The 144,179-nt window shown below is 39.8% G+C and overlaps 5 protein-coding genes and 1 non-coding gene across 15 annotated transcripts in view; 2 read left to right on the forward strand and 4 right to left on the reverse strand.

Moving 5' to 3' along the window:
• LOC118006386 (prostaglandin E2 receptor EP4 subtype) overlaps positions 1-1,611 on the forward strand; it is a 13,636-nt gene extending 12,025 nt beyond the window's left edge. For both annotated transcript variants that reach the window (XM_034999008.1, XM_034999009.1), the window contains one exon: positions 1-1,611. This exon is cut by the window's left edge and continues 342 nt beyond it. In XM_034999008.1, the coding sequence (XP_034854899.1) occupies positions 1-249 (249 nt within the window). In that variant the 3' untranslated portion in view covers positions 250-1,611.
• Positions 1,612-11,153: 9,542 nt separating this feature from the next.
• LOC118006351 (tetratricopeptide repeat protein 33) lies at positions 11,154-43,268 on the reverse strand. 3 transcript variants are annotated; one of them, XM_034998973.1, is made up of 5 exons: positions 43,058-43,217; positions 39,216-39,437; positions 17,075-17,156; positions 15,469-15,600; positions 11,154-11,923 (listed from the first exon to the last, which is right to left on the reverse strand). In XM_034998973.1, exons 2-5 carry the CDS (start codon positions 39,434-39,436, stop codon positions 11,570-11,572), a joined length of 789 nt encoding a protein of 262 aa, XP_034854864.1. In that variant the 5' UTR covers position 39,437; positions 43,058-43,217; the 3' UTR covers positions 11,154-11,569. The 3 variants fall into 3 exon arrangements, with proteins under 3 accessions (XP_034854864.1, XP_034854866.1, XP_034854865.1); XM_034998975.1 differs by having other exon boundaries at positions 11,295-11,923; positions 43,202-43,268; XM_034998974.1 differs by lacking the exon at positions 43,058-43,217 and adding an exon at positions 42,785-43,045 and having other exon boundaries at positions 11,295-11,923.
• A 3,380-nt stretch (positions 43,269-46,648) lies between these two features.
• Positions 46,649-80,086, reverse strand: LOC118006331 (5'-AMP-activated protein kinase catalytic subunit alpha-1). 4 transcript variants are annotated; one of them, XM_034998944.1, is made up of 11 exons: positions 79,960-80,084; positions 78,617-78,740; positions 64,581-64,722; positions 62,825-62,918; positions 62,346-62,390; positions 58,616-58,760; positions 57,196-57,283; positions 54,879-55,103; positions 53,033-53,519; positions 52,794-52,920; positions 48,738-49,591 (listed from the first exon to the last, which is right to left on the reverse strand). In XM_034998944.1, exons 4-11 carry the CDS (start codon positions 62,882-62,884, stop codon positions 49,347-49,349), a joined length of 1,422 nt encoding a protein of 473 aa, XP_034854835.1. In that variant the 5' UTR covers positions 62,885-62,918; positions 64,581-64,722; positions 78,617-78,740; positions 79,960-80,084; the 3' UTR covers positions 48,738-49,346. The 4 variants fall into 4 exon arrangements, with proteins under 4 accessions (XP_034854833.1, XP_034854835.1, XP_034854837.1 ...); XM_034998946.1 differs by having other exon boundaries at positions 78,609-78,740; XM_034998942.1 differs by lacking the exon at positions 78,617-78,740 and having other exon boundaries at positions 46,649-49,591; positions 79,960-80,086.
• A 24,529-nt stretch (positions 80,087-104,615) lies between these two features.
• On the reverse strand, positions 104,616-107,463 carry LOC118006365 (60S ribosomal protein L37). 2 transcript variants are annotated; one of them, XM_034998994.1, is made up of 4 exons: positions 107,349-107,463; positions 106,553-106,688; positions 106,009-106,093; positions 104,616-104,731 (listed from the first exon to the last, which is right to left on the reverse strand). In XM_034998994.1, exons 1-4 carry the CDS (start codon positions 107,349-107,351, stop codon positions 104,662-104,664), a joined length of 294 nt encoding a protein of 97 aa, XP_034854885.1. In that variant the 5' UTR covers positions 107,352-107,463; the 3' UTR covers positions 104,616-104,661. The 2 variants fall into 2 exon arrangements, with proteins under 2 accessions (XP_034854885.1, XP_034854884.1); XM_034998993.1 differs by having other exon boundaries at positions 106,505-106,688; positions 107,349-107,435.
• On the reverse strand, positions 104,812-104,892 carry LOC118006455. The gene has a single exon (XR_004678082.1). It is a non-coding gene; the product is annotated as a small nucleolar RNA SNORD72 (small nucleolar RNA).
• A 2,495-nt stretch (positions 107,464-109,958) lies between the features above and the next one.
• On the forward strand, positions 109,959-126,134 carry LOC118006360 (caspase recruitment domain-containing protein 6-like). 3 transcript variants are annotated; one of them, XM_034998983.1, is made up of 4 exons: positions 109,959-110,009; positions 114,073-114,369; positions 115,501-116,052; positions 123,012-126,132. In XM_034998983.1, exons 2-4 carry the CDS (start codon positions 114,087-114,089, stop codon positions 125,363-125,365), a joined length of 3,189 nt encoding a protein of 1,062 aa, XP_034854874.1. In that variant the 5' UTR covers positions 109,959-110,009; positions 114,073-114,086; the 3' UTR covers positions 125,366-126,132. The 3 variants fall into 3 exon arrangements, with proteins under 3 accessions (XP_034854874.1, XP_034854873.1, XP_034854875.1); XM_034998982.1 differs by lacking the exon at positions 109,959-110,009 and having other exon boundaries at positions 113,870-114,369; XM_034998984.1 differs by lacking the exon at positions 109,959-110,009 and having other exon boundaries at positions 114,205-114,293; positions 123,012-126,134.
• Positions 126,135-144,179: the final 18,045 nt, after the last annotated feature.

Below are 144,179 nucleotides of genomic sequence, written 5' to 3' on the forward strand. Positions count from 1 at the left end.
AATGGCCTTGGCGGCCGGAACCTGCTTCCGGGTGTACCTGCCACGAGCCCGGTCCAGGCAGACACCACCTCCCTGAGGACTTTGCGAATATCAGAAACCTCGGACTCCTCCCAGGGGCAGGACTCAGAGAGTGTGTTACTGGTGGACGAGGTTAATGGGAGTAGCAGGTCTGGGCCTGCCCCCAAGGGGAACTCTCTGCAAGTGACATTTCCCAGTGAAACACTGAACTTATCAGAAAAATGTATATAGTAGCTAAGGAAAGAAGTACAGCACTATTTCTGCTATTTCTGGAAGCATATAAAATCCTGTGCAATAGACACATAAATGAAGTGTTTTCGCTGTGCGCAGAAGGGCTGTTTTGTCCTTCAACTCACATTAAAGAACATCTGGGCTCTTCAGCACTTTGCAAACAATCCAGTTCATTCATAGGGGACCCAGGGTCTGAAGCACATTGGTTTTCACTTCACTATGACACAGGATTTCTGTCACCACTTGTTGGCTGGGAAGATCTACCCTCAGTTTTTCTACTTGATAGGAGGATGGCATAAGTTTTGCTATTTTCGTAACATCCAGAGCTTTATATCTGGCATACAGCAGAAGGCCAGGTACGGAAGGGCTCTATTCCAATAAACTACGAGGACTATCTTGTGATTTAAGTGTCTCACTAAAGCATGAAATGTGAATTTTATCGTTGTAAATATGACTTAAGGTATTTAAAGTATTTTCTTCTCTGTGAGAAGGTTTGTTGTTAATACAAGGTATAATAAAATTATAGTAACCCCCTTCTTCCCAGTATAACCAGCTGAAGTTGCAGATGTTAGATTTTTTTCATAAACAAGTTCAGGCCAAGGTGTGGAAAATACAGTGAGACTCATAGCTATAAAAAAAAATATATAAATTTTTAAAAGAAATAGTTTAATATTATAAAAGGAATAAAGCAAAATACTATTTTAAGACATGAACATTATAGTCCAAAATATTAAAGTTCTTTCAAAGCTATGTGTAATACATAGTGAAAAATTTTTAGTGATGCTACATGTATTTATCCAGAAAACTGTGATTTCGGGAGAAGCTAACCTGCTGGTTAAAATATTTTTTCTACTTTTGTCCCCACTGATACTTTTAAAAATATAACAAATTTGTAAAAGTCCGAATAAATAACCCATAATTGAAGTGTATAATATAAAAGGAGTCTAAGCAACTTGTTTGTTGTTTTCCCTCTTCAAGTGTTCATAGTTTTACTTTCCTAAGGAATGATCTAGAGTATCCTTTAAAATTTAAGAGGAAGGCAGGTTGCACCATGAAGGCCTTCGAGATGTGGAAGTATCACAGATGCCGTAAGAGTTTAACAACATAAGGAGTGCAGAACTTGGACACGTGAGGGTAACCTTCTTGCGCTTTTGTGTAACACCCAGTGATGCTGTACACATTTGAAGGACCTTTCTCAAGGAAATACTAAGCATGTTTTGTTGCTTAAAATGTTTTTGTGAATTGCTTGGTTGTAATTAAATTCTGAGCCTGGTAGTGATACAGTTTTAAGAAGCAGTTGTACCAACTGAAATTATTTTGGAGATTATAATAAATAAATACACTCAGTCTGAGTTCCCGTATCATCAGTTTTGGAAAACTTGTGTGATTTTTGGGTTTCAGGTCATCGTCTACATCCTTTTAAATTGGACTCTTTAAATTGTTTTATTTTGAAGTGATGTCAAATTTAGAAAAAAAGTTACAACAGGACAAAGCCTTGGATCCACTTAATGGCGAATGATATTGAGAAACCAAGATCTGGGTGTAAGGTGGACTCAAAGTCACATTTGTATGGGGGGAGGAGAGTACGGGGGAGACAATATCATGCCTAACTTGCTGCATGTGGAGAACCCAAATATTTATTACAAAAAAATTAGCATAAGCTTGTGGCCCCTCCTACTTGTAAATTCTCTGCATCAGTGCTTCTCAAACTTGATCATGCACCAGCGTCATCCGGAGAGCTTGTGAGAACACAGTTTCTGCTTCTGTAGGTCTGGGGTGTATACACTTCTGAAAAGCTCCTAGGTGACTCTGATGGTAGCTGTCTGAATACACATTCGGAGTAGTCCCCAGGGGTGAGGTGATTTGCCATTTGCAAGTTTTCAAAGGTATTCTTGGATGCCGTCAGAAAAACAGGACTGGCATCTTCACAAGCCTGAAGGCACAGTGATTCTCAGCTGAGGTCGAGGTAGCTTAGAAAAGGAGCTTCTGGCCCAAGCCTGAGATGTTCCATTTCCCCATGTTAACCAAAGCCTAAGAAACAATGTTTTCAGAGAATATTTTACCTGTGAAAGAGGCTTTCATTCTTCTCCCATGTATGTGGACAATGAGACAATCCCTAGATTTGTATATAAATGAAATCTATATATTATCATATACTACACATACTATATATCACTGTGTTTATGGAGGAAAAACTAAGCCTCATTCACAAGTTAGCATTACTAATACTCAAAGCATAATCTCACTCATACTTCAGAGGTTCACCATCCAGAATATGGACTCTGGCTTATTCTTTTTTTAATTAAAATAAAATTCACGTATTATAAAATCTGCCCCATATTTTAGTACGTTCACAGAATGCAACCATCACTGCTGATTCCTGAACATACTTATCATCCCAAAAAGAAGCCACATGCCCATCAGCAGTCACTCCCCATTCTCTCTCCCTAGCACACGACAACCACTCTATCTCTATGGATTCTCCTGTTCTGGACATAAATGGCATCATACAAGATGTGGCCTTCAGGGGCGCCTGGGTGGCTCAGTTGGTTAAGCGACTGCCTTCGGCTCAGGTCATGATCCCGGAGTCCCGGGATCGAGTCCCGCATCGGGCTCCCTGCTAGGCAGGGAGTCTGCTTCTCCCTCTGACCCTCCCCCACTCATGTACTCTCTCTCTCTCTCTCTCTCTCATTCTCGCTCTCTCAAAATAAATAAATAAATCTTTAAAAAAAAAAAAGATGTGGCCTTCAATATCAGGCTTTTTTTCACTTAGCATAATATTTTCAAGTTTCATCCATGTTGTAGCATGAATCAGTTCTACATTTCCCTCTTATGGCTGAATAATACTGCTGTATTTCCTTTTTTAAAAAAAATATTTCTGTATTTCTGATAGTAGCATTTGTATACAAGTTTTTATGTGAACATATGTTTTCAATTCTCTATATACCTGGGAATAAAACTGCTGGGTCATATGTTAACTATACGTTTAATTTTTTGAGGAACTGCCAAACTGTTTTCCCAAGTGCTTGCACCATTTTACATTCCCACCAGCAATGTACAAGGGTTTTGATTTCTCCATATCTTCATCAATTTTCTTTTTCCTCATCAATATTTCTTACTGTCTTTTTTGGTTCTAGCCGTCCTAATGGATATGAAGTGGTACCTCACTGTGATTTTTATTTGCATTTCCCTGGTGACTAATGATGTTGAGAACCTTTGCAGATGCTTACTGGCCATTTGTGTATCTTCTCTAGGGAAATGTCTTTTCAAATCCTTTGTGCATTTTTAAACTGAGTTCTATGTCCATATTAGTTTCCTAAGGCTACCGTAACAAAATACCACGGACTGTGAGGCATCAAGTAGAAATTTATTTTCTTACAGTTCTAGAAGCTGGAGGTCCAAGGTCAAGGCGCTGGCAGGCCTGGCTTATCCTAGAGCCTCTCTCCTTGCCTTGAGATGGCCATTTCCCTGCTGTGCTGTCACATGGCCTTCTCTTTGTACACCTGCTTCCCTGATGTCTCTTTTGCTATAAGGACACTACTCATACTGGATTAGGGCCCACCCTTATGACCTTGTTTGACCCGAATTACCTCCTTGAAGGCCCTACCTCCAAATACAGTTACATGGGGTCAGGGAGAGGGCTTCACCATCTGAATTTTAAGGAGATACAATTCAGTCCATGACAATGTCTTTTGATTGTTGAGTCTGCCTTATTAAAAGAACAGCCAAGGAAGAAAAACTTCAGCATTGTTCGTCATCCATTCCACATCTATTTATAAAATTTACCAGCTATGTGATGTGAAGATAGTTTCTTGTGGGAAACTTGTTCCTGAACATTTACAGCTTCAAACTTTCTATGCAAGAAAATTCTGATTGTCTAACTGGCTGGTATTAAACTCTACCTGGTCCCAGTAGGATATAGCAGAGAGAAAGATAATCCTAACTCCATCTTATGATCTTTAAGACAATCTAACCAACATGTCAAGTGTGTTAGGAAAGATGATTTAGATTGGCACAGCTATTAAAGTGGTACTTTGATGAGAAGACCATGGAACACAAAAGTCCTTTCCCAAAGTGCAGCCACCCTCTCCATGGTTTCTTATTGGGGTCACAAACACAAAGGCCCATGGGAAAACCAAGGCATAGTGGTATTTACTGTTAGCTATGCCTTTGGCCTTAAATCTTAATGCAGAAATAGCCGCATGACACGGGACGGTCATTTTTCCTAAATGCAATCCCTACCTTCCCAAGGTTTGCATTACACCACTTCACTCTTGCAAAAGACCTACATTAGTATGTTTTCACTAACCCAAAGAAATCCAAAGAAGATTTTTGCTTTTGCCAAAAATGAAAAGCAAAAATAGCATTCAGTGTTGGTTTTGCATCGAGCCATTCCAGAGGCAGCACAACCCTGAGCAGCGACAGTGGCCCCCCAACTTCCTGCCCCAGAACCCACACTCAGCCTCTCAGGACCAAGCCGCCAGGGCTTGAACTGTGTCTGTGAGCATCTGTGCTTTATCTGAAGTTCTTTTGTGTGTTCGTTGGCAAAATGTGTCCTACAATATCAAAAAAGTCTAAGGGAGGTTATTTTGGGGGTTTGAGAAAACTCAAAAAATTTTTTCCGTATACGTTAATGGTCATTGCTTCTTCACTTTATACTGTTTCAACTTATGAAAGGTTCAGTAGCCATGCCCTCCTTCCAGATAGCAGTGAACCTGTCCTTGTGATTGCTTCAGAACAAAACACACCGTGAAGTGTGCTCTCTTCCACTGCTCTCCCCACCACGTGCCTTTCCCAGCACCTCCAAACCTGAATCTGAGATATTGCAGGTATGATCACAAGGTGGCTTTCCAGATACACAAGGAATGGAACCAGAGAGAAAGAGAATCGGCAAAAGAGCACATTTGACCCTGTTGTTTAGCATGGGTCCTGGGGCATACCTGGGGCTTTAGCTGCAGGCTGGAAACACTTTGGAAAAAAAGAAAGATAGTTGCGCCTCTTATCCTCATATCAATATCAATGTCTCTACCATTCATTCATTACCCTATCTTTACCTTTCTAGGTCATCTACCCCATTCCACAGCATGGGAGAGAAAGAAGAATATGCCAAACATTCCTATGTCCAGAAAACATTTAACCATGGCAAGTCCACACACTAAAATCTGAACAATTTGGTCAGTATTTCTTTTTGAGAAGGGGTGAAACAAGATTCAATGCAAGGAAGAAGCAAAGAGAATTCCCAGAACCATGATGAAAAAGCTCAAGGCAACAGCTCTGTAGCAGGCCAGGGGACATGCATCTAGAGGAGTGAAAGGCAGAGAGCCTTTCACTGCAAAGCTTATGCTGTGCCTGGCAAGAGAATACAACATAGGCTCTCTGCAAGCATTATAAATCCCCAGAAAGGGGAGAAAGGTTTGCATGTCTAGTTCTTTATACAACACATAAAAACTAACTTCAAATGGATCACAGACCTAATTATAAAAGCTAAAACTATAAAACTTCTAAAGAAAACACAGAAAATCTTTCTGATCTTGGAGTAAGCACAGATTTCTCAGCACACAAAAAACACAACCATAAATATATATACACACATATGCAATATTTAAATATATTTACATTATATATGTAATATACGTGTTTTATATATATATATGTAAATTGGACTTCGTCAAAATTTTGAAATTCTGCTCTTCCAAAGTTATCATCAAGAAAACAAAAAGGCAGGGCGCCTGAGTGGCTCAGTTGGTTAAGCGACTGCCTTCGGCTCAGGTCATGATCCTGGAGTCCCTGGATCGAGTCCCGCATCGGGCTCCCTGCTCGGCGGGGAGCCTGCTTCTCCCTCTGACCCTCCCCCCTCTCATGTGCTCTCTCTCTCTCATTCTCTCTGTCTCAAATAAATAAATAAAATCTTTAAAAAAAAAAAAAAAAAGAAAACAAAAAGGCAAACCATAGATGGGGACAAAATATTCACAGTGCAAATATCTTGTAGAGTTTTTATCCAAAATATAGAAAAATTCTTACAGCTCAGTAATTAGATAACCCAAATAAAAAACCGGCAAAATATTTGAACAGGCACTTCCCAAAAGATATACAAATGTCATGTAAGCATATGAAAAAATGTTTAACATCATCAGGGAAAGGCATACTAAAACCACAACGAGATCTAGTACACATCCACCGAAGTGGTTAAAATGAAAAATAATGACAATATCAAGCATTGACAAGGATATGGAGCAACTGAAACCATACACTGCTTGTCAGAACGCAAAATAGCACAAATACTTAGGAAAAGTTTATTTCGTCAAAAGTTACACATACACTTACCAGAAGACTGAACAATCCTACCTCCAGGTATTTCACCAAGAGAAATGAAAACACATCGCCACACACAGACCTGCAACATATATACATAGCAGCTTTATTGATAAGAGACTAAAACTTAGATGTTCATCAACAACCTAGATGCCCATCAACATACATGAATAGCTATAAATTGTGGTTTAACCACACAACAGAATAATACTCAGCAATAAAAATAAAACCTATTGCTGATATACACAATAGCACAGATGAAACTCGACATGGATGGATTTCAAAAGTACTATGCTGAGCAAAGTGTCAGACACAGAGTAAATACTGTATGATTTATTTGAAATTCTAGAAGAGTCGAATCTAATTTATAGTCACAGAAAGGAATCAGTGGTTGAACAATGCTGGTTCTTGGGGTGGAGGGGAACTCAACGACAAATGGGCATTAGAGAACTTTTTGGGTGATGGAAATATTCTACATCTTGATGGTAATGGTGATTGTGGGGTTGTTCACATTTGTTAAAACTCCTCAAACTGTAAACTTACAATATAGGGTGCATTTTATTATATGTAAATTACACTCTTAAGAAAGTTGACAGGGTGGACAGAGAATATGATTTATTTTACATTCTTTCCTTCTAATTAAATGTAGAGTCAATACTGTGGGTCCTTCACAATTCCCAGTGAGATCTTTGGATATGCTGAACAAATGTTTACATATTGTCTTGTAATTGACATTATCCATTTCCAATAGAATTTCCATGACTTAAAAAATACATGAAATTAGAAAAAAAATCCCAATTTGGTGTTTATCTCATGCTTATTTTGAAATATAATTTTCACTAATTTTTGTTGGAGTTTGAGGGAATCATGAAATAATATGCCCTGTGCCCTCCTGACTTCTGAGCCACTTGAGAGACCAAGCCAGGTAAATGGAGATATCAACTTTATTGCTGAAGGACGTAGGTTAAAGGGTGTAATTTAGGCTTGTACCAATAATGGCCACCTAATATCTAACCCAGAATTAGACCTGCTCACCAAGGAATGGGCAGTCCTATACAACCACAGGGCTCCCCTCGCAGAGGCAGAGAGCCTTTCACTGCAAAGCTTATGCTGTGCCTGGCAAGAGAATACAACATAGGCTCTCTGCAAGCATTATAAATCCCCAGAAAGGGGAGAAAGGTTTGCATGTCCAGTTCTTTATCCTGAACTCCCTTTCGCAGGGCACTGGGGGTGATTAGAGAAGGGAGTGATCAGGATTCCTTGCTTAATGGATGAAAGGAAGCTATTCCTACCCTCTGCCTTCCCAACAAAATGTAGATCAACATTTCTCAACCTGTCTTCCACCGTGGCACACAGAGCAAGTTCACATACAACATGCATTAAGGCACAATTCATGGTACACCAACCACAGGGCTACCCCTTCCCTTCCATTCAGGAAGGCATATTTCATTGCAAGGGACTAAAGTGACATACTTCATTTTAATTTACTTTGGTAATGAAATTTCTGTATTTTGTTATTGATTTAAAAAAAAACCAAACCCTTACTTTCTCAATCCTAAAATGTCATCAATTACAAAGTACACACCATTGGCTTAATAAAAATCTCTCAGAAAAAAACACATTTAATATACCAATTGACTTAAAGATAATCCTGGAACTATGGTTCCTGTGTCAACTCAAAACTCATGTAGATACATGTATGTCATGAAATCAAAGCTCCAGAATGGCTGGTCCAGAGTCAATTTAGAAAGGCTACTGTCTCACAGAGTCTGAAATAAAAACAAACAAAGTTTTCTTACTGCTGGGAAAGGCAGTAAGACAAGCCTTTGACATCGTTACATAAAGCATAATTTTCAAACTGAAGACGCTATAGTGGTCAGTTATAATCATGGCAACTCTAGCTTTCTCAGACAAAACTTTTTTATTTAGTCTTCCCTATAATTTTGTCATATAACATCAATTTAAAAGCTCTTTACACTAAGACTACTACCATAAAATTTTGTACCTAGGGGCGCCTGGGTGGCTCAGTTGGTTAAGTGACTGCCTTCGGCTCAGGTCATGATCCTGGAGTCCCAGGATCGAGTCCCGCATCGGGCTCCCTGCTCGGCGGGGAGTCTGCTTCTCCCTCGGACCCTCCCCCCTCTCATGTGCTCTCTTTCTCATTCTCTCAAATAAATAAATAAAATATTAAAAAAAAAAAAAATTTTGTACCTAGGCCCCAACTGCAGTAAATCTGGGTTCTGTGATCTATAACTTGCATGACTTTTCAATGTTTGCGTAGTATTTGTTAGCACATTTAACATAAATACTCTATAATCTACAAACCTGTTGTCTAGAGAATAATACATGGATTCTCAAATTATCAGGCATGATCTGGATGTGTGGTGTTCTGACTAATAAGTGTCTATGCCACACAATTTTCAAATAAGAATAATACAAATTATATTCAATATACTGTTTAATGTTATTTCAGAAGGTATATTAAACATCTTTAATTATATCACTATTATGAGCATCAACTATTTTTCTTTCAGATTCAGAAGTATTTGTTATTGCAGTTAACAAGCTTAGCAAATGTCTCTGTATCAGTATTCACATCTTATAAAATGATATATGCATTTTTCTCTTCACACATAGAAGAGTGTTAGCTGAGCATCTTCTGGGGCATGAATAAATGAGCTGCCTTCCTTCTTCATAATTCATTATTCCTTTTCTCTCCATTTTATGTCTTCCAACTTATGTCTTATATCTGAGTAAGGAAAAGACTAATCTGGCCTACCGATATCAATACAGGAAAAACACTAGGTTCTTTAACAGAATCTTGTGGCTACATGCCCTCCATCCTGGGTCTTGCCTCTTTTAGGGTTGAGATAGAATTTATGACAAGAATAACCCCAACTGATAACCATCTGTCCTACAATATCAAAAGTAGTGACTCCTCACTTTCAGATAAAGATTACGAAGTTCTCCTACCATCTTAAAATCAGAAGAAACTGAGGTTAAATATCTCCAAACTAATTCAAGTTCTTCATAGAAATAGCTAACATTTACTGAGTGCATCCTATGCAAGATACCATCCAAGGTGCTTTACATATTTTATTCCCACATAACAAAGAAATTAAATAAATAAATCTAATTTTTCAAAAGTTAACAATACAAAGAGGCAAATCTTTAAAATGCAGGGAAAAAAAACTATTTATTCACAAATTACACGATAAACAAAAACCCAATACTCCAAACAACATACCAAAGGGTGAATGCTCACTTCTGTAGATGCCCAAGTATCTACCCTGAGAGAATATCCTTTATTAAATGAAATAAAATGTAATTAGTATTTGTTTTTTGGATTACTCTAAAACTAACCTCTCTAACCAGAGCTAACGTTCTGATGTAACTTTGGGGAAAATACAATACTCTGGAAAAAAAGAGGTAAGCATTCCACTAAAGGAAAAAAATTTTAAATCATCTCAGAGGGTGGGGGATGGGCTAGATGGGTGATGAGCATTAAGGAGGGCACTTGTAATGATGAGTACTGGGTGTTGTATGTAAGTGATGAATCACTGAATTCTACTCCTGAAACCAGTATTACACTGTATGTCAATTAACTAGAATTTAAATAAAAATTTAAAAAGGAAAAAAAAATCATCTCAGAAAAATGTCGACCATTACTCACATGCTCCAACAGGTTAAGGTAAGATTCCTTAAAATAAAATAGCTTACTTTCATTTCTAACAAGGGTAAAATTAATTTTACAGCAATAATAGCTTCCTGAGTGTCAGAAGTAACAGTACCCAGTAGTCTATATAATTGTACTACAATATATGTAGTATAAAAATAATAATTCACATTAGCAATAACAGTTTTGATTTGTGAATACAACTGTGGCCTTTCAATGAAATATTTCTTTAAATATATCCTTCTCTACTCACATACTGTACCATAGTCACGTTTCAGTTTCTATGTATGTTGTGCCTAAATTATTCATTCACTGGCACTCATTAACATCCTTACTTTTTTATTTTTAGAAAGATATAATCTAGCTATTAAAATTGAAACTAATTTAATTGAGTAGTTGCAAAAAAGTTATCTAGAAAAGGACTTCCAAACCATTAGCTGGAAAGTTATAAGCAAAAGATAAGTTATTTTTAGAGTTTTTAAGCTTTTAAAAATAAGGAGAAGAAAATACTGCTTTTGACTGGGACAACACAGTAGTACAATTTGTTATGACACATCTATAAAAGCCATTCATTTTTTAAAAATGCACATCTGAAACATGACCTACCTGTGGAAAGGAACACTATCCACTTTAACTAAAAAAATAAAACCATCATTCTGACATTTATCAGTATTTTACATACCTAATACTGAAAGAGGCAACTACTATTTTCATAATAATCTTAAAGTCAAAATATAAGCACAAATCAGAATTCAGAGAAACTTCGAAAATGTTTAGAATGTACACACTTGCATGCATTTTCAGTCAAACTTTCAAAGATCCCACATATAACCAAATGACAACTTTGAATCAAAATGAATGTCAAAGATATTCAAGCTTTGTGACAGACTCTAATGCAACCGGAAAAACAGAAGAGTAAAGAGCAAGAGCAGTATATTTCTAAGGAGGGAAAGAAATCACCGACTTCCTTTATCATGAAACAAAAGTCAACAAGTCAGCATTTTAATAACACTGGCCATCGAGTGATTCACTAGTAGAGAATTCACTTTTCAAGTTGTGTCTTTAAAATGCATTCACTTATATTTTTGGATTACATTAAGTTTATTAATCAAAAGCCACCGTACTCAGATTTCTAATCTTAAGAAGTTTAAATCATAACTTATCAAAGCATCCAAACACTGTACAGTAATTCTACCATTTAGTTTTTATATGTCTCATCTGCGAAACTCACTTTACAAACAGGAGCTTTGCTCTGTTTCTCCATAGTTAACGTCCCTATGCCTAAAATTTTAAGTGGCAATCAAAAAGACAGATTAAAGGATTCCCACTACTTCATCGGGCTTTGATGAAAACAGAGCCATCTGGTGGTGCAGCACCATCTTCCTTCTCAGTGACCGTCTCTACAGTCCCAGAAGCCGACACAATAACCATCGTTTTACTTGCTGGAACCGTCTTCTGTTTCTCAGCAATCGCCGCACAAACAGCAACAATCTCATCACTTTCAAAGTCATAGTCAGGAATGGACTTTGGTGAGAAATGGGTTACTTCCACTGATGCTTCACGCTTTTTAATCTTCTGGGCTACCTTCTGCTGCTCCTGGAGTGTTCTTGCCCAAGAAAGGTCTTCTTTCCATATTTCAGGGTTCATTGGATAGATGTGAAGGGCGACCTGAAAACTTCGAATTGCCTAGGGGAGTTAAAAAAAAAAAAAATCAAAGTTTTTTTTTTATTGTTTGCTTTGTTTTAAAAAAATGAGTGGATTTAATGTAATCCATAATATCTATCTCTATCTCTTTAAAATATATATATATATATATTTTTTTTTTTTTAAAACATATTAGAATGTAAGGATAGAAATTAGGGCTGTACCCTAAACGCTGGATGATGATTATGATGGGAAAAAAAAAAGTTAAAGAAGTGTGAAAGAAAGTGCCAGACAAATTGCTGCTGAGGACTCCAAGTCCATTAAAGTACAGGTAATGCTATTATAGTTCAAGACAAGGCAAATGCATTGTTCTGCTTCTGCAGGCCAGGAGATATAAGAATCTAGGGATTTCTTGGCTAAAGCATGATCAGGAAGGTACCCGGAATGCCTACCTTTAACGCCAAGAGCTTAGATTCAAATAATGCTAACATATATTGACTGTCGCAAGAGACAAAGAAGGACATTATAGAATGATAAAAGGGTCAATTCACAAGGGAGATACAATCATTATAAAATATATTCATTCCAACATCAGAACACCTATATGTATAAAGCAAACATGGACAGAACTGAAGTGAGAAACTGACAGAAATAAATAGCAGGAGACTGCAATACCTAACTTTCAGCAATGGATCCAACACCCAGACAGAAGATCACTAAGGGAACAGAGGACCTGAACAACACTATAGATCAAAGGGGCCTAAAAGACATAGACAAAACATTCCTCTCAACAGCATCAGAGTACATACTATTCTCAAATACAAACAGAACATTTTCCAGGAGAGATCACATGTCAGGTCACAGAGCAAGTCTTAACAAATTTAAGGTGACTGAAATCATACCAAGTATCTTTTCTAATGACAACGGAATAAAACCAGAAATCAATAACAGAAGAAAAACCAGGAAATTCACAAATAAGCAGAAACTAAACAACACAATCTTAAACAACCAGTGAATCAAAGAAGTCAAAAGGGAAATGAGAAAACATCTGGAGACAAACATGAATGAACATATAACATACTAAAACTTATGGATGCAGCAAAAGCAGAACTAAGAGGGAAGTTTATACAAGAAAGATCTCAATTAAAAAGCTAATTTTACACCTCAAACAATTAGAAAATGAAGAACAAACTAAGCTAATCATTGTTTTCCAACACCCAACTCTCTTTTTTTAAGTTTCAGGTTTTTATTTACATTCCAGTTAGTTAACATATAGTGTAATATTAAGTTTCAGGTGTAGAATTTAATGATTCATCACTTACAACACCCAAGTCTATGTAAAAACCTAAATAATTACTCCTGGGTCTATCCCCACCTACTGACTTTTTTTTTTTTTTAAAGATTTTATTTATTTATTTGAGAGAGAGCACATGAGAGGGGGGAGGGTCAGAGGGAGAAGCAGACGCCCTGCCGAGCAGGGAGCCCGATGTGGGACTCGATCCAGGGACTCCAGGATCATGACCCGAGTCGAAGGCAGTCGCTTAACCAACTGAGCCACCGAGGCGCCCCCCACCTACTGACTTTTAGTGTACTACCTGTTCTATTTATCCATGTATTTTTTTGTGTTTTTGTCCAAATATATGCAAATATCAGAAGAATGGTTAGATGTTAACATTTTTTAGCTTGCTTTCAATATATTTTTCATAGTGACCCTTCCTTATGACATTTTGAGTAAAGTTATTTTTTTCTTAACACTTCAGTCTTTCAAAAGAATAGCTTAAGTTTACATAAAAATTACAACTTTAGATTTTTCCAAGTACAGCCCTAAAAATTACATTAAGTGAGGAAAAAAATACCACTTTTAACCCCTCCAAGAATTTCATAATTTTAATGGACATAACTGTATCAACAGGAAAAAAAATAACAGTTGAACAACTGGTTCCCTTATTCAAAAAAACTTAAAATCTTAAACAAATTTACTTTTACTGATTGACTGAAAATATCTCTACAATGTCACCCGCAGTATTTTCTTTCTTTATAGGACAATCTTTGCTAAACATTAAATCCTACAGATTTATTCCCATTACCATAGATACTTAACAAGCAAAAGAGATAATGCTTTGTAAGCTTTTAAATAAAGCAGAAATGGGGGGAAAGTATTATGTGATAGGCTTTGTTTGTTTTCCTGTTAACCCATTAGAAAACAAAATACCATGAATTTCTTTTTTCCAACTCCAGTATGATTTAAGTCTTCAGGTAAAAAAAAAAAAGAAAAGAAAAGAAAATGGACTTTGGTTCATCTGGTTTCCATCACTGTGAATCTCATTTCAAATTATAATGTTTACAAGTTACTTGACACCAATTATTCTCTCATCAAAATTCTTTACTTATTATTTCTGAGAATTTGACAAACACCTTTTTTTGGTAATCAGAAATAATATATTTATCAGAAAAATCCAACTTATCCATAACTTAAGCCATTGCTAGTAAAGGTAAATTCAGGGTTTACCAGTCATTTCATTAGCCTTTAAAGAAACTATTTTTAGGGCACCTGGGTGGCTCAGTTGGTTAAGCGACTGCCTTCAGCTCAGGTCATGATCCTGGAGTCCCGGGATCGAGTCCCGCATCGGGCTCCCTGCTCGGCAGGGAGTCTGCTTCTCCCTCTGACCCTCCCCCCTCTCATGCTCTGTCTCTCTCATTCTCTCTCTCAAATAAATAAATAAAATCTTTAAAAAAAAAATAAAAAAATAAAGAAACTATTTTTAATTTTTTATTTATTGTTTTCTTTTCTAACTGTGAAAGGCAAATAAAGCCATGCAAAATCTTAATTAAGACAAACAGAAAATCTGGCACTACTGTATTAGATTTGAAAACACTCTTTAGGATGATAGCGACCAAAACAAAAACAAAAACAGGATAACTGTCATAGTCAATTCTCATCTATTCAGCCTGTGCTACCTAATACCTGAAAAAAAATTCTTTTTTTTTAAAGATTTTATTTATTTTAGAGAGAGAGAGAGTGGGAAGGACAGAGGGAGAGATTCTCAAGCAGACTCCCCACTGAGCACAGAGCCTGCCAGAGGGCTCAATCTCACAACCCATGAGATCATGATCTGAACCAAAACCAAGAGTCAGACACTTAACCAACTGAACCACCTGGGCACCCCCTGCAAAAGATATTCTGATTCTAATATAACTGATGTTTATAACGGAAAAAGATGTTCAATAATAACTTTGATCTGTGTCTATGGCTTAATACTTTTTTTTTTTTTTTTTTTTTTGACAGAGAGAGACACAGCGAGAGAGGGAACACAAGCAGGGGGCGTGGGAGAGTGAGAAGCAGGCTTTCCGCTGAGCAGGGAGCCCGATGCAGGCTTGATCCCAGGACCCTGGGACCATGACCTGAGCCAAAGGCAGACGCTTAACAACTGAGCCACCCAGGCGCCCCTATGGCTTAATACTTTTAAGAAGTAATTTGTTATTTACTTTTTGCATAGATATGATAAATGGCTATTTACTTTTTGGTTCAGCTAATCAAAAACATGTCAGAATAAAATTTTGTCATTATAACAATCTAACTTCCTTACCAGGACTATCTCTCCTAATCCAAGCTGAGCACGGCCCAAAGTTTGCCAAGATTCCCATGAATGTGGATTTCTCTGGACAGCCATTTCAGCTGCATGTACTGCTGGGAACATTTCATGAAGAGACATTAGGACCTATAGCCAAAAAAAAAGAAACAAAACCTGTCAGTAATATTCATAAACTAGCAAACTACTAATGAATAACCATATGTAAACTTTTCATTTTTAAAAAAATATTTTTAGTCTGGTAAATATAGCATCTCAGTGGTTCTGACCCACTCCTTTGCCATGCAGGGTCAGGAATGACTATTCTTCTTCCTATTTCTAAAATAACTATGAAAATGTAAACCATCCCCTTTTCAGTTATTGAACCCTGCTGTCCATCTGGTTAAAATAAGGTGGTCATGATCTAGCCATGGTGGCTCACAGGTATTTGAACTCTTAATTCCACTTCTGATTATTCTATTTACAATGTGGTTTTCGGGGGACCCCAGGTCTTTTTTTGCTCAACCACCCATCCTATGAACATCTTCCTGCTACAAAAATCATTTAAACACTCCACCGGCCTCCCCACAACTGCATTCTTCAAACCATACAAAGAGAAAAATAGGGAGTGCCAGAACCTACCGCTTCAGTCTATGGGAAAGGGCTAGATTTTATCTATCATCTTTGGGACCATTCACATTTCACAAGATCTGTAACACAACTATCATTATCAGGTTACCCATTAATTTATTTCATATAGTTTACCACAAACACTGTCTTTAATATATATGTAGTCAAGACTGAAAGTTAAAGACTTAACCAAATGAAGGTCTTCAACAACACTTCATTCAGCGGACATAATTTATTTGGGGTTTTCTTGGATAAACTAAAATCAAAGCTGATAAAGAATGTCCCTTATGTTTGATATCATCATCTGAAAGATATCAGTAAGGTGTGTAGATCAAGGCTGAATTGTAACTATTCCCTGCCAAAATATGTATGATATTCCATTAGTGATTTTAAAGTCTTTTGGATAACTTAATCCAAGTGCTCAGAGATTTTCTTTATAGACTTTCCCACAAAATAACAGAAATGTATTTTTAAAAATTCAAGTGTTATTTTTAAACTATTAAAAATTTGAGTCTATTCTGACCTTTTGCTAAGGACTGGGCCATTTTTAGAGAAATATCATCACTCAGAGTCCAACCATCCTTATTCTGAAAAAACAAAGCTATTGCTCAGTCCACTACAATTAATTTCCAAGGAAAGCAAACACATTTCATTTATTTAAGAAATCACCAGTGACTTCCTAAAAGATAGCCTTCTTTTCATATCTTACCATAGGTTAAAATAAGTTAACTTCATTGTGAAAATAAATGAATTTCTAATGTCATGCAAAAGGCAGAGCCATAAATAATATGGTGATAATATTTCACCCAGGGCCCACCAATAATAATAATACGGTAACATATTTAAGAAAGGAAATGTTGACAAATTTGAAAAAGACATATTCAACAAAGAAAATGGAAAGAAATGCCATTTTGGTTCATTACTGTTCACCAAACACATATGAACACAACACAGGAGATTTCATAATGCAAATGAAATTCTTCATAATCATTACCTGCGATTTCATCTCATACAGGGTGGCATCATCTGGGGTTAACTGCAGTGCTTCATCCCATTTTTGAATTGCCTCTCGATATCTGTGGTTAAGTTACATTAGCATCATATTTTTAGTAAGTCCTTGAAAGTACATGACCAAATTTTAAAATCAGGTACTAAGGAATAATTGTATATCAAGAAATAGTTCTATTCAAGAACTGACACTAATAATAATGTTACAAAAGCAAGAAAAATTCCAAAGGGAAAGGACAGCAAAGGAGAAAAAGACAAATATAAATAAAAGAGATCTTAGAAATCTTTCCCCAATTTTACTTTCTGGGCTGAGAAATCACTACCAAAATTTCCCTTTTTCATCAACCTCAATGTCTGCAAATGTTGTCATACAAGTTAGAAGTACCACAAAGGACTTTTCTGAGGAATTTACAATCCAGTTGCAATCCTGGGCTCTACTGAAACAATCTAGCTGACACAGAACACTTTAAGAAGTTTAAGCCTGTTGCTTGTGTAAAGACTCCAGTTTTCGGGCACAGGGGTGGCTCAGTTTGTTGAATGTCCAACTCTTGATTTCAGCTCAGGTCATGATCTCAAGGTCATGGGACTGAGCCCTGCATCAGTCCCTGCACTCAGCAGGGAGTCTGCTTGAGGATTCTCTCTCCCTCTGCCCCTCCACCCCCCGCCCCCCAACTTGCGCTTTCTCTAAAATAAATAGATAAATCTTAAAAAAAAAAAAAAAAAAAGATTCTTCAGTTTTAAGTTTCCTTGTCTGTAAATTCCATGAGCTCAGGAACTATAATATCTTTTCATCACTATTAATACATGGTAAGCTTATAAAAAATGGGTCAAATGAATGGAAAACAGTTTAGAGATGGTGATCTCCACTACCACCTTTCCACTGATGTCCTCCTAGTCAGGTTTTTCTTGTGAGCTCCAGAGCCATATGGTCAACTAACATCTCCACGAAGATACTTCAAACTCATTCTGCCTAAAACTGATCTTAGCACATCACATGCCAAATCTGCAGAAGCACTGCAGCACTTTCTTTTTTAAATAAAATTAAGGAATGACGAAGTCCTCCATGTTATCTCAGGCAGGCATTTTCACAGCATCCTTCACAAGTGGTTAACTCATGTATACTTGAATATCTCTAGAAAGAGAAAGTTCTATTTACCAGAATATTTTCCATGATGATGAGCTGAAACTTTCTATTCTGTACCTTTCCCCCAGTGCTACTAATTCTGCTTTCTCAAGCTAAACAGAAAATATGTAATTCACTAGTTTTGATTCTTGGCTACACCAGAATGATCTAGGGAGATTGTAGAAGTGAATCCCACACACAACACAGAGCTGGCCTTTGCCTCAGCTCAACTAAAACAGATATTCTCGGAGGAGGGCCCAGGCATCTCTATTTTTTGAACCAGGAAATGCTAATAAACACCAAGGTTGTGAACCATTGATAATATCTTTCAAAGCATATTAAGACCTATCATCTACAATCTTCTCTTGAATCACTCATTGTTACCTGTTTTCCAGACCCTTCATTTCCTCTGTATGTGTTCTTCTGCATAATTTCCTACTTGAATATGTGAAGATCCAAACCAAACACAACAACCAAAATGTGGGCCGATATGCACTGATTATTATTTAAACAGAGGACAGTGAAATAAAGAAATAAAGGCGACATTTGGGAGAAAATGCAAAGTTGAAGAACATAAAAAAGTACATCCTGTTTTCACCTGACTAGACAGTTCCTTGACTAGCAAGGAATATGAATGGGCAGTTCCATTTCCAGGGGTCTCATGCCATCTTGGCAAATGACAAACAGGCTATAGACACCTGAAACTAAGTCTACCACAGAGCCAACTCCATGGCTAGCAGCAGGGTGAGGGTGAACATGGTGGGAGTGTGCTTTACACATCCTGCCTGAGGCCATGATAGGCCACATTAGTGGCTATTGCTGCTTTGTAGTAGCCGGCTCTGTAGAGTTCCACGCTTCAGATCCCCCCTGCAAAAGCTGACAGTCTTTGCTTCCAGGCAAACCAATCCGAAAATGTAGACATGGCTATCAGAACTCCTGCCTAGACCACAGTTAATATCTTCTTCCCTAACAGGGGCCCCTGCTGAGCACTGAAAAGTTACCTGTTTGAACACTGTGTTTAATTCTGGGTGAAAGACTACTAGAATTTTAGGAACACCATGTGACCATTATTCACTTCATTTTTATGATGTGCTACTACACTGCAGTGTTTCTCCCTGCTTCTGCCTGCATCAGGAATATTCTTTCTGGGGGAAGCCTAGGTGGCTCGGTGGCTCGGTCGGTTAAGCGTCTGCCTTCAGCTCAGGTCATGATCTCAGGGTCCTGGGATGGAGCCCCACATGGGGCTCCCTGCTCAGCGGGGAGTCTGCTTCTCCCTCTGCCATGCCCCCCTGTTCCTGCTCTCTCCCTAAAATAAATAAAATCTTTAAAAAAAAAAAAAAAAGAGGGCACCTGGGTGGCTCAGTTGGTTAAGCGACTGCCTTCGGCTCAGGTCATGATCCTGGAGTCCCTGGATCGAGTCGCGCATCGGGCTCCCTGCTCGGCAGGGAGTCTGCTTCTCCCTCTGACCCTCCCCCCTCTCATGTGCTCTCTCTCTCTCATTCTCTCTCTCTCAAATAAATAAATAAAATCTTTAAAAAATAAACAAAATAAAAGGAAAAAAAAGAAATATTCTTTTTTAAAAATTTTTAGGTAGTTAACATACAGTGCAATATTGGTTTCTGGAGTAGAATTCAGTGATTCATCACTTACATAGAACACCCAGTGCTCATCATAACAAGTGCCCTCCTTAATACCCATCACCCATTTCGTTTGCCCCACACCCCCCCTCAATTAACCCTCAGTTTGTTCTCTATCGTTGAGTCTCTTATGGCTTGTTTCCTTCTCTCCTTTTTCTCTTTTCCCCCTTCCCATACATTCATGTTTTCTTTCTTAAATTCCACATAGGAGTGAGATCATATGGTATTTGTTTTTCTGTGACTGACTTATTTCACTTAGCATAATACACTCTAGCTCCGTCAATGTCATTGCAAATGGCAAGATTTCATTCTGTTTGATGGCTGGGTAATATTCCATTGTGTGTGTGTGTGTGTGTATAAATATAAATAAAAATAGATGATTGATAGATAGATAGATAGATAGATAGATAGATAGATAGATAGATAGATAGATATCACATCTTCTTTATCCATTCATCAGTCGATGGACATTTGGGTTCTCTCCACAGTTTGGCTATTGTTGATAATGCTGCTATAAACATTGGGGTGCATGTAGCCCTTAGAATCTGTATTTTTGCCACAAATCAAACCTCTAAGAGCTTTGCCAATTGGAAATGATTTAGTTATCAAGGATTTTCCCCAACTCGAGCATCTATCTAGAGCCAGGGTCCCCAAAGGGGAAAGTAATAGTGGAAACACGCAGTCTCACCGGCTGTTGTCAGTGCTCTTCCTCCATCTCACTCTCAGAGTCCCCTCTGGAGTGCTCCATACGTCTGCTTTCCACACATTCAGTCACTTCTGCACAGTGTCAGGCTATGCCCATTAGCGTGGCCCATACAGGAGTGAGTGGCTGGCACACAATTTTCCATACAAACTCTGTGCTCAGCAGGCGACAGACACGGGCTGGTTAAACCACTGTGTCCTGCTGCTGGCCCCTAGTTACCCTCAATGGGAATCTGAAACTCACAGTTATTTTTAGATAATTCATATGTCAATGTTAGCTAGAAACTGCCTAATGCACTTCAAAGTAAGCCATTTAAGGTATCTTTTCAGGTACCATCAAAATTCTTATTTATCAATTCCCTCTATTAAAACACCATCAACTGGGGCGCCTGGGTGACTCAGTCGGTTGAGCATCGGACTCTGGATTCCAGCTCAGGTCATGATCTCAGGGTCATGAGAACGAGCCCTGCAGTCAGGGATTCTCTGTCTCCCTCTGCCCCTCCCCACCCTCCAACCCCCTCACCCCACCCCCTGGTCACAGAAAAGTAGCTGTTTCTGCAGGGTTACAACCTATCAGATCACACTGTTTGGATTCATGTGCTAACCCCTCAAAGGTGCCATTCTTACAGTCCTTCCTTTCCCAGCCCCCCATATAAAGTAGCTTCCTTTAAGCAAAACATAATTTTATTTTTTTTAAAGATGTTATTTATTTGACAGAGAGAGACACAGCGAGAGAGGGAACACAAGCAGGGGGGGTGGGAGAGGGAGAAGCAGGCCTTCTGTGGAGCAGGGAGCCTGACTCAGGGCTCGATCCCAGGACCCTGGGATCATGACCTGAGCCGAAGGCAGACGCTTAACGACTGAGCCACCCAGGCGCCCCTAAGCAAAACATAATTTTAAAAAAGAATGGTGGCAGAGAAAAGATGTTAAGGACCTCACCTGGTACTCAAGTCAGCAAAGGAGAAGATAAAAAGGAACTTACAGAGAAGGTACGAGAAAGTCTGAACTTTACTGGTGGGACTCAAGGGATAAAGATCACAGCTTGCGGATAAGAGAGAAAGGGAAGGAGGGGGAAGGCAGGATCTGCAGATTCCACTGGGGCCTCTTCCTTCTCTGATCCGCACGTGTACATCTATTATGGCAGCCTAAGACCGCAAATCTGTGCTGCCAACTAAAACGCATGGTTGGCTTACAGGAAGTGTTTGATTTTTTTTTAATACAAAATGTTCTTAAATCAGGTCTTCCTGGTATTCTATACCTAAGTAAATGACACTTGTTTTGATATAATTGTTCTGATATAAAAAATTATTTCCTAAATATACAAATAGAGAAGAATCAGAAAATACAGGAAAGTGCACACATACACACACATACCCCCCACACAGAATTAAAGACAACCATAGTTAATATAGTTAACACTTTATTGTATATTCTTTCAGTTTGTTTTAATGTATATCACACATATGAAACATTTTTTATGTCTTTAAATTATCAAATGCTTCTTTCTGTAGCATAATGCTCAGAGACTGATTACTACTGTTTCAATACAAAATTCATTCAAATGAATCCTCTACTGTTAGACATTATACTTAAAAGCTGCTAAGAGAGTAAATCTTAAATGTTCCCACCACACCATGATCCTGGAGTCAGGGAATCGAGTCCCACATCGGACTCCCTGCTCAGCGGGGGGCCTGCTTCTCCCTCTGACCCTCTTCCCTCTCGTGCTCTCTGTCTCTCATTCTCTCTCTCTCAAATAAATAAATAAAATCTTAAAAAAAAAAAAATGTTCCCACCATACAAAAAAAGCAATTATGTGAGGTGATGGATATGTCAACTAACCTTTTACCGTGGTAATCATTTTGCAATATATATGTTTATTAAATCATCTATATCTTAAACTTACATAATGTTATGCATCAGTTATATCTCAGTAAAACTGGAAAAAATTACCCTCTGGCCATTGCAATTATCTTTTTGGAAGGAAGTGGGCTATGAATAATTGTTGAAGAAGAAAAACTATTTTGGAGGTCAAATATACAAGTATTATACTTGATATAAAACTGACTGGAAATGAGATCACTTTTGAAGGAAGGATGGTATAACTTAAGATAACATTCTCATTAATTTCCTTTAAGAAAAAAGCCAATGAGGAAAGAAAGAAATATTTTATTTACTTGTCTATGCTCCTCCCCTTCAGATTTTCTATTAATATGACCTGCTGGGGCACCTAGGTGGCTCAGGGGGTTAAGCATCTGACCTTTAAAACCCATCTGTTATTTGGTAACAATATACTAAAAAAAAAAAAAAAGGAAAATATGCTTTTTTTTTTTTTTAGACAAAGAGAGCATGCTCCCTGGGGGAGGTGGTGGTGGAGGGGGGAGGATGAGACAGAGAATCTTAAGCAGAATCTGTGCTGCCCCACACTGGGCTCAATCTCAACCCTGAGATCATGACCTGAGCCGAAACCAAGAGTCAGACATTTAACCACCTACACCACCCAAGTGCCCCAAAATATGTACATTGAAAAGTAAATCTTGCTTTCACTCTATCCTCTGGTCTATTAGATAACTTTCGCACAGGGAACCAGTTACCAGTTCCTTGATATCCTATCAAAGATAATCTTTAGATTTATAAGCATGTGGACCTATGTATCTTTTAAAACATCATTAATGGTAACATTCTAAACATATACACCATTCTCTCCCTTGCCCTTTTTACTTAATATATCTTGGAGATCATTTTCTATTATTATGTATAGAACTGCCTTAAAACAAAATGGCTGTATAGCAGATCTCTACTATCCAGACTCTTACTTTCTAAAACCGGGAACCAGAAAGATTCAGATTTTACACAGCTTTAGAGTAAATTTTAATTACTTGTCCTGATTATTTAAATTTTCGATAAAAAGAAAAGTTGCATACATTAAAACACTACTAAACTCAAAAGCTTTATTCCAGATATAGTTGATTCTCATTCCCATAGTTATGTTCTATAAAGTCGCTATAAAAACTGAATTAGCAAATACTGAATCATTGCTTATAGGGAAAATACAGGGTTAAGTTCCTGCAAACCCCTGGTCATATTTTTATCAACTGATTAACATATAGCCTTGTTTTATGTGTTTCTGTTTAAAGACATCTTATTTAATAAATACTGCTGATTCATTAACATTGAACTCACGGCCAATAGCACTGTAACTCATGCCTGGACAAAGCTTACTGAACACACACGTATTTTCTCTGTAAAATCTGTGCTCATTCACATCACAGCCTTCTCGTCCTTAGGAACACTAGACAGCACTTCTGAACTATATTTGAGGGCCATTTTAAACAGCAAAACCACGGAAAAAGGCACATAAATGTGGAAAATATAACTTAGACCACAAAAAGGACACTTGTTTACAGTATAAGAGCTGAAACAAGGAAGCACAGTTTCACCTTGTGTGACTCACCTGGGAACATACATGCAGGCACTCAAATTTTTCTCAGCTCTGTGCATGGCCATTAATGATTGTGAAAGCACCATGAGTACTGATTTGGAGGTTACCAATATACTTCAGTGAGTGGGTAAACTCATAATTGCAGAAGCCAGGGGCGCCTGGGTGGCTCAGTCGGTTCAGTGTCTGCCTTCCGCTCAGGTCGTGATCCCAGAGTCCTGGAATCAAGCCCCGCATCAGGCTCCCGGCTCAGCAGGGACTTTGCTTCTCCCTCTCCCCCTGACTCTCCCCCTGTCTCTCCCCCTGTCTCTCCCCCTGCTCGCTCTCTCTCAAATAAAATCTTTTTAAAAAATAAATAAATGCAGAATCCATGAAAGAGGGTTGACCGTATTTAAGAAGAAATGTTATAGCATTTTTTCTATGTCAAATAAAATGTAACTAGCCACAAATGAGTATCACTTTCCACTAATATCATGACAGATTTCTATTTGATTTCTATCACACAATTTTACATCCTTATATGGAAATATCAAGACAAATTTAAATGCTATTTCTATCCCACGCTGGGTATAGAGATTACTTAAATTAAAAAAAAAAAAGAAGAAGAAGAAGAAGTTTCCTAAAAGCTATTTCTTTCTTTCTTTTTTTTTTTTTTAAAGTAGGCCCACGCCCAATATGGGGGTTGAACTTACAACCCTGAGATTAAGAGCTGTGTGTTCTACCAACTGAGCCAGCCAGGCGCCTCCTCTAAAAGCTATTTCTATACAGCTACATTTTTAGCAAATCCCTAGCTAATATTAACATTCATAATTTTATTTCCTCATTAAAAACTATGTCATCAATAACTTTAAAGTTTTCACCTTATTTTATATTGTATTTCTAATAATATTTACAATAATTGTAACCAAAAGTGTTTCAACTTTTCTGGCTCAGTTTATATTTTCTTATTGGAAGTGGCTTTCCTTTGTTTGGAATATAATATTTGAAATTAAAAGTTTAGTTTACTTCTTTGATTTTTTAAGAGCTTTCACACAGGCATTACAATGATACTGAAAGTAGTTTTAGGGGCGCCTGGGTGGCTCAGTCGTTAAGTGTCTGCCTTCCGCTCAGGTCCTGATCCCAGCGTCCTGGGATCGAGCCCCGCATCGGGCTCCTGTTCCACGGGAAGCCTGCTTCTCCCTCTCCCCCTCCCCCTGCTTGTATTCCTGCTCTCACTGTCTCTCTCTCTGTCAAATAAAGAAATAAAATCTTTAAAAAAAAAAAAAAGAAAGAAAATAGTTTTAGATAGATTTAATTTGTGTGAAAGCTGTGTGACTTCCAATTGTATGGTAAATTAGGGTCCAACTTTTAGACAATGATCAATTTTCTGAATTAAACCAAAAAAAATGGGTAAGTTAAAAACTTTAAGTTCTCTGTCTAGCATCTGGAGTAGCATTCTGAAGAAAGCAAGGACAAAATAATGTGTAAGTAATACAACGAACATTCATCATAAGGAACCTAATTTCCGTAAGTTAAGCTCAGAAAGAAAGAAAAAAGAATGAAAAGGCAATAAAAGAGAAAAAACATACTTCCTAATCACTGCATATTTTCTCAAAACACACATGTTTAGGGGAAGGGGAAATGGATTGGGAAGAAGCGCTGAGATGCTGCTCTGACCACAGTCCCTGTGTGAGTCTATCAGGCAAGGGACAAGATAGAAGTAGACTTTAAAAATAAATCCTGAACTGCTCTGAGTTTTAGTCACGATCACTTATTGAAATCATGTGGACACAGGATTAGGTTAAGTCGAAAAGTCCACTTTCAGTAATCATTTAAATTTCAACTATTCACTTACACAAAAGAACAAACATATCTTAAAAGTGTCTAACTTATTACAGACGAGAACAAACAACTTAGGGTGGATCAATTACCTCTGGAAACAGTAGGAAGGAGCTCTGAAATTACATCAAGGTGGACACACACTGAATAAAGGTCATTTTCCAAAGCAAATTAAAACAATGATGCCAACTCCTACCTAGTGCAGGATGTTTCTTAGTTGTTATTGTATTAAAAGCAACTGCCCTCTCCTTACCACGCTAGACAACCTGTTTTCTAAAACAAGTAAAAAGTCACAATTTTAATCTCCCAATTTCTACTTCAGATATAGAGATCATTTAAAATTATTTTACCATCTCTATTATTCACTCATGGAGCATACACACAAATGTCACAAAATAAAATTCACTAGACATTAATTCCAGTATCATGGAATAATTTGAATCAAATTAAAACATGTAAATAAATGGGCAGGATTATAGCAAGTGACCTTATTTTATTTTAATGACAAATATATGACAAAATCACAAAGTATGCAAAAGGCAAAATAATAAATAGGACTCCCTTCCCTAGCTAAACCCCATCAACTTGCCTTCGTGCTTTGTCAGAGAGGCTCACTCTGACCCCCTTGCCTAAATCATTCTTGCGAATATTGGCTCATGATACCCAGTTATTTTTCTTTATAGAACTTGAAACTTTACATTTATTTCTCTGTCTGTTTAAACCAGAAGCTCTGTGTACACCCCGGTATATGCAGGTGCAGCACCTAACACGATAGGACCTAACACATATCAATAATTTCTGAAGGAATAAGGTAGACACAGGAGTGGCAAACAGTCTTTGTGGGATAAATGAGGGCATTATGGCCCTGACCACGAAATAGCTGCCACTGCCTAAGCCACAGTTTTAAATACCACAGTTAAAAATGTAGTCTTAAGAGTCCTAATGCGTTTCAGCATATTTGGACAATCCAGCAATAAAAATAAAGAATGCTTTTGTCCTAAGAAAGATACATTATCTGAAAAAAGAGAATCCTAATAATCACTGAAGACTTTCTAGTGCATAAGCTAAACATAAAAATCCCAAAGTATTAACAAATCCAGCAACTTGTTAAAAAGTATAAAGTCCACATGACCATGTAGGATACATCTCAGAAAAGCACTAGAAAAACTCATATGTAACAGATAATGGAGGGGGAGAAAAAAGTACATGACACTCAACAATACTTAACACCCATTTCAACTCTTTATAGCTATTCCCTATAATGTTCTTAACAAAAAGTATATACAGCCCAGAAATTTAGTCTCCTGGGGCGCCTGGGTGGCTCAGATGGTTAAGCGTCTGCTTTCACCTCAGGTCATGATCCTGGGGCCCTGGGGTCAAGTCCCGCATCGGGCTCCCTGCTCGGCGGGGAGCCTCCTTCTCTCTGCCTCTGCCTCTCTCTCTCTCTTCCTGTCTCTCATGAATAAATAAATAAAATCTTTAAAAAAAAAAAAAAGAAATATAGTCTCCTGGTGTGATTATCCACTAAGCTTTAATGATACTTTATCTAAAATCGGTAACTATGTCACCTAAAAAGAAAGCGTTTGTACTTCTTCAGGCAAATTATGGGTGGCTTCCAGCCTATCTCTAAATATTTCCAAATGTTATTTCAGACACAACATGAAAAACTTTGCAAATCTGCTATGTTCTATTCTCTGAAAAATTAAGTTATTCCTTCATAATAATCCTCCTACTCATAATATTCTAAGAAATGGAGTAGCAGTCAATTCTATAGGACTTAAAACTAGTGAATCTATTTCTTCTAGTATTAGCTTATCAGTCCAATCTTTTTTCTACTACCCCCCACCCACAACTCTGCTCCACTCAGCTGCGTATGGGCCCAATCCCCACCCACATATCATGTCTTTCTTTGTTCATGGGGGTCCCCCAGTACACAAACATATGAATATCTAGAATTTCCTTCCTCCCCCTCTTCACTATTCAAAGGCTCTCTCTCCTCTAAGACCAAGTTAAAATTCCGTTCTTCATGAAGACCATATGAGTACCACTCACCTGACCACATAGTATCACTTATGTTCCTAAAATACTTTGTTTTACAAAGTGCTTTCAATACCATCACTTAATAAACAATTATTCTCACAAAAAGTCCATTCACTTAGTGCTCATAAAAGTCCTCCAAGATTGGCATTACTTGTTCTCATTTTACTGAAGAGGAAACAAAGGTAGAGAGCAGCTATGGGACCAGTCCACAGGCACATGGTATTAATCCTGTGAAAACCAGGAAGCTAGCTCTTACAGTCACAAGACTAATGCTTTACCAACTACCCCAATGCTGTCTCCCACTTCATTTTTCTCTAATTTTCCACGTATTTGTATCTTCTCTTCACTAATGAGTTCAGGGACCAAAGGGTAGATTCACCTGTACTCTCCACAACACCCAGAACATGGCCAGGCACACAGAACGTGCTAATATCCCAGATTCTATCTACCTCATTTGTCTTATCTTCAAGAGAAGTCTTGGAAAGCAGCAAAGAAAAGCGTGAAAGACATGAAAGGTGGGGACAAGAACTAGCATGCTGAAAATACATTTAAAAAAAAAAGGAAAGAAATGAAAACAAATTTTACCCTAAAACAAAAGTAGCAAATACCTTAATTCTTACTTTGTTCCAGCTTACCATTCCAGGCATAGAAATTACAAGAAATCCCAAGACTAGGAGAATGGGAATATGGGTAGAAAGAACCAAGAGATTAAAATTCTAGGTAGAGCAGAAGAACTTTAAGACCCTGGGATGTGTGAGGTTTCAGGAGTCTCTGGCTTTAGAGAAAGGGGCTGGTCCAGAGACCAAGGTCCGTCCAGTAAAGCACCACATAATGAGTATTTCAGGCTCTGTGGACCATACAGTCTCCGTCACAACTGCTCAATTCTGCTGTCGCACAAAAATCAGCCACAGATAATACATAAACAAATGTGCATGTTTGCGTCCAATAAAACTTTATAAAAACTGGCTGTGGTTTGCCAACCCCTGCATTACTTGGTCCAACCACTTAAAATCTGTCATATTTGTCAAATGTCCTTTTCACCTTCAGTCCTATTTTCTGCCTAACTCAACCAGGAACCGTTACCACCCCATGGCAAGCACTTATATCAATTTACAGAGGCGGTTCTGGTTGTCATTATGACTTAGAGGCACTAGCAACAAGGGTTTGGGGGTGCTAACAACCAGCAAGACAAAGGGCAGTCTTGATCAACAAAGACCTGTCTCATCCAAAATGCCAACAGTGTTATTCCTGAGAAACAGGACAGCCTCCCCCATCCCCACCCTCCCACCCCCCAAGTTGCTTACATTATCGCAAAATACAAAATGAGAAGTTCAGATAACACTGACCACCACTGGTTCTGGTTTTTTTCATTAGGCAGCAGGTATACACAGATACGCATACAAACATATACATGTACAAACACAGGCACACAGATTTGAGGGCAAAAAAAAAAAGTCCACTCCCCCCACTCAATGGTGCTGCTTTCATTTTGAAGGCTTTGCTAAGTGAAATGTGCTTTATGCCCACAGGGCATGCGAAGGTTTAAAGGAACAAGTGAGCGGGTTTTCCACCAGCTAAAAAGCAGCAAGTGATGGGCATTTACTTCACTACCATAAGCTTACTGAATTCCCTTTCCGCCCTCATTTTTCATCTCTCCCTGATAAACTTCTCCTGGCCTACAAACAAAGGGTGGCACCACCCAGTTCCTCCATTTTTGCAACACAGGAAACTTGGCACCCAATAATCAATGGTCTCTCGTAACTGCTCCAGCATATCTCTTAATTCAACTTCGGTTTGGAACAGACTGAACAGACACGGCCCTACTGCAGCTGCTGGATAGGAAGTGTCACAAGATAAAAACTTGGTTTAAAGTCACTGTGGTTAATAAGTGACCAAAGTCTGATTCAGCCAGTTTAAAGACAACCTTAACCGAGTGCTGGTAAGCTAGTGCAAAGAGAACGGGCACAGCGATCACACAGGGGCAGCATGAGGTAAGCCCTACACCGAGGTCAAGAACAGCTGGTGATCAAGCCAAGCAAGTGAGTACACTCATTTATGCGACAGCAATGCCAAAGTGTTTAACTACTTGGTTCCCAATCAGACTTCTAATTTACTACCACTTCAAGCTTAATGAGCTCTATAGTTATCAGCTTGTTCATTTGATATTTATTAAGCATCCTCTCTGGGCCAGGTAGTCTAGGTACTGAGGATGCAGCATTCAACAAGATATAAAATGGCCCTACTATTTTTCTAGATCTTCCATTCAAGAATGTTTGCATGCAGGAAGAAGGCAGAAAAAGAAAACAAATCTACGTTAAAATATGATGAGTGCGGATTAAAAAAAAAAAAGCGGAGAAATGTGAAAGGGAGTAACCAGATGGCTACTCCAAATGCGTGGTAAGAAAAGATCTCTCTAGAAAGGCATCTGAGCTGTGATCTGAAGGACAAAAAAGTAGTCAGCTAACTGAAGATCTGGAGAAAGTTCATTTTGGACAAACGGAAGTGCCCGAGGCAAGGGAGGGCCAAACACCTGACTGTTGGAGGAAAGGAAAGACAACCAGCACGGATATAGTAGGAGGAGGGAGGGGAATGAGAGGTGCAAGAGCAAACTAAAGCCCCGATCACTTAGGAACTAGGAGGCCACGGTATGAGCGTGGCTTTAATCGCATGCGTGATGAGGAATCTGTAGAGATTTGATGCAACACAGAGACATGATTTATATTTTGAAAAGATCAGTCAGGCCCAGGGAGGAGAATGGTCTGTAGAGGGGTAAGAACGAGCACAGGAAAGCTGTTAGGAGACCACCTGAATGACCCAGGTAAGAGATGAGAGTAGATTAGATTAGGATGACAGCAATGAAAACAGAGAGGATAAAGAAGATTTAGAATATGTTTCAAAAATAAAGTCAACTTAACCTGGATATGAGGAGCAAAAAAAAAAGAAAGAAAGAAAGAAAGAAAAGAATCCAGGATGCCATCTTAGCTCGGGTTCCCTGGGAAACAGAGCTTGAGGCCGAAGCTTACTCTTTGTGGGGGGCAGGATCCCAGGGAAGGAAGAGTGAGGGGAAAAAAAGAGAAGGCAGGCAGGAAAGAGGGAGAATAAATACAAGGCAACTGCTAAGCTGGCAACAGCTTCAAAACCAAACAGATGACTGCTAATCTTGTAGAACTTCTTCAGAAGACTGTACAAAACCTGTGTGTCTTGGAAACTGTCCAGTAAGAGGAAGAAGGGAAAAGAATTTCTCTGCCGGCTCCCTTCCTTACCCTGTCTCCCACCAAATTCTACCCCACGAGGTTTTAACCCTTCACACTTCTCAGTGTGTGAACCACTTGCTCCAGAGCACCTCTGGGTCCAATCTGGCCAGTGTCAAGCTGTGAACCATCGCTGGATCGTCAGGTAGCACCATGAATGCGGGCTGTCTGGGCTGACCAGCAGCAGCTGCCAGGGCTTTACGACCGTGAGAACAGCAGGTGGGGCGGGCAGTCAGGGGTGCCTGGGGCTGACTAGCTCTGTACTGGCACAGAACCCCGTGGAGCTGCCTCCTGGCTTTAGGCTTAAGTAACTGGGTAAATGGCGATGCCTTTTATTGACATGGGGAAGACTAAAATGTACCAGATGTTTGCAAGACAAATCAAGAGTTCTCCTTAGTACATGTTCAATTTGAGATATGAATTAGACATCCAAGTGGGTATAAAGTAAGCTCTGGAGATTTAAGAGTCGGAATTCAGGCGGGAAGACAGCACTCCAGGCATATTCGGTAGTTATCGGTATAGAGAGGTACTGAAAGGAGGAGACTATGTAAGTTTAAGAAGGGGAAAAAAGGATATAGAAAAGACAAGAAGTACTTCCTAAATACTGCGGCCCACCAATATTTAGAAAATGAACACAAGAGGAGGAAGCAAAGAAGATTAAGAAGTGGACAGTGAGACAAAAGAGAAAACCTGAGTGTGGTGCTGTAGATGAGACAGCAGTGTATTTAGGAAGACAGGGGTCAACTACTCTGAATGATGACAGGTACTGTGAATGGGAACAGGGACATGATGATCAGAGGTCATAAAACCTTCACAAGAGTGGCTGCGGGGACCAGTGGGAATAGAAACATGACTGGAATAGACCCAGAGGATGATTCATCAAGAAATGAAGTTTGTGGTGAAAGGGGAGTGAAGAAATGGTAGGGCATGTGCAGGCAAGGGAAGCTTTTTAAATGGTTGTTATCAAGGTATTATTTGTACACCAGTGAGAAGAAACCAAAAGAGAGGGAGGAACAGATGCCATCTAAATGAAGATCACGGTCATTAAATAGATCCATGCTGATGTCAATAAAATGCGTGCCACACAGCCAGACTGCCTTCACGTTCACTTTGATACGTATACTTTTCTAGACAAGAGATAAGATTCACGGTAAATTCTAATTATATTTCTGCTTCACACACATACACTAATTTCCACAGAGGAAAATCAGACAATTTAGCTACATGATTAAACATCACCCTCTAGTGGTTGAAACCTTGAAAGCCAACATATCAAAGCTGGGACACACTGTGACTCCTGAGAGGTATAACCCAGTTAGGAAAGATTCTGCACAAAAGGTGTCTGCACAAAATAACTTATAAAAAATCTTAACATTACATGAAATGTGCCAATCACATATAAAATCCTAAAATACAATACCTGAAGTACATTTATTGAATGTTTCCGAGGGGCTAGGTGACATGTTAAGCTCTTTCACATGGACTTGCCTTTTAATCCCCCAATTGTCTATGAGAGAAGTCTTACCATTTTACACATGAGGAATTGACACTTAAAAAGTTAATAATCTGCCAAAGGTTTTACAGACAGACATGATAAAGCTAGGATCTGAACAGAGGTAAAATGACTTCAAAATCCACACTCTTATTCACTATATTCACAATACTGTCCCTGTGCATCAAAATTACTTAGTGTTTAGATAGAAGAGAACACCAGTTTTTGGTTACAAAGAATCATAAATACTGTAAGTTAGAACTTCAGATCTTAAAAACCATTCAATTGCAAACGAAAGTTTTCTAAGAGTAGTTAGTTACCAATGAAGTAAACTGACAGCAGGAGACTATAATGCCAAAAACTTGTGCTGCCTTTTGAGGAAGGATGACATTAACACACTTGGATTGCGCTACATTTCATGTGTTCAGATCACACTCCAAGTGCTAAATAAAACTAAATTAGAAAATATTAAGTGCAAAAAAGACAGAGGAAAGAAAGAAAAGGAAGGAAGGAGGGAGAGAGGGAAGAAAGGAGGGAAGGAAGGAAGAAAATCACAAGGAGGCAAAAGCTTGTATCCTAGGAAGTACAAGCGGTTCCCTCTTCATCAACCTTCCTCCCTTCCTCCATCTCTAGCAATTCCTCTAGAGGCATCCCTACTTCTCTACCATTCTGATGATCAGTACTCATTCCAAGTTCAAAGCTGTTCCATATTTTGATGCACTTATCTTTACCATCATTTTACAAAAGAGAAAAAAAGAACTAAAAAAGGTGACATGATTTTATACAACCTCTGAGAGGCTAACTTGAGGTGAGATTCTAACTTGAGAATTGGGAGTATGTACAACTGCAAAATTCCCCCTCCCCACTTCCAGACGGGGGACTTCTGCCACTGCTCCCAGAGCACGGGAAACAATTTAAAAGGCTAAACGGTGACCCTGAGCCATGACCCAAGCTGAAATCAAGAGTCAGATGCTCAACCCACCAAGTTGCCTAGGCGCCCCTGATTTTTTTTTTCAATCAAATTTACTGGAGTATAATCTAGATGCCAAAACATGTACCCATTTTAAGCATGCCCTTCAATGAGTTTTTACAAATGTATACACCCATGTAAATACCACAACTATTCATAATAAAGAACATTTTTATTAACCTAAAATGTTCCCTAGGCCCTTTTGCAGTCAACCCACCCCAATTTCTGGCTCCAGACAAACACTATAGAGTTCCATTTAGGGATTTACATAGATGGAATCAGACAGTATGCCCTCTTTGACTTCTTTCTCTAAACATAATGATTTTTTGATGCACCAATCACTCCTTTTCATCACTCAATAGGATTGTCACTATAGATTAGATTTGTCTTTAGAGAGATTTACACAGAGGAAACAGATAATATACACTCTGATTTCTTTCTCTGAGCATAATAACTCTTGGATGTATCAATCATTCCTTTTCCTTGCTCCATAGGATACTACTGGATAGATACACCACAATTGATTTATCCATTCACCTGTTGATGGACATTTTGATTGTTTCCACTTCATGGCCACTGTGAATAAAACTACTAGGAACAGGGGCGCCTGGGTGGCTCAGTCGGTTGAGCGCTGCCTTCGGCTCAGGTCATGATCCCAAGGTCCTGGGATTGAGCCCCGCGTCGGGCTCCCTGCTCAGCGGGGAGCCTGCTTCTCCCTCTCCCTCTGCCTGCCTCTCTGCCTACTTGTGCTCTCTCTCTGTCAAATAAATAAATAAAATCTTTAAAAAAATAAATAATAAAACTACTAGGAACATTGTTATGTAAGTCTTTGAGTGAATCTATGTTTTCCTTTCTCCTGAATAAATACCTTGGAGGGAATAGACTGCTGGATTGTATGGCAAGCTGTATGTTTAACTCTACATTTTCATGAACAATGGCTTGAAAGTTTGAGTTGCTCCACATCCTCGCTTGATATTGTCAGTCTTCTCAATTTTAGCATTCTAGTGGTTATGTAGTAATATGCTGTGGTTTTAATTTGAAGTTTCCTGGTGACTAATCATGCTGAGCAGCTTTTCATGTGCTTACTGGCCATTCATGTATCTTCTTTTGTAAAGCTCCAGGTCAAACTTTGTATCCATTCTTTAATTGGCTAGTGTCTTGCCACTGAGTTGTGCGAGTGCCTTATGTAGTCTAGGAAAATGTCCTATGTCAGATATATGCATTATAGATATTTTCTCCCAGTCTGTGGCCTGAATTTTCATTTTTTTAATTATGCCTTTTGATAACCACATGTTTTAACTCTGATCAACTAGCACATAAATGTGAGTCATTTCTGTACCTTATATTCTTTTCATGATCTGTAGATGTCCATTCTCACAATGACACTATTAAGGCACAGCATTCAAGAATGTGCTGATGCAATAAAGAAGTGTAAGTTCTCTACATATTTTTTGGTCCATAAATTTGTTTTAGCCAGTCTAGATTCTTTGCATTTCCATATGAATTTTAGAATAAGCTTGTCAATTACTACAAAATCAAGCCTGCTGGGATTTTGATCGGAATTTCATTACGTTTACAGCTTCATTTGAGGGTCTGATAGGTGCCACAAACTGTTCTAATTTGGGGGCACTACCTTCGACTGGATGCTCAGAGAGGGACTCACAGAGATGACCACATGTGAGTAGAGATAAGAAGGACAAGAAGAGAGACATCAGAAAACAGAAGATAAGAGCTTTTCAGACAGAGCATCATAGGACAAAGTTGTATAAAAACTGTGTTCAAAAACACAAGGAAGGCCAGTGTGGCTAAAATGTAGTGATAATGAGGATGCTTAAAGATGAAGTTGATTCATGGGGTGTCTGGGTGGCTCAGTTGTTATGATCCCAGGGTCCTGGGATCGAGCCCCGCATCGGGCTCCCTGCTCCGCGGGAAGCCTGCTTCTCCCTCTCCCGCTCCCCCTGCTTGTGTTCCTGCTGTCGCTATCTCTCTCTCTGTCAAATAAATAAATTAAAAAAAAAAAAAAATGAAGTTGATTCAGAAGACAGGCACTGAGGTTTTGAAGTGTTTCTTTTTTTTAATTTAGCTTCACTATTCCTCCTTATATTATGTTTTACTCCTCATATTAAGTTTAATATTAGGTCTTTTTAAACTATTATTTCTATTTAGTTTTGGCACAGAGTTGCCAAACTGTTCAATCCCACTAGATTCCTTTTATTCTGTTTAGTTATCTTCTAAAGCTGTGTATATATTACTCCAAAACAAATGCTAACCAGCAAAAAAAACTCAATCATTTCACAGTGTTCTTCATTCAAAATAAAGCATCCAACCCAGCTGATTTTGGTGAAATGACTCAATGTTTTGGCATGCAGGCAGAAAACAAGAGTCATTTTGTTTATCTACAGAGTTACTATCTCCCTTGTACCACAGGAAATTCAGAGGGACTCCCATGGCAATAACTGAATAGCTTTTCCCTCCTGCTCACTAGTGTGGTCTAGAGAAAAGGGCAAAAACAAAGTCAATGAGCTTTTAACAGGCATTTACAGGAATTTCTAAAGATGTTTCATCGATGTTCTAAAAACGATTTCCTGAATGTGGAAAATTTACAGTGGGTTTTCTTCTGAATAAGACAGAACGGTCAATTTTGCAAAGTTCTACAGAAGAAAACTTTTTATGCCTAAAATACCATAAATAGAATTCAGAATATAATGTAACATGTTAATTGTCCTTGATTGTTATTTATTTTCCATCATTCATTTTCAATTTGAGGTGCTAATATATTATAGTTTAGGCACCATTTGATGTTTTATATTAAAATACATTAATAAAAGATTACTCCAAGAATCAAAAATAAAAACAGATCTAGAAACTAAAATGTTGTTTCTTCAACTTTGACTCATTCATGACAAAAATGACTAACAAGGAATCTTATACCCACCCTCACCAATTTTAATTAGGGAGGAAGAAAAAAGAACAAAGAAAAAAACTGCCTTTTGTTCAGTACTATTTTTAATTTCTCAAATTTCTCATTACCACATGGAAGATACCAGTCAAAGGCACACAGGCCTGATTTTAGATCTCTAGATGATCTGAAGAGTATTGTCCTAAACACTGACCTATTCAGATACTACTCCTGCTGCCATACATATATTTTCTCAAAATCATATCCTCAATGCAAATAAAACAACACTCCTTATGTTGATTAGTGTAATTCTCTTACTATATTTCCTTCACCAAGGATAAAAAAATATATTTTTTAAATATTTTATTTATTTATTTGAAAGATACAGTATATTTCCTTCACTAAGGATAAAAAAAATATTTTTAAAAACATTTTATTTATTTATTTGAGAGATACAGAGAGAGAGCGTGCACGAGTGGAGAGAGGGAGAAGCAGGCTTCCTGCTGAGCAGGGAGCCCAATGTGGGACTCGATCCCAAGACCCTGAGATCATGACCTGAGCCGAAGGCAGACACTTAACTGACTGAGCCACCCAGGCACCCCAATGTTTCAAGATTTTTATTAAAATATGACTTTCAGCGATACTAAACACAGCAAACAGACTGACACAGGCATAATGTCTTTCAAATGGCTGCATTGATGACAACCTGATATTATTCCTCTCCTACTATGATACAGTAGAAAGTACAAACCTGACTATTAAGTACTCTTGCCAAAAAGTCAATCAGAATCTAAATCAAATCTCCACACCTCGGTTTATAAGAAACACATGAGACAGAGGAACAAATTAAATGACATCCATATGGGAACAATCAAATAGAAAATTGGTCTAGACTCTTCAAAAAGGTCAGTATCATGGGGGATAAAGTAGGGGACCTAAGTAAACACTAAAGAGATATAACAAAAATATGGAATGTATGAACTCTGATTGGATCCTGGTTGAAAAAAAAAAACCAAAACTGTAAAAGGCATTTCAATGAAAATTAGAAAAATCTTGGGGCGCCTGGGTGGCTCAGTCGTTAAGCATCTGCCTTCAGCTCAGGTCATGATCCCAGGGTCCTGGGATCGAGTCCCGCATCGGGCTCCTTGCTCGGCGGGAAGCCTGCTTCTCCCTCTCCTTCTACTGCTCCCCCTGCTTGTACTCTCTCACTCTGTCAAATAAATAAAATCTTTAAAAAAAAAAAAAGAAAGAAAGAAAATTAGAAAAATCTAAATATGGACTGCATATTAGTTTACAGAATTGTTAATGTTCACAGATTTGACAGTTATGGTCTTTAGTAAGAGAATATCCTTATTCTTTTTTTTTTAAGTAGGCTCCATGCCCAACATGGGGCTCGAACTCACGACCTAGAGATCAGGAGCTACACGCTTCACTGACTGAGCTAGCTAGGTACTCCAAAATATCCTTATTCTTATAAAAAGCATGCTAAATTAGGAGAGAGGTGTCATTACGTCTACAACTTACTTTCAAACAGATCACAAAAAAAAAAACTGTAAATTTATAATTACATGTCAGTGTATGTATATGTATGTATAGAAATAGATAAATAAAGCAATTATTGGAATTTTTTATCTAGCTAGCAGGAACACAGGGATTGAACTATTATTTCAACTCTAATATAGATTTGAAATTTTTAAAAATAAAAATGTCCTTCTCCACCTCTATGTTATAAAGATACCCTTCCATATTTTCTTTCATTAACTGTGTAGTTTTACATTTCACACTGAGATTTTTTTTAGCTCTCTAGAGTCCATCTTTGTATGTGCTTTTAGATACAGATCATTTTCTTTTCCTCTGTAGAGAATTCCAGCTTTCTCTATAGAATCTACTAATCAATGGGTCCAGTCCCCACTGATTTGTGAAAGAATGATTTTTGGTCCCACTGAAAGACCTAATCAGAGACAGGAGAAAAGGAACAAGAAAGTAGGGGGAAAAAAAAAGGAAAACAGAAAAGGGTAAAGGGAGGGACACCTGCATGGCTCAGTCGTTAAGCATCTGCCTTCGGCTCAGGTCATGATCCCAGGGTTCTGGGATCGAGCCCCACATCGGGCTCCCTGCTCCACAGGAGGCCTGCTTCTCCCTCTGCCTGCCACTCCCGCTACTTGTGCTTGCTCTCTCTCTCTCTGACAAATAAATAAAATCTTTAAAAAAAAAAAAAAAAAGAAAAGAAAAGGGTAAAGGGTGAATAGGAGAAGTATAAGAGGTTAGCTGAGGAAGGCCTGAGGATAAATGAAACTGTTGTCAAATTCCTGTGCACCAGCCATATTTATGGAAGTATATAAAAGCCAATGGAAAAGGATAACTGAACACCTTTTTAAAAAAAAAAAAAGCACATGCCCTCAAAGCCCTTCAGGAAACACCTAATTTGTCTGGTATATAATAACACAAGGAGGAAGTTTCCAGAAATTAAACTATTTCCTACCAACCAAGAACTTGGATTACATTTTACTTAGCATTTACCCTTCTTCAGACAGAACAAAAATGATGGCAAAGCAGACATTCCAAGAATCTTAAAGACTCTTCCACAAACTTTCAGACTTCATGGGACTATTTAAAGGTCTTTAAAACTCCTTACTTATTTGATTAATTTAGCACCTAGATCAGATTTTTAAAACATGAATTTATAGAATTCATAACTCTTCATCTCATTACTGACAGAAATGTAAACTGTTCTCTATAAGAAAACTCTAAAAACATACCTTTTATTTTCAGCCAAACTGGCTCCTTCATCCTTCAGCTGCTTACTTTTCTCAGCACAGCCCTCAAAGAGAATTTCTTTCCTACGTTTAATGGCATGAAGCCAGTTCCCTTCTTCATTCTCAACTACATCCTTCTCATCGGCAGCTTCAGCTTCAAACTGCTGGGAAGTGACCTTTGAGACCTTCTCGCCAATTTTCCTCTTCCATCCAAAGGAAGCCATTCTGGGAAATTACAAAGAAACAGCTTTAAAATTCAAAGTTGGCCTTTTATATAAGTTCCCCAAATAACAGGTGAAGAAGGGATAACAGAATCAGACTGTCACCACTTTTTAAACTCCTAATTAAATAGTGGATCAAAGCAATAACCAACAAAGGGTGCTAACATCATAAAGAAAGCCAACTGGACAGTATCTCCTGGTGGAAGGGCCATTCCACCTATGAAGTACCTATGAAGGTCAAAAACTTCTGACCTATATGAAGTCAAAAATTAATCCTGAATCAGATCAAGCCTACCAAACTTTACAGTTTATAAGAAACCTGTGATATAGATGAGCATGCTAGATAACATGTCAGAGATGAAGAGAGCAAATAACAAAAACTAAAGAAAAATAAAACTGGTTTCTTCAAGAAATAACCTTCCAGGGGAAAAAAGAGAAAAAGATGGAGATAAAAAGAGACTCCAGAGACATACTAACCAAATATAACGTGTGCATCTTGTTTAGCTCTGGATTCAAACACGCCAATGGGGAGGAAATAGTTATGAAATATTAGGGAAAATCAGAACACTAATATTTAATGATATCAAGGAATTATCACTATTGTTTAAGGTATGATAATACCATTATAATTATGTTTATTAAAAGAATGCTTATCTTTTAGGAATATATACTAAAATATTTCATATGAGATTAAATGATATCTATAAATTGTTTCAAAGTGATCACCAGGGGTGGGGGGGGCAACAGAGGAGAAATACAGATGAAAAGATAGCTCTGGTTGATAATCGATAAAGTTAGTTGATACGTACACAGGATTTCTTGTACTTTCCTTTCTTGTAAACATTTGAAATTTTCCACAATAAAGAAGTTTTTAAAAGAGTCAAACTTGATAAATAACTTAATTCACAGAACTACTGGGTGAATCTAGAAGATAACAAATGTTAAACTGTTTTGTAAAGCAGCAATGATACACAATGTAAAGGATAAGAAAGAAAGGACAATTGATGAAACAAAATTAAAAAAAAACATAGAAGCATTCAACAAGTATTTATTTAGAGAAGGGACTTATTGAGGGATCCAAGATTACTGATGTACATGGCTGAAATAAAATATAAGTAATCAACAGAAGGAAGGGGACAAAAAAGTAAAAGGGACTATGAAGTTATTCACATGAAAAGGCCCAAGATAATGGCAGAACTTGGAGGGGTGGGGTGCCTGGGTGGCTCAGTCGTTAAGCGTCTGCCTTCGGCTCAGGTCATGATGCTAGGGTCCCAGGATCAAGTCCCACATCGGGCTCCCTGCTCAGTAGGTCTCCCACTCCCCCTGCTTGTGTTCCCTCTCTCACTCTGTCAAATAAATAAATAAAATCTTAAAAAAAAAGAACTTAGAGGGGTAAGAAAATTACAGGTCATGTGCCTACATTCCTAATGAATTCAAGGAAGTTTCAATAAATTGTAGCCATCAAGAAACGCACAGGCAGATTCGGGTGAACCACATGCTCTCCACTGGAACAGGGATTGTTCAAGAAGCCCAGGGGAGTAAGGTATTATAAGCTATACTAGGGAATTAGGACAATGCCAAACTCTCTCCCCAGACCTGTTATAATATAGAAGAATGAGTTTCCTATGTTTGAAGGGGACTGTAAGTAACTTAGGGGAAGAACCAAGAAATGGCTCAAAATGAAGTGTGATTACTATGGAACAGAGAGAAGACAATGTAAGAGAATAAATCATTAGGAAGGTCTCATAAGATATCAGGATATCTAGATAAGAACTCTTGTGTTTATGACTGTCCCTATGACAAGAAGGAGGATGATTACATTTTCTGGCTTCAAGTTTCCAAATGGAACTTTGTTTCTAAATCAGCAATGTGAGGAACCAGGTAGTATGAGAACCCTGTTAACAGATGAAAACCTGGTGTATTTACTAAAGGCAAATTACATTAGAAATCATTGGTCAGGTCTATATTATTGGGAGCAGCGGTTAAGGTGGAGAGGAAAGGAAAAAGGAACAGAGACCCACATACATTTTTTTAAAAAATTAATAGGTAATCAGACTCCCATTACCCTCCCCCATCCTCCAACCCAAACCATTGTTCTAAATGTCAAAGACCCCAGATGGTGGTTCTCTACCATGTGTGAAAAAGTCACACACAACAGTGCCTCAGGTGTTTCTGCCATCTTCCTCCACAAATCCGTTAAGCTCTTCTAGAGATCAGAGGCTGTGGATGTGAGGAGAGAATGACATTACAGGGATATAAAAGGCCTAATGTCCACTAGTAATTGACAAGTTTAGCCTTGAAGAGAGCAAGAATACATTCCTCTCAGACAAGAGATAATACTGAGTGAAAAGTACAGGCAAGTTCAGGGATAGGTGGAAAAGACAATGAAGGATTTCCTACCCCTAAGCTTCACATTTCCCAAAGAAATAGGCAGCTAGTCATCTGCTCCAAGTAAAGGGAAAAATAGATTTGAGTACTTGAGAAGAATAGAAAAGTTCCAAAATAGTCATTATAGAGGATGGGAAAATAGGAAAAGCAACAATAAGGGATGAATAAAGATAGAAAACAGTATCAACCTTTTTACCAGGTTAAAAAGCATGAATCTGTGACCAAGGCCATTAGCACAGCTTTGTATTTTCTTCAAAACTGTCTGGAGATCACAAGAGCATAGTCAATACACTCCAGAATAAGTGCTATTAGAGAGTAAACAAAGGATACTATGACTTCAGTGGAGACACTTGAGGCTTCTTGGAGGGGAGCCTGATAAATCTTGAAAAGTAAAAGTTAGCCAGCCTTCAAAGGAGGGTGAGTCCTAGGATATATGCAAAACAGTTTCTAGCCTGAAAAACTTAACACTCAGAGTTGATTCAAGTATCTTAATTAGTACTAGTTTATTGTTCCTCTAAGGTTATCTGACTTTTTATAAATAAGGCTTTCCTCAATCTATAATTAGATGCACAAGGCGCCAACATCCTAGCCTTGAGGTGTTTTCCCCTGGATAAGAAGTCATATGGGTAAATCATAATCATATAGGTTTCACGTTAACCTCATGAAACAACACAAATTCAATTTATACAGACTTATAGTTAATGAACACCATGAAAACTCTAAACAACAAAGTTGTGTTCTAAATTCTTCTGCTGGTACAATGATCCTTACAGTATGCATTCAGTTACTGTGGAAGGCTGGACAGTTCACCCAGCCACAAGCCGAGAATGCCTGTCCTCACTGCATCGGAGGATGCAGCACCCAAGGTGAGAAACCACCAGATGAACACCATTAGGAAATCGAAACAGCATCCTTCGGGTACCGGGATGTACTCAGAGGTAAGAAATTCAAGAAGCAATTTACCCAAAAATGTCCCCGCAAGAGAGAAACCTGTATTAGCAAGTTCCCCGTGCGAAGTTCATAAAGGCTGCACTGGACGTCACCCGCGAGTTCACCAGGCCGTCCTCAACTGCAGACACCCCCATCGCGGGGTGTGAAGCAAGCTCGGCGCCGCTCCTCCCACCGCTAAGGGAAGGTCAAAGCCGCACCGGCCGCCGTGGAAACGCGGAAGCCGCTCCTGACGCGGGCGTAACGGAGGGCCCGACCCCCTAGAACTGCTCCTCTCTAGAGACCAACCTTAGTGTCCCGGCTCTGCCACACCCCTGTTGGGTGTCAACTCCGACGTCTGAAGGTCCTTTCTCCCCTAATCACAAGACCCACCAGCCTTATTTTCCTCCACTTCCTCCGGCTTCCACCACGGTCAGCGTAAACCCCAGTTACCTGATGACCACTCCCCTGGTCCCGTGTTTACATTGTGCTTGCCCTTTTCCCACCGGAAACGGAAACTAACGTGCCCGACAGCCTACCAGCCTCCCTTTGGTGCCAGGTCTCCCAAGAAATTGGCCTGGCCGACCCGGGCCGTCGGACCCATGCAGAGAGAGGGGCAAGGAAGAGGCGACTCTCAGAGCCCTTGTGGTTGCCAATCCCTTTCTCGGGACCACAAATCCCAGAAGTCACTGCGGCCGTCCCCACCCCATTACCCTCTGGGATTTGTAGTTTGAGCCACCCGGGGCCGGAGCGCCCTCTAGTAGCAGCCGCGAGCATCTGGCGCACGGGTGACCGCAGTGCGTGAGCGCGGGAAACTACGGCTGCGCACGTTGAGGTGCGCGCAGAGAGAGGCAGCTCGGGCCAGACTGCACGCCCCTTTCGGTCGGCGGGTGAAACAGATGAGGCTGGGGGATTTGGGGGTAGCTCATGGCATTATGATAGGACCCTGCCCTAAAGGACTTTACAGCCTAGCAAAGAGACCGGCCAGACACAAAGGACAGAAGAAAAAGTCCATGGGAAAGGGGACCAGGGGAGCAGATCGGGGGGCCCGTGGTTCAACTGTAGGCTTCAGTTGGAAAAAAACAAGTAAGTTGGGCCCAAAAGAATTATAACTTGAAAGTAGCTGTGGTTTATGTCTTGAAAATAATGAAGTGGGGCAATGTAACACAGAGAACTGTTTAGGAAATTGAAAAATTAAGATTGTCAATTTATTGATATAGCTCTCTTGTGCGAGTATCATTTTTGTAGACCAGGCTTTCTCAACCTCAGCATTATATTTCAAACCGTATCCTCTTTGTTGGGGAAAGGGAGGCTTTTCTGTGCGGGGTAGGATATTCAGCAGCATCCCTGGATCTACCCACTAGATGCCATTAGCATCCACTCCCACCCACTACCACCAGTTGTGACAACCGAAATTGTCTCCAGTCATTGCCAAATGTCCCTGGAAGAAAAATCGTTCCCCACCCCTGCCCCACTGAGAACCGCTGTTGTGGAACAATGATGCTCCAAGGTGATCCTCAGATCCCTGAGGGTTGCCAAGACCTTTTCAAACTATTTTCGAGTCACAGGAAGACATCATTTGCCTTTTTCACAATGTTGACATTGCACTGATAATGGGAAAGCAGTGATGGGTAAGACTGATGGCAGCTCAGCTGGAATCAAGGCAGTGATACCACACTCTGCTAGTTGTCCTTGTATTCTTGTCCACCACACTCATAGTACATACATACATACATACATACATACATACATACATACATAATACACTCAAGAATGTCCTTCATGAAGCACTAAAACTTATTTTATTAAAATGACCCTTAATACTCATAAAGTACTTCTCCTGTATATTGGAGTATGAGGTCTCAAGTAAAAGCACTTGTGAGATTGCATTATAAACTGAAGTAGATACTTTTTTGTGGAATACAACTCTTATTGAGAAAAACAGCATGAGCAGTCCCTCTGGTTATTCAGGCTTGGGTTTGTGACGTGCCTTACCATGAAAATAAACAAATGGAGTCTGTTAATTTCAAGAGAAACAATTTACGGTGTTGCCAATAATATACTGTCATATAGAAATGTATCATATAGGGCGCCTGGGTGGCTCAGTTGGTTGGGCGACTGCCTTCGGCTCAGGTCATGATCCTGGAGTCCCGGGATCGAGTCCGGCATCGGGCTCCCTGCTCGGCAGGGAGTCTGCTTCTTCCTCTGACCCTCCCGACCCTCCCCCCTCTCATGTGCTCGCTCTCTCAGTCTCTCTCTCAAATAAATAAATAAAATCTTTTAAAAAAAAATGTATCATATAGAAGTATATAACTTCTGATATTAATTATAAAAGACACAAAGGCAGTGGCATGTTTCTTAATATGGGGAGAAGCTGACACGGCCATGTTCACTGCAAACCTAAAACACTGAAAATTCATCAAGCCAAATACTTAGGATTTGTGCACTTTTCTATGTTATATACTTCTATAAGCCTTTAAAAAAACATGTATCTCCCTGACAAGACACTCAGAGCAGGATTTATGCCTAATGGTCACATTCTTAGTGCTTGGTTCATAGTAGCTATGAAGGGATACAGTTTGCAGAGTGAATAAGTGGTGCTTGAAGATGTACCCCTTTCTAGGGGTCTTTCCTAAAACTCTCAAATAATTTTCCTCTGGTAAAGGCTACCTCCAAACCCGAGTTTTCACACTTCACCCACCACTTACTTTAGCCTATGAACTTGAGGTACCTATTAATATATTTAATACATTTCTCATGCTGTTTAGAGACAATATGATCATCTTCCAAGTTGCTAGAAATCCTCTAAGTTTATCATAGTTAACGTTTACTGGCATTCACAATAAATAGAACAGTCTATTTGTCTACAATAGAACAGTTCAATAAATATTGATTTTTCAAACAAGAGAATTTATTGTACAATTTTATACAGTCAGGGTAAATAAATATCTGTAGCAATTTATAAATTCACTAAAGAACAATCCTATGTGCTGTTCATAACATTCTTTAGTACTGTTTTGTTACAATTGTCAAACTATTTTAAAGATTTAGAATGCCAACAATCTAGCCCAATCAAGCCCTAACGATGCCATATGGGATATAAGAGTTCATCATAGTTGAATTCTAACAATAGTAGAATTCTAACCAAATCCAATGTTAATAAGGAAAACTGGTAACCACTTTGGCTTTTATTGTATTTATCTTAATATATTGTTCAGGTGGTTAGTTTTTAGATGAAATCAAAGATCAGTAATTTAGTCGAGACAAAAATCACAATGTTTGAGTGCTAAGGTGTGTCTAAGCATGACATTTTATATTTAGACACATTGTCAAAAAGGTGCACAGGTGGTCAGCTATGAACAAGTGGGTTTTTTTTAGCTTTCCCATAAGTTAAAAAATTTAAGCACAATGTAACATGAAAAATGTTTTTATCATCCGTTTTCTAAATCAAAGTATTTTAAATTATATGCTTAAATATACCCCAGTCAAAACATACATGAACACATCTCGGAGATACTATACTACAAAGATTGATTTCACCCTATTACCAATTGATGGTTATGTTCTATGTGGAACTTCAATCATCTTGTCAGGAGAATTCACAATGAAAATGAGATTTCTGCTGTGCGTGGAGAAGATGAACAAGAGTTAGGGGGAAAGATTTAAACAACATACGTGTGTCTTTCATTCGGAGGGTGCCAGGCGGAGCAGAGATGCCCAGAGCTCGCCATCCAGCCATAGTCCACCAAGCATTCATTCAGTGTGAGTGGTAGCGCTGCAAGGTCAAAAAGCGGGGGGCGGTGGGTGGGGGTGGAGAGTGAGAGCACAGGACTTTTTAAGTATAAAATCATTTAAAACTGAAAAACTACAAAAGCATCTCAAGAGAAAATATAACCAAAGTAAAAGCAATGGAGTTTATTTCAGTGAAATTAAATTAGATATATTAAGCTCCCATATCCCCCCAACCTGGTAGAAAAGTTCCTCTCGGTGAGAAATCATTTAATGGCAAAATTTTTACATATCAGTAAAATCTGTTATATTTAAAACTATGTATACAGTACATTTCTGGCAAAAACCTTATACATCTTTCAGTTGTCAAGACAAAGTAAAAATATGGTTGCATAAAATCACAAAAAATATAAATTGCTGAAAAGATAATAAAAAAAGATTAAAAATCATTTGCATTGACTCCCTATATCTTCAGTTAGTAAGAATTTGCAAACTACAAATTTTTTTGAAAATTCTGATGCAACCTTGACATATTCAACCAAAAGTTGTCATTTCAAATATCCCAGCTTAAAAAAGAATTTACTGCAATCTGTGCATTTATCATACTATTTGTACAAGTGCAATATTTAAATATCTTCAAAATAAAATTCAGTAACTAAAAGGAATCACAATAACTTAATAAGAAGCAAAGTTTACAAAATTAACAATTTTTAGAAGGTCCTATTTAATTGGTTCCTCCTTTTGTTCTCCCCACCCCCCACAACAGCTTATCGAGACATTATGAAGATGTCTTAGTTCTATATACAAATCTGTAACTTTAAAAATACAGTCTTCTGTTCTTAACATCAGAAACATAATGCTGCATTTATAGACCCTACATTAAATCAATATCCCTAAAACACAGGGCCACATACAAGTTATAAATACAGTTTTGAACTTATTTAAGTTGAATTCCTATTATTTTATACAGCTTTCAGATTCTAAGTTGAATAGACAAGCCCTGGACAAAAAGAAGCAAGATTTTTCTTTTGAATTCAGTGCATGTTTCTAGGGGTGCTGGAACCAAATCTACAACTACAGTTAACTATGCAAGCTATTAAGACACTTGAGTACATTACTGCCTGGTTACATAGGTGCTCACTGTTATTTGCCAAAAACAGTCCTATAATACAAAGGTATGAAATGAGAAATAAGATAGCTCTTTTGCAATGGAAAAATGATTGATACAAAAAAAAATCAATACCTTGATGTTAAAATAGTATAAGGCAATTATGGGTGATACAGTATTTTTTATTTTTTATTAGCATACACATGACACCAATTTTAACTGAGGTGACTTTAAATTTTCATTTACAACTACTACAGAATGCTACTAGGAAAAAGGAAAGAGCATGGAAAAGAAAATATAGAGATCTTACAAAAATTAAGCATCTTTAGGTAGTTCCCATAATGCTACTTTTTAAAAAGTGATTAAAATCCAAAACATATGTGACTATTTAGAACTAACTGATCTGTTCCATATTTTACTGAAATAATAATGTCGTATCTGACTAAGGAGACATAACCAAATGCAATGTGTAAACTTTCACTGAATCCTGGTTTGAAATAATGAGCTGTGTACGAAATTTGGAGGACAACTGGGGAAATCTAAATATGCATGATTAGATGACATTAGGGAATTACCAATTTTATAGGAGCATTATAGTTTTTTAGGAAAATGTCATTATTTTTAGATGCTTGAAGTGTTGAGAGTGATTATGTCAGCAACATCCAAATGGTTCAGGGGGGAAAAGCATATATATATACACACACATATATATATATATATACACATACACACATATATTACACAACTATATCTATATACATATATAGATATAAACCAAACATGGCAAAATGTTGACCAGTGTGGAATCTAAGTGGTAGATACACATGTGATCACCCAACAGCCTTTCAATTTTTCTGTTTTTAAAAATGTTCGTGATAAAATTTGGGAGAAAAAGTCTTATCTGAGCATTTAAACACTTTGTAATAAATGTTCTGTGTGCTAAGTCAATTTAAAAGATACATAATTGAATAGCTAGAAATTTTTTATATACATTCAATACTGACTGACATGAGCAGCGAAATTTGTGAGATTGACGAAAACATCATTTATTTATAGTATATGCAACTCAGCTCTTGTGACAAAAAGAGAAATTTATGTACAGAATATAGTGAGACAAATTGTAAGATTTACCTTAGTGCCTAGAGTATCTGAATATTTAAGTTCTGTGCGTTTTTGGATTACCAAGCTAAAGAGAAAATTTTAATTATGTCTAATATCTTTGATGTGCTTACCAGATACTAAAGAATATTAAGGGAAGAGACATGGAAGAGTCATCCAGACTGTCACTACTGTTGGAAGATACTTGCTATTTAAGAAGATAAGGAGCCCCCAAAATAAAATCACCTATAAAGGTCTCTGGGGATTCTAGGCAAATATTTATTGAATAAATTTGTGAAGCAGTTATGTAACACATCAACATGTAATAATACATGAAGGCCTTTATGGTAAAATAATATTCTACAAAGCCCTGTGTACACTAAATATAAAATAGCCAAATATCAAGTGAGCCTGAGAGACCTATAATTCATTGTGAATATTACATTATGCTATACGCCTACTGAACAATGAACAACAAAATTATCTTAATTCATTTTTGCACATTAGGCTTTTAACTATTAATCATATTCCAATTCCTGTGCAAACTGCATTCCAAAAGGCCAATCCTTAGTTATAATTATGTATAACTTGATTATAAATGGAAGCATTTGGCTATGATTTATTATGCATGCTTATTGCTATCAAATAAGCAAAATTTTAGGTTTACTGTGCAAGAATTTTAATTAGATTTGCACACATCTCAAAAAATTCTATAGTGTGACTTCCAGGTCTTGGAGTTAAGTCAACAGGAGAAGAGTCAAGTGAGGTCACAGATGAGGTAAGAGAAGCTTCTGAGGATTTTCCTTGAGCCTCAGCATCTGAATCATTCCTTTGGCAAGATCGATAGTTGCTAACTGATCCCGATCTCTGTGGAGTAGCAGTCCCTGATTTGGCTTCAGTAATTTCATCTGTAGAAAAAAATTTCAATGTATTATAATCCATGACACCCCCCCAAAAGTTTAATAGTATTTAATTTGCTTCTTTGAAACCGCTGACCAGCTATCAAGACCATGTTTATGCTGAATACTTGCTAAAATAGAGGTGATGAGTCTGTGTTAAACCATTTGCCTTTTTTCCTTACAGTATGTATTCTCCTGATGGCTAATCAAGATTGGGTACAGTACACAGTTACTCATCAGTCTTGCAATCCAAAGTTAAGAGCCCAAAAAACTAATAACATGGGGCTCAATAAACATCCTTCCCTAGCGATAAAAATTAATCCCTCTGTATTAAAATCATAGAATAAATGCACTTAAAATTTGGAAATAATACTGGAAATCACCTCATCCAACTCTTTGTTCTACTGATAAAAAAAAAAACAACCCCAGAAAGTGAAGTGACTTGCCATAGGTAATAAGTGAACAGAGAGGTAAATCTAGAACCTGCATCTCCTATCATTTCAGTAGTTTTTACTCTCCCACTTTCTCTTCATATGTAAGATCTCATAAAAGAGCAACGATTCCAATAAACAGAAATCAAGGAAAGCCTAAAGTTGGGAACAGAGTACAAAAACAGTAAATGCTCGGGGTGCTCTGTCAGTTAAGCATCTGCCTTCAGCTCAGGTAATGATCCCAGAGTCCTGGGATAGAGCCCCGCATCGGGCTCCCTGCTCAGCAGGGAGCCTGCTTCTCCCTCTCCCTCTCCCTCTGCCTGCCGCTCCCTGCTTGTGCTCGCTCTCTCTGTGTCAAATAAATAAATAAATAAAATCTTTGTCAAATAAATAAATAAAATCTTTAAAACAAAACAAAACAGCAAATGCTCATTCAACTGGCAAACCCAGGGGCTAATAAACCCATGGTTATAAATTTGATCCAAATACAATGAGAAATACAAAATCCATTCCATATCAGACTAGATGAGTGTTAGCAGATAAACAGCATCTGGACAGACAGATAAGCAGACAAACAGCTCTAGCCAGTATATCACCACTCAGATCTGTGTCTTTCTGATACTTGGAAGGTACTATCCTTTGGTTTATAAAGAAGACAAAAAATTCATAGGTAAATCTCATCTAATAGTTCCATACAATCTTAGATGACCAGAAGTGGTAATATATCTTAACTGATTTGGCCAATGAAGAACTGCCATAAACTTGTACTTAAATAAAGGCTCGGTTTATGAGAGAACATTTATATATACAGTTATACTCTTTTATAATGCTGGGATAGAAAGAGTATTTACCTGAATTATGAATCACCTGTGTTCCATCAAGCTTTTTAATAGATAACATAAATTAGTTTTTAAGAGGGTATTCCCATGGGAAATCTGAATTAATATAAATTTCAGGGGTGCCTGGGTAGCTCAGTCGGTTAAATGTCCAACTCTTGATTTTGGCTCAGGTCATTATCTCAGGGTCGTGGGACTGAACCCCGCACAGGGCTCCATGCTCCGTGGGGAATCTGCTTAGGATTCTCTCTCTCCCTCTGCCCCTTTCCCTCTCAACTCTCTCTCACTCTCAAATAAATAAATAAAATCTCTTTTAAAAGATTTATTTATTTGAGAGAGAGGACGTGAGAGAGCATGAGCAGGGGGAGTAGCAGAGGGAGAGGGAGAAGCAGACTGCCCGCTCAGCAGGGAGCCCGATGCAGGACTGTTTCCCAGGACCCTGAGATCATTACCTGAGCCAAAGGCAGACGCTTAACCGACTGAGCCCCCCAGGCACCCCTAAATAAATAATTTCTTTTTAAAAAATTAATTTCAAACCATGTTTGGTATCACACCATTTACTAAAAGTCTATTATAGTCTACTCATATACATACACTGAGATATAAGATATTCTTCCCATTTAAAAATAAAAACAAGAACAAAAATGTCTACTTTCTGCAGCTAATAATTTACCTCAACTTAATCAGTCTAAATAGTTAAGATATTCTAGCAAACTATACATAATGGTAATCAAAGACATTTTCCAAATACAGGTTTTCATTTTCAAAATATTAAAACAGTAAAACAATATTTAACATTTCTTTAAAAAAATTCAAGGAGGTACTTTAAAGATTTTATGCTGCAGTAAGGTCATCGTTTTGATGACCAATTAAAATAGCCAACTAAAAGTTTGAATATTTCAGTGATTTAATCATCGGATTGTCTCTGTTTATGACTGTAGGTAAATAGAAATGCACAACAGTCTAAAATTAAGGTTAACAATGTCACTTTTAACTAATTATGACAGTTATCTTGAACGTAAGATGCCTTAGTCTCAGGAATCCTCATTTAGTGCCTTCATATAAAAGTGATCTATTATTGGGTGCCTGGGTGGCTCAGTCAGTTAAGTGTCTGCCTTCAGCTCAGGTCATGATCCCAGGATTCTGGAATCAAGCCCCACATTGGGATCCTTGCTCAGCAGGGAGTCTACTTTCTCCCTCTTTCTCTGCCTGCCACTCCCCCTGCTTGTGCTCTCTCTCTCTGTGTGTCAAATAAATAAACAAAATCTTTAAAAAAATAAGTGATTATTTAAGAACACTTTATTGAGAGATAGATAAAATTGGAATCATGTTAACTCTCACAAAACTTAATAAAGGATGCATATCTCTGATATGTCTCTAGTGTCAGGCTGGGAGTAAAAGGCTGGGTGAGAGGAGAAAAATAACCGTAAGTCCCTAACCTGTCCAAAACATTTCTCTCTCAGTCCCCTCTAAGAAACCTTACTCGACAAATAATTTCTTGTCCTATGAGCTACTAATCAAATTTGTTCACATTGCCTTATCAATCAACTCTAAAAGCTACTTGCACTTCAATTCTTAAATGAAAAATAAAAATATTAAATATCAGATATAAAAAAACACTAGTCAACATTTATTTCCAAATAAAACATTTTATCTTATCAAAATGAACCACACCAAAAAACAGAAATGTGGCAGAAACTATCACTTTAGGATCAGACTACACCTGGCCTTAAGACAATCTTAAAAGGACAATACACAGTAAGATTACAAGAAAAACACGATTCACAAATGTTTACATCACAGAGGCACAAAATCACATTTTATACTCTTGCTACTGAATTACTAGGAAGAATTCAAGAAACTTCAAAAGAATCAAAGACTAAAAAGCCCAGTTAGGTAACAAGTCTAGTATGTCAACTATGTTGTTTTGTGGGATGTACATACCATCAATACTACGGAAATCCAGTAAGTACGTTCTACTATCCACTTGGTATAACTGTAGACTCATTTTGGAGTATGTACTCGTCACAGGATTCTTCCTTCGAACACGCAAATAATAGGGGTTTACAACCTAGTATATGGTATGGACAAAAACAAAATCAAAAGCAATTCTTCCAGAAAAAATTTTATAGACTACAAGTTTGCCAAATGTGCTTAAAATCAGAATGCCCTTTCTTTCTTACCTTCCATTCATAATCCAGCTGTTTAATTGCTCTACAAACTTCTGCCATGATATCATTCGGTCGACTTTGACTTCTAATTCCCAAATGCCATTTTGCTTTCCTTACACCTTGGTGTTTGGATTTCTGTGGATTTAATTCATCGAGGGTATGGCGTGCCCTTGGTGTTTCAGCAACCAAGAATGGTACTCTTTCAGGATGGGGCCGAGTCAAATGGTGATCATCGAGAAAAGAATCAGGTGGGCTTGTCGCCAAGTAAAAATCTTTGGCCTCATTCATTATTCTCCTGTTATCTATTATGAGGTGGTAGGCAACTGCCAAAGGGTCCTGGTGATTTCTGTTATAAAGGCAGCTGAGAACCTCCTCTTCTGAGCACTCAAATTTTTCACATACTTCTTTTAAGGCTTCATCATCGATCATGGTTGAACTATATGATGGATCCTCAGGAAAAAGATATTTTGGAAGGTCTTGTTTAAACCATTCATGTTCCCTGAGAGAAAATGGCAGGGTCAGGAGGAGGATTTTGAGTAGAGATGAGACTGCAAGTAACAGTTTGGGGAATTTAGGATATGAATTCATTTATATTTATATTCATATTGTATTTTCATTTTTTCAAACTGAGATTTTCCTCTTCTGGCTCACATTTCATTGTGTATACTGGAGGAAATGCTCCAACCACCTTCTGGTTTTAAGAGGGAGAAAGCAGTGCTGTACCAACAGGAAAAGAAATGTCTACACTTTTATTTAAAGTTTTGGCACAAATGAAAAAGAACAATATTCCGTGGCTTCATTATAATTCTCTTCTGATGTAATTTTAGGTGAAAAAACCGTAACAACAAAAACAGACAAGTATCATTCACTGAATGCTTACTATGTGGTAGGTTTTAGGCTAAATACTTACCATACATTATCTCAACTCATAAAACAATTCTATGAAGATAATAACATCTCCTCATTTTTAATGAAGGAACTGAGAGTTTCCTAACTTCATATATAAAAGGGTATGTTTGACCTGAACTATGTCAAAAACAGCTAAAACTAAAAACATCAAGAAAGGAAAACACCCAAAAGAACAATGACTACCTTCTGGGTGACAGAATTAAAGATCATTTTAGTTTTCTATTTTTTGGGTGTTTTCTAATTCCAATTGTCACATATTACATTTAAATTGCAAAAAGTAGATAAAACACAAGAAAAAGCATCTTTCACTTAGATATTTTAAATTTTAGAGAATGATTTGTCCTTTTCCACTGGTGGTATAAACATGCCCCTCCATATGAAACTTACAAACCAGTAATTTCACATGTGATTCAGTGTATACTACCCCAAAACCACACATGTCATTAGTTAAGTTAAAATGTCCTCATTACTTGAGATAAACAAAAGGAAAAACAGAGTAATTCAAAAGATCAGAACTCAAATAGTGACACAAATTTACTACTATTGAAAAGCATTAATCTTAATGAGAATACATAAAAGTCAAATATGAGGCATACTACAGAAAATCTTGAAGAACCACTACAAATGTAAAATCCCACCAGGGTCCTTTTTATTTCACATTAGCTATTTTTTCAAATTTAAAAACATGTAATATTCACTGTTAAAATTTCAAAAGAAAGATGCTAAGTAAAAAGCCTTGAAAGCCCTTCCTACTACTAATCTTCTTTCCCTAAGGCAGCCTGTTCAGTGTGTATTTTTAAATACCAAAATAAAATAAATGTGCCTATATACTATATTTTTTAACATAAAAATGGCATTACATTGTACATACTGTCCTGCAACTGTTTCCTTCACTTAACTTGTATCATTGAAACTATTAGATCTGATAATCTCCAAGCTGCATAATTACCTGATATCTTTGATTGTGGCCCTCTTCATGGGATCCACCTGTAGCATATGTTTCAAAAGGCTAATCACAGACGGATTTAAATACTGAGGGGTATAGAAGATCCCATCACATATCTTCTTAAAAAGAGTTGGCACATGATCATCATCAAATGGAAGGGTTCCACATAATAAAGCATAGAGAATAACCCCACTGCTCCATATATCTACCTCTGGACCTGCATACAATCTGTAACAGGAAATATCAATTGGATTAAATAATCATAGTAACTTGAGAGCCAATCAATTAATCAAAAATTTTAAATATGGATACTTCATAAAGAATTATTAGAGTATGGTTTCTATAGCCATTGCTACTACACACTACACATAAAGATTCTATACTAATTCTATCAGTATTATCTTTGAAAACAAGTCAAGAATTTTTGTTAAGTTTAGACTATAGCTAAAATTCTGTTCTTACTACCTTACTGTGGTCCTTATAAAATCAATTAAGAATGTTCTTTAAACCCACTGTCTCCCAATAACCCAAGACCTCCTACCAAGGCAAAAGGGGCCTGAGGCTATGGAAGAAAAAAGCCAAGGTGACTGGTTCACAGAAGATTCTAAACTGGTATTTGTAATACACTGTAGCCAACTGACTTAACTACCACAGGTCAAAGTCTGGTTTTGGGGAAAGGATGTTTATAAATTGATCAAATAAATTGTTGAACTGATCCATAAATACTGCTTTGAGTACAAGTTCCCACTCATCCAGACCTCACAGGAAGACCTTATCCAAACTGGAAAAGCAGACTTCAGTAATGGCCCATGTATATATGCATATTTACAATACATTTCTTTTGTTTATTTAATTAACACAGCCGCCAGGTCTTGAACTGTTTTCTTCCAAAACAAATTACATGACACAAATGAAGTAATTTAAAAACATTTTCTGAACATTAGGCTGATATAAAAAGATAATGATGAACCTTGATAAATTTAAAATTAGATACTTCTGCCTTATTCACAGCCATGCCTTTACCCAAATATAATTTCTCTGAGCACACTAGGCAAGCAAGCTCATATATGAAAACAGAAAATATTGTAGTATTTCTGCATTCTGAATTAGGATGTGAAACATTCAAACAAAGAAACATGGTTTTAGTGCGAAGTTAATAAAAGTTGATTACAAAAATTAGTAAACAAACTTAACCGTCTGTTTTCAATTTCAGTAGGAGAGTGAAGAACAGTAACTCTAAAAAATTAAATTTTCCTGCCATCTAAGCTATTTGAAAGCTGCACTTTATGTGTAGTGTGTAGCAATGGCTATAGAAACCATACTCTAAGATCCTCATGTTCTCAATGCTGGTAATTGAGAGGTTCGAATTCTTCTAATACTGTAGTCTCTAGAAGATTTAAAAATGAAAAATTCAAAATAAATGAGTCTGAAGATTTTATCATACTTCAGTCTAATTCCCCAAGACACCTTATCATAAACATAAAGCTACTACAGAATGCCTTTCTATCAGGGTGCCTGGGTGGCTCAGTCAGTTCAGCATCCAACTCTTATTTCAGCTCAGGTCATGATCTCAGGGTTCTGGGATCAGGCACTGCGTTCAGCAAGGGGTCTGCTTGAGGAGTTCCTCCCTCTCCTTCTGCCCCACCCCCAACTCACAGGCTCTCTCTCTGTAAAATAAATAAACATATCTGAAAAATTAAAGGTACACATTACACACTTTTAACTCTTCATCTAAGTAAACCATTTCCAACTAGTAGGTATTTCTATACTCAAGTTTTTAATGCCTGACCTTTAAAACTTGCTAGTCTTAGGGTGCCTGTGGCTCAATCGGCTGGGCCTCTAAACTCTTGATTTTGGCTCAGGTCTTGATCTCAGGGTCCTGAGACTGAGCCCCCCCATTGGACTCCATGCTTTGCAGGGAGTTTGCTTGGTATACTCTCTCTCCCTCTCCCCTCCCCAACCTCACACGCACACACCCACATGCTCTCTAAAATAAATAAATAAATCTTTAAAGAAAAAAAAAACTTCCTAATTTTAAACTTTCAATTTCTTCTACTGGGAGAAAAAAGTGAGTATTCTCATCTAACTACTTTATATATGATATTGACTTGCAAACCAATATTCTCTTCTATAAATGGAATCCTTAATTCTTACTTATGTTTTATTCTTAAAACATAACACTTTCTGGATAAGGAAAGAATTAGCCTTACATGTCTTTCTTTCAATAGAATTTAATATGACATTACAGACAGACAAAATCTAAGAGAAAAAGACAATTATATAAATGTACAGGGGTGGAAGAAAGGGTGTCAAATACTACCTTCCTGAAATTACTTCTGGTGCAGCATAGTTGGGTGAACCACAACTTGTTCTTAAAAATTCACCATCTGACATCATGTTTGAAAGACCTGAAAATGCACAAAATCAATATCCAAGACTTCCCAAGGACAAAAATAAAAACAAAACTCCATTGAACAGTAAAACTGAGTTTGCATTGAAGTGATAAATCATCGTTTTGTCCTTTGCTTCAACAAATTCTGTCTTCACTGTTTGCAAATATTTTGCCATTACGCCCTAAAACGTGTAATCTATTTCAGCATTTAAAGTTAGTGCATTATTGAAATTTAATGAGTATATATTAAGCTACTGGTTATTCCGCTTACTAGAATAAATTTGGCATATTTAAATTTATTAATACAGAAACTACTAGGGAAAAAATGTACAACAGATAAGTAGAAGAATTAAAATTCAAAGTTTCTATTAACCCCTGTTCTGATTCTTTAAAAAAAATAAAATAAAATAAAAAACAGTAACTTTGAGTACCAAAGTTTCCTCATAGTTTTACTCTAAGAAGAAACCTCTGCCTCCTCAAAAACGCACTAGGTAAAAATAATCATTACAGGAGCGCCTGGCTGGCTCAGTTGCCAGCATACAGCTCTTATCTCAGGATTATGAGTTCAAGCCCCAGGTTGGGTACAGAGATTATTTAAAAATAAAATCATTAAAAAAAAAAAAATCATCATCATCATGACAACTGAGAAGTAAGGAAGTCAAATAATTTGTCAGCAGCAAACCAGTAGCTCAGAGCTGATTGGCAGTGCTCAATGAATCTCTACAGATTTTAATACACATATCCCAAACTGAGGAAAATAGTTATAACAATCTCCTCTGATTTGAACTGAAGCTAAGCAAAAGAGAGTTGCAGAGATTCATTTTCTTAGATTTAATAATGTCAGTGGCAATTTACATAGAAAATAAAGAAAAAATAAATTCACTTTTGACAATCAAAATAATGTTCCTCCAAGCTGAAATTATGCTTTTCTATCATTTAAAATATTTTACTTTTTTTTTTTTTAATAATTTTGTTCATATAATTTACCTTCTGGCTTTCAGAGTTTGAGTAACTCCATTCCAGTCTCTCCTCTTGCTCTATACTTGATCAAAAGAACACACTGGAAATAGGTTGCTAACTTCTCCTTCACAAATAATAGTCTCAAATCAAATGATGCTTCTAAGGCTACCAACTTATTTACCTACTCTCATAAGACTCAATTTTAAAGACATAAAGCTAAGAAGAGAATTCCTTATCTCTTCTCTTTTTTGTATGCTCACAGACAAAATGGTGAGGATACACTATTTGGGGGTACTCAATCCATTGCACAGAAGTAAAAGTTATCTGAAGAATGCTACTGATGTTCGTTAAACATGATGAATACGCGAAACTATAAAAATCTCCTTACCAAAATCAGCTATCTTTGCATTCATGTGTGCATCAAGCAGGACATTTTCAGGTTTCAAATCTCTATGGACCACCATATGCCTGTGACAATAATCCACACCAGAAAGGATCTGTTGAAAGAGACGCCGACTTTCTTTTTCATCCAGCTAAGAAAAGTAGAGAGGCATTTTAAAAGTGTGTTTTTCAGAAGAAATTCTTATACCTGCAATTCTCCACCCTATAAGACTGTCAAAATGCATGAAATCTTCCAAATGAACCTCATCCTGAGACATTTTTGAAATGGGGAGGAGATGGATATATACAGCACAAAATGCTAAGAGGATCTTGGAACCCAAATCAGTAACTCAACTTTGTTATCACCTTTGTGACTACATTGTCATAGCTTGCTTTCCTCTATATTTCATGAGCTATGTCAAATAGTTTCAATTTCTACTTGAAACTAGACGTGTTTTCTCCTATAAATTGGAAATATTTAATCCTTCATTCCTTTAACAAATATTTATTGAACATCTTCAATGTGCCATGCACTGTTTCAGACACTCGAGATACAGCAATGAATAAAACAAAGGTCCTAATCTAGTTGATGAAAATCGACAACAGGGACGCCTAGGTGGCTCAGATGGTTAAGGGTCTGCCTTCGGCTCAGGTCATGATCCCAGGGTCCTGGGATTGAGCCCTGCATCAGGCTCCCTGCTTGGCAGGAAGCCTGCTTCTCCCTCTCCCTCTACTGTTCCCCTTGCTTGTGTTCTCCCTCTCTATCACATAAATAAAATCTTTAAAAAAAAATCGACAATAAAAAATAAATATAAAAAAATAACATCAAGGAGTGTTTTGAAGAAAAATAAAGCAGAATAAGGGCACAGAGAATTATGTTGGGGTGGATGATATTATTTTAGACTATATGAGGAAGTAACATTCAAGATTTTTAATGAATTAGCAAGCAATCAAATTATATGTCCTAAAATAAAGACATTCTAGTTTTAACAAAAGAAAAACCTTTATTCATTTGTTTAATAAAATATAAAAAGCATGTATCTGAAAAAAGTTATCTTATGTAGCAACTAACATTTTAAAAAATATTCTTGAGGCGCCTGGGTGGCTCAGTCGTTAAGCGACTGCCTTTGGCTCAGGTCCTGATCCCAGGGTCCTGGGATCAATCAAGCCCTGCATCAGGCTCCCTGCTCTGCAGGAAGCCTGCTTCTCCCTCTCCCACTCCCCCTCTTGTGTTCCTTCTCTCGCTGTGTCTCTCTCTGTCAAATAAATAAATAAAATCTTTAAAAAAAAAAAATTCTTTAAGAAATCTCACTCAAAAAAAAAAAACCTTCTCATTCCATTTATCCATATTTTCTTGTCTTATGATTTTTTTTCTCAAAAGTAATAACCATTACTTGAATGAGCCTCTACCAAGAAGTCACATTTAATAAACAGCCTATTAGTTCTCTAGGCAAAGGACTCTAATATGCAATTCTCTAACAGAGGCCACAAATTAGCATTCTAAAACCAGACTTCTACACTTCACATGGCAGGGACAATCTAGGAGAAAAGATAAACTAGTAATTTCTTTTGAAAGCAAAATTAAAACTACTGAAGTACTATGAGATACCCTTCCTCTAGAGAAAATAACAATGTGTTAGCAGTCTCATTTATTTCTAGAAAAAATGTAGTGTTCACTTTTTTAATACAACTTTATATCAAACATACTAAGTGAAAAAAAGAATGTGTTCTAAATGTGAAAGAAAACTGATTAAACAAAATATAATAGGTAAACTAAACAGGCTACAAAAATTAAAATTATATTATATTGACAAATACAGTACAAAAGATGGAGGGGAAGTCTACAAAAGAATATTAGAAAAGTTAAAGCATATTTCCAGTTAAACATGGCAGATCAAACCTTTTGTCTCCACCCTTTGAAACATCACTAAAATGACATTAGCATATAAAGACAAAAAGAGCAAGAGAAGTGACAACAGTCATCAAGAGGAGTCAGTGGGCATTAAGGAGGGCACTTGAAGTCATGAGCACTGGGTATTATATGCAACCAATGAATCACTAAATTCTACCCCTGAAACTCATAATATACTATATGTTAACTAAACTGAATTTAAATAAAAAATTAAAAAAAAAAAAAGAGGAGTCACTAAACTGTACAATGGATGAACAGTGATAAAGACTTCACCAACAGAGAGAGCAGAAACCTAAGCCCACAGGGGTGGAAACCAGTAATAAACTAGCCTGCACACAGAACCCTGGAAAAGCTTTTAGAAGCCTTGGAAATTTGGGAAGGGAGAAATGAGAGGAGGACTGAAAACAGGACAATCGGTTACAGTAAGAAGTTTTAAACTCACCCCACCTGAGGAATAAGACCCATGATTTACTCTAGGAAGGCTGAACCAGCTCTATTCTCAAGGACACCAAGGCAGAGATGAGGCACCAGAAGGAAAACACGGGGATTAAGTGGAAGTCAACATACTAACTACTGAGACTTGCAGGCCTCTTCCCATTTCAGCTCTCAGAGTACTGACAGCTAATACCCTCAAGAAAATTGGAAGGTTTCTTCTGGAGCAACCTTCTGATCTAAGGAAAAATATTTGAAATTACGGACATTTGGTATATCCTAATAAAATGGACAGATCCCTACCTATTCAAAGGATGGGAAGGCCCACCAATCAATAAGTTCCACCTACATGAGCTTGGCATTCAGTACCTCACTCAAATAAATATAAGCAGACAACCAAGAATCACCAGACATCTGAGGAAGGGCCATGTACAAAAGACCAAGACCAATAAAATGGAGCACAGAAGGTAGAGTAACAATGCAGGAAACAGATGAAGACTTAAAAAAACAAAAACAAAACAAAACAAAAAAACACTACAATTGTTGACTCTTAATTATAGATAACAAACTTATGGTTACCAAAGGGGAGATGAGTGGGGGCATGGGTGAAATGGTGATGGGGATTAAGAGTACACTTATCATGATGAGTACTGAGTAATGTACAGAATTGCTGAGTCACTAGACTGTACACCTGAAACTAATATAACACTGTGTGTTGATTATACTGGAATTAAAATTAAAAACTTTAAAAAAAAACCTAATTGTTACCCTCAGACAGATAAGGTTATTGTATCTGTTGAGCAGAACTGGCTATTTAAAAAAGAAAATTTCAGAAAACAAGAAAGATCTTTGAAATAGAAAATATGGCAGCTGAAATGTTAATATGCAACAGGTAAAAAATTGAAGAAAATTCCCATAATGTAAAGCAAAATGACCAAGAAATGACAAACGGAAAAGATAAGAGAACAAGATGCCAATTCAACTTTTGCCTGTTTCCATTATTCCAGGCATAACATAGTGGGGGGGAAGGGAGGGTTAGTGAACAGAGAAACAGAATACCTGAAAATTGAAAAGAACCATGTTAAAAAATGGTAAAATCAAAATTAACTTGGTCATTTAATGAGCTTGGTTTTGATGAAAGTAAACAGATACGCTACACAGAACAAATGAATGAATGATATAAAGAACTTTAGATTGGGAGGGAAAAAATGGCTTCTCATTGCTAGATACAGGTCTTCTAGAAAGAGGTTTTAGCATACCACTTAACCTGGGTATAAGAAAAAAAATATGGGTGGGGGGGCGGTGTTCACTTTTTGGGTCTGTAACTTAAGACCTGTTCCAAATGCCTTCTAAAGTTCCTTCCAACTCTAAATTCTTTAAGTCTAATTCCTACCTCCTTCATGGAGCCTGTTCTTACTACTCCAGGTACATCAGATTTCTGAAACCAAAAAATGAATGCAATTTAAATGTGGCTAGGGTTGACTAGCAAGCCTAGATCTTTAAGTATTAATACATTTTGTAAGGATTAAATATATACTTCAAGATACATGTTACAAGTATTTGTATACCCCAAAAGCATGAGTTGGAGGATCATGAGTTCTGGGGTCTCAATCCAATTCTGTCATTAATAAACCACGTGACCTTGAGTAAATATATAAATCGTGAGTCTCAGCTTCCACATCTGCATAAGCAGGCTAAGGAAATATCTTTAAGGTCTTTTCTAACTCTAAATAGTCTATGATTCTTGACAAATACATGACTAAGGGAACTGGTTATTAAGTAGACCTCTTAACAAAATCGCTGACATCTTAAAGCTAGTAAGGAACAAGGGGAGTTACAAAATATATACAGGATTAAATCAGAACTGCTTACCCTTCCATTTTTACAGATATAATCAAATAGCTCTCCTCCTGAGACATATTCCATCACCATGAAAATATCAGATGGTGTACTGATGACCTGGTACCTGGTGAGAGAAAACATTATCTACCAATATTAAAACATGTATATTCATTCATTCAGTAAATATTCACTAAGCGCCTATAATATAGCAGGCACTATGCTATTAGCTGGGAAAACTGCAGGGAACAAAACAAATTCTCTGCCTTCATGGAGTTCATGTTCCAGGAGCCAGGAAACAGACACTAAATAAACAAGCAATATCTCAGGTGGTGGAACATGCTATGAAGAGAAACAAAGCAAACTGAGGGGAGTCTCTCATACAGGGTGTTTAAGGAAGGACTCTGATAAAGTAACATTTGAGCAGAACCTGACAGAAGGGAGCAAACCATACCATGATCTAGGAAGAAAGTGAACCAGGCAGAGAGAACAGCAAGTGCAAAGGCCCTGAGGTAGAAGCCTGCCTGGCATGTTTGAGGAATGGTAAGAAGGCTAGAGCAGAGTGAGTTGGCAGAGAGAAACAGGATGTGGAGTAAAAGAGGTAACTGGAGACTAAAGGACAGAGAACCTTACAAGCCAGGATGAAGTTTTGGCTTCTACTCTAAGGGAGATGCAAAGCTACTGAAGGTTTTAAGCAAAGTAGTCATGTGGTCTGATCTATTAAAAGGGTGGCTTTAATTTATGGCAGCAATGTGAAGAACTGACTGCGGATGGTAAAGGGAGAAGCAAGAAGCTACTGCAGGAGTCCATGACAGAGATGACGGTGGCTCAAATGAGGTTGATGGCAATGAAGGAACTGAGAAACACTAAGATCCTAGATCTATTTTGAAGAAAGAGATGGAATGGATGGTAGGAAGTGAGAGAAACAACGAAGTTAAGGATGGTTCCTACGTTTTGCCCTGAGGAACTGGATATTAACTCAGAGGGTGAGAACTGTGTGAAGAGCAGGCTGGGGGAGGATAACTGAAAGTTCAGTTCTGGCATCCAAATGGAGATGTAAAGTAGGCAGTGGGTGTATGAAACTGGGATTCAGGGAAGAGGTATGAAAGCAGGAGATGTGTACTTAGGGGTCATCAGCACCCATATGCACCTTAAAACCATGGCACCTCAGCAAATGAGAAGAGGTGAGAGTGAAACAAATCTGGAGCCAGCCAGTTCAGTATAAAAGCCTTAGCAGTTGTAACTGACAGCCCGCATAAGAAAACTGAGCAATAAGTAAGTTCTATGGAGACCCTACAATTGGCAACTGTAAAACCACCAGAATTCTACTATTGCCCTTCTGAATACTGGATTCCTGAAATTCTGTCATTTGTGATTTGTTTTATCAGATATAAGCAGCGTGGGGGGGAAACCCTTTCTCTTTCTCTAGTGAGGCTCTCTTTCTCTAGTGAGGCTAAGTGACATCATGTGAAATGTGGAGGTCAACATTTTCTACTAGCAAATCATTGTTGGTTCTATAGCAATAGGAGCACAGAAAGTTATCGATCAGACGGCATGTACAGAGGACAAGAACGAGAAAGTTAACAGCTGATAAGCACAAGGGCAAAACATGGACATAGATTTAAGTGACCATGAATAGGGTTAGATGAATACATGAACAGGCAGAAATTTTAAAACCTTGAGGGATGATTCAAGAAATGTCAGTCATCTTTCTCACTTGTCAGATTAAGCAGGTTAACAAAAATGATTAAAAAATGATATGACTATATTTAATATAATCAGATCTTACAGTTTAATTATATGAGGGTGCCTGAAAAGCTTGAGGTTCTGAATTTCTCTGCGGATTTTTCCCACCACATCAAGGCTTCGAATCTTCTGTCGATTGAGTATCTTCACAGCAACTTTATGCCCAGTCAATTCATGTTTGCCAACTGTAGGAGAAATAATTTTAACAAATTAGTGCCAGGCTTGATTAATAACATTTTAGATGTTATTCTAAGAGTAGTAATCTCAGAAAATACTGAGCAAATTTAACTTCCTTTCAGTTCTGCCTGATTTGCCCCTAAATGTTGTTTACATGTCCAAGAGTGATTAAGTGGTAGAATACATAGGAAACTGGTAACAGTGGTTTCTTCCAGAAAGGAAAACTGGAAAGCTAACAGAGAGAGAAAGAAAAGAAACTTCCTTTTTGCTGTATACCTTTTTGCCCTTTTAAATTCTTACTTATTTTTTAGTTCTTAAGCTATCATACATACAAACTGAACTTTTAAAAAAAATAACTATTTTCTTTTGGTGAACAGTTCTATGGATTTTAACATATAGAAACTGGTAAAGCCACCATTAGAATCAAATACATAACAGTTTCGTCATCCCAAAAAACTCCCTCCTGCTACAGACACATTTCCCCTACCCATAACCCTCTGAACCTTCCAAATTTCAGTTCATGAACATGCAGTTTCTATTTTTAAGAATTAAAAAAATTAAGTGATTTTCTTTCAATTTTGAATGCTATGCCCAGATAATCAATGGTGATAGCAGAATTTAATCTCCAAAACTTAGCTTTTATTTACCCTTCCTCTAGAACCTACTGTAGAATATATATCCTATCAAAATCAGCAAAATAAACCAAGGAAGATAATATCCAGTAAAGAAGGGATCCAGTACAGGAGAAAAACTAAGATAATCCCCAATATGGTAATGAGGCAAAGTCCTAGGTAACAGATGTGTAGATGGCCTAGAGGCAACAAATCCAGACAGAAATGTGATAGAGGATCCAAGACGGCTGCAGGAAGGGGAGACTGATAAATTATCCTACTGGTTTCAAAGTACAGAATATTGTATTGAGAGAGGTTTTGACAAAGGCATTTGAAGATACAGGAAATATAGCCTCAGGTTCAAAGAAAACTAAGCAAATGGAAAAAAACAAGGTAATTTAATAACTCCAGGAAAAATTATAAAGAAAGAAAACAGTCACAGTATTGGCTTGGCAAATAGTTTTTACACAGTCACAATTATGAAATGCTAAATATGGATTTTTTTAAGTATGATATAATTATATTAGAAGAATGAGGGTGTAGAGGAAAAGGTGTAAGAGAACTGAAATCCTTATGTACCATAATAGAAAGTCAACAACAACAACAAAAATCCATCAACAAGAATTAAGAAATAGCTTGTATGCATGCATAGATCAATTAGAAATATAGAGGTTAAAAAAAACAACAACTAGAAATAAATACTAGAAGAAAAGAGTTGAGAGTGAGGGTAAGGAATTCTGTTTTATAAATATACCATACCTCTTAACACTATTTGACTTTTTGAAATATGTATGTATCAAGTTTTGTTATTTTAATAAGTGACTTAGGAGTTTAGCTTTTTAGGAAGAAAATGTTCTCTTCTAACTTAGAACATAGTTTGTAAGACTAATAGCTGAGAGCTCTCCCTGGCAATCTTGATAATTACCAGCTGAAAAGCAAAGATAATGGTAAGTAAGAAATCCCTTCCTAGTTATTAATGTTTGTTATGTACTAAATTGTGTCTCCCCCAAAATTCATATGTTGAAACCCTAACCCTGGTCTCAGAATATGACAGTATTTAGAGATAGGGCCTTTAAAGAAATGACTGTTAAAATGAGACAGTTTTGGTAGGTCCTAATCCAGCTTACTCATGATATCCTTCTAAGAGGGAATCTGGACACACAGAGAGACAACAGGGTACACGCAGGAAACCGTGTGAGGACACAGGGAGGAGGCAGCCATCTGCAAGCTAAGGAGTCCTCTCCTTAGGACTCATAAGGCACCAACCCTACTGAAACCTCAATCTCAAACTTTAAGCCTCCAGACTGTGAGAAAATATGTTGTTAAAGCCATTCAGTCTGTGGTATTTTGTTATGGAAACCCTAGCAGATTAATACAATACTTCCTACTATTTCCAAGTTGAAAACTCAACATTGATATTTTAAACTTCTTATGTTTAAAACATTATTTTAAACAAAGAATTTTTCCTCATTATTCCAATCAAGCTTTCCCGCTTGATCTGGGATTTGGGATGGAGTTGAGCCTGCCCACCCTTTAAAAACCCTCAAGGATTATGAACCACTGCAGGTTTTTAAAGCAAGGGAGCAACAAGATAATTAAACTATCTTTCTAAAAGACAAAACACTCATTGCTTGCTCCTCACTTATATTTGCTCTTGATGATATAACAAAAAAAAGCATAGAATTTTAGAAACTAAAGAGAACTCTACAGATCATCAGGTCCAATGGTTTTCAACAATTCAACATTTTCCCCCCACCAGCTAACCAAGATAATGAGTGATGGGCTCTTAGAAGATGGGCTCTACCCCACCATAACCCCAGCATTTGAGAGGGGCAGGAGATGGGGTAATTCCTCATTATTTTGAATTTTTTTAAGCATTTGCTACTTTCCTTAAATGTTTTAATTAATAATATTAAATCCAAGGTTAGGTTATATAGATATTCCACATTTGGAGAAAAAAGTCTTTGTTAAGTAAGACTCCAAGAAAAGTATTTAAGTCAGAGTATGTCTCAATCCTTTTCAAAAATACAATTTACCACCGAAGTTCACCTTCCATTTTGTCCAGATTCTTTAACCTGCACAATCCCTCTATAATACAAATCTTTCCAGCAAGTGAGCAAATGTGTAACTGCACCAGTCTACCCTAACCCAAAGCACTGTCACAGAATCAAAAGTTTTTAAACTACTACAATGTAAATGGAATCTCTAAATTTTCTTATAACCACCATTTGTATAGCTCAACTAATCTCAAAACCATCCATGGCTAAGAAATTACAGAGGTTTCCTGAAAGATAGCAGAGTAAGAATGCACTGGACATACTTCCATCAAAAACTCATTAAAATATACATTGATATTTTACATTGGGGGATCCAGAAAAAGCTATAATCGTAGCTGAAATGGACTGTGGAAATTAGAAGCACATTCTAATTTCTGATAAGGCTTTCTCCAATCTCCAATATCAATCAGATGCGATTAAGAGCAGTCAACTTGACTGTTAAACCCCAATTCAGGAAGCATCTTCTTTCTTAGACCTAGTGTATTGATAGCTGAACAAGTAGTAATCTCATCTGTCCCAACTACCCCCCAAATCTCCAAGCAATGGCTTAGTAGAAACCCTCTCATTAATTGCATAGCTGAAACAAGACTAGGACAGCCACAATACTAGATACTACTGGCAGACTTTGGAAAGATTTGGAAAGAATATGAAAGCAGAATCCATTTGGGACTGAACTCCAATTCATCACAAATCAACCACAGTTCCCTCATATCCCACCCTGCTCAGCCAAATTTCAACCCCAATTAACTTTAAGTAACAACTGGTTCTTACTGAAACTCCAGATGTATATTCTATCATTAAATAAGGAACTGAAATAGGAGATTCAAAGCATTCTCTCAAATGCATTCACGTCCTGGGCATCTACTATATGCCAGTAACACTGCCAAAGAAAACAGTAGCAACCAAAAGCAACCTGGTCCCTGGGACCTTCCTGGCCTCTGAAGATGACCAAAATAACTGTAAAGTAAGAAAAACCAAAAAGTTTTAAAGTGCAAAAGACCAAAGCAAAAAGAATAGACATTAATAATGCTCATCCAAGAACTACATGAATGTTGTATAAAAAATTAACTATCACAAGGTGGTAAGAAATACAGATGTTATGGAGCATCGGCTGGCTCAATCAGTAGAGCATGGGACTCTTGATCTCAGGGTTGTAAGTTTGAGCCCCACACTGGGGGCAGAGATTACTTAAAAATAAAATCTTTTAAATTAAAAAAAAGAAATACAGAAGTTACAAAATAAAAGCAGAGCAGGATGAATTTTACAACAGAACAATTAAAATCACTTAGAAAGCAGTACGTTGCAGGAATGTGACCGAAAATTTTATGGAACACATACCAAAAATGAGGAAGAAATTAGCAAGAAAAAGAGGGATTGCTGGAGTCCAGCTCCAGCCGGGGTGGGTCTCTCGTAGGAAAGGACGGCGTCGGCGAATGAGGAGACACAGACACAGGGTCAGGTTGCAAGCATCTCCTCCTGACAACATCGGAGGAACTTTATTTGTATGTTAGGCTATTTTTGTTTTTCCAAATCTTAGATCATTTTCTGGATTACAGCCATAGCCTTCTTTCATTTTTCCTTTGTAATGATTAACATGACCTTTATTGATTTCTGCTTATTGGCTTTCGCTAAAACTAAAAAACAGTACTCAAAGAGAAAGGTGCTAGGCAGAGTGTGACCGTCTTGTTATTTTGTTCTATAGAAACTAATTCTTCGTGGAATTAGTTTCATTATGATTGCTTAGATAGGTGTAACTGAGTAGTCACTTTATCATGAAACCCCAGAAATATTCCCACAATTATAAAGATTGCCATAAATAAAATGAAAAAGAACAGCAGGAGCCAGCCCAGAAATATTCCCACAATTATAAAGATTGCCATAAACAAAATGAAAGAGAATAGCAGGAGCCAGCTGTGGAGTCTCCTGTTTTCAGGATCGTCCCCTGTACTTGGACTTTGTCAAACAGCATGAGTAGCTTGGCTTGCGCCAAGGGATGGTGATAGATAAAGAACAGGGAATCAAGTAAAATTCAACTCATGCACAATAGAGAGTAGAGTATAATTCCACCTGTGAATAATAGAAGCCCCCTCCAAGACAAAGCTAAATGAATAGAATGAAATCAATAACCAAACAATCAAGGTACAACTGAAGACTTTTTTCTAATACATGAACATTTCATCAAATTATAAATTAATTAGAAGAAACAGAGGCATATCTTCATTTTTGAAGCAATACAAATCACAGAAGTATGACTGTATAAATAGTATTCAAACAAAAATTGAACAGTAGCAAGGGAGGGGAAGGTGTCATGACAGCCACTGTAACGAAATCAAATCCTCTCTCTCTCTCTCTCTCTCACACACACACACACACACACACACACACACACTACTATTAAGTAAATAAATAAGCAGGGTACATGATCAATTTGTTTTTTTAAGGGAAAATTAGTGCACTAACTCCTTTTTCATGGCTGGTATACCAATAGAACATTTTAGGGAAATAAAAGGGAACTGGTATCTTAGAATAGCATTAAGAGCAATATATTTTTTAAAAAATCTGTAGTTCCCTTACTCAGAATTTAACTTAGAATTAAGTAGATTTAAAAATGTGCATAATTATTGCGCACCTGGGTGGTTCAATAAGTTAAGCATCCCACTCTTCGTTTGGCTCAGGTCATGATCTCATGGGTCCTGAGATCGAGCCCCACGTTGGGTTCCACACGGAAGTCTGCTTGAAAATCTCTCCTCTGCCCCTCCCCCCACTCATTCTTTCTCTCTCTCTCAAATAAATCTTTTTTTTTTATTTATTTGAGAGAGAGAATGAGAGAGAGAGAGAGCACATGAGAGGGGGGAGGGTCGGAGGGAGAAGCAGACTCCCCGCTGAGCAGGGAGCCCGATGCGTCCCAGGATCATGACCTGAACCAAAGGCAGTCACCCAACCAACTGAGCCACCCAGGTGCCCTAAATAAATCTTTTTTTTAAATGTGCATAACTGTTTTTATTATAGTGTCTTATTTAAGAACAAAGACGGCAAATAACCTAAATGACCAATTTCAGAGAACAGTTTAATACCTTGCTATTCCAACATAACAGACTTTCTCATAAGACTATAGAAAATGTTCTTATAAATATGAAAAGAGCACACAAAAATTATATATGCATTCTACATTTTCTAGCTATATCAAAAATATTTATATGACAATGCTAATGTGCTAAAATGAAAATAGTTATCCTACAGTGATTTTTTTCAAATTTTACTTACTGTTTTATATTCTTTACAATTAAAATATCTGAAAGGGAAGAAAAAAAAAAAAACAATGATAGGTGTTAGATTCACCTTTTTTAGAAATAGGGCTGAACGCCCCATTCTCCTTCTACATGAGAAGGCAATCTGTGTACAAAACACAGACCTGGGTTCTTTCCAGTATGAAGGTTGTTTACTTAATGTTTGACCTGGGCAAGTTAAATTACTTCAACCTTCTATTCATTTGTCTATAAAAATAAGAATACCACATACTCCTTACAAGAGTGACTGTAAGGAATGCATGAAGTAGGGTTTGTAAAGCACTTTTCATGGCATAGTAAATGCTTGATAAATAAATGGTGGCTATCACTATTTAGAGCTATTTATTTTCCACTGCTCCCAAATCTGCCCCCATCACTATTTAATCAGCCCTAAATTTTCTGCTTTAATCCACATATGGCCAATTATCTCAGCTCTTTGATTTGTCCTCCTTACCCACTTAGATTCAGTAGCATTCCTTTAAGCCCTAATAAGTGCTAAATAATAGCTATAATTTCTATGCATCTAGCTCCCATCCCCATAAGCTTCAATTCCACAACCTGCCCCATCCTCCCCCCTTCCAGCACCACCAATCCTGAGATTTCTAGCTTCCAAAGTTCAACCCTTCCCTGACTCTGGTTAATTTTCAACACATTATTGCTAAACATACACACTTAGCACCAAATCCTTGACAGTGATTTCACCTACTATCTAAAAACTACAGGAACACTTAGTCATACAAGAGCACAGAGCTAAAACACAGGCTAATCAGACTTGAGTTTAAATCAGGTTATTTAAAAATATAAATCTACTTGATTTATAACACGTAACATAATTAAGATACACAACTGTGTAGTTAATATTCATGACATACCCACTTTATGCCCAAACCTACTGATGCTCTAACTCTAACCAACCCCAGAAGACTGACATTATTAGTAACACTTTACAGGTAACTGAGGAACAGGAAGAGATCCCTGAGATCATGACTTGAGCCAAAATCAAGAGTCGGACACTTAACCGACTGAGCCACCTAGGTACCCCTATATAGTTTTGAAAAGAATAATAGACTGAATTGCCCCATACCAGTAAAAATTATCCTAAAAATTCATTCATTCATTTAAGAAATAGTTGAGTACTGCACATACTATATGCCTGGCACTGCTACTATGATCTTTATCCTATATGAGAAAATTAATTCAGTCTACTAAAAACCTGCCTCATATCAATTTCAATGTTTTTTTTTTTTTTTAAAGATTTTATTTATTTATTTGAGAGAGAGAGAGCATGAGAGGGGGGAGAGTCGGGAGGGTCAGAGGGAGAAGCAGACTCCCTGCCGAGCAGGGAGCCCGACGTGGGCTCGATCCCGGGACTCCAGGATCATGACCTGAGCTGAAGGCAGCTGCTTAACCAACTGAGCCACCCAGGCACCCCAATTTCAATGTTTTAAAACAAGATACCAAGAACACATTTTATTCATTCTACCAGATCAATTTAAAAGTTTCTCAAAAATTAGGGGCGCCTGGGTGGCTCAGTTGGTTAAGCGACTGCCTTCGGCTCAGGTCATGATCCCGGAGTCCTGGGATCAAGTCCCACATCGGGCTCCCGGCTCAGCAGGGAGCCTGCTTCTCCCTCTGACCCTCCCCCCTCTCATGCTGTTTCTCACTCTCTCTCTCTCTCTAATAAATAAATAAAATCTTTAAAAAAATAAATAGAAGTTTCTCGAAAATTAAAGCGTTATAAGGGAGAAACAAGAACATAAAACCAAAAGCATATAAAATGACAAGTGTAATGGACTGAATAGTGCCCCTGCACCCCAAATTCATGTCCACCAGAACCTAGAATGTGCTCTTATGTGGAAACAGGGTATTTGCATATGTCATCAGTGAAGGATCTGAAGTTCATGTAATCTTCCTAGATTCAGAGTGGGCTCTAGATCTAATGAATGGCATCCTTTATATGAAGAGGAGAGAACACAGACACACCCACAGGAAGCCATGGGAAGACACAGGCAGAGACTGGAGCTTTGCCACCTCAAGCCAAGGAACACCAGGAGCCACCAGAAGCTGGAGAGGCAAGGAACAGACTCTCACCACGAACCTTCAGAGGGAGTGTAACCCTACAAGTCCCTTGATTTGGGATTTTTTGGCCTCCAGAACTTGGGAGAGAATAAATTTCTGTTGTTTGAGGCCACCCAGGTGGTCGTACTTGGTGATCGCCGCCCTAGAAAACAGTTTTTTTCTAAAATACGATATTCACCATTAAAATTAACAAAAGTAATCTTTTCTGAAAACCAGTTTTCTAATTTGCACTACAAATGCCCCAAGAATTCTTAAATGGAACACGCTGTACATAATGACTGAGAACCAAGCAAATGTCCACCTATATGAGTATCAGTTACTCCCCTGTGCCCTCACACAGTGACATCTGTGGGAGTTAGCTGGATAGGACTTCTTGCTCCCAGGTATTATGTTCCAGCTCCGTAGTTTTCTGCTTTTTGGTGGGGTTTTTTTTTTTTTTTTTAAGATTTTATTTATTTGTCAGAGAGAGAGAGAGCAAGCACAAGTAGCGGGAGTGGCAGGCAGAGGGAGAAGCAGGCTTCCTGTGGAGCAGGGAGCCCGATGTGGGGCTCGATCCCAGGACCCTGGGATCATGACCTGAGCCAAAGGCAGACACTTAACGACTGAGCCACCCAGGTGCCCCAGTTTTCTGCTTTTTGAAGTTGTCTCACCCTCACAGCCTATTACGAGTCAACTTTTACAGCCCCCTCTCCAATGTTCTAATTTGGGAATTCAAATTTTCTATGGGCTAGAAAAATCATAAAACTAAAATTATCACAATGAATTTTAAGAATTACGCTCTAGGAAATACTAGGACTGAAGCCTCTACACACACAGAAAAAGACTTTGTAAGCAAGGAAGTCTAGGAAAGGATGTATGCTCTCCCTTTTGAAAACCCGCTATGCATATTAACACAATAATGGCTCTGGATTGCCTGGTAAAGAAACCTATTAAACATTTTTAACCTGTCTTACTTGGATACAGACTTTTCCCTCCAAAGTTTTCAAGTAATGTCCCAACACTGATGGCTCAAATATTTTCTCTTTCAGAGCAGGCAATAGCCCTTCTGAGTATCATCTTTCTCCCTCTTCTTCCCAGCAAAATCTTGGTAATTTAAAGCTATTATATGATAATCTGTTCTTTTCCTTAATTATAGGAACAGTTATTTTGCCTTGAACCCAATTACCAACACACTTCAATATCCGAATTTCAGGAACATAATACTTTTGAAAATAGTGTTTTAGGGGCACCTGGGTGGCTCAGTCGTCAAGCGTCTGCCTTCGGCTCAGGTCATGATCCAAGGGTCCTGGGATCGAGCCCCACATCAGGCTCCCTGCTCCACGGGAAGCCTGCTTCTCCCTCTCCCACTCCCCATTTGTGTTCCCTCTCTTGCTGTGTCTCTCTCTCTCTCTCTGTGTCAAATAAATAAATAAAATATTTTAAAAAAAGAAAACAGTGTTTTATAGCTTGGAAAAAACACATTATCACATTTGAGCCTCACAACAAACCTATGATATAGGTAATTATGAGGCTCTAAGAGATTATGTAACTTGATGAACTAAAGTTATTAAGTGATCAAGTTGGGATAGGCCTTCTGACTCCAAGTCTTATGACCTATCTACTCTACCCCACCAACAATATGCAGTAGAAAATTGCAGGGGGGGAGGGGGGGAGCTGGGCACAATATCAAACCTCAAACCCTGAACTGCTTTCTCAAAACTAAGCAAAGGATTCTCTATTGACTAAATTTAGTTGCAGCCAAATTAACTGCTGCTCGATAGAATCAATGAGTATCAAGCAGACCCTGTCAGGAATATGCATTAAGAGAACCAGCCCCCTTTCCAAAGCTCAAAATCTTACTCTGCAGACTGTCACTGTTTTACAGTAGTGCTAAGATACTGGGTTTTTAAAAAGATTTTATTTATTTATTTATTTATTGGAGAGAGAGCAAGTGTGAGTGGGGGGAGGGGCAGAGAGAGAGGGAAAGAGTGAGTCCTAACCAGGCTCCACACACAGTGCGGAGCCCAATGTGCGGCTCCATCTCACAACCCTGAGATCATGACCTGAGCCAAAATCAAGAGTCGATCACTTAACCGACTAAGCTACCCATGCGCCCCATGATACTGTTTCTGAACAAAACGGAAGACAAGTATTTCTGCCACGGAAGACTTGTAGGTCACCCACAGCAAAGGTTACCGAAATTCACAATGTCTCCCTCACAAGAACATTGGATTAGTCAACTACTAGCTAACAACCTGTTATTGCTTTCCAAAGGGAACTTTGTCTACCTGTAGAACACTGTAACAAATGCTCTTCTAATCAGATATATAATCATGAAGTGAAACAAGATCATACTGTGAAAGAGAAAATTTTAAATAGGAAAGAGGTGCCACAAAGAATTATCTCCTGAAGATACTCTGATCGCCTATTTCATTCCCACTCTAAAATTAAAAGAGTAGGGGCGCCTGGGTGGCTCAGTCGTTAAGCATCTACCTTCGGCTCAGGTCACGGTCCTGGGATAGAGCCCCGCGTCAGGCTCCCTGCTCTGTGGGAAGCCTGCTTCTCCCTCTCCCACTCCCCCTGCTTGTGTTCCCTCTCTCACTGTGTCTCTCTCTGTCAAATAAATAAATAAGGGCGCCTGGGTGGCTCAGTTGGTTAAGCAACTGCCTTCGGCTCAGGTCATGATCCTGGAGTCCCTGGATCGAGTCCCACATCGGGCTCCCTGCTCAGCAGGAGGGTCTGCTTCTCCCTCTGACCCGCTTCCCTCTCGTGCTGTCTGTCTCTCATTCTCTCTCTCAAATAAATAAATAAATAATCTTAAAATAAATAAATAAATAAATAAATAAAATCTTTAAGATAAATAAAATTAAAAGAGTAAAAAAAAATCTCACTCCGGGGTGCCTGGGGGGCTCAGTCTGTTAAGCACAGGACTCTTGATTTTGGCTCAGGTCATGATCTTGGGATTGTAAACAGAGCTGCAGTTGGGCTCCATGCTTAGCCGTGCAGCCTGCTTAGGATTCTCTTTCCCTCTCCCTTTGCCCCTCCCCCCACTTGTGCATTTTCTCTCTCTCTCTCAAATAAATAAATCTTAAAAAAAAAAAAAAATCCCACTTCTAGAAGTATAAGGGAAATACCTTAATCCTGGAGAAGGATGAGCTTTAAAAGCTATAGTGGAAATCTGAGAAAGGCAGGTTTTCTTAATGTAACATTTCAGGCATCCCAAAAGGCAAACCAAATACCCATGTTCCACCCACCACCACCTTAAGCAATAAAACATCACAGATGCAAGTGAAGCTCTGTATGCCTCCTCCCAGATCCCTTTCTCCTTTATCTTCCCCTAGAGTATGAATCCATAAACAATACTGTAACAATGTTTTCCCTACATTTATTTCTACAAATTTAGTTTTATATATTCTTTTGAATACATAATACCTGCACTGCACAATTAAACAACACAAAAAGATATACAGTGAAATGTCCCCCTGCTACCTAGTTCCCCCACTCTGAACAACTAATGTAACTGTTTCATGTTTATCTTTAAAGGGACGCTCCATATATATATGCAAGTAGTTACACTTAAATACCTTATTTGCCCCTATTTTTTATACACAAATGGTAGGTATACTATACACATTTGTTCTACTACCCCCTTATTCTTCCTCTTAAAAATACACCTTGGAAATTGCTTCTTAAATTATATATAGTCTCTTGTTTTTTTTCTTTATGTTTGCAAGGTATATCATTGTATGGATAGCCATAATTTAACTACTGTCCTACTACAAAGGTTATTTCCAACCTTTTGTATTTATAAATAATATGGCAATGAATAACTCATTATTTCATACACACACAAGTATATCTATAAGATAAATTCCTAGAGGTTGAATTACTGGGTTAACTTTAATAAATACTGTCACACTCTATAGAGGTGGCAACAATTTACTCTCACTAGCAATGTTTGGGTGTTTTTGTATGATTTAAAAATTTATATAAATAACATGACAGTACATGTTCTACTTCTTTGGTTTTTGTGGCCTAACCTTATAAACTTGAGATCTACCCATGCTGATATATACATATTTATATAACATATAGATTTTTTTCCTAAGTAAGCTCTACACCCAATGTGGGGGCTTGAACTCATGACCCAAGATCAAGAGTTGCATGCTCTACTGACTGAGCCAGCCAGGAACCCCCTCCTTAAAGAAATTTTTAAATAAAAAGACAAAGAGAATAGTCACCTATTTACCTGAAATTGCAGTTTTATGTAGAAAAATACTTACCAACTTAATAAATAGGTTGCATGTATAAACAACTTATTTGCTGAAGACCACCTACACCACTAAAAAAAACCGTCTTCTCTTCTCTTGGAAAACTTAATAAAAACTGCCATTTTAATTTACTGCAATAGAAACATGACTCTCTTTTCATCCATGCTTTTATAATTGCTGTACCTGGGGAAAGGCACGTGGACCCTGCAAGGGAGGAGAGGCTAACACCTTGATAACCAGGGGGGGAAAAAAAGATAACTTGGGAATAATAAAAGATAATTCAAGCATAATCCCAAACCAACCCTAGTAGTCTGTTTAAACTTTCTCCTCACAATGGTATCATTAGGTTACCAAGTGACTTTTTTAGCCTGTAGTAGGAAACAAAATAATCACTGCGAATTTTTAATCGCCTTCACCCCCCAAAATTAAATTTCTTCTAAGCATGTAAAATCATATTGGGAATTTTTCTGCATATCAATATCATATCTTCTATTAGATTCCTTTTCTATGTTAAATTTACCAATGTGTAACTCATTTTAAAAGCTCTATCTACTCCAAATTATCTCCATTGAAATATATGATTAATCATACCATTGATACGAATTCTTGTCAAATTAAGGCTAAGTTACCAACATCACCAGTGTAATAGTTGTTTTTGCCTGCTCACTGAGCAGCTATGTCCGCCTTTCTCCTAACAATTAATACCCATTCTGTATAGATATTTTTCCTGTCTCTCCATACTAAATTCTTCAGAAAAAGATGCCCCCACCACACACACATTCAACAGTGGGCCATATTCCACCAAGGGTAATGCAATCTCCTTTGCTTGTACCTACTTAGGAACACAAGCCTAACCCAATTAGCACATGGCATCCCTGGCCCCATGGACAGGATGAGCCAGTGACACTCATGAGAGGTATGCTGAAGCTTCCATGCTTTGGAGAAAGAACCACAGAAAGAGATGTTCTTGGCTAGGTTGAGTTGGATTTTCTATTACTGCACTTGGAGCAGAAAGCATCCCAACTGTTTAACAACTTAAAAATGCACTGGTTGAGGATTTTGACCAATATCAACTAATGTATTTATGAATAAATTTAACCCTATCTATGAAACCTGTGATTCTTTGATGAATATTGGCTTTTCTATACTTTGGAGAGGTTGACTTTGACAGTATAATACTTCAAGAGAGGCACATGTGGAAGAACGAAGGTTAAGGAACAGCACTCACTGGAAGGATTCATGTCACAGCCACAACACAGATCAAATCCAGAAAATGAAAAATTTCTCTTGCTTTCCTATCTGCCATGCCAAAAGCTACCTAGCAAATAAGAAAATGAGACCTGACTTTGCACAGGTCTTTAATACAATGATGAGCATCCTAATCCAAGCAGAACCCTGGGAGGAGTGAGGGTATCAAAACTGTCATCACTATTTTGGGGCACTACTGAGCATTTCTTACAAATATTTGTAAAGCAGTTTGTAATTGCTAACAAGTAAAGAGACAACATAGCCAAAGATAAATAATTTTAAGGGCACAGAGACATCTTACTGACCTAATACAGACCCACCCTGATGGCTCTTATTACCCTATTCTGGCATTTGCTTCTTACTTTCTTACATTGTTGGCCTTGCTGATTTTCATAAGAAGGCTTAGGCAGTTGCTTCCCTGTGGGCTATACAGCAATTTTCCAGTTCTATGACTCAGAAAGAGCAAGAGAAGGAAGGGTTCTCCTCTTCCATCCCTAGATAAAATCAGAAAATGTTTATTTAGCTCCGGTAAAGCAAGGCTCAGTTAGTTAATTCACTGTACACTTTCACAACTTTTTTTCTTTCAAGTCAAATATTTACCAAGAGCTTAGCATATGCAAGTCATTGGTTATTATATATCCAAAGCCAATGCATGAATATTTATCAGTTCCATGCTTCCTTCCTCTACATCCCTAATAACAAAGTCAAATATTTTAAAGAAAAAAAATATTTACGCCTCACAAAGTTTTCAATTAAACTTTTTGTGCCAGAATTGGTGGACTGGTGATCAAGTTTGTTATTTCCAGAATACTGTGCTGAAACACAAGGGTAAGAGATTCCACACTTTACTTAAAGAAAAAAAGTTCAAATGATGTGCACTAAATTATTAAAACATAAATATCCTGAGAAAATAAATGGAAACGAACTACATTAATGAGCTAATAAATACTATCTGGAGGCAACATCTGCACTACCTACCAGGTTTGGCACAGAGTCTGCAAAACTGATAATTCAGAAACACTAAAGGCACAGAGTCTGCATTCAGAACATAAACCATGCATCGCAAATACGGACCAGTTTACATTCATTAACTGCTCCGAAAAAAATTTAGTCACCCTTCCCAACGAGATGGCCCTTTTTTTAAAATTCTAAGCTACCCCCAAAGTAAGCTTACTTTGGGGGGAAGGTGGTGGCGGGGGGCGGGGAGACACATTTCACACCTGAGAACCAGCCCGGGCAGGTAAGTCGAGAACCTCCTAAAGAGGACGGAAATACGGACAATACTGAGGACTGCCAGGGAAGCGATGGGCTGGCCCTGAGACGAGCGAGCACAGCCCCAGCGACCAAGAGGCCCTCTCCCCAAGGCTCCGGGCCGAGACCCCGGCGCCCCCACCCAGCGCTGAGAGCAGCCGCGCGACCCTAGCCTGCCCCCCCCGGGGAAGTTCGCACCGCCGCATCCCCGCCCCTCGCACTGGCAAGCCCCTCGGGCCGCGGCGCCGTCGCCATGGCGACCGGTCCCCACCCCCACCCGGCCGGGGAGGGTCGCGCCGCAGTCCCGCGGTGGCCTCTGACTCCGCTCCCGCTGGAGCCAGGACGGGGGCTGCCGAGCCTGGGAGAGAAGGAACGCCGGGGCAGGGGAGGATGAAGAGGTGCGAAAGGCGGAAGTCGCCCGGATCGCGGGCTGGGGCCGAACCTTGCCCCAGGGGTCCTCACCCTTGACTTTGCCGAAGGTGCCGACCCCCAGCGTGTCCCCCAGGATGTAGTGGCCGATCTTCACCCGCCCGTCGTGTTTCTGCTTCTCGGCCGTCGCCATCTTTCTCCAGGAACTGAGTCTGCGCATGGCGCCGCGGGAGGGGGCGGAGGGGGCGGGCAGGGCCGCGCCGGGGGCGGGCAGGGAGGGGGGTGGGGACGCGGGAGGGCAGCCGCGCCGCCGAGCCACCGCCCAGCGCCGCCCGCCGGTCCCCGCCGCCGGCCGTGGCGCAGACGCTCCCCCTGGCGGGGCGGGCAGGGGTCGCTGGGAGAGCCACCGGTACCCCGCTTCCTCGCGCTGCCTCGTTTCGGCCTGGGGCGCCCGCCCACCTGCGCGCCGAAGAGGGCAGCCCCTCGGCTGCCACTCTCCTCTGTGGCGGAGTTTCTGCCAGCAGGGATCTCCCCTAATCGTTACTCCTGGGGAGGGGTACCGCTCTCCTTGCGATTCCGAGGGGACAGTTGGGCACTGAGGAAGCCCACTCGGGTGAGGCAGTTGTGTGGCTGGTTACTAGTGCAGCGTGAATTGAATCATGGCAGGGGACACCGCCCTGTCACTGTTTTCTAACCTTTTCATTTTCCCTGTGCGGATGGAATCTAAAAGCCACTGGGAGTTGTCACTTGCATCTTCGATGGAGTTTCCCCTTTTTCCACCCATCCCCCCTTGCTCTTTGTTGTTGTTGTTGTTGTTGTTGTTGTTGTTGTTGTTACTTTGAACCAGTAAGTTGCTATTGGTCACCTCGACAGCTCTAGCAGCGTTGTCGGGCTTTCCTCCTTATGGATGCTTTTCTGAAATTTCCTTCCCAAGCAAGCTCTGTTGGAAGGAGCAGTTTGGGAATATTGTGAACGTACGTGTGCTCAGGAATGGGATATTACAGACATAGGAATCAATATTTTTAGATTACCGATAAAATGTAGACTTTGAACTGAAAACAAGGCTTATATTTGCAAACACCAAGTCAATCGACAAATATTTATTGTACTTGAAATGAGTAAAATTTAGTCTATTATCTATACAAATGGGATGTGACGTATTACAGGGGAAGTAGAGAAAGTATGATTATTTGTATTAAATTTTTAAGCCAGTTCACTACTTAGTTGTGTTCCGCTGACATGGGCAAAATGAAGTCTACAAAAAAACAAGATATGATTTGCAGTGTCATAGCATTTGGGCCAGTGTCAATGGGCAAAGAGTTGAACTCTTCGTGACTCAGTCGTTAAGCGTCTGCCTTCGGCTCAGGTCATGGTCCCCAGGGTCCTGGGATTGAGCCCAGCATCGGGCTCCCTGCTCCACGGGAAGCCTGCTTCTCCCTCTCCCACTCCCACTATGAGCTCCTCAAGGGTAGGGACCCTGAATCTTCATTTTGTATTTATCCACAGTGTCTGGCAGTGCTTGAAGAAAGAAAAGAGTGAGGGTTTGGGGATGGATCAATGGGAGAATGAAAGGAAGACAGGGTGGAAGAAAATGTGACAAACTTTTTTTTTAAAGATTTTATTTATTTATTTATTTGACAGAGAAAGACACAGCGAGAGAGGGAACACAAGCAGGGGAAGTGGGAGAGGCAGGCTTCCATCCGAGCACTCCCCCTGCTTGTGTTCCCTCTCTCGCTCTCTCTGTCAAATAAATAAATAAATAAAATCTTTTAAAAAAATAAAGTTAAAAAAATATATATATATGTAAGACTAAAAATGTTATCCTCTTTGTTCCTAAGCAAAGTTACCCAGCTCCTCTGATTTTTAGATACTTTCTGTTTATGAAATCAAAGTAACATGCATTAAGTACTGCTTTGTTCCAAGCAAGGCACTGCAAGAGAAGCAAAAGCTTGAGCTTAGAATTACAACAGTTACAAGTAGCCTTGGGTAATCAGTTGCTATTGTATTATGGACTGCACATAATCTGAAGGACCATGAAGTTAAGAAGTCTTTGATTACTGACACATTTGGGGGTTGGGCAGTGGTTACTCTTTTAATTTTTGCTCTCTGGTTTCTTCACCTTTACTTGTTTGCCTTGTGAGTTTCTGCAGCCCAGACATTTTAGAACTCTACGAAGCAGAAATAGCTTACTGAATTCTCTTAGGGAAAAAAAAAAAAAGCACCTTACTATGAAGTATCATCTTAAATTACTTTACTTTATTTTAAATTTGCATCGTGTCTAGAGTTTGACCTGGGAAAGTTCTGTTATTTCTTTTAACCTAAAAGAAAAAAGTCATAAGGTACCTCAGCCCTGCGTGGTTAAGCCACAGAGCATCTTACAAAGGAGCAAACTGAAGCTGAATTTTACAAACCAATTGCCAAGCTCTTCATGAGCTTCATGAAACTATGAAAACCCAATTAAGAAAATAATATAAAGTTTTTTTAACCGAAACATCAGTTTGTTTCTGTTCTAATATTTTAGATTATAGTTTTATTTAATACATATTCATTAAATGCCACTATTCACTCAAAAGCATTGTTGAGGAAATAAAACCTAGAATCTTAGATCAAAGGATTGAGTAGGAACTTAGAGGTCACCTTATTTGGTCTTCCAAAATCTCTGTTTAAGCAGCTTTTATTGCTGTTTTTTTTTTTTTCTTATGATGAGTTAAAAACTGAATTAAAGGGGCGCCTGGGTGGCTCAGTCGTTAAGCGTCTGCCTTCAGCTCAGGTCATGATCCCAGGGTCCTGGGATCGAGCCCCACATTGGGCTCCCTGTTCGGCAGGAAGCCTGCTTCTCCCTCTCCCACTCTCCCTGCTTGTGTTCCCTCTCTCGCTGTCTCTCTCTCTGTCAAATGATTAAATAAAATCTTAAAAAAAAAAAAAACTAAATTCAATTTAACATCTTCTAAGAAGGTAAATGATAAGCTTCCTTTAATCCTTTGCTTTTTCTCTATCCTTCATTCCTTTTAAAAAGTTTCTGTCAGAGGAGCCTGGGTGGCTCAGTTGTTAAGCATCTGCCTTTGGCTCAGGTCATAATCCTAGCGTCCTGGGATTGAGCCCTGCATCGAGCCCTGCATCGAGCCCTGCATCGAGCCCTGCATCGAGCCCTGCATCGGGCTCCCTGCTTGGAGGGAAGCCTGCCTCTCCCACTCCCCCTGCTTGTGTTCCTTCTCTCGCTGTGTCTCTCTGTCAAATAAATAAATAAATAAAATCTTTAAAAAAAAAGTTTCTGTCACATTTTCTTCCACCCTGTCTTCCTTTCATTCTCCCATTGATCCATCCCCAAACCCTCACTCCTTTCTTTCTTCAAGCACTGCCAGACACTGTGGATAAATACAAAATGAAGATTCATGGTCCCTACCCTTGAGGAGCTCATAGTCTAGGGTGACAGTTCTCTATATTCCTCCCACCCAGGATAGATAGTTTTCACATGCTCAACACTCTCCCACGGTAGAAGTGAAGATAAGGCAAACTGATTTACACCCAGATTCCAGACCCATCAGTTGTAACCCTACCCCCATCTCAAGCAAAGTATATTGGAATGTAAGTGGGCAGGAGTGACTTTACAGAAGCAACCTTGATTTCACACTAATTTAGGAGGGAGGGAAAGGTAAATTGTTTTCAGATTTCAGTACTTCAACTTTATTAGTACAACTAAGTCACAGTACATCTCAGTATGGGTGAAGACATATCACAGGGACCCAACACCCTGATGGAGAACTTCCGGTCTCAGGAGGACGCTAAGTGACTGTCACCTGTTTCCTCTGTGGCCCTTCAGAGAGTCTATGGGAGCTGTGCATCCTCTTGGTCTTTTCTTGTTAAGCCATCACAGTGTTAGTAAACTGTACACTGTCAGGTGGGTATTATACTTCTTCAATCTCTTTCTCTAAATATAGTGGCCAGAACTAAAAATGCTAAGTACTACACTTCTGTTAATGCAGCCTAATGTGTCCTTAGCTTAGTTGTAGTTACATTGTAACTAATACTCAATATTTATTAAACAACAAGTAGTATTAGTTTGCTAGACTCTGAGGACTCAAAAAACAAAGGAACACAGTACTGCCTTCAACATGGCAAAGCAATGTGATAGGTGCTACAATAAAAACATATATGGTCCTTTTTGTTTTAAGATTTTATTTTTAAGTACTCTCTACACCCAACATGGGGCTCAAACTCACAACCCCAAAATCAAGAGACACATGCTCCACCAACTGAGCCAGCCAGGAACCCCCTATATATGTCCTTTGGAAAGGGTTTCAGGAAGGGAGGGCACAACCTTTATCCGTGGAGGTCCATAAAGGCTTCAACTTGAATATATTTAGGGGAATAGTAAGGGGTATTGCACTGTACTCAAAGAAGGATGGCATGGGGTGTGGAGAAACTTGGGGAACAAGGCATCCCAGGTAGGGGAAGAGCATATGCAAAATCACAGAGGGAAAGAAGCTTTTGGCTTTTCAGGGAAGAACAAACTAGTTACAGGGGATGAAATCTGGATGTACAGAGGGACTTGTTAGAAGAAACAAGAGAAACAGGAGTAAATCCTGAAAAGCCTCATATGTACTTCTCAATTTGGACGTTATAGAGTGATGAGCCACAGAAGACGTGAAGTAGATGCATTTTAGAATTACTTTCTTTCCCAAAGAAACTGATGGCTATGGGTGCCTTTGGTAAGGGAAAAGGGTGATCAAGAAGTCAGGTGCAAGGGGCAGGATTTCCCTGTGTACCTTCTTAACTTTTTGGTTTTGCACCTTATGCATGCATATATTACAGAGTCAAAAACTCTTTAACTGTTAGAAAAAAATTTTAAACTCTGAATTCAGTGTGGAGGATGGATTGGAAAACAGCAAGACCAAAGTGGTGATAAAAAACAGGAGATCTGGTGAAGAAATGAGATAGGCACTATGTATGCAGAGGAAAAGCTTAAGACATAGACATGGAATTAGCAACGTACAGAGATTGGTGTGGACAGAGAGGGTGAGGAAGAAATCTTAGTTACCTCTCTACCTCTGGAGGGATTATTGGGGGGATGGGGAAGAGAGATTCATAGAAATAATGAATTTTATTTGTAACATTAGGGCATCTAAGGGACATTCAGGTAAAGATATCCAGGATGATACTGGTAATACAGGTCTGTTACTCCAAAGAAAGGTAAAAGAATGAGATCTCCCCAGTTCATAGAATTAAGGGATCCAAGGACAGAAGACTTACTTAGAGAATATGGATAATTAGAAGGGTCCAGAAGAAATAAAAGTCTATGGAAGAGACAGAAAAAAGAGCAGTCAATTTATATTAGAAGCTCCCAAGAAGTTACAGTGATTAAAATTAGTCTGTGGATGATTGTCCCTGTTTAACTGGAGTAGATGATTCCTAATTAGAAACTTTTTAGGCAAAAATGTTTAGAACACTCTCATGACAAATTTTAAGCTTCAATTACCCTTATAGATTTGGGCACAGAACTGTTTTCTAGGGAAAATCTTAGTACTCTTTGTGAGGACTCCCTTGGCCTATCTCTATGTACAGGTGGTTGGTTGATCCTGGTTGGCTTACTATTAATGAGAAAATGTCAACCCTGCCGTCCTCCCAGTTGATTCTCTGAGTATCAGGCATGTGGATCTATCCATGATCAGCAGCAGAAAGTGTATTCATTCACCAAAAAATGTGAATCTAAACTTTGCTGCCCTGTTCTTATCAGCTAAAGGAAATAATATCCTTGAGACTATAAGGGAGAGACTAGTAATTGAACTGTCCTGTTTCTGGTTGCTATTAGATTTGCTTTTACTCAATTTGGTAATAAAAGGAGCTGATAAATACTCAGGTACCTTGAATGAGCTAATAATTTGTCTCTCTATTCAGATTAGTTGTTTGGTTCCCTTCAAAACAATATTCTTTAAAAATTCGTTCAACATTGGGGTGCCTGGCTGGCTCAGTCAGAAGAGCGTGCAACTCTTAATCTCATGAGTTTGAGCCCCATGTTTGAGCCCCATGTTGAGTGTAGAGATTACTTAAAAAAATAAAATCTTTAAAAAAATTTTTTTGTTTGACATTTATCTAAGTGGAAAGGCACAGAATAGAGGATTGCTAGAGCAGTGTCCCGGGGAGCAAAGACCCTGTTGTTACCAAACCCTCATTTCTTAGACAGCAGTCAACAGTCCACCTAAGCATGCATTCTGGAGCAGGCGAGTTCTTATCCCACCCCAAGTGATTTAGCAAAGTGGTTCTTTTTTACCACCACTTTCCGGGAAGAGTTCAGGTAAATAAAAATTTGAGTGATATTTTGGCACCCCAGAGATGTGTAGTACCCCTTACAGAGTGACTCCTATGCAGTGGCCTGGCTTAGCTCCCTCTGGGCTTGCACTGCCATTCTGTCCTCGGAGCAGGGGTGTATTGTAAGAATGGATGAGATGCTGTAAGAAACAGATGTGCAAACCCTCTTCACTTCAGCTGTCCCAAATTTACAGCCTGCCTCTAACAAAGATGTAGTTACTGAAGGTCTGTTCTTTAGTGTTCTAACCTTATCCCTGGGTTTATCATATTTTCCTTCCCCTAAATTCCTTATTCCTCCATTATTTGTTATTTACTTTAAGGTAAATATTACTCTTTGAGGTTCCCAGATGCTTTTTCTTTTCTTTTTTTCTTTTTTCTTTTTTTTGAGAAAGCGCGAGTGAGGGGAGGGGCAGAGGGAGAAAGAGAGAATCTCAAGCAGGCTCCATGATCAGGGTGGAGCCTGACATGGGGCTCGATCCCAGAACCCTGAGATCATGACCTGAGCCTAAATGAGGAGTTGGACGCTTAGTCTACTGAGCCACCCAGGTGCCCCCCAAGATGCTTTTTTAAATAGATTTTATTTTTTAGAACAGCTTTAGCTTTACAGAAAAAATGCGAAGATAGTACAGAGTTCTCATATACTCCATAGCCAGTTTCTACTATTATCAACACCTTACATTCTTTTTTTTTTAAGATTGTATTTATTTATTTGAGAGAGAGCAAGAGTGAGAGAGATCACAGAGGGAGAGGGAGAAGCAAACTCCCCGCTGAGCAGAGAACCCAATTCAGGGCTTGATCCCAGGGCCCTGAGATCATGACCCGAGTGGAAGGCAGACGCTTAAATGACTGAGCCACCCAGGTGCCCCAACACCTTACATTCTGTGGTACATTTGTAACAATCAATGAGCCAATATTATATATTATCATTAACTAAACTCCATACTTCATTCCAATATCTTTAATTTTTACCTAATGTCCTTCTTCTGTTCCAGGACCACATTACATTTAGTTATCTTGTCCCTGTAGGATCTTCTTGGCTGTGACAATTTCTCAGGTATTCCTGGTTTTGATGACCTCGACAGTATTGAGGTGTATTGGTCAGATATTTTGTAGAATGCCTTCCTTTCAGAATTTGGTTTTTCTCATGGCTAGACTGATGTTATGGGTTTGGGAGGAAGAACACAGACAATGGTCCATTTTAATCACATCATATCAAGGGTTCATACTGTCCATATGGTTTGCCACTGATCTCAATTACCTATCAAAGGTTGTGTTTGTCAGGTTTTTCTACTGTGAAGTTACTCTCTTTTTCTTTCTTTCCAAACTGCACTCCTTTCTGTATCTTTGGAAGGGAATCACTGACCAGAGCCCACACTTAGGTATTGGAGAATTATGCTACCCCTCCTTTAGGGTGTACTAGCCACATAAATTATTTGTCATTCTTCACAGGAGATTTGCCTCTTCTCTCCCATTTATTCATTTATTCCATCATTTATAGCAGTGTGGACTCATAAATAGTTATTTTATAACTGGGTTATAATCCAATACTCCCTTCATTTTTTTGCTCAAATTGTTTCAGCTTTGATCAGTGGGTGCTTTTTCAGTTAGCTCCCGTATCCTTTTGACATACCTCCATCAATGTCGTTTTTATTGTTTTTTTGTTTAGCACTTTCTTACTTTCTGGCAACCCAAGATTTGGTGTTTGGAGTGTCATTACTTCTAGACCCTCTCGGCTGACAGAGCAAGGAAATATATGTGTATATGCTAACCAATAAATGTACCCATATCTCTAAATATTTCTTTTTTTAAGATTTAGTTATTTATTTGAGAGAGAGAGAGAGAGAGAGAGCAAAAGGGGGGGTCAGAGGGAGAAGCAGACTCCCCGCCGAGCAGGGAGCCCGATACGGGACTTGATCCCGGGACTCCAGGATCATGACCTGAGCCGAAGGCAGTCGCTTAACCAACTGAGCCACCCAGGTGCCCCTAAATATTTCTATATGTAGAACTGCCCCTATCTATAATAAGATAAACATGATTGCATACAACCAACTCTAATCCATTACTACATGGGTTATCCTAGTCTCTTCCCTTTGCTTACCTGTAAACTCCCACTCCCAACAGCGAGAAACCTAGCTTCCATTATCTACAATCATTTACTTAATTGCTCAGGGTAATGTATATGTTTATGGAAGTATCAGGATTGTTAACCCTACCCCTCTGGATAACAGCTGTATCAACTTGAGTCCAGTGCTTGTGTGCAGTTCCTTTTGTCTTTAGTCTTATAGACTCCCCCTCATTTCCAAGTGCTAATCTGGACTCCACCATTTCCTTAGGTAAGCACCTTTGCCCTTCACTCTCCTCAGTGAGGCCGTTTTATACAGGTATAATACCAATGGGTTTTGTTGTCACAATCTGCACTCCATCCTGGGATGCCCCAACCTTTGTTTTAATCTCCTATGCACCTTGTTGTTGAGGGAGGAATTCACTCCCTAAGGTTATGCAGATGGTCAAACCGCAGAACACCCAACACAGGACAGATGTATCAACAGCAGTCTATTGGTCACATATACTCACAACCTAGGGGAAGGGGGCACAACATAGCACTCAGGGCCACACAGGGGTTGCACTCAGGAACAGAATGAACGACCAGTGGCTTCGGAAGGCAGGCTTTGTAGTATCAATAGGGTGGGGTGCCTCCTGGTTCCTGTGAAGAATGTGATTAGTTATTTGAATAATTCTACAAGCTGACAGGGTTCTGAACCCACTACTCGGGGATTAGCACTACCTATGCCTGGCCTTTTGGTAAGAAGGGTTGTTTGGCTACAGAAACTTATCTATGTGAATGGATAAAGAAGATGTGAGATATATATATATATATATATATATATATATATATATATATATAGGAATATTATGCAGCCATCAAAAGGAAAGAAATCTTGCCATTTTCAACGACGTGGATGGAATTGGAGGGTATTATGCTGAGCGAAATAAGCCAATCAGAGAAAGACATGTATCATATGACCTCACTGATATGAGGAATTCTTAATCTCAGGAAACAAACTGGGGGTTACTGGTATGGTGGGGGTGGAAGGGATGGGGTGGCTGGGTGATAGATATTGGGGAGGGTATGTGCTATGGTGAGCGCTGTGAATTGTGTAAGACTGTTGAATCACAGACCTATACCTCTGAAACAAATAATACATTATATGTTAAAAAAAAAAAAAAAGGGAAGAAGATAGCAGGAGGGGAAAAAGGAAGGGGGCGAAATCGGAGGGGGAGACGAACCATGAGAGACTATGGACTCTGAGAAACAAACTGAGGGTTCTAGAGGGGAGGGGTGGGGGAATGGGTTAGCCTGGTGATGGGTTTTAAGGAGGGTACGTTCTGCATGGAGCACTGGGTGTTATACGCAAACAATGAATCATGGAACACTATGTCAAAAACTAATGATGTAATGTATGGTGATTAACATAACATAATAAAAAAATAAAAAAGAAAGAAAGAAAGAGAAAGAAAGAAAGAAAGAAAGAGAAAGAAAGAAAGAAAGAAAGAAAGAAAGAAAGAAAGAAAGAAAGAAAGAAAGAAAGAAAGAAAGAAAGAAAGAAAGAAAGAAAAGAAAAGAAAAAGAAAAGACAGAAAGAAAGTAACTTATCCACGGGAGCAGAATGGGGAGGGGAACTTATAGCTGGGCCATTTGAGGCCCTCTCAATAGTACCAGATGTCAAGGCAACATGTAATATTGAGCCTTAATATTAGGCCTTATACCACAACCTTGCAAATGACTTTTTAAATTTTGCATCATGAAGGTTCACTTTCTGCTGTAAAGTTCTGTGGGTTTTGACAACTGTTCAATGCCATGTATCTACTATTATGGTATCAGAATATTTTCACCACCCTAAAAATCCCCTGTGTTCCACATATTCAACTCTGTCCTCTTTTTCCTGTCTCTATCATTTTGCCCTTTTCAGAATGTCACTTACTTGGAATCATACAGCATGGAGTCTTTTCAGACTGGCTTCTTTCCCTTAGCAATAACCATTTAAGGTTCATTTCTATCTTTTCTGTCACCCTTAAGTGGTTTTGAAATAAGGAAAATATACAGTATTTAAAATTTTAAGATTGGTCTCCATTCTAAAATATTGTCCTCAGATACTTAGTTGAGGGCCGACACTTATTCTATACTTGGGATGCCTGGGTGGCTCAGTCAATTAAGCGTTGGCTCAGGTGATCCCAGGGTTCTGGGATCGAGTCCTGCGTCAGGCTCCCTGCTCAGCGGGGAGTCTGCTTCTTCCTCTGTCGCTCCCCCTGCTTGTGCTCTCTCTCTCTGTCAAATAAATAAACACAATCTTTTACAAATAAAATAAAGTGGGGCGCCTGGGTGGCTCAGATGGTTGAGCGTCTGCCTTTGGCTCAGGTCATGATCCCAGGGTCCTGGGATCGAGCCCCACATCGGGCTCCTGGCTCGGCGGGGAGCCTGCTTCTCCCTCTCCCTCTGCCCCTCTCTCCCTGCTCATGCTTTCTCTCTCTCTCTCTCTGTATCTCTGTGTCTCAAATGAATAAATAAAATCTTAAAAAAAAATTTTTTTTACATAAAATTAAGTATTCTATACTCTTTAAAAGAATCTAATAATGGTACAGCTTTGCTAAAAGATATGTTAAATGTACCAAGAGGAGATTAGATAGATAGATGATAGATAGATAGATAGATAGATAGATAGATAGATAGATAGATGGATGATAGATACTGTTATTTAGCTTTGGTGGTTTCCTCAATAATTAAGTTATATAGGCAAGAAAAGAGTTAAATACCTGATTTTGTTTATGTTTCAGTAAAGAATATTATTCCTTACACATGTAATCAGTACATGAAATTACTAATTTAATTATATTATTAAATATATTAATATATATTTTATATAAATAAATTTTATTTATATTTTATATAAATAAAAATATAAATAAATTTCTTTATATATATTAATATATTATATTAAATATATAAATTTCTTTATATCTATTATTTCTCTTACATAGAGTAAAACAATTAAATTCAAGTACATTATCAAATGTGTAGAACCTTTAATTTCAGAGATTAAGATGGTTTTGGTTTTTTTTTTTTTTTTTTTAAAGATTTTATTTATTTATTCATGAGAGACAGAGAGAGAGAGAGGCAGAGGGAGAAGCAGGCTCCCAAGGAGCAGGGAGCCCGATGCGGGACTCAATCCCAGGACCCCGGGATCATGACCTGAGCCGAAGGCAGACGCTTAACCATCTGAGCCACCCAGGCGCCCCAAGATGGTTTTGGTTTTATGTGGGAATTTTCTTTGTGTTAGGAATTTGTTCTAAATCTAGTATATTTTATTTTTACTGAAATGGTTCTAGATTACTTGACTCTATTAAATTCTAACTTGGAAAATCTTCTAAGTGTCTTATTCAATTACATATATTATAATTGGCCTTTAGTAGAAGACTTTGTTTTGTCTGGAACTAATACTTTGTCATGTTTTTTACTTCTTTAGAGTTCTATGTACTTGCCATAAATTCAACCCAAACTTTCTAACAATTGTCTAAAATCTTTTCTCAACATTAAAATGCATGAGGTATATGATATGCAGGATGTGTTCATACTTTGTCATATTTTTTACTTGCTTAGTTTTCTATATGCTATTCCTCGATTCAACCCAATTCCTCCAATTGTCTAAAATCTCTTAAGACATTAAAACATGATATGCATTGGGCGCCTGGGTGGCTCAGTTGGTTGGGCGACTGCCTTCGGCTTGTGTCATGATCCTGCAGTCCCAGGATCAAGTCCCACATCGGGTTCCCTGCTTAGCGGGGAGTCTGCTTCTCCCTCTGACCCTCCCCCCTCTTGTGCTCTCTCTCATTCTCTCTCTCAAATAGATAAATAAAATCTTTAAAAAAACAACAACAACATGATATGCATTATCAGTTTGATCTTCTTGCACATGACTCTCCTAGATCTTTCTTACCTTATTTGCCTTCTACACCTGTATCAGAGTTATCACCTGAGAATTTCCCCCTTCGCCATCTTCCTCAAGAGTCCCTTTACCTTTCTCCTGTGTTGGATTTATTATTTTGCATATACCATGTTTTCCCCTTTTTTGCCCGTTTTTGCTTTTGTTTTCCCTGGCTTTGGTGAAACCTATCCCACCAGTAGCTTTATGAGAAAGGCTCAGGGAAGTGAATTTTTCAGAGAGCTTATGTGTTTGAAAATGTCTTTATTCCACCCTTACACTTTGTAGTTTGGTCGGATATAGGGTTTTAAGTTGTAAAGAATTTCCTTGAGAATTTTGAAGGCATTGCTCCATTGTCTTCTAACTTTCCTTCTTATTTTTAAACAAGTATATTGAAGTGTGATTTACATTTAATAAAAGTCACCTTTAAAAAAAAAGATTTTATTTATTTGAGAGAGAGAGAGAGAATGAGCATGAGCGAGGGGTTGTGGGGGGAGAGGCAGAGGGAGAAGCAGACTCTTCACTGAGCAGGGAGCCCAACACGGGGCTCCTTTCCAGGACCCCGGGATCATGACCTTAGTTGAGGGCCGACACTTAACTTACCGAGCCACCCAGGCACCCCTAAAAGTCACCTTTTTTTCAGATATAGAATTCAAGGAGTTTTGAAGAAAACATATTGTTGTGTAACCACCACCACACTTAAAATATAGAATACCTCTACCACCCCATAAAATTCCCTCATGCCCTTTTGATTTCTTTGATTTCTGTCCACATATTGTCTTTCCAGAATGATACACAAAGAAAATAATACAATATGTAGACTTTTGCATCCAGCTTCTTTCACTTAGCCCAACCCTTGGGATTTATCCATCTTGTGGGATGTTGTCAGTAGCTTATTGCTTTTTTTTATCATTTAATAGTATCCCATTGTGTGGACATACCAAAATGTATTTCTCTGTTCTCCAGTCATGGTGTTTGGGTTCAGTTCCTACAGCAGGAATAGCCTGCTATACACATTCACATACAAGTCTTTGCATTCCCATTTCTTTTGAATAAATATTCAAGAGTCAGATTGCTGGGGTTGTATAGTAAGTACATGTTTAACGTCGTAAGAAACAGCAAACTTGTTTTTCAAAGTGGCTATACCATTTTGCATTTCCACCAGCAATGAACAAGCAATTCAGATGTTCCTCATTAGCATTTAGTATTGTCAGTGTTCATTTGCTTTTTATTTTAGCCACTCTAGTAGATATATAGTGCTATGTCATTGTGGTTTTAATGTGCATTCCCCTGATGACTAATGATGTTGATCATCTTTTCATGTGTTTATTTGTCATGCACATTTATTCTTTGGTGAACTATCTGTTCGAATTTTTTGCCCATTTAAAAAATGGGAAACTTATTTTTTTTAAAAGATTTTATTTATTTACTTGACAGAGAGAGATAGTGAGAGCAGGAACATAAGCAGGGGGAGTGGAAGAGCGAGAAGCAGGCTTATATATGTCTGTTCTTACACCAGTCCTACACTGTCTTTGACTACTGTAGCTTTATAGTAAGGTATTATTCCATTGTAAGGATCCACCATAATTTATTTAACAACTTCTACTTAGGGAATTTAGGGTTTTTTAAAATATATATTATAAAGAATGCAACAACAAACGCCCATAGGCATAGAATTTTGTGCCCTTGTCATAGTCCTTGGGTAGTATACACGCTTCAAGTTGGGAATGTTAGATCAGTGTTCCCACACACTTTTCCCTAGTAATTGTGTCTACTTTAAGGTCCAGATCCACTTGGGTGGCCTTAGAATGTAATTAACTAGGCTATCTTGGCTGCGTTCCAAGGCACTGCATCTGATCTTAAACAGTCTTTCAACCTACTAGCTCTGTGTTACAAGGATATCCTGCTTTCTTCTTTGGTTAGTTCATGAGCTGTGGCAAGGTGCTTTCTCAAGAACACAAAGATAAGAATGCCCTTTCAGGGGCGCCTGGGTGGTTCAGTCAGTTAAGTGTCTGCCTCCAGCTTTGGTCATGATCCCAGGGTCCTGGGATCGAGCTCTGCATCGGGGTCTTTGGTCAGTGGCAAATCTGCTTCTCCCTCTCCCTGTGTTCTCTCCCTTGCAAATAAATAAAATCTTAAAAAAAAAAAATAATAATAATAATGCTCTTTCAGAGTTAAAGAGTTTTTCTTTTCTTTTCTTTTCTTTTTTAAAAAGATTTTATTTATTTGCCAGAGAGAGAAAGCAAGGGAGAGAGCGTGAGAGTACAAGTAGGGGGAGTGGCAGAGGAAGAAGCAGGCTCCCTGCCGAGCAAGAAGCCTGATGTGGGACTTGGTCCCAGGACCCTGGGATCATGACCTGAACTGAAAGCAGACACTTAACCGACTGAGCCACCTCGGCGTCCCAAGAAAGTATTTTTCAAGACTTCCAGAGCATTCTGCCTCTTTGACAGTTATATTTTTGATTAGTTGGCAAGCCAATTTTCAAACAATTTTTAATTATGTGAGTGGGTTAATCAGTTTGCTGATTAACCATGGAGGCAGGTGAAGTATGTGGTGAGGTGGAGAAATTGAGTATGGAGAATGTATGACCTTGAGATTGAACCTGAACTCATGTGGTAGGCATCTCAGGATCATGTCTTCCCTGCTCCCTCTGCCTTTGAACTGAATCTTCACCAAGTAGCTGTAGATTCTCAATCAGAAATAATTCCCAAATGGTTAAACTACCCCTACCTGGATAATAAGAGTTGACGTCATTTTGTTTAAACATGACTTGGGCTTATCCATGACCACTTTCCTTTCTTCCCCTCTTGGTTCACTGATGTATCCCCAATGTCTACATCAGTGCCTGGCACAAAGACAGTGTTCAGTTTACCTCTGTAGACAGAATGTTGTTAAAAGCAAGTTTATTGGATATATCGTCATCTTGGTTACTCGGTTGATAGAAGCTTTACCTGAGAGATAAGCCACCTCATTGTTCTGATCAAATTTCTGAGCCTACAGTGCTATAGAGTTTATAGCATAAAGCATAGATCATTGACTGTGGTGGATTCACCAAGATACATGTTGTCTTTACAGAGTTCTGTCTTTCTGCTATTATCAAAGTGATACCCCTTATCCAGGAATGATACCTACATAGTAATAATGAACATGACCATTTATCAAACTCTTACCATGTGCCAGGTACAGTGCTGGTACCTTATATGTACTATCTTATTTTGTTCTCATAGCAACACTTTGCAACAAACATTATGAGGTAGGTATAACTTTTTGCCATTTTACAGGTAAAAAGCTGGGCTTAATTAACTTAAAAGCTAGTAACTTGTGTTTTGATTTTACCTATTCATTTTACATGGTAGATGCAGCACTCTTTTTGATTAAGGCTTTACCAAATGAAAAAAAAAAACAAATGATCACTCAATCCCAAAATGCTAAACTTGACATTGAGGTTCATGATACCCAGTAGGGTAACCCCTAGACACATGAAGCTATTGAGCATTAGAAATGTGACGTCTGAACTGAGATGTGCTGAAAGTGTAAAATACACACTGTATTTTGAAGACTTGGTCTGGAAAAGAACAAAAAATATCTCCAGTTTTATACTGATGACATGGTAAATGATGTTGGACAGATCTTTAAAAGAATATTAAAATTAGTTTCACTTTTTTTTTTACGTTTTTTTAAAGTAATCTCACACCCAGCATGGGGCTTGAATTCATGACTTTGAGATCGAGTCACATGCTCTACTGACTGAGTCAGCCAGGTGCCCCTTTTTTTAAAATTTTTAAATGTGGCACCTAGAAAATTTAAAACTCCATGTGTGGTTTGCATTTGTGGTTCACATTATATTCCTGTTAGACAATGATTGTCTAGCATATTTTACAGACACTTACATTGACCAACTCAGCACAAATTTTACTCAGGTTGAATCTGACAAAGAGCTCTAAGCTGGGGGCACCTGGCTGGCTCAGCTGGTAGAGCATGTGACTCCTGATCTTGGGGGTTGTAAGTTCGAGCCACATTTTGGGTGTAGAGATGACTTAGAAATAAAATGATTCTTGGTAAACTTCAGAGAGAGGCCTAGGATTTCTGCAGAGTCAGGCTCCTGCACTGGCCACAGGTGTCGAGTGACCAGAAGCTTCCCTCAGAGGCCCTCCAGGCAGTTTCACGGCAGAAGGCTGTCGGGCAGCGCCATTGGGCAGCGCACCTCCCCGTGAATGGCTTTCCCAGCAGCATCCCCCTGGGCTTTCCAGCCAAGTCCCAGCAGCAAGATCCTTCAATATCCAGGGAGCTATGCTTCACCTTCTCAGATACCTGGATCTCAACTCCGGGGGTAGGGAGGCCCTTTTCTTTGGTGCTGTATCTCAGCTTCTAGGGGTAGTGGCTGCTCCTTATTTCACTCTTCCTATAGAGTTCTCTTTCATTTTTACTATTTAATCCCTCATTACCCCAATCCCTTCCATTAAATGATTACTGTTCATATTACTGTGTGGTTTCTGCCTCACTGAAGCCTGATATACCAACTATTTTTATTGGATGTTTATATTTTATACTCTGCATGTTATTTTGGTTATTTATGTAATAAACCACCACATTTTAGTACAGTAAGTGAAGTTTTGTTATTTTGCAAATACTAAAGGCCTGTCTGTGCTTGCATCTACACAGATTTTGGTATACTCTAAACTCATGACATTGAAAAAAATCCAGGAGACTGTGTGGGATACTGCTTTTAAATCTACCTATAATCTATTCAGACTTTAAGTTATCTCCTTAATGCATATGAAATTTATTCAAAAATTTTATAAACTGTTCAAAAGTTTAACTATTGAGGATTTTACTCAATGTATTCTCTCACAGCACTTTCCTGAGAGGGAGTGGATCAGGAAAGGGCAGATTTGCTCTGATCAAGATTGGGGAAAATGGTTTGCGATTACCTTTTAAACGAGCTAACTTAATGCTAAAATTATGTTTGTGAATAGTATCTTAGATCTCTGTACTTTATGACATATGATTAGCCCTGTGGCTCCACATCCAGGCCACAGATGAGTGAGGATTCCATTTAATGAAGACAAATTTTCTGCAAAAGTAGCCTTATATTGTGCATTGTCTTTTTAAAGGAATGCATTCCAATAACACTCACGGTTGTCGGAATTTTTATTACCAAAGAAAATACGTACATTTAGTAAATAATCTCTGTGCCTTAGTTTTCTCCTCTCCAAAATAAAGAAGTTACATTATGCCACCTCAAGTCTCCTGCAACTGGAAAAAGACAGTACCCTAACGTGCTACCTCACAGGGCTACGTTCCCAGAGGTTTCTCTCCCCAGAGCCATCCCTAACTGGACAGGACTTCTGAGGCTTCCTGCTTCCTGTCTCCTCTCCTGGGGAGCTGCTGCGAGAGGAGCTGCTGCTTCTCTGAGGGCTGCTCCTCTGTGACACAGGGACCGTAAACAGTTTCCGCCCTGACTATGCCTTCTCCATTCTGAGGTGGCTGAGTCATATGCCACCCCTCCCTTCCTCTCATTTGCCCAAGATAGTTCGTTTCTGAAATAATACCATTTGCCACCTGGCATAGTATCATTTGCTTCCTCCTCAGCTACCTCGACCATCTCTACTCCCTTTCTCCTCCAATACCATTTTACCAGTTGTCTATTTTTTTTTTTAAAGACCTTTCCTCTAAAGGAATTATTTTCTCTGTATAACACTCAGGAGTTCAGATCACTCTAAGCATTTTTAAGGGCAAACCAAATACTTTTTACATTCGCTAAATGTTTATTTGCAGAGCTATATAACACTCTATCAGAATAGGACTTTTCTTGCCTCAGGGAACTACCAAAATGAGACATACATTCCATACCCCCCCACCAAGAAAATATATCTAAAAACCCTGGTCATAGCTCTTAGAATCCTTTAGATCAACGACAGAAGAGGGGTAAAAGGAAGAGATTGGCAAAGAAATTCCTTTGAAGGGAGTTTTCAGTATTTAATCCAACCTTTTTAGAAAAGGGGGTTGCTACCTCTGCCGAAGGAACCTTCAAAGGCACCACTCAGAGAGCTCTGAAATGTGTTTCCTGCAACTGTTTCGGTGGCGTGCCAAGAGAGGCCTGCTGCACTTCAGAATTTGGTCGAGTCAGGAATGTAGCAATGTTTCCTATGGACCAAATGTGGGCCACCCAAGGAAAGAGAGCATGGGATAGTTTTGGATCCTGTCAATAGGGCCCTCAGAGGTTCAGAAAACCCTAGGAGAAAGAGGCTGGATACTAGGGGCTAGGAAGAAGTCACAAAAGACGATTTTGAACTGAGATGGGAACTACAGGAAAGGGATCTCAGTAGGGAATCTCCAAAGAGGTAATCCAAGGGCCCATGAGTAAAAGTCAGCTTAATCCTCTACTAGGTCCAGGGGAGGAGTAAAATTGCAGCTGACCAGAGATGCACAGGAGAGAAAGGTGAAACCAGAGGACCATACCTCCTCCTCCCCTGCTAGCTTCCAGGCCAAAGGGAGCCCAAGCTGGAAGAAGTGAGGTAAGGTGCAGTCATCTTTGAATTTTGACTTATTACATAGGATTGGACATTTTACTTATTTTTTTTTTTAAAGATTTTATTTATTTATTTGAGAGAGAGTGAGAGAGAGAGCCCAAGAGGAGGTAGGGTCAGAGGGAGAAGCAGACTCCCTGTAGAGCAGGGAGCCCGATGTGGGACTCGATCCCGGGACTCTGGGATCATGACCTGAGCTGAAGGCAGTCGCTTAACCAACTGAGCCACACAGGCGCCCCAAGGACATTTTATTTACTGAAATAAAACTGTTTTGCAACTAATCACGACTAGAAGTTGTTTTTTTTTTTAATTATCTATGAGTGCTCTAAAAATACACAGGCCAGACCAAGTCTTCATCCCGGGGCACTGGAGTATACTCCCAATGTATAAAGAAAGGACACAAAAATAAAGTTATGTTTTTATCTCAATCCACATACCATGCCTATTCTACAAACCACTTGCACACACAGGAACCATTTTTTCATTGGAATTTTCCTTGACAAAACATCCTTCTACCTTACTGTACAAGGAAATTTTTCAGATTCCATTCGGCTGGGGGGGACGGGGGGCCTGTGTGTGTGGAGCAGAGAATCTTAACCAGGCTCCATGCCTGGTACAGAGCCCCAGGCAGGGCTCAATCTCACCACCCTGAGATCATGACCTGAGCTGAAATCAAGAGTTGGACACTTAACCAACTGAGCCACCCGGGGGGGGGTCCCACTTTTTTTTTTTTTTTGAGAGCACGAGCAGGGGGAGCAGGAGAGGGAGAAGCAGGCTCCCCACCAGCAGGGAGCCCAATGCAGGGCACGATCCCAGGACCCTGAGATCATGACCTGAGCTGAAGGCAGACGCCCAGCCACCCAGGTGCCCCTTTTTTAAAAGAAGTTTTATTTATTAAGTAATCTCTATACCCAACATGGGACTTTAACTTACAACCCAAAGATCAAGAGTCATATGCTCTACCAACTGAGCCAGCCAGGTACCCTGTTACTTTGCTTTTCTTATATGAATATACAATATTACAAAATTTCAGCTAATTACAGCGTAAGCTAAATTTTGCAAGCAACCCAGAACTCAAAAAAGCCGAATATCTGCCTGAATAACTGTTGTCTTTGCAGGGGTGGCTCCTATCATTTAGCTTTCTTAACTACCTTTCTAAAGAAGGGTCCTCTAACCCCCCACATTCTCTATCACATCTTTGTTTTTACAGCATTTATCACTACCTGAAATTGCTTACTTGTTCCCAGTCACCCTCCAAGACACACACACACGAGCGTATGTACACCCAACTGAAATCTGTCGGAGCAGGGCCCTTTGTCATTTTCCACCTATCTCCCGGACCTGGACCTGCTTCTGGAACACAGAGGTCACTGAACAGGTATTTGATTCAGGAGAAAGGGCACTACATCATCAATAGAAATGAAAGGAAACATAGAATTTCCAGGTAACCTTCCCAAAGCATCTTTTTTAAACTTTCCGTTCCTCATTGCCTGATCTTTGCTGAATCCCTAGAAAACTGGCTTTATTCTCAATTCTCTACTGAAATAAAGCTTATGGAAAGTAAACACTAACCCAAATTTTACCAAATCTGGAAGTCTTTATTGTTAAAGACTTTATTTATTTGAGAGTGTGTGTGCACACGAGGCGGGGGGAGAGGCAGAAGCAGACTCCCTGCTGAGCAGGGAACCTGACTCAGGGCTCCACTCATGACCCCGGGATCATGACCTGAGCCAAAGGCAGACACTTAACCTGCCTGAGCCACCCAGGCACCCCTGGAAGTCTTTATTTTTAAAATCTTCATTTTCAAAAACCAAAAACAAACCAAAAAAACCCTTCATTTTTCTTGACCTCAGCCAGGTGACTGAGTGCCCCTCGCGTGTTTTTGTTCCCACTGCACCTCTAACATGGCCTGCCACATAGTAGGTACATTACCAGACACATTTATGTTGAATAAATGAATGAACCACTCTCTCTAGTCTATGGACATCTCCCCAAATCTTTCTTTGAGCCTATCTACATTGTCTTTTTTCCTTGAGTTTGTATATTTTCAAACAGCTTCAACTGTCAAGGATGGCTACTGAAGTTCCTCAGTCAAGAAATTGCATCCTCGGGGCGCCTGGGTGGCTCAGTTGGTTAAGCGACTGCCTTCGGCTCAGGTCATGATCCTGGAGTCCCGGGATCGAGTCCCGCATCGGGCTCCCTGCTCAGCAGGGAGTCTGCTTCTCCCTCTCCTGCTCCCCCCTCTTGTGCTCTTTCTCTCAAATAAATAAATAAAATCTTAAAAAAAAAAAAGAAATTGCATCCTCTTCTCTCACCACCATTTCTATATGCCCACTAGGTCTCACCATCACCTCTTATCTCTGTGTAAATTATCTTCACCATTCTAACCCTTAAAATCCCTTTCCCAACTCTATGTTCACTACTTCCAGTGTAGAGCTCCAGCCCCACCTTCTGCTCCAACTGCCACCAGGTTTACTCAATTCTTCCGGAACATTTCCTTGTGATGTCCCACGGGCATTGCAACAAAACCAACTTTAGTATTTCCCCCTCTTGCCTCCATTCTACTCTACCCCATCTCAGTGAAATGCACAAACCACCTCTTTGCCCTGGTCAGAACCCTATCATCCAAGACTCCTCTATCTTCCTGGTAATATTTTTGCACATATGACCTCATGGAATCCTCACACAGGCTATGTTACAGAAGGAAACAGGGCTCAGAAGCTCCCTTCGATTCAAATTTCAGGTATTCTCATTAGAGACCTTCCCAATACAGCCAGCCCCACTGCCACTACTTCAGTCCATATCCTTATGATTTTCACATAAACTTCAGAACCTGCTGCCTGATCTTCCAGCTTCAGTGACATCCATATCACCACCTTCTACACTTATCTTGCTAGTGAAAACAAATCATGCCACGGCAGGGTTGGAACCTTCAATGATTTACCATTCCTTCAGGCTAAAGTCCAAACTCCTTAGCTATGGTACTCGAAACCTTTCATGATTTGTTCAGCTTACCCCTCCAGATGCTTCTCTTGCCAACTCTCTCCCTGTCTCCTGACCTGATAAACCACAGTATCTGTGATTAAAGAGCCAGGTAAATAATACATGAGACATGAAGCACTTGATTATTTCTGCATCTCATTTCAGCAACACACTGGTATTACTCAACTGGTCCTGAGTACCCTCTGCCCAAGCAACAAAAATTTCTCAGCAGTTCAGTATGGGTAACTGAGCTACCTGAGTGGGTCAGGTGTACCTTTTACTGTCTTAATATAATTAAGTGGCACATCTTTTGTCAGATTGGGATCCACTGCCCAAACCTCAACCAATGCTCAGGACATCATCAGATACATCAGACAAGACCCGAACTTTCTGCAAACTATGACTCATCTGAATCCACCTGTTTGCTCTCTATTCTAAATGTGCCAACCCAGCATCATCTCTTTCCCATTTCTTCTCCCTGGGCCTTAAAATCAATTTAACTGAGCAGGGTGGTTTCATTTGGTCCATGAGCCTTCTATGATCTGCAGGGATAATTACCATAGCACCAGAGCAATTTTCCAAACTTAGTCCGTGCTAAGGGCCACAGGCACTGGCAAATGAAGTCAGCTCACCTTACACTCAATAAACACAAGCCTTTGTTAATACATCACTGCCCACCTGGCCCCTTACCCTTTGCACCAATGCTTTTCCTGACCCAGAATTCATAATTTCACAGGTGTTCAGGTCAGTGCCCATTTGTCCCACAGCCTACTATTTATTACATACTGGCCAATACCTAGCTTAGTGGGTCCCTCCATTACTCAGGAACCATTAGTGACACTGGAAGATTTCAGAAAGATGTTGACAGCTAATCAGATTTCAATTCTCTCAAGTACAGCTGAGCCTGAACAATGCAGGTGTTGGGGTACCAACAGCCCATGTAGTCAAAATGCACATGTAAGTTTCAACTCTCCAAAACCTTAGTCTACTGTTGATTATAAGCGTTACTGGTTAAGTCAACACACATTGTGTGTATATATTATACATTGTACTCTTACAATAAAGGTAGATAAAATGTTAAACTTAGTAAAGTTCATAGTACTGTTACTGCATTTATTGAAAACTCACAATTCAGGGGCGCCTGGGTGGTTCAGTCATTACTCAGGGTCCTGAGATCGAGCCCCACATCGGGCTCCCTGCTCAGCGGAAAGCCTGCTTCCTCTCCCACTCCCCCTGCTTGTGTTCCCTCTCTCGCTGTGTCTGTCAAATAACTAAAATCTTAAAAAAAAAAAAAAAAAATTCCAATGTGTGTTGTTCAAAGGCAACCTGTATATTAAAATCGCTGTTTTTCAATTTCATTAACTTAACTCTAATTACTTTAGGTTGTGACTATGGTAAAAGCAACTTCACTTCCTTACTATTGACTGTGCTCACAAGTCCATAAAGTTACCATCAGCCCTCCAGTTTGCCAGTGAACAGAGGCATGTAAGTTAGTAAAATCACACTAATGAATGACAACCAGCCTCCAGGAACCAGGCTCTAACAATACATCTCTGGAGCAGAGCTGCCACTCTGTTCTCACACCGGGAAGTCCAGTATGTTTAGATGAGCTGGGGCTCCCCCAAGTGAATGTAAGCCGTGATCTTAAGGATGTTAGAAGCTAAAGAAAAAAAGCAGGGCGGCGCCTGGGTTGCTCAATCGTTAAACACCCCACTCTTGATTTTGGCTCAGGTCATGATCTCAGGGTCTTGAGATCACTCAGCAGGGTGTCTGCTTGAGATTCTTTCCCTCTGCCCCTACCCCTGCTCACACACACCTGTGCTTGCTCTCTCAAATAAATGGATCTTAAAAAAAAAAAGGCAGGAAGGCAGGACTTAGCTAGTATCTTGGGAAAGCATTACAGGGTGCAGTAAAGGTTAAGGTTGGGAAGGCACTGAAGATCATGAAAGTCCTTTATAGGTCAGGTTGTGATGAATGGGAAGCCGCAAATTACTCAGTACCTGGCCACTTTATTAACACTTGCGCTCCACTTAATCTCTGTTCTCTCACTCAGCAGTCCCAACTACATTGGCCTTGTCTCCTCATTGCAAAATACTGGCAATAAACCACCAGAACTGGGAAAGCGTGGCGAAAAATTTCAGTCTTTTAACACAGAAAAATCAATTATCACTCAGTTGACGGTTAAAGAAACTCTACTGGGGACCTATGTATCATTGCCTTTCATCTACAAATGTTAAGTTTATCTGTTTGGCTTTCCTTTACTTTGTACTCAATCCACTGCATTTGCATGTGACCCAACATTCTCTTAACCCATCCCACTCAAGGGTCTTTGACTCACACCTAGCAAGTAGCTTCAAATACTCAGCTGGCCACCTACATCACACACAAGCCTATATGCTAGATATCAAGCAAGCATTTTAGAGACTAGAATGAATTAAAATCACCTTTCCAAAAACAACTCATTCAATCACTATATCCTTCATGTTCTCACTGGTCTCCAAACCCTATGACGTAAGATTGATGACCACTCCCCAAAGTCATTAGCAATTACGCTTTTTCATTTACTTTTTTTTTTTTTTTTTTAAGTTTTACTTAAGTCTCTACACCCCACACGGGGCTCAAACTCGACCCTGAAATCAAGAGTTCCATGCTCCTCCAACTGAGCCAGCCAGATGCCCCTACTCTTAACATCTTAAACACCTGTATGTATCATGAGCTCTGCTGTGCTCATACTGCATTCTTTAAATCGTTTTCCAGTGTTATGTGCTTGAAGGAATCCTGGAATTCTGCTTGTTTCTTATCCTCCTAAGCAGTATCACAACCCAGTTCAAAAGGTAGTGCTCCAGAACAGTCACTTAACAAGTAAATCTAAATATTACGCTGTCCCATCCCCAATCCTATGGCAATTCAATGATACTACAAGGCTATTAAAAATACCTTAGCACACCAGGTATTTTTTTTAAAACCAGAACGTTTATTGTGACTAATCGTTGAAATCCTTAAGATGAACTGGATGCTGCAACAGCTGCCCTCTTGGGCTTAGGTGTTGTTCCTTCACGGAATCCATGCCTGCATCGTATTAAAAATGAAAACCAGTTACTTCAGCAATAATATATACATTTCAATTTTTATTAATACAGATTTAAATGAGCTTATCTCAGTTAAATGCTGAAATCAGTATCAGATTCATATGTTCAGACATTTATTTTTACAACCATCATCGATAAGCTACAATATTTTATTTACTTCCTTCTGCTTCAAGATACCTGTTTTAAACATACACTTAACTGCAATTAGAAAAAAGGTCAAGAATTTATTTGGTTGTCCCGATCACCGGGCCAGTACTTCTCTCCTGCTTGCGTTAAGAGACCCATTTCTGAAAATGGGTCCCTAGGTTACCAGGCAGAGACCCTAAGTACTTTCCTTTAGTCAAGGCAAAACAAGGAGCATGTTTAATCGCTGACATTTTCCAAACTGCTTAACTATGCTTTACATTTTAACTCATTTATTATACATACACATCCTAAGGAGAAAGTGTACTGTTACCCCATTTTTAAAGGTTAGTCTGCCTTCAGTTCATGCTCTCAAACTCCTACATTACATAGCAGTCCACTCACTACAAGCCCACACTATTGTATTATGCTTTGAAGTGCAAAGAAGGTCTCCTCAGCACATAAACACATCGAAGGGTGTTGTGTTTACAAAGCCCCAAAATGCCTGATGATCTTTTAGAGCTAGAAAATCTGGAATTGAGGGGGCAAAGGCCAGGGATTCTGCTAAGCATCACACAGCACAGGACAGTCTACCCAACAAAGAATTATCTTAGTTGAGACCTAAATGACTAACGCCTTAAAAGACACCGTTAAAATGCAGTTTCTCTGTAAGTTGGGGCTGAAATTCTCCATTTCTAACAACTCTAAAGCCTGACTTTAACAAGACAGTAAGATATCTTTCTTTCTATACAAATGCAGTAATTATGATGGTTTTCTATAGCAGATTTGCACAAAGCCACATTAAGTGAAGGCCCAATCCCGGACCTCAATCACCACTCTTGTCTTGACGAATTTTGGTAAGAAAGTGAGGTGTAACCTATCCTTAAGAAATATTATTACATTTTGGGGTGTCTAGCTCAAACCGCACTCTAGACATTTACTTATAATGTTGCTCATTGAGAGATTAACAAAATCCAGATTAACTGATCTGAAGGTTACAGTGGCAGCAGAAAAAAATACCCTCCAACACTTCATCCCCACTAACCGGGATAGTATCCTTATTTTAAAGCAGATTAAGGAGGTTCTTCTCCAAGCTCACAGAACCAGTTACGATGAAAACACAAAAAACTGTACCTGAATCTGCGGTATACGATTTTTAGGTGTCTCATTCGACCGGTCCCAGTGGTGTTTCGTCTTTTAGCCTTGGCACTCCAGTTATCTAAATAACACAAATTCAATCAAATGAGAGGGCGCCTGGGTGGCTCAGTTGGTTAAGCGACTGCCTTCGGCTCAGGTCATGATCCTGGAGTCCCTGGATCGAGTCCTGCGTCGGGATCCCTGCTCGGCGGGGAGCCTGCTTCTCCCTCTGACCCTCCCCCCTCTCATGAGCGCTCTCTCTCTCTCTCTCATTCTGTCTTAAATAAATAAATAAAATCTTTAAAACACAAATTCAGGTAAGGTTCTGATCTTCCCCACATACGTTATGGGCACCGTTGGTCAACATGCTTAAAGACTGCCTGCCTTGTTTTTTTAAATCCACTTCACCCGTATACAGATGCCCTTTTACGTTAAGTACCAACTAACGTCCCAAGCCACGCCCACTTCCCTACATCGCACACAGACTACTGACCTCCATCCCAACACCGGACACAGTCGGCCCGAAACACAGTCCACTTACACTTTCTCTTGCGCTTGGCAGGATAGCCGCACTTGCCGCAGGTGGACTTCTGAAGGTGGTAGGCCTTCGAGCCACAGCGGCGGCACAGCGTGTGCGTCTTATTGCGACGCTTCCCAAACGATGACGTCCCCTTCGTCTGCAAAGAGGAGGAACGATTTTGAGATCTCCTGATTTCTATACATATCCCGACATTTTCAGGAAAAGAAATTACTAAGATGTAAAGACAGGTAGAGAAAAGTTTAAAGACAATCTAGGGCTGAAACTGTGGCGGAACTTCCTAACTCCTTAAATGCAAAATCAGAGACCACTACCAGCATTTCACGGTATCTAAAGCCTTCTGCAGGGGTTGCTTTATTTTGAAATCGGCTACATTCTTTGAAGGAGAGAGAAAAGAGACAAGCCGCAAGACGAAATAACGTGGTGGTTTTCCCACCTACCCCGACCCCCAAACCTAAGAGCTCCTGCCAGGCCTCATCAACAATGAATTTTTTTGCTTACAGAGCCAAACACTCCCAGACCACGCTTCTTCCTTCAGTTCTCATCCGAGGGCAACGCTTCTCCAAAGATCAAAAGAAAACAAGGAACCTAGAGTGGCTCCTACTCCACGACTGTAGACTCAGCATCCCCAGGTCCAGTTAGGAGCCATTCTTCTGGCTCTTGAGGGCCACCGCATGCCCCTTTCCTGCCCACCCGCTCCCTCTATCAGCGACCTTGCCGGCCCCCTAAGGATGGCAGGGAGCGCGACGCACAGGACGAGGATGGAAGGCGATTCGGAGAACCACTGGAAACAACTCACCATCTTGTTTCCGCGGCAGACCCCAAAGAGGCCGGAAGAGGAGGCACTTCCGCTATATCGTGCTCAGAAGCTTCCGCCCAGGGAAGTACTTCCGGCAGGGCGCGGTGCACCGTTCTCAAACGTCCGTAGCCGCAGTGGGGGTGGGGTCTAAAGGAGGATGCAGAGCAAGGCAGGGCCAATAGGGGTTTCGGCGCTCCGCCGACGGGAGGGCTCACGGCTTCCTGGCGTCGGAACGGGTGTGTGTTCGCCGGACCCGCCGTGGCCGAGAACTACCTTGATGCCAGAACTCGGTTCTTTGTGCGGATGCTCCTGCTCTCCCGCCGCCTCGTGTTCTCGGATTTGTGGCCACATCGCGGATTTCGGTCCCCGAGCTGGTGGGGAACCTGTGGGGGTACCTCCGCGCTCCCGGCGTGGAGGGTTCCGGATGGGACTGGGATTCCCATCTGGGAGAAACTGGCCTCTCCGGATCCCTCCTCACCCGGCTAGAAGCTTGTGGCTGACGCTGGTTCTCCGGGAGGTCGCCGGCGGTTAGGAGGCACGGACCGGCCTCTGAGGAGCTGGGCTCCGAATGTTAAAAAGAAAGGCGAATAATGTTTTTTCTAACTGTAGTAGTTTAGAGGCAAATTTTTGATGTAAAATTTAAGTATGCTAAGGGATCACACGTGGAACCTTTGAATATAGGAAATCTGATTCGCCCCTTTAGGTAGGTAGGGCCTGGAAGTCTGTACTTAAGCCCTTTCTAAATAGATTCTGAGTTGGTGGTTTCCAGATCTTGATAGACGCTAATCCAGTTGTAACCTCGTACCCAGCAACGCCCCCACTCTCGCAAAACAACAAAAAATTAAAACATTTAAGAGTTAACAGGGAAAAAGATCCCAAAGAGCCATATAATGTGCTTACATTCTATGTAAACCGAGAATTCTTTACCTGTCACATGTGAAATAGCAAAAGTGACGGACTAGTCGGTGGCAGAACAAAATGAACTCTAGGAATCAGGGGTTTATAGGACAGTCCCTGTCCTCATGGAAACGGTAAATAGGGGGTAAAGAGGAAGCCAACTTGTGAATGCTTGGACCAAACTGCCATTCAGGGGGCTTTCTGGATTAGATGCTGTATTAGTTTCTTACTACTGTTCTAAGTAGTTACCACAAAGTTAGTGGCTTAAAACAAAACAAATTAATTAAGCTATACTGCTTTTTAAAAAATTTCATTTATCCAGAGGAATAAATTCTGGAGCTATGTTGTACCTCATTGTGCCTACAGTTAACAATACTGTATGTGTACACCTAAAATCTGTTAAGAGGGTAGATCTCTAGTTAAGTGTTCTTCTTAACTGCAGTTAAAACACACATTACGGTTGTGGTCACAAAGCTGAGATTGGTCTCACTGGGCCCAAGTCAAAGTGTGGGCAGGGCTGCATTATTTTCTTGGAGGCTCTGGAAGATCTGTTGTCACCTTTTTAAGTTTCTAGAGGCTGTCAGCATTCCTTGGCTTATTTAAATCCAGTTAAGAGTCTCCTATCACACCCTTCTGTGTCCCTCTTCTACTTTTAAGGCCCTGTTAAGTTAAACAAGGAGGTCATTGAACTGAGGTGGCTCTAATGCATTGGGGACCTACTAAGCAAACAGAAATCTAAGCCCGTAAATGCCTCAGGATTGGAAAACCAAAACACTAAGGACAGGATGCCTGGCTGGCTCAGTCAGAGGAGCATGGACTCTTGATCTTGGGTAGTGAGTTCGAGCCCCATGTTGCGTGTAGAGATTATTTAAATAAAAGCCAACAAACAAAACAACCACTAAGGACAACCAATCACAAACAACTAGGCCTAAAGCTATAGCCAATCAATTTCCTTTCTTTACTTTTGCACTTTCTCCTTCCCCTGGCTCCAGGAGGCTGAGCATTCCTAACCCACTTCTCATTTGGCACTGCCCTGTTAGAACTGAATTTTGCTCAAACTTCAAATTTTAAATATGCCTCTGTTTACTTTTTAACAGCCGCTTGTGATTGCATTGGCCCCACCAGACAAGTTCCTCAGCTCGAGATCAGCTGATTTAGCAACCTTTATTTGTAACCTTAATTGTCCCTTGGTATGTAACCTAACATATTTATAGGTTGTATTAATTAGGACATAGACATTGGGAAGGACAGTGGGAGATCATTATTCTGCCTAGTACGGGTGTTAGAAGAAATGCGATTAGGAAAGGTAAGGCAGGTGGCAACCACTGAGGACCCAAGCAAGCAGTTTGACAGGCACTGTGTGAAGTTCTCTTTTACCTCAGACCCTCCCAGAACTGTAGACAAAGTGAAATATTTTTCCTGCTCCTTAATGTAAAGTGGTTGTTTCTGATACCATACTATTTTGGCCCTGATCAGGAAAACCCCTGGCTCTTCAAAGCCAGTTTATAACTTCCAGGTTCCTATCCAAATGCCAGGGTTAGGTGGCATGGATCAACTTTTTTTTTTTTTTTTTTTGACAGAGACACAGCGAGAGAGGGAACACAAGCAGGGGGAGTGGTAGAGGGAGAAGCAGACTTCCCGCCGAGCTGGGATCGATGCAGGGCTCGATCCCAGGACGCTGGGATCACAACCTAAGCCGAAGGCAGACGCCCAACGACTGAGCCACCCAGGCGCCCCAGCATGGATCAACTTTTGAAACAGATGGTATATGCTATTCCTGACGTATTTGCTCTATGAAATTTTGCCTTTCAGCAGAGAATAATGGAGACTACGTAAATCCTGCATCCGTGATTCTGATACAATTCAAGTCTCTTGACCAGAACTTGGCACTAGATCTGCTTTTCTCCCCCTACAATAAATGAAATTACTGCTGCCTTTTCTCTTTAAGACATCACATAAATTTCTTAGCTGCAAACAAAATTTTTACTCCTTGTGATTGATTTGATTTGAGGGATGTATTTTCAAATCTGTATCTCCTGGCCACCCTTCCCCAGCTCCCTTACATTTGCATTCTAAGCCAGTGCAATGCGAATTTGCTATTACCAAAGAACTGAATTTAAACTTCCTAAGTTTACATTTCTTTGCTAAATATCCCACTTAAACACTTTCCTTCCCATCAACTTTGAAATCTCCCAGGGCAGGTTCTTGTGGGAGGGGAGGGTATTTAGGGTGGAGCAGTGGGGAGGAGATGGGGTTTGAGGAGCCTATTATAGAATGCCTTACCAACCGAAGGGAATAAAAAAAGGGTTGGCAAACTTACTGATATTGCCTTGTCAAATTGTTAGTATTAGCTGGGATGCACCTCAAAATTCCTACTTTTTTTTTTCTTTAAAGATTTTATTTATTTGACAGAGGGAGACACAGCGAGAGAGGGAACACAAGCAGGGGGAGCAGGAGAGGGAGAAGCAGGCTTCCCGCGGAGCAGGGAACCCGATGTGGGGCTCGATCCCAGGACCCTGGGATCATGACCTGAGCCGAAGGCAGATGCTTAACGACTGAGCCAGGCGCCCCAAAATTCCTACTTTTGAGGCACATTTATTTTTATTTTATTTTTTTTTTAAGATTTTTATTTATTTGACAGAGAGAGACACAGCGAGAGAGGGAACACAAGCAGAGGGAGTGGGAGAGGGAGAAGCAGGCTTCCCGCTGAGCAGGGAGCCTGATGTGGGGCTCGATCCCAGGACCCTGGGATCATGACCTGAGCCGAAGGCAGGCGCTTAACGACTGAGCCACCCAGGCGCCCCTTGAGGCACATTTAGTTAAAACTCTTACCTAAAATTAATTTTTAGTATTACATAAGGATTTGCTTAATCTTTTTTCAACCTCAGGGACAGTAGAATTGAATTATTATCCTTGATTCTTAATACATCCTCAGCATTGGTCCATGCAGCATTGATCCCTGCCTTTATTTACATATTTAATTACCTTTAATAATATAGTAAGGACCTTTAAACTCATCCCTAGATGATATCCTACGTCTAACTCCATAATCTCCCTGTCCCCTTATCCCATCTTATCCCCAACTTCTCCTGAACCTAGGAAACCACCCTTCTTAACTTCATTATTTCCTTACTTTTCATTTTATATAATTTTTTAAAGATTTTATTTTTTTTTTAAGATTTTATTTATTTAACAGAGAGATGCAGAGAGAGAGGGAACACAAGCAGGGGGAGTGGGAGAGGGAGAAGCAGGCTTCCCGCTGAGCAGGGAGCCCGATGCGGGGCTTGATCCCAGGACCTTGGGATCGTGACCTGAGCCGAAGGCAGACACTTAATGACTGAGCCACCCAGGCGCCCTAAAGATTTTATTTTTAAGTAATCTCTACACCCAACGTGGGGCTTGAACTTAAAACCCCAAGATCAAGAGTTGCATGCTTTACCAAGTGAGCTAGGCACCCACACTTTATACAATTTTAATGACTCCATGTATATTCCTAAAATGTGTGTATGCATGTGTATGTATTTAAATTACATTCAACTTTTAAAAAGGGTATCATGCGGTATATAATCTTTTGGGACTTAAAGTTTTCCTTTTATATTTTTATGATTATATTGTGGGTCACTGAAGTTCATTGTTTTTGAATAGTGCATACTGATACATGAAATACTACAGTTTATTCATCTAGTATCCTGTTGATAGTTACTTAGATTGTCTTCAGGTTCTTGTGAACTATGGCACTGTAAATAAAGACCAACTAGGGGAGCTTGGGTAGTTCAGTCAGTTAAGTGTATGACTCCTGGTTTCCACTCAGGTTATGATCTTGGTGTTGTGGGAGAGGCCCTGGGTTGGGCTCTGTGCTCAGTGTGGAGTCTGCCTGGGATTCTCCCTCTGTCCCTCCCTCTCGTGTGCTCTCTCTCTCAAATAAATAAATAAATACTAAAAAAAAAAAAAAAAAAGACCAACTAGATAGTTGGGTGTTTGGGTGGCTTAGTTGGTTAAGCCTCCTACTCTTGATTTCAGCTCAGGTCATGATCTCAGGGTCGTGAGATCGAGCTGTGTATGGTAAGGAAAATTGTGTCCTAAGATGGCCGACTGAGCCAGTGAGAGTCCCAGTCCTTGCCCTGGGGCTCTTCTGGGTTCTTCTCCCTGCTCTGCTTCCTGCGCACACCAATCTGGGTTCTTCTCCCTGTCCCGCTTCTCGCACGTGCCAAAAGTGCCAAGTATGCGGAAGTAGAAGTGTATAAATTGCCCCCTTTGTACTCGGGGCTGAGACCTTTGGAGACCACTCTCCTCTGAGCGTGCTGGCATTAAATGAACTTCCTGTCCTCCAAGATCTCCAGGTGCCACTTGGTTCTTCCAACGGGCAATCCAGTCCAGGTTCCGTAACATGTAGGTCTCTGTGCTCAGCACAGAATCTGCTTGTCTACCCCCTCCCCCACCTTGCACGCACATGCACTCACACATACTCTCTCTCTCAAATAAATAAATAAATAAAATCTAAAAAATAAATAAAAACTGAAGTCTGCTAATAGAAACAAAAATGTAAACTATTAAATACGCAGTAGTGTTTAAAGTATCCCCAGAGATAACCAGTGTTACAATTGGGGTATCTCTCTCCTGTCTTCTTTTAAATATATATCTATATATACATTTTATATATGTACATTATACACATTTTAATTTTTTAAACAAAAGTGGGATGTGTAACTTTCTGTCTTTCATAACAATATATCATGGATAGCACTAGTTGTCAATATACATAGACTTACTTCATCCTTTTATTTATTTCTTTATTTTTCTTTAAGTAAACTCTACCCCCAATGTGGGGGTTGTGCTCGTGACCCTGAGATCAAGAGTCTCATGCTCTACAGACTGAGCCAGGCAGGCACCCTGCTTCATCCTTTTAAACTGTTCTTTTCTGTTTCACTGCTGATGTATCAACATTTATTCCACAAATCCCCAATTTATGGAAATCCTGGTTATTTTAAGTTTTCCGCTGTTATAAACAATGTTGTCATGCAGATTCTTGCACATATATCTTTGGGCATTTGTCTGATTATTTCCTTAAGATAATTTCCTAGAAATGAAGTTGCTGAGTCAAATGGTATAAATTTGTGTGTTTATCAGCATTTATTTATTTTTTGCTGCCTATTGCCAGATTTCTCTCCTGAAAGAGTTAATCAATTCACATTCTTATCACAAATAGAGCTCAGAGCAGGGAATACCTAGTCCAAACTGAAGTTCAAGAGAGCCTTCTCGGAGCAATTGACCCTGGGGCTGAGTCAAGATGAGATGGACTCAAGTCATCAAAAGAGTAGATAATCTAATGTCCGCCATGCTACGGAAGGGAAAAATGAAGCGGGGGTGGGGGGTGGGGGAGTGGAATCGAAGGGGAGACAAACCATGAGAGACTATGGACTCTGAAAAACAAACTGAGGGTTCTAGAGGGGAGGGGGTGGGGGGATGGGCTAGCCCGGTGATGGGTATTAAGGAGGACACATACTGCATGGAGCACTAGGTGTTATACGAAAACAATGAAGCGTTCAACACTACATCAAAAACTAATGACGTATTGTACGGTGACTAACATAACATAATAAAATAAAAAAAAAGGGGGGGGAAGATAGATAATCTATAAGGAGCCAGGCCTGGGTGGGCTCAGGGCTAGATTTCCACACTGTCTTGCCTTGTTTGTACCCACTCTCTCCAGTGCCGGGCATCTTTGACCTGTTTAATCTTTGACAAATAGAATTATTCTTTGCCATTTTTTTTTAAACCTGTATTTATGTACTATTGGAACGGTTTCGTAATCCATTTCCTGGTCTAGAGGACAGAAGAACAATGGCTGCGGGGAGTGTTCCTTCAGAGATCATAGAAAGAGAACGAAAAAAGTTACTTGAAATCCTCCAACAAGATCCTGATTCTGTCTTAGATACATTAACCTCTCGGAGGCTGGTTTCTGAGGAAGAGTATGAGACTCTGGAGAAAATTACAGATCCCCTGAAGAAAAGTCGAAAGCTGTTAATTTTGGTACAGAAAAAGGGAGAGGTGAGCTGTCAGCATTTTCTCAAGTGTTTACTTAGTACTTTTCCAGAGTCAGCTACCATTTGGGGCTTACGGCATGGTAAGTTGGATTTCTATACTTTTTGGGGGGTGAGAAAGATAAGGCAGATTTCCTGAAAAAAGAAAATGATTGCCTTTTGTTTTCATTGGTCTATCTCCCAGAGATATTTTTCACTGAAATGTGATAGAGGGTAAAAGTGTCCAGGATCTTAAAAGCAGGGAACAATGTATCTTATTGGTTTAGGGGATTGATAATTTTTTGTTGAAACTGTATCCAAAACTTAAAGGTTTTTTTTGTTTTTGTTTTTGTTTTTAGTGCTAGTATAAACTGCTTACTATTCAATAAGTAAATTCATGGATATTTAACAACCCCAAGACCAAAGCTGCCTCTTTCACTTAGTATAACGATTTTGGAAATATCAGAAAAATGATTTTTAGCACACATACATGGTGGATCAGTAATTTCATTTTTTTTTCTGTGATAAGAATGCCAGCAGAAGCCTACTTTTCTGGAGCAATTCAAATGCTAATTCTCCAATATTTAAAGATAGTTCGCGGCAGATAAAGGAGTAATTCTTCCAGAATGGATTTAGCAATTCTGTAGATTATCACTAGAGGCAGGTGCAGCTCCTTTTTCTAAAGTTCTAAAAAATATTGAAAATTATTTTAAGAGATATTAGAGAGGTAGAGGCTCAGATAAAAAGGTTAATGCAAATGATCTCTAATGCAGGACAAGACCCATGTGCTTAGAGAAATAGATACTATTATTTCTAGGACTTACTATTCCAAATTCGAGCTGTTTGCTTCCTGATTAGAAATTATTAGGATCAGATTTCATTAGCAATGGCCCTAGGAAATCTGAGTTGGTTTTGGGTTACAGTAAAACCACAAGTAAGCACTATTTATAGGATTCACATTTTCTGTTTTACTCATGTACTCTTAGAGTTTGTTAAGAAGAACTCAAACTTTTGAGCAAGGTAGGAATGTGATCTGATTTTTTTCCAGTGAGAGAAAGAATGACAGTTGACTTGTTATTTGTGTGGGAAATGCTAGGTATTCCTATCCTCCAGTTTTGAAATAAAGAAGAGAGATGATGCTTTGAGGTCTTGGAAACTCAAGATATTATAAAATTTCTTTTTGTTAATTTGGAAAAATGAAACAACTGCCCCCCCCCCTTTCTTGTTCTTTTCAGAATTTTTAAAGCATGAGAATATAGGACCTCCTCAGCCTATAAGGGTAAGCAAGAATTCAGAAGATGTTTTTTCCTCTGGAGAGAAACAGCCTGAGAATCCTGAGATCACAGTGTCCTTCACAGAGAAAGAACACCTGGATATGGGAACCTCTGAATCCTTCGGGGACAAGAAAACTAGTCATAAAGAAACTGCTTGGACCCCCAGGGAAAATGAGGAGGAATACAACACACCCAAAGTCATATTGCCACCTTCATTTGAGAACACTGAATATGAAATTCCAGCAACTATTGCATATTTACAGGATGGACAGAGATACGAGGAGCCAGATGATTCTCTGTACTTAGGAAAAGAGGAATATCTAGAATCTCTTGGATACTCTGAAGATGCAGAGCCTGCTGTGGAAGAAGAGAATTATAATGACTCAGAACACAGTGTTTATGATGGTGAAGAGGGTTCTGCATTTTCAGAAACCACGCACTTCTCTGATGAAGAACAGAGCTATGAGGATTCAGAAACTGGCATGTCATTGGAGGAGGAGAAAAGGATTGAAGGTATGGGAACAATTTATTTTTAGGTTTCCATGCCCTAATGGGGAGAAGGGGTGAGGAAGGGCACCAGATGTCAGCAGAAAAGCAGCTGCTCAGAGATTCTTTATGCCTCCCTAACCTGGAATTTCCTTAGAGGTGGGTGTTGACAGAGAGGAAGACCCAGGACCTACACAGTGGTGGACAGTATAAGCAAAAATAAATACTGATTGTCAGCTTATAGGTTTCTGCAGTCACCTCCATGATATATATAAGAAGTTGCTAACCACTAATTTTAGGTGTTACCTTCTAATGCTCAAATTAAGTCATTTTAGTGCCTTTGTGACCAATGGGATATGGAGGCTATGGGCCTAACTACTAAAGTGAAAATCAGAGAGGAGCCTGTGATGAATGAATAAGATCCCAAAATATTGTTACTTGGTTTGATCTAGTCATAAATTGCCATCGTGGTAAGGGAAATTAAATAAGTATCTTTAATTGGAATATTTCTCAATGAAAATTAGAAAACTGAGAAATGTTTCATTTGGAGAGATACTGTTTATGAAAATAAATATCACCAAATATCACCAAGTTCTGAGTAGAGGAGGGGAAAGGTAACTATCATCTCCCATTCAGTTCAAATCCTGGGGATTCATCATCCAGTTCTAGGTAGGAGAGGAGTAATGTCCTCCTCATCATACCTTGTATTAGTTTGCTAGGGCTGCTTTAGTCAAGTACCACAAATGGGGGACCTTAAACAATAAACAACAGAAATTTATTATTATCTCAGTTTGGAGGCTAGAAGGCAGAAATCAAGGTGTCTATAAGGTTGGTTACTTCTGAAGGCTGTAAAGGAGAATCTGTTCCTAGTTTCTGGTGGTTTGCTGGAAATCTTTGGCATTCTTTGGCTTGTAAAAATATCCTTCTCATCTGCCTTCATCTTCACCAGTTGTCTCCCTGAGTGCATTCCTCTAGGTCCAAACTTCCCCCTTTTGTAAGGACATTAGTCATATTGGATTAGGGCCCACCCTAATGACCTCATCTTAACTAATTATATCTGCAGTGACCCTACTTCCAAATAATGTCACATCCTGAGCTACTGGGGGTTAGGATTCCAACATATGAATTTGAGGGGTACATAATTTAACCCACAACACAAATCTTGTCCCACCCCCATACCTCTCTAGTCCATAATTATTTTTAGGCCTCATTATTAATTTTTATTTATTTACATATTTCACTTTTTGTATAGTGTTGACTTAATTATTCATTGCATAGTATCACTATTCTGCAAAAAACAAAACAAAACAAAACAAAACCCTTTTGTCTGCTTATTCCATTTTTTCTTCATTCTCCCTTCCTCCATAGGTAACATTCTAATATGATGTGTTTCTTACATGTTACTGTTTGGTTTGTGTGATCTTGTTTTCTGTATCAGTTATTTATTGCAACAGTAGTTCTGCATAACAAAGCTTATCAAAATGGTAAGAGTCTCTGTTGGTGGCTAGGCAGTTCTTCTGGTCTTTCCTGGGTTTATTCAAGTGTCTGTGGTCAGCTGGCTATGGACTGGTCTGTCATCTCTTGGCTGGCTAGTCCGGACTTATTCTCAGACTTATTCTAGATGGGGCATATTCTTTTTTTTTTTTTTTTTTAAAGATTTTATTTATTTATTTGACAGAGAGAGAGCACAAGTAGGCAGAGTGGTAGACAGAGGGAGAAGGAGAAGCAGGCTCCCCGCTCAGCAGGGAGCCCGATGCGGGGCTCGATCCCAGGACCCTGGGATCATGACCCGAGCCGAAGGCAGACGCTTAACGACCGAGCCACCCAGGCGCCCCTAGATGGGGCATATTCTTATGGTGAGGACAGAGGAGTATAAGAGAGAGAAGGTGAGAGAGAGGGAGAAAGAAAGAGAGACAGAGAGCGGAGGAGGCTTAGACTCAGAACTATCATGCCATCCATATTAGTTTCCTAGGGCTCACCAAAGTACTACAAAGGGTGGCTTAGAACAATGGGAAATTTATTGTCTCATGGTTATGGAGGCCAGAGGTCTGAAGCCAAGGTGTTAGCAGGGTCATACCATCTCTGCAGGCATTGGGGAAGGAGCTGTTTTAGTCTTCTCTCCCTGGTTTCTCGTAGCCTCAGTTATTCCCTGGCTTGTAGATGACCATCTTCTTTCTGTGTCTTCACATCATTTTCCCTCTGTGCATGTCTCTGTTTTCAATTTCCCCTTTTTGTAAGGATACCAGTCATATTGGACAGGGCCAACCCTAGTGCCCTCATTTTAACTTGACCTCTGTGAAGATTTTATTTACAGATCAGGCCACATACTGAGGTACTGGGGACTTCAACAAAACTTTTTTTTTTTTTGCAGGGGAGTGGGGAGTAGACATAATTCAACCCATTACACCATCACTCTGCCACATTCTTTTGGTCAAAGTATATCACAAAGACAGTGCAAATTAAAGGACTGGGGAAAATTACATACCACTTCTTTTTTTTTTTTTTTTAATGAAGTTTTTAATTTTACTTCCAGTATAGTTAACATACAGTGTTATACCAGTTTCAGGTATACAGTATAGTGACTCAGCACTTCCATACAACATCCAGTGCTCATCATGATAAGTGTGCTCTTTAATCCCCATCCCCTATTTCACCCATCCCTCACCCATCTCCCCTCTGGTAACCATCAGTTTGTTCTCGATAGTTAAAAGTCTGTTTCTTGGTTTGTCTTTTTCCCTCTCTCTCTTTTTTTTTTCCCCTTTTTTTCATTTGTTTTGTTTCTTTTTTCTTTTTTTTTTGCTGATGTCCTTTTTTTTTTTATTATGTTATGTTAATCACCATACAGTACATCATTAGTTTTTGATGTAGTGTTCCATGATTCATTATTTGCATATAACACCCAGTGCTCCATGCAGTACGTGCCCTCTTTAATACCCATCACCAGGCTAACCCATCCTCCCACCCCCTTCCCCTCTAGAACCCTCAGTTTGTTTCTCAGAGTCCATAATCTCTCATGGTTTGTCTCCCCCTCTGATTCCCCCCCCCTTTATTTTTCCCTTCTTGCTATCTTCTTCTTTTTCCTTTTGTTCAACATATAATGTATTATTTGTTTCAGAGGTACAGGTCTGTGATTCAACAGTCTTACACAATTCACAGCGCTTACCATAGCACATACCCTCCCCAATGTCTATCACCCAGCCACCCCATCCCTCCCACCCCCTACCACTCCAGCAACCCTCAGTTTGTTTCCTGAGATTAAGAATTCCTCATGTCAGTGAGGTCACATGATACATGTCTTTCTCTCATTGACTTTTTCGCTCAGCATAATACCCTCCAGTTCCATCCACATCGTTGCAAATGGCAAGATTTCATTCCTTTTGATGGCTGCATAATATTCCATTGTATATATATACCACATCTTCTTCTTACAAAGTAATATTGCAGAAAGCCAAAATATATCCAGAAAGCCATTAATTGGGGCTAATTTTTGCAACCAATCTAACACCTTTAGGAAAACAGGTCAAGAAAAGTTTCAGTAAGGGGCACCTGGGTGGCTCAGTCTTTAAGCGTCTGCCTTTGGCTCAGGTCATGATCTCAGGGTCCTGGGATCGAGCCTCACATCAGGCTCCCTGCTCAGAGGGGAGCCTGCTTCTCCCTCTCCAACTCCCCCTGCTGGTGTTCCCTCTCTCACTGTGTCTCTCTCTGTCAAATAAATTAAAAAATCTTTAAAAAAAAAAAAAGAAAGAAAAGTTTCAGTAATAATGTAGTTATGACTTGCAATGTAATTCTAATAGCTAACCAATCCACTCTAGTTGACTGGAGGCATATGGCTATCCTCTGTCTCTTTCGTCTGTAATATTTATTTATATATGTAGCTAGGAACTGAAAAAAAATCCAAATTAATCTGATTCAAAGGAGAAGAGTCGTCATGCTTTTTGTTTTGTTAAATTTCATGACAAAAAAATATCAGTGTCGAATCTAAGTCTCAGGAAGGCTATGGTGTTGCTCTATGTGCTCTGTACTGTATAAGGTCGACTTGTATATAGACTGTATCAATCTCCTCCCTTCCCCTCCAGCTCATAGTTGAGTTCATCCAGTGGGAGGAACCCATAGATTTACCATTTTCTGCGCCCTTTCCCTCTTCCTGAAGGTCTAAGTTTTTTTTTTTTTTTTTAAGATTTTATTTATTTATTTGACACACAGAGAGAGATAGCGAGAGCAGGAACACAAGCAGGGGGAGTGGGAGAGGGAGAAGCAGGCTTCCCGCCGAGCAGGGAGCCTGATGCGGGGCTCGATCCCAGGACCCTGGGATCATGACCTGAGCTGAAGGCAGACACTTAATGACTGAGCCACCCAGGCGCCCCTGAAGGTCTAAGTTTTAATGTGATGTTGTTTCCCTTTAGTCTGAAGAATTTTATTTATTATTTCTTTTAGTGCAGGTCTGTTGGTGGGAAATTTTCTTAGGTTTTGTTTATTGAAAAATGTCTATTTTGCTTTCATTCCAGAATGATATTTTTGCTAGGTATAGAATTAGAGATTGGCAATTTTTCTGCCTTCAGCACTTTATGGATGCCATTCCTTTGTCTTTTGGCTTCCATTGTTTCTGATGCTAGGCCTGCAGTTTTGTTTTGTTTTGTTTTGTTTTTTCATTGTTTCCTATAAGTGTCATTTTTATTCTGGGTGATTTCAGGATTTTTTTCTTAAATTTTTTTTTAGCCATTTTGTTTTTATCCTCGTTAGGGTTTAGAGAGTTTTGTGAATCTGTAAAACTTTTTTTTTAAATCAAATTTGGAAAATCTTCAGCCACTATTTATCCAAATATTTTTTTCTGTCCCAGTTGCTCCCTCCTCTCTGAGACTACAAGTCTCTTTCTAAGACTAAAGTTTTGTTTTTTTTTTTTAAGATTTTATTTATTCATTTGACAGAGAGAGAGAGAGAGTGCACAAGCAGGGGGAGCAGCAGACATAGGGAGGGGGTGAAGCAGGCTCCCTGTGGAGCAGGGAACCCAATGCAGGGCTCAATCCCAGGACCCTGAGATCATGACCTGAGCCCAAGGCAGGTGCTTAATTGACTGAACCACCCAGGTGCCCTTCTAGATTGCTAAATATCTCCAAAGAGACTTAGTTTTTTTGTTTTTTGTTTTTTTAATCTGTTTTAGTTTCCAATTAACCTAACTGGACTCAGATTTGAAATTCTCGTTTCAGTGGTTGGCAGCTAAAATCTCTGATCATTTCTTTTTGCCTTAGTTGGGCTGTTTTCATGAATTTTAAATTTATAAAAATGTATTGGGTTCTAGATATTATTGCTTCTTAACTTTTTCTTTTTCTTTGTATCCAGCTCTGTGCTTATTGATTGTATCATTGTTGCTGTGTATAAGATTTACTCTGTTGCTTCTTGGGGGTATCCCAAATGAGCTCCATAGTAACCCTGTTATTTTTTTTTTTTTTTAAGATTTTTATTTATTTATTTGACAGAGAGACACAGCGAGAGAGGGAACACAAGCAGGGGGAGTGGGAGAGGGAGAAGCAGGCTTCCCATGGAGTGGAGAGCCCGATATGGGGCTCGATCCCAGGACCCTGGGATCATGACCTGAGCTGAAGGCAGACGCTTAACGACTGAGCCACCCAGGCACCCCCATAGAAACCCTGTTATTACCTTGTCAAGAGTAGACATTTGGCCTGGCCTGTGTGAGTCCTGGTTTTTGTGCTGAAGAAATAGTGGGTTGTTGTCCAAAGACAAAATAGGTGATAGACAAGAACAGGACCTAAAAGCTTTCCTGCAACCTATCCTCTCACTGCCTCCTCTGGGAATCCATTTTGCTAGCCTCAACTCTTCCCTCACCTTCTTACCCCAAAACATATTCTAATTCAAGCAACTTTTAGACTGCCCAAGGATTTCTTAGAGTTACCTTTGTTAGTTCTTAAAATCCATACTTTTTGCTCACTTCTGTTGTTTCTTCCAGGGTTTTTTTTTTTTAAAGATATATTTATTTGAGAAAGAGAGAGAGAGAGCAGGAAGAGGAGCAGAGGGAGAGGGAGAGAGAGAATCTCAAGTAGACTCCCTGCTGAGTGCAGAGCCCAACACAGGGCTCGATCCCACAACCCTGAGATCGTGACCTGAGCTGAAATCAAGAGTCAGATGCTTAACTGACTGAGCCACCCAGGCACCCCTCTTCCAGGTTATTTTTATAGGGGACCCAAGAATCTTATGCTAGTTTGCCCTCTACCAGAAGTAGAAAATGCTCTCTGGTCTTCTTTCTCTACTAAGCACTATTTCTGTATTCCCAAGAAGTGGTTAGGAGGTATATTAGAAAATGGGAGATCAGGAGAAATTAGGTACAACACATAAATTCTGAGAAATGTTTAATGGAAATAAAATCTTCCATTTCTCCAAACTTTAGCAAGAGATACATTTAAGAAAGAAAACAGTATCAACCTAGAAAATTCCTCACACATGTATATCATGAAGCATTAACAATGTTTTTCATTGCTGCATATAAACATTAGTCAAAAAATTGAAAAACCTAAATGATCATCAGTAGACAATGGTTAAATAAGTAATGGTCCATCTAAATCATGAAATATGATGGATTAGCTAAAATGAATTAAGTCAATCTCTGTATAAACTGATTTGGAAGAATTTGCAAAGAATACCATTAAGTGAAAAGAAGTTGAAGAATCATTTGTTTAGTATAATATCATTTATGTAAAAATAAAATAGCATCCACTAAATCAAAAGGTATATTTCTCTATATGCATGCATACTTATGTACTTGCACGTAATAAGGATAGGAAGCAAACATTCATAACATGTTGACATCTCTTAGAAGAAAAGTGGAATTGGCAGAGTGGAAAAAGGGCAATTTCACTTTATTTGTGTTCCATCTTTTCATAATGAAAATGTCAATTACTTATTTAATTTTAAACCTCCATGAAGGAAGCTTAGACTCTGAATGTGACATTCACTGAGTATCTTCTTCCCTACAGAAAGAAAAAATATGTTTAAAGATGTCCTGTCATGTTTGAACATGGATAGGAGCAGAAAGCTTCTGCCAGATGTTGTCAAACAATTCTCCTTAGATCGAGGATGTATGTGGACCCCTGAGACTCCAGGAGACTTAGCCTGGAATTTCCTGATGAAAGTTCAAGCTCTGGATGTGACAGCCAGAGATACAATCCTCAGACACAAGGTTCCGGGTGAGGATGGCAAAGAGGAATTGCTGGCTGGAGTAGAGAATTTGGAAATCAGGGACATACAAACCATTCATCCCTTTGATGTTCTTTGTGCCTCTATGCTCTGTTCAGACAGCTTGTTGCAGCGTGAAATCATGTCAAACATGTATCAGTGCCGGTTTGCTCTTCCCCTGCTCCTGCCAGATGCAGAAAACAACAAAAGTATCTTAATGCTAGAGGCCATGAAGGACATTGTGAAACAGTGGTCAACACAGTCTTCAGGAGGGCCTACAGTGGACACAGAAACGTTTCCGAAGATGCCTATCATCTCTTTTGTGCGCCTAGGATACTGTAGCTTCTCCAAGTCCAGAATCCTTAACAGACTGCTTGGTCCTGCCCAACCAGGACAATCACACAAAATCTTTCTCCATCAGGATTTTACTGTCCCAGTGCTTCCCCGGCAAATCTCTGATGGCCTGGTTGAGATAATGTGGCATTTTCCTGAGAGCGATAGTCTAAAGGAAAACCCTAGTTTTTTCCAAAAGCCTGTTGCTCTGGCCAACCTCCGTGGAGACTTAGAAAGTTTTTGGACACAGTTTGGTTTTTTGGTGGAAGTTTCCTCAGCTGTATTTTTTTTCACTGACTACATAGGTGAGAAGGAGTGGGACTTGCTAATGTTTTTAGGAGAAGCTGCCACTGAAAGATTCTACTTTGTCCTCAGTCCCCAGGCCCAGGAGAGTGAAGAGGCTCAGCTTTTCCAGAGGATTCTAAAGTTGAAGCTATCACAGCTACTGTTTTGGGAGGGGGAGGAAGCTGGGGAGAAAGGGAAGAATATGGAGGGTCTTCAAGCAGCTCTGCAGGAAGTGATGTCCTCTCCACTCAGATGTGTGTCCATGGAGGACATGGGCTCCCTGGCCAGGGAGTTGGGAATCCAGGTAGACCAAGACTTTGAGAACGTTCAGGGAATTCACAGTTCCCCTAGTGAAAACCTGGCTGGAACAGCTAAAGATGAGAGACAACAAAGATACAGTCAGCCAGAAAGCTCATCTGAAAGCCCAGCTGAGATGCCTGTAAGAGAGCCTGGGGCTAGCTGGAATCTTCAGAATTTCCACCACACCCCAGTATTGGAAAACTTCTGTCCTTTACCAACCAGAATTGGAGGTGACTTTAACCATGTTTCTTTGAAAGCCCCCTGGGTTATGGGCTCCTATTTTTGGTCAGAGCAGAGGTCTAAGTGGTTCCGTCCCTGGCCCTTTCAGAAAACAAGGGACTATGGTCGAGGTAAATGTTTTAGGTTTCAGGACTTCCAACCCCAGAGATTTTATTCACCTGAAAGATTTATGAAATTTTCAAGAACTGCTTGGGGACATCGCACGGATAAAACATTTGGGAGACCACCAAGACCTAAATCTCATCATGTACAGGCCTGGCCTGAGAGACCACAGACAACGGGAGCTCTTGAAAGATCTGGGGAAGTGGTCTCCCACTTAGGTCACTTCCATTCCCTGAGTTTGCAGTCAGCAGGAACAGCTGGGAAGCCACAGCCTAAGCAAGCCTATACCCAGAGAACACAGCCAACTAGGGCAACCGGGAAGCTTATGAAAACAATACCCCATATTGAAGGTCTTTACCCCCAGGCCTTGCAACCAGCAGGAGCCATACAAAAACCTGTAAGACCTGCTTCTCAGCAAGGAGCCAAACTGAAGACACAGGATGGGCCTTCAAATCCAGCTTTCCAAATGGGATCCTATCCCAGGCCCAATAGCAAATGTTTACCCAGCTCCCAGTTCACATCCAACCAGCCCAAGCCATCCCAGTTCAAGCAATCCCAACCTGTGCCCTCTCAACCCAAACTCACTCACACAAAACCCACTCAGCCCTGGCCCTCCCAAGCTAAACCCTTCCCACCCAAACCCACTCAACCCCAGCCCTCCCAAGCTAAACCCTCTCCACCCAGACCCACTCAGCCCAAGCCATGCCCACCCCAGGGCTCCCAATCTAACCCTTCTCAGCCCAGACCCACTCAGCCCAAGCCATGCCCACCCCAGGTCTCCCAATCTAAGCCTTCTCAGCCCAGACCCACTCAGCACAAGTCATGTAGGACCAGTCCTTCACAGGCTAAGTCATACAATCCAGGAGCAGGGCCCAAGAGGGCAGGGAAACGTTAAAATGCTTACTATGAAACAAATCCTTCACCCAGGCCGTTGCTATCATACGGCTACCTAAAGAAGAGTGGCAGTGACGGTAAGAGATTCCTATCATTATCATGACAGAAAAAAAAAAAAGATATGCACAGCCTAACTGGTATCATTAAAATATCTATAAGAATTGTGTCTACCAAAAGGAAAAATATGAAAAGAATTAAGAATAGAATCAAGGAGTAAATAAATTAACTGAACCCAATCTTAAGTATTAGGTAATATATAACCTGAATCCGAGGACTGGGGCTGTTGAGACCACCCCATAAAATAAGGCTCAGGCAGCCTCAGTGTTGCAAGAAAAACTGCTTTAGATGTTGGCTGCTCCAGAGGTGCCTTAGTCAAAGCTTTTTGGTTCAATATCAGCCACTAAGCAGATAATCTTGTTTGTTTGGGATGTTTAAATCCATTTACTTGTGATAACAGCTCCAATTTGCTTTGATGATGTAAATATCTCATCTGACCCTTACAGAAATAATGAGCTAAAAACCAATGAAATAAGTTATTTTGCATTAACTTGGGTATGATTTGTGTATGTTTTATATTTAAAGTACTTGTAATAGTTAAGGTAATTTGGCTTATTAAAAGATCTGATATCCTCATGATTTCAACTTAAAATGTATAATTAAAATTTTAATTTTAGAGTTATAAAGCTTGTAAAGAGCATTGCAATGTTTGTTTTTTTTTTTTAAAGATTTTATTTATTTTTTAGAGAGCGAGCGAGAGAGAAACAGCATGAGAGGGGAGAGGGTCAGAGGGAGAAGCAGGCTCCCCACTGAGCCCGGAGCCCGATGTGGGACTCGATCCCAGGACCCTGGGATCATGACCTGAGCCGAAGGCAGACGCTTAACCATCTGAGCCACCCAGGCGCCCCAGAGCATTGCAATGTTTAAGAGAACATAAGATTCACAAAATTTTACAATTTTACTGTATTAGATTCATTCCTGTCCTAAACATTTGAGTAAGTTCTGCCAGTGAAGTTTAGTTAAGTTTGTAAATAATAGCAAATATTAATAAAGGGCCACTTAAAGATTGATGTTAAAATTTGCTAGGTGTAGAAATAAAATAATAAGATTTATAAATTGGATCAAGACCTCTTGTTTTTGAATTTACAACTTTTAAAAAATTAATACTAATTTTAAGTATTAAAATAGCCCCACATTGTCTTTTCTGGGTTAAAAAATTTTTTTCACCTTCAAGGACGCCAAGGGAAAAGAATCATATTGATAAATAGATGAAAAATGATCTTTGAAAAGGAATAACTAATTTCTGAAAACATTCTTATACTACAATAGGCATCCTTCATTTATGAATGTTTTAAACAATTAATATTGAGTATTTAGAGGGTGTTAAATCTCTAAAGTTACTGTAAGGATGAAGAAAGAAAGGACTATGCATGTAGATTTTTTATCTTTTCAAGAGAAAAAGCATAATAACTAGTTCATAACTACAAAATCTTTGGTGTAAAACTGGAGTTCCTCAATGAGAATAATCTTTTTGTTGTTTAAACCTTTTTTTTTTTAAGATCTTATTTATTTATTTGACAGAGAGAGACACAGCGAGAGAGGGAACACAAGCAGGCGGAGTGGGAGAGGGAGAAGCAGGCTCCCTGCTGAGCAGGGAACCCGATGCAGGGCTCAATCCCAGGACCCTGGGATCATGACCTGAGCCAAAGGCAGACGCTTAACGACAGCCACCCAGGCGCCCCTTGTTTAAACCTTTGAAATGAGCAATACTTGGTGATGTTTTTAAAAACATTTTTCTGAATCCTTCAAGATTAGTTCCTGGAGGACAGAACTGGTTGGATTCTTTTGTCACCAACAGAGTCTTTATCAGTCTGGGTCTCGGCAATATATAAATGGTACATCCAGTTTAGACACTTTGAGGAGCGTCTCATAAAGGAACTATTTATAAAGGGCTGGACAAAATGTAAAAATGGGGCAAAAGAGAGTGCAACCCCTTGCATCTAGTTAAAGTGAGGCACATTGCCACCCCAAGATCCAAAGGGAGAGAGGGGGCAATGCTCTGTGTGGGAAGGGTCTTGGGTCTGGTTGGTTGAGGGGGACAGCAGCCTGCAGTGACCCACAGGGAGCTGCCCTAGGGAATACATAGCTATTTATTCCACACCTCTGATCTGTCAGTGCATCCCCTTGGCCAAAGCCAACTGGAAACCAGAGAATAAGGAGCTCACCAAGGCAGTTCATGCTGGTCAGTCTTCGGGTTCAAAGGAGGGTGGAGAGTGAATCTGGAGGGGCAAACAGATGGTACCTAGCAGATTTCTCCCTTTCCATTTCATTCTTCCTTTTCGTTTTTTTTTTTTTTTCCTTTCTTCCTTCTCTTGCATTTATTTATTGAGCATCTATTATGTGTGAGGCAGTGCAAGTAGGAACTGAGAAGGTACGGAAAGAGAATGAGAAATCCTGCTACAGTAGTGAGATCCTATAGATCTGTTTCCTCTTTATTATAAAACTATAAGCTCATTATATATAGTTTCGAAAATGCAGAAATAGACAAGACAGGAACGTAAAAATAGTCTGTAATCTCATAACTCAGGGTAAGTGGTAATGTAGTCCTCTAACTCACTAATGACATTTTCATGTATTTTTTCTGTGTAAATATGTTTACAGGCAGCACTCAGTTACATATTCGAGTCTGTTTTGGGGTCGAATGTGGCAAAATCAAATACAGTGTTGGGGCAGGCAGTATGAGCAGTATGAAATGTTGGTTTTCCAGATGTCTTAAGAAAGTCTGAATTCAAGACATGAAATACAGTTTAAGGGCATCTTTATATAATGCACAAGTTCAATTGTTTTAAGTCAAACATATAAAAACTCAGAACCACTTTTTTGTATGTGTGTTATTTACTAAATTGAGAGCATTCAATTTGTACCTTTTTTTGGATAGCAAATTGAAGAGTCTACTCAATGACTTACCTCTTTCAACACCCGAAAATCCTTTCTTAAACACCTTAAATCAATTTATATTTTGTACAAGAAACCAAATACTTTTTTTAAACAGTGAAAAAAGTGTGCTCTTTGTTGAGATGCTTGAAAGGAATATATTCCAATGGGATACAAAGACAGGTCCTAGGGACAAAGCTGCCTCATAAATCATACTAACCTCATAAATCTAGGTTTTACCTACATGCATAGTGACCTTCTGCATTTGCTTATGTCTTAGAATTTTTTTTATAGTCCCCTTATGTGTTCCATTGTCCATGTACACATAGTGTCTATTAGGGAGGATAAATATGACACTGACTTAAAGGATTCAGAAATCTGATTTAATGGGTGGCTTTAAGTGGTAATTGGCTAAGGGTAGTTTTTAGTGTTCGTTAGGGTAAAGGCTGAGATGCTATAGCAAAGAGAAGGCTAAACTTAGTGGCTTAAATAATTTGGGAGCTAATTTTTCCTTCATGTAACAATCCAGCCTGTCTAAGCTGGTGGAACATCTCTTCTCATTAGGGTTAATCAAGAACTAAGTCCCTTCCGTTTTGTTATTCCATCTCTTTGGACATGGTCTTTTTCTGCACGATTGAAGCCACTTTCTCGTTTCCTTGATGCGATTTACAGAATGTGAGAAAAGCCAAATTCCAGAGAGACCAGCCTGACTTAAGTTAGGGATGATTTGGAAATTGTATACATCTTTCAATCACACTCCATTGGCTCAAACTTGGTCATATGGCCACATGTGGCTGTAAATGAGGTTGGGAAATGTAGTCACCAGCTGAGTGGCCATGCATCCAGGAAAGAGAGAAGCAGCATTTTGCCAAAATATCATAGAATATCAAGAATATCAGAGAGAGGGGCGCCTGGGTGGCTCAGTTGGTTAAGCGACTGCCTTCGGCTCAGGTCATGATCCTGGAGTCCCGGGATCGAGTCCCACATCGGGCTCCCTGCTCAGCAGGGAGTCTGCTTCTCCCTCTGACCCTCCTCCCTCTCATGCTCTCTGTCTCTCATTCTCTCTCTCTCAAATAAATAAATAAAATCTTAAAAAAAAAAAAAAAGTTGTGCGTCATTTAATTGACAGTACTTTTAAAAAAAGAATATCAGAGAGAGGCCCAGAAGAGGAAGATAAAGTCACCAGATGGAATCCTAAAACACATCAAATGTTCATTCCTACCACCTGAATCATAATTTTTTGTTATTTATAGAATATATTATTTTAGTGATGGGAAGGGGTAATAATTACCTGAATTGATGGGAAGATTTTGAATGATGTTGCAGTGAAGAGAAGATTTTAGTTTATATACTTTTTATTTAAATAAAATAATTATTCTATAATAGAAATATAGACTGTTCCCTAATGCAAGGTGTCAACATTCTTCACACCCTCTTGGCAAGTTTCCTTAAATTCTGAAGCAGTGAGTGTATAATCTGAGCATGCATAAAAGTCACCTGAGGTGGTTGTTAACATTGCATATTATTAGGGTTCCCCTTAGAGATTGATTTAGTAAGTCCGGGGTAAGTCTGAGGAATGGCCTCTTAACAGGGACTATCACTGTTGCAGAAGATCGAGGGCCACATTCTGAAAACCCAGATATGGCCTGGGCTACAAACCTGTTTTCTGGTGCTCAGAGAAAGAAATTTTCATCTGCACCAGGAATTCAGTCTGGGATAATTTCCCTTCATTATCATTTTTATTAAATTCATTATTCATCTCCTGCTGGAAAATTGGGCACTAAAAAGCTGGTTTAATGAAGCAATAATGAGGTAAAAAGTCTTAGCCATTTAAGATCAGGACTGTTCTGTTCTACCCATAGGTTTCTTTTTTTTTTTTTTTTTAAAGATTTTATTTATTTATCTGAGACAGAGAGAATGAGAGAGACAGAGAGCACATGAGAGGGGGGAGGGTCAGAGAGAGAAGCAGGCTCCCCGCCGAGCAGGGAGCCCGAGGCAGGACTCAATCCCAGGACTCCAGGATCATGACCTGAGCCGAAGGCAGTCGCTTAACCAACTGAGCCACCCAGGCACCCTACCTATAGGTTTCTATATCTAACATTTCCCATTTTGTTTGCAACTTTTGTACCTGATTAAATTTATTTATTTATTTTTTTTTTAAAAGATTTTATTTATTTATTTGACAGAGAGAGAAAGACAGCACAAGCAGGGAGCTGCAGAGGTAGAGGGAGAAGCAGGCTCCCCACTGAACAAAGAGCTGGATGCGGGGCTTGATCCCAGGACCCTGGGATCATGACCTGAGCGGAAGGCAGACACTTAACCGACTGAGCCACTCAGGCGCCCCTGTACCTGATTAAATTTAAAACGCATCCTTTTATTTTTCAAAATGTGCTTTCTCCTCGCTCCATGCCTAAGACTTGATTTTTTTTCCCCTCAAGCCTCAGCCCTTTCTTCTTCTTCCCCAGTGTCACCAGTTAATATCATACTATTCTTTCACTAATTGGGTCTTGATTCGACACTCCCATGTCTCTAGGCCTCGCAGACCAGATAAACTTCTCTGGGTTGGCAGAAGCAGAGAGAAAGGAGAAGAGATCAAGATACTGACATGTTGTGTGTGTCCTCCAGATGGGCCCTTGCTGCCTATCCCCAGTCCTTGGTAAATTCCCCACTCCCACTTCTGGACCCGAGGTGGGAGCAATACAACCCAAACAGATGTGAATACTGTGGGCCTTTAATGTCTGTTCCACTTCCCATGTTTGGATTGGGTTAAGGGATGAGGTAAGAGAGGAGTAAATACTATTAACAAAAAAGTATATTAATTAGTCCTTCAAATATCATCACGACCCGACAGGAACCTGGGTAGTGGGGACAGAATGCCAGGAGCAGCTTGAGGAAGGGCTGCATTTAAGGGACAGGCAGGGGATCAGTGAGGTGCCAAGGGGAGGACTGGATAGAGAAGAGCCAAGAAGGTGTGGAGGACGCCCCCGGGCGGGGTGCGTTTCAAGAGGACAGCGCAGTCTATCTGGAGCGTTTTCTCAAATCAGGGCCCATTTCCTTACTTTGAGACTAGACTTACTTTTGATGCTTTTAAGATAAGGAATGAGATGAAAGTTTCAGAAACGAAAAGGAAGACCTGTCAAAGGGCTGTTATGCTGCCTCTTCACTCTGCCCCCACCGTATTTGAAACTCAACTGCCCATACGGTTTCAGTCCTGGGCAGCCCTGGCTTGCGCTGCTCGGTTCTCTCGACCGCGCTTGCCGCGGTGCCGCCTTGAGAATCCACTGCAGCGTCCGGAAGCCACACGCGGGGGCGCTGCTCCCGCCAGTGACTCAGCATGGCGCGGGTACTGGAGCTGGGGGCGGGGAGCCTCCCCAAGTCGGGGGACTCCAGCCGGCCGCCTCTGCGCTGGGCTCTGTGCCGGCAGAGACCTCTGAGCTGCACGGTGCTCTGAGGCTCACACACCCCCCGTGCCCCCCCCCCCCCCCAGTCCTGCCGCTTCTCTTTGCCTCCCGGGGTGTCAGGCCCGCATGGCAGCGGGAGGCCCTTCCCTGCCCACTCCTGCTACCTTCTCCCTTTTGCTTCACAGACTTTTCTCGCACATGAATTCTTTTTTTTTTTTTTTTTAAAGATTTTATTTATTTATTCATGAGAGACACAGAGAGGCAGAGGGAGAAGCAGGCTTCCCGCCGAGCAGGGAGCCCGATGCGGGACTCGATCCCAGGACTCTGGGATCATGACCTGAGCCGAAGGCAGACGCTCAACCATCTGAGCCACCCAGGGGCCCTCTCGCACTTGAATTCTATCTTAGCATATGCTTCGTGAAGGACTTGAACTGGCACAAGATCTTTATGAAAAAAGTATCTTCTTTTTTCCAAATGTCTGTGCATTCTTGGACACATCTCCTCCTCCCCCAACCCTTCCATGAGAGAGCAGACCCGGCGAATGTTGTCTATCATGCTGAGGGTCAACTTCAAAGAGGGAGGAATGCTTTGAGTCTTTTTAATGACCTCTTTTAGGCTGGACTTTAATTTGGAACATGGAGGGTTTGTTTGTTTGTTTTTACAAGATCTTGGCATGCACTGCATATTTCATCTGTTGCCCTGTCTTTAAGTATTCTTCTTTGCTTCAAGATAACAAAAAATCATTCACAATCTGCTATTCTCTTGTAGCCCATAAGAAAGAAGAAAAAAATCATAATATGGTGAGTGCCAGAATATTGCTTTAGGTCCCTCGGATCTCTTACAACGCGGGCTAACCGTGTCAAATACCTCTGAAAGATCCATAGGCTCAGAACCGAGCCAGGTGTCCTTGCATTGTGTGCTCATGTCAGTTCAGTTTTGGGAAGATAAAGGCACAGAAGCCAGGCTGAGCAGGGTCAAGATGGTAATGGGAAGCGAAGTGGACACTTCAGGAAATTTGATTGAGAAGGAAAGTGCTTCACTTATTTGGTCAAGAGAGGCTTTTCTGGGGTGCCTGGGTGGCTCAGTCAGTTAAGTATCTGCCTTCGGCTCAGGTCCTGATCTTGGGGTCCTAGGATCGAGCCCCGCATCAGGCCCTGTGCTCAGGGGTGAGTCTGCTTCTCCCTCTGCCTCTGCCCCTTCCTTGTCCACCCTCCCATCCCCCGCCCTGCGCTTGTGCTCTATTTATTTGACAGAGAGAGAGAGAGAGGGAGAGAGAGAGAGCATGTGCACAAGTAGGCAGAGCCGCAGGCAAAGGCTTTTCTTTTTATCATCCTCCTCCCTGCCTCTCCCCCTCCCTTTTTCCATCCTTCCTTTTCCTTTTCCCCTTTTTCTTCTAATCCATCTTCCTGTTTTCTAAAAAAAAAAAAAAAAAAAAAAAAAAACCAAGGTAAAATAATATTTGGAAAAAATTTCAAACACTGGGGAAATATATGTTGTTAGAAGTTCCTCATAATTCTACCCTCTGGGAAGCAGGAGTTCTCAATATCGGTTGCATATTAGAATATCTAGAGAGATACTTGAGCCTGATGTCAAGCCCACAGCCCATGTCAAAAACATGGCACCCAGATATCAGCATTCTTTAAGATTCTCTAGGTGGTTCCACTACACAGTCACGGTTGAGAACCACTGTTCCAGGACTTTGCTACTCCAAGTGTAGTCTGTAGACCAGTGGCATGAGCATCAGCATTTAACAGAATCTCAGCTCTGCATTTTAACAAGATCCCTTGATATTTCATATGCACTATAAAAATAGAGAAGCACTTTCTATAGAAAAATCATAAAAAGCAATAAGGAAGACTTTTTTTTTTTTTTAAGGTGGCATTGATTCATGCTTATAGACTGAGAGGAAAAAGCGATAAAGGGGAAAAAATAGAAAGTATAAAACAGGATGTCATAATTGGTAGGGGATTGTCCCAGAAGTGGTGGGAGGTATAGAGCTGACAGCCTGTTGGGAAAAATGAACTTTGAAGAGGAAAGGGTATTTGTCATCTTATGACCCTAGAAGGAAGGATGATAGACTTACAAGCAGATCTGAGGGCGGGGACAGCAGTTGCCTCCTGATGGCTTTTGTTTTCTGCTTTCCTCTGGGAAGAAAGAGGAGAGGTCATCTGCTAAAAATGAAGAGGGCAAAGAGGACTAATGGCTACTGAACACTCACTTTGTGTCACACAGTCTTGTTTTTTTTTTTTTTTTAAGATTTATTTATTTATTTGAGAAGGGGGAAGGGGCAGAGGGAGAAGGGGAGAGAATCTCAGGCAGACTCCCCGATGACTCTCTCTACCCTGAGATCATGACCTGACCCAAAATCAAGAGTCGGTTCCTTAACTGACTGAGCCATCCAGGCGCCCCTCACACAGTGTTTTACATACAAAAATCATATGTAATCCCTCCAACAGCCCTATGACGATTCTGTTATCCAGATGGGGACATTGATGAGGAAAAACATCTGTAAACATCTGTCCTGAGGTTCCTTCTCTATGTCTTCACTCCTTGGGTGACATGACTCAGTCTCCGGACTGTAAATGTTATCCACACGACCTCTAGTCCCCGATCTGTGCTACAAACTCCCCCCAGTCGTCAACTTGACCTTTCTAAAATGGTGCCTGCCTGATGGGTATCCCAAACTAGGCAGAAGAGAACTCATCCCAAAGCTGCACCCCAGCCTGGACCGCACTCACCATAATAAAGCTGAAAAGCCAGGACTTCTCCTGGTGGTGCTTCCTCCCCTCCCTTTACCCGTCCCAGGTCACTAAGGAATCTTGTCAACTTGATCTCCCTAGTATTCTGAGTCCCTGCACTTGGCTAACATCTCCGGTGTTACTGGGCCAGCCTAAGCCACCGTCGCCTCCTGCTGGGCCAACTGCCCTCTCCTCCCTTGCCATTGACTCCCTCTGACCTGTTCTCTGCCTCTCAGCCAGAGTGAGGTGTGTGAGTGTACGTGGCCATTTAACATCATACCCCCAATCAGGGTGGTATAACCACCCCATCACAGCTGCTCCGAGAGTGATCAATCATTTGCCGATCTTGTTTTACCGATGTTCACACCTTCACATTTTTCTTTCTTTCTTTTTTTAAGTCTTTAAAAGCAAATCCAAGATATTCATGTCATTTCAATCATAAATATTTCAGTGGATAGCTCTCATGGAGAAGGATTTTTAAAAGAACTAGAAGCAGAATGATGATGGCATTCTTAGTGCCCCAGTATGCTGTCCACGTTTATATATTTTATCGCATTTAGCCTTCACAGTGGTTTTGTGGGGTGGGCATTGCTAGATGATTTTACCTACAAGAAAACGTAGATTTAGAGAGTAAGGGACTTGCCCAGAGGGCTGAAATTTGAATCGGGAGTCCTTAAATTCCGTGGTGGTCACCCTTCCCACCTAGTCCCTGTTCCTCTTTCCTACGTGTGAGGGCTTCTGTCCTCATTCCTTAGTGCCTTGCATCTTGTGATCTTGCACTACTGTAAGAAAAGAGAAAATAAAAATGGGAACAATCCATATATTTTCATCGCTGAAAAAACAAAACAAAACCCATATAGTTTCAGATTTTCCTAAATATTTTCCTCCCAAAATTTAGGAAAAACATTATTATGCTGCCATCTTCTGGATCTTTTGAAATCTAACACATCAACAATGATACAGACCATTTAAAACCAGTTCTGTCCCGCTCTTTCTAATCTAGGGCTGACATACTAAACTGTGTATAATTAAAAGTATTTAGTTAATTGGAAAATTCTTTAAAAACTTAATACCTATCAAATAGGAAGTCTAAAGCTATATGTATTTATATATATAAATCTCAAAATATAAGTTATTTTTCTTTATAGGGGATGGAGACAAACATACACAGTAAAAATTTACAAGTAATTCAGCAGCCATTAATTTCAACCTCATCCAATGATAGTTTTTAAGATTAATGTTAATAGAGGTGGTGGGTAAAAAAGCTATTCATTGCTGGTGGGAGTATAAATTATTATAGTCCTCTGGGAAGGCAATTTGACTACATATATAAGAAATAAAAATAAAACACGTGTAACTCTTGGCCCAGCAAACTTACTTTATGAATTAATCCTACATATATTCTTTTTTTTTTTTTAAAGATTTTATTTATTTATATGACAGAGAGACACAGCGAGAGAGGGAACACAAGCAGGGGGAATGGTAGAGGGAGAAGCAGGCTTCCCGCGGAGCAGGGAGCCCGATGCGGGGCTTGATCCCAGGACCCTGAGCCGAAGGCAGACGCATAACGACTGAGCCACCCAGGTGCCCCTAATCCTACATATATTCTTATTGATATATGCAAAGATGTATATATGTGAAGAATGTACAATCTCACATTGTTTATAAAGGACTAGAAAAACCCAGAATACTTAAGCAAATGTGTTACTACACCTGTATGTAATTCTGTGAAGTTGGATGAAAATAATGTTGTAGTTGTTAATATGCTGGTAATAATAACTGATCTTGTAAGATTTTTTTTAAAAAGACGTTTTTAAAAAATACTTTGGCCCAGAACTGGAAATGCAGTTTTGCATGCTATGCTATGCAAAATAAGTACCCTTTCCTATTTTTTTTTTTTTTACCAGCAGACATTTATGTAGTAGAATCTACATTTGATTTCTGTCACTAGAAGAATGATACACTCAGATTTTTAAGAATGGAACATGAGGCAGTAAAGTATAATCTTAGCTTCATAATCTGATACTATAAATAAGATAAAAATGATTTGAGTGTAAGTTATATTGTGTGGTTTTTACTCAAGAAAAATTTAAATTAACAGGAAGAAAACTTTGGTGCTCTGTGAAATCCGTACCATGAGGCTAAATTTATAGTGCAATGTCTTTTTACTTACTCATTATTTAATAATAAAATATTAGAGTAATCATGACTGATATTTATTGAGTTTTTTCTATGTGCTGAGTGCTGTTCTAAGTGCTTAGCATTGGAGATGTCGGTTGACTCCTCCAGGACTCTGGAAAGACAGTGTAAAGATAATATTCCTTCTTATTTAATAAAATTGAGAGTAAGGGAAGCTGAGTGACTTGCAAAGATCACACAATCAGCAAAGGGTCAAATCAGGAATTGAGTCTAAATACTTTGAATTCCTATGCAGTGTTCTTTCTGTTATACCCAAAAGGGTCAAAGGGAAAAAATCAGTGCAAATGTCTGTACCGAAATGTTTCATAACATGTAAGACGTGCTAGGCCCGCTGCTAGGCTCATCGTAAGTACTCAGAAAATACTGACCATAATTCTTGTTGTTGTTATTATTATGCTAAAAGGAAACAAGCCTAGGTATTTTTCTGAATGACACTGACAAGCATCCTTTCCCCACAACTCTTCCACTGAAAATTCTCAATTGCATTGTAATGTTTTCATACTAGTATGCAGCGTAAGACCCCTGAGGGCAGGTGTTTGGTCTGTTCTGTTTACTGCTACACCCTGACGCCTAGGTCACAGCTCAGACTCAAATGCTCAGCAAGTATTTAGTAAATAGATTGGGAAACTGGAAGTTTTTCTTGTTCTTCTTTTCTTTTCTTTTTTTTTGACTGTGACATCGTTGGCCTACTATTGGTCTGCCATTCTGTATAATTTTTTTTTTAAGATTTTATTTATTCATTTGCGAGAGAGACAGAGAGAGAACAAGCAGGGGGAGAGGCAGAGGGAGAGGGAGAAGCAGACTCCCTGCTGAGCAAGGAGCCTGATGCGGAACTCGATCCCAGGACCCTGGGATCATGACCTGAGCCGAAGGCAGAAGCTTAACCATCTGAGCCACCCAGGCGCCCTGCCATTCTGTATAATTTGTATGCTTTAGAGTAATGCTTCTCAAGTCTTAGTGGTTATGAAACTTCCTTGTCCAACATATAGATACCAGAAAAAAAGTAGATCCCTAGAAAACTTCATTAAGTATTTGTATACCTTGATGAATACACCTCCACCCAGGGTTTGGTTTGGGCCTCAAGACTGATGATGCCATGCACACATCAAAAGGGTATAAAAATACATAAAGAAGTTTCTGGGGATAAGATATCCCCTGGGTAGGCTTCCCAGCTGGCCCGAGAATGGTGTGAGAACAGGGAGAGGGGCTGGCTTGATGTTTTATTGTGATTTGGGTGTGAGACTGGGGTCTCTTCCAGGAAGCTGCACACATCACTTTTGCTGGCATCTCCTTGGCCAGAGCTTAGCATCATGTCCTCGCCTAACTGCAAGGGAGATTATAAAATGTAGTCTTCACATCATCATGTGCCCAGTTCAACATCAGAGTTCCATTACTGCATAAAAAGGGAAGAATGAACATCAGGGGACCAAAACACTCTTGGATCCAGTTACTGAATGACATTAGGTGGAATAACATTAATTATTTCAAGTCTTCTGTGTATAGTTTGCTACTTTTATAATTTCTAGTTAGTGTTCCAAAGGTTGCTATTTTGTAACTTATTTATGGGTTTTAATATGTTCCATAGCATACTAGGTAGGCTGGGGAGATGAAGTTTAATGGAACAGAAAAGGGGGAAGGTGCTTGGGTGGCTTAGCTGGTTAAGCCCCTGACTCTTGATTTCAGCTCAGATTAATGATCTCAGGTTTGTGAGATTGAGCCCCGTGTCAGGCTCGGTGTTGAGCAATGGGGCCTGCTTAAGATTTTCTTTTTCCCTGCGCTCCTCCTTCCTCCCCCCGCCCCCCCAAATAAAGAAAACTAAGATTTATTTCTGGCAATATGCCAGGTACCTGATTGGAGACTTTCATATATATTTTCTCATTTGGACAAGGCAAGAGAGACAAGCAGAAAGAATTATTTCATTCAGGGCCAATCATTGGCAAAATGGTAAAGAAGGCAGTTTTTTTTTTTTTTTCCATAACTCAGGTTTTCACTTTCAATAGGTCTTTTCTAAAACGTGTTTTTTTTTTTTCCCCAAGATTTTATTTATTTGTCAGAGAGGTAGAGAGAGAGGGAGAGAGCGAGCACAAGTAGGGGGAGTGGCAGGCAGAGGGAGAAGCAGGCTTCCTGCTGAGCAGGGAGCCCGATGCAGGACTCGATCCCAGGACCCTGGGATCATGTCCCGAGCCGAAGGCAGATGCTTAACCGACTGAGCCACCCGGTGTCCCTCTAAAACGTGTTCTGTGTGTCTATTCTTTTACAGCAAAATATCCAACATAGAACATAACTGAAAATACTCTGCTGTGCAAAATGGTATGTAGGACTTAAGTACAAGTGGAAACGTCATTTGTCCAAATAAATACTTAGACATAATCTGGGGTCTTATAAAATAGTATTTCAATTAGATGGTTTCTAAATCTGATTGGTTGAGTTGCCTGATCTCTGGACCCCAAATAACAGTCGTTCTTTCCCTGCCCAAACTGAAATAACCAAAATGTGGGAGCATCAGGGCCGGTGGTTGGTGTGATTGCACTTGGTTCCTTTTCCTAAACTTTTCCCTTCCATCATACAAAAATGAGTTGACTTGGGTAAAAGACAATAGAATTTTCTCAAAGGAGAGTGGTTCATATGGTAAATATGGTGAGTATTCTACACGAATCCCTTGGTTCCTATTTCTAGTGAGATTGCAACCAGATGACTTTCTTTGATTTATTATACAGAACAAGAACAAGGGCTCTGTGATATTGTGATTCATAATAAGAAATTTATATTTGGTCTTCTTCCCCTTTCTGGCACGGAGATCCTAAAACTCTTAGAATGTTCCTGTGATGAAAGCCATAAAAGTATGTCTTGTTATGTCAATGCAATGACTTTTAGACAGCACCTAAGTGTCAGGGCTGATTGCCAGGCGAACCAACCATGTGATTAGAGGGTTGGAACTTTCAGTCCCACCCCCTGACCTCTAGGGAGGAGAGTGGGACTAGAGGTTGAATCAATGGCCAGTAATGTAATCAATCATGACTATGTAATGAAGTCTTTATAAAAACCCAAAAAAGGGACTCCTGGGTGGCTCAGTCGTTAAGCGTCTGCCTTCAACTTGGGTCGTGATCCCAGGGTCCTGGGATCGAGCCCCGCATCAGGCTCCCTGCTCCGCGGGAAGCCTGCTTCTCCCTCTCCCACTCCCCCTGCTTGTGTTCCCTCTCTCGATGTGTCTCTTTCTGTCAAACAAATAAATAAAATCTTAAAACAAACAAACAAACAAACAAAAACAAAAACCCCAAAACACCGGGTTTGGAGAGTTTCCTGGTTGGTGAACAGGTGGAGGTGCTGGAAGAGGGCATAGAAACTCTGCATCCTTTCCTCATGCCCTGTCCTAGGTATCTCTTCTATCTGGCTCTTCCTGAGTTATATACGCTTTTATGATAAATTGCTGATCTGGTAAGTAAGATGTTTCTTTGAGTTCTGTGAGCCTCTCTAGCAAATTAACTGAACCTGAGTAGGCGGTCATACGAACCTTTCACTTATAACCAGTCAGTCATAAATATAGGGAAAAACCTGGACGTGAGGTTGGCATCCCCGGTTGGAGGGGGGCTCCTTAGAACCTCCAATTTTTAGTCGGTTGGTCAGAATGCAGGTAACAGCCAGGGTTTGCAACTGGAAGCTAGAGTGGTGTGGGGGTGGGGGCAGTCTGGTAGGACCGAGTCCTCAACCTGTGGAATCTGGAGCGATCTCCTGGTAGACAGTGTCAGAATTGAGTTGAATCCTTGGACACCTTACTTGTGTCCTAGAATTGCTTGGTGTTGTATGGAAAGACTCCCCCAGCCCCATTTTCAAGTTGAGTCTCAGAACACTGGAAGGGGCTCCATCCAGCCCTTGAGAATGCTGGATCATGCACCTGGAGAAAGGCTCTTCCACCTGCGGGTTTGGCAATCCTCCAGCATTCGAGGCGCCCAGGGTACGTGACGTCAGCTCCTTTGTGTTCATGCTGCAAAGCCAGCCACCGGCTCACAGTGTTGCAGGCATAGGAAACCGCCTTGGCTTTTCAATTCGGCTTGCTTGGCAGATTTTCTAACATCAGCTGCCGGACTGGGAAAATCTGCTGGGTAGATGAAAGAGAGTGAAAGCTGTAGCTGCTCCACGAGAGGCCGTATTACCAGCAAACTCCCTCTGGTGCTATGTGTGCTTGCCTCTTCTTCCTAAGAACACCTCCTTGTAGTTACCCTGAAAGGCAAAGAGCAGGGCTGGAGCAAGAAATGTCTGTTGACACTTGTCAGAGTGGCCTTCCAGAAGGAGAACACCTCTTGCCCTTTGGGAAGATGGAATATATAATCCACTGTGCCTTCGTCCAAGGAGTCAGCAGCAACCTGTTGGCTCACACGTGGCATCCGCCATAGCAGCTTCACCCACTCGCTGGGCCACTGCAGTCGTGGAGATGGCAGTGGTGATGCTGTCGTCAAGAAGCAGCTGACTTGCCGAGTCCCGGCAGCAGAATGGGCTGGAGGGGGAGGTGAGGCCAGAGTGGGAGCTTTGAGAGCCGGGAGTGTTGGTATCGGCTGGCTTGGCCCTGCCACTGCCGAGACGGAAACACTAAGGTGTTGCTTGATTTCTTTCTTAGGTTTTTCCTTGCCTTTCTTTTTTCTTTTCCCTTTCAAGTAGGACTCTTTAGTGGCCCAGCCCGGAGAAGGATTATTTGAAGCAAAGAATAAATTGTTGTTGTTGTTTTTTTAAGATTTTATTTATTTACTTGACAGAGAAAGACATAGCAAGAGCAGGAACACAAGCAGGGGGAGTGGGAGAGGGAGAAGCAGGCTTCCCGTGGAGCAGGGAGCCCGATGCGGGACTCGATCCCAGGACCCTGGGACCATGACCTGAGCCGAAGGCAGACGCTTAATGACTGAGCCACCCAGGCGCCCAAGAATAAATTGTTAAAGCTAAATTTTAGGCTTCATGACGGATAAATATTTGGATAAAAGGTATCTGGAAAGTATACCCTGAATAAGTGCGTGAAAATCGGCATGGGGGATTTTTTCATTGAAAGAGAAGCGAAAAAAGAGAGGGCAGAAGACAGAGGCTGGGGCACCTGGAAAAGTCTTTGCAACGTGCTAGGGTTGCTGCTAACTCAGGAGAAACACTGCTTTACTGTACTGAATCTATCCTAGAAACAACAGGCTCAATAGCTCCTTTCATTACCTGGGAGCGTAATTCATCCCTGGCATTCTTTCTGCATGTTTTGAAGGCTGTTCTCAGATGGAATATAAAATGCTTTAGAAACCAATTTTAGTAATTGGCAGCATCATATTTTTTATATTCTTGCTGAAGGGACTTAGGGTGAACAGTGGGTCAATTTTATCTTTTTTTTTTTTTTTTTTAGCCAAAAGGGCACATCACTCAGCAGAATACTTAGTGGCTATGAGAGTGAAAACCAGTTCCCCCAGCATAAGGTGTGAGCAACATATTGGATTAGAAAGCATAATATGCTTTCTTTCATGAAATAGGCCTAATCAATATACTTTTTATACTTTATCAGGATCATTCATCAATTATTATTTATTTTTTTTTTTAAGATTTTATTTATTTTTTTGACAGAGAGAGACACAGTGAGAGCAGGAACACAAGTAGGGGGAGTGGGAGAGGGAGAAGCAGGCTTCCCGCGGAGCAGGGAGCCCGATGTGGGACTCGATCCCAGGACCCTGGGATCATGACCTGAGCCGAAGGCAGACGCTTAACGACTGAGCCACCCAGGCGCCCCTCATTCATCAATTATTGATGAAACACTAGGCAAAGCTTTTCTTGAGAGCGTTAGAAACTCTGGCTGGAGTTGCAGCCCTGGGATCTGGGATTGTATCTGTGAATGTTATTCTGCAAAATACCCTGAGCACTCACTATGGGCCCAAATGAAGAGTGTCACTGGGTCTCAGAAATGCACTTGTTTGGGGAAACATTTAAATATCTCTGCTGGAACGAGGGTCACATAATCATTCCATCACACAATGCTTACTTGTAAAGAGAATGGGGATGCAGTCTCACTGAGTGCAGGGTTGTTTCCAAGCAGAGTTTTTAAGGATAAGGAAGGCTGGCTCCTTAGGTTCTTACCGTGAGTAGACAGGATGGGATCTGGGCAACAAGGGGAAGAATTGGCCTCAGTTAGGAGCACAGAGAGTTCACCTGTGGTAGCAGAGGGGAAGGCAGAGAATTGGAGCACGGATGCTGGTGGGCATATACAATGGGAGCGTGTGGAAGTCCTCTTATAATGCATTCCGTTTCATTAATGAAATAAGAAAGGTGTGGGTTAAGAATGAGTGTGAGGCAGTAGATATCAGAGGTATGGTATGAGGGAAAAATTAAGTATGAAGTACTTATCTGCAAGTGTTCCCATGTAAGAAGTCTTGGATTCTTTTTAGTCTAGGTTACACTCACCAACTTTCCCCGTTGCACCCACTACCTATCCCTAGCATCCTGATTATCAATATTAACTAGAAGCCAGTGAAGAAAGATTGAATGTCAAACTTGACAAGATGCGTGAGAGAGGAATGTCATAGGGGACGGACATGCAAGACAAAGAATGGTTAAGCCCAGGATCGATTCTTCCAAGCCCTCAGGGGCTGAGAGAGAGCTCTGTTTCTGTCACTTAAAATTACTCATTTTCATGTTTACCCCAGTGCCTCAGAAGACACCAGTTTAGTTCCAGGGGTGAAAGTTGGGGCAGAGGCACTTTTTCTGGATAGACTGAGTACTGTAAACCAATTTTCTCTGACAGGCATTGCGGGGAATCTGGAGATCAAAAAGACTCGGTGTGGGGCACCTGGGTGGCTCAGTCGGTTAAGCGACTGCCTTCGGCTCAGGTCATGATCCCAGGGTCCTGGGATCGAGCCCCGCATCAGGCTCCCTGCTCAGCGGGGGGTCTGCTTCTCCCTCTGACCCTCCTCCCTCTCACGCTCTCTGTCTCTCATTCTCTCTCTCGCAAATAAATAAATAAAATCTTAAAAAAAAAAAAAAAGACTCGGTGTGAGTCCAAAGTTACCTTCCTTCTCTTCAGAGCTTCTGATTCTACATGAGGTAGAGTATCAGCTACTGAGTTAGGAGTATAAAGAACAAATACATTGTAACCAGAGGGGACACAGAGTACATTTGTTCCCTGGGAGTAGTGGAAGCTCTCAGTGAAATGGAGAACAAGGTTATTACCAGAGACAGGAGTTAAGTTCATAGGAGAAGTTTAAAAAGGGAAGTGTGAAATAGTCATACGGAACAACTGAATGGACTAGGCAGAGTAGTGTGATTACCACTTAAAGAACCACCTGAGGCTCATGGTCATGAATTTAAAGTAAGACCAGTCAGAGCGTACAGGAAGAGAAGTGGACTGGATTTAACCAGGTTTGTGATTTTGATAAATAAATAAATAAGTACACACACATACACATACACACACACACGCTAGGGATCGATGATGGGATGAGATGGGGAGAATTGACTAGGGGAGCTTCAATCAAAAGAACGCAAGAATTCTTACACTGAGGCGCTTGTGGATAACTACTTCATCCTTTTCCTCTCT

Source organism: Mirounga leonina, unplaced genomic scaffold (genome assembly GCF_011800145.1).
Source record: "Mirounga leonina isolate KUSES-001 unplaced genomic scaffold, KU_Mleo_1.0 Mir_96, whole genome shotgun sequence".
Taxonomy (NCBI): domain Eukaryota; kingdom Metazoa; phylum Chordata; class Mammalia; order Carnivora; family Phocidae; genus Mirounga; species Mirounga leonina.

Excerpts from the sequence above, each read along its gene's own strand:
- LOC118006351 (XM_034998973.1), bottom strand. The coding sequence starts at position 39,436 with ATGGCTTCCTTTGGATGGAAGAGGAAAATTGGCGAGAAGGTCTCAAAG. Across the intron at positions 17,157-39,215 it reads AGTTTGGCTGAAAATAAAAG|ATATCGAGAGGCAATTCAAA; the intron begins GTATGTTTTTAG and ends ACTTAACCACAG. Across the intron at positions 11,924-15,468 it reads GATTAGGAGAGATAGTCCTG|GCAATTCGAAGTTTTCAGGT; the intron begins GTAAGGAAGTTA and ends TAACTCCCCTAG.
- LOC118006331 (XM_034998942.1), bottom strand. The coding sequence starts at position 80,086 with ATGCGCAGACTCAGTTCCTGGAGAAAGATGGCGACGGCCGAGAAGCAG. Across the intron at positions 64,723-79,959 it reads CACCTTCGGCAAAGTCAAGG|TTGGCAAACATGAATTGACT; the intron begins GTGAGGACCCCT and ends TTTCTCCTACAG. Across the intron at positions 52,921-53,032 it reads AGCTGGATTATGAATGGAAG|GTTGTAAACCCCTATTATTT; the intron begins GTAAGAAAGAAA and ends ACCATATACTAG.
- LOC118006360 (XM_034998983.1), top strand. The coding sequence starts at position 114,087 with ATGGCTGCGGGGAGTGTTCCTTCAGAGATCATAGAAAGAGAACGAAAA. Across the intron at positions 114,370-115,500 it reads CATTTGGGGCTTACGGCATG|AATTTTTAAAGCATGAGAAT; the intron begins GTAAGTTGGATT and ends TGTTCTTTTCAG. Across the intron at positions 116,053-123,011 it reads GGAGGAGAAAAGGATTGAAG|AAAGAAAAAATATGTTTAAA; the intron begins GTATGGGAACAA and ends TCTTCCCTACAG.
- LOC118006365 (XM_034998993.1), bottom strand. Across the intron at positions 106,094-106,504 it reads TGTCCGGTGTTGGGATGGAG|ATAACTGGAGTGCCAAGGCT; the intron begins GTCAGTAGTCTG and ends TGTGTTATTTAG. Across the intron at positions 104,732-106,008 it reads ATCGTATACCGCAGATTCAG|GCATGGATTCCGTGAAGGAA; the intron begins GTACAGTTTTTT and ends AATACGATGCAG.